Source organism: Tachypleus tridentatus, chromosome 10, assembly GCF_004210375.1.
Source record: "Tachypleus tridentatus isolate NWPU-2018 chromosome 10, ASM421037v1, whole genome shotgun sequence".
In the NCBI taxonomy this organism is placed as follows: Eukaryota; Metazoa; Arthropoda; class Merostomata; order Xiphosura; family Limulidae; genus Tachypleus; species Tachypleus tridentatus.
This window is the reverse complement of record NC_134834.1, coordinates 133,657,720-133,801,898: the sequence shown is the minus strand read 5'-3', so window position 1 is coordinate 133,801,898 and position 144,179 is coordinate 133,657,720. Positions and strand designations below refer to the sequence as shown.

The 144,179-nt window shown below is 33.1% G+C and overlaps 2 protein-coding genes and 2 long non-coding RNA genes across 11 annotated transcripts in view; 2 read left to right on the top strand and 2 right to left on the bottom strand.

Annotated features, from left to right (window-relative positions):
• The window catches only part of LOC143230360 (ornithine decarboxylase-like), a 19,239-nt gene extending 3,186 nt beyond the window's left edge, over window positions 1-16,053 (bottom strand). Inside the window, exons 1-7 of the mRNA XM_076463804.1 lie at window positions 15,825-16,053; window positions 13,671-13,796; window positions 12,512-12,664; window positions 3,777-3,873; window positions 1,657-1,733; window positions 940-1,247; window positions 206-371 (exon numbers count right to left, since the gene is read on the bottom strand). Coding sequence (XP_076319919.1) covers window positions 206-371; window positions 940-1,247; window positions 1,657-1,733; window positions 3,777-3,873; window positions 12,512-12,598 — 735 coding nt within the window. The 5' untranslated portion in view covers window positions 12,599-12,664; window positions 13,671-13,796; window positions 15,825-16,053. The remainder of the gene's footprint in view (window positions 1-205; window positions 372-939; window positions 1,248-1,656; window positions 1,734-3,776; window positions 3,874-12,511; window positions 12,665-13,670; window positions 13,797-15,824) is intronic.
• Window positions 16,054-35,472: 19,419 nt separating this feature from the next.
• Window positions 35,473-93,980, top strand: LOC143230358 (sodium-dependent proline transporter-like). Of its 8 annotated transcripts, none has more exons than XR_013016411.1 (17): window positions 35,473-35,624; window positions 46,512-46,938; window positions 48,476-48,607; window positions 49,428-49,597; window positions 52,655-52,704; window positions 56,926-57,058; window positions 59,645-59,779; window positions 63,831-63,917; window positions 68,496-68,599; window positions 69,245-69,375; window positions 79,380-79,492; window positions 79,997-80,125; window positions 85,096-85,195; window positions 86,380-86,480; window positions 87,387-87,531; window positions 87,980-88,150; window positions 90,128-90,266. XR_013016411.1 is itself a non-coding variant. In XM_076463797.1 (17 exons), exons 1-17 carry the CDS (start codon window positions 35,604-35,606, stop codon window positions 90,299-90,301), a joined length of 2,259 nt encoding a protein of 752 aa, XP_076319912.1. In that variant the 5' UTR covers window positions 35,473-35,603; the 3' UTR covers window positions 90,302-93,980. The 8 variants fall into 8 exon arrangements, 6 of the variants coding, with proteins under 6 accessions (XP_076319912.1, XP_076319914.1, XP_076319913.1 ...); XM_076463797.1 differs by having other exon boundaries at window positions 87,387-87,467; window positions 90,128-93,980; XR_013016412.1 differs by lacking the exon at window positions 63,831-63,917 and having other exon boundaries at window positions 90,128-93,980.
• A 1,628-nt stretch (window positions 93,981-95,608) lies between these two features.
• LOC143228222 (uncharacterized) lies at window positions 95,609-106,075 on the top strand. The gene is made up of 3 exons (XR_013015269.1): window positions 95,609-95,724; window positions 105,441-105,521; window positions 105,870-106,075. It is a non-coding gene; the product is annotated as an uncharacterized LOC143228222 (long non-coding RNA).
• A 2,280-nt stretch (window positions 106,076-108,355) lies between these two features.
• On the bottom strand, window positions 108,356-110,849 carry LOC143228221 (uncharacterized). The gene is made up of 3 exons (XR_013015268.1): window positions 110,503-110,849; window positions 109,299-109,552; window positions 108,356-109,059 (listed from the first exon to the last, which is right to left on the bottom strand). It is a non-coding gene; the product is annotated as an uncharacterized LOC143228221 (long non-coding RNA).
• Between the last annotated feature and the right edge of the window lie 33,330 nt (window positions 110,850-144,179).

Below are 144,179 nucleotides of genomic sequence, written 5' to 3'. Positions count from 1 at the left end.
TAGCCACACTAAACAAAAATTGCAACTTCATAGCAATATCAAAAACCTGCCTTACTGACATAACTGACACCAAAATTTAATTCAACTTTCATTAGTTATCAGGAAAGTTTGAAAATAAAAACCTGCCTTACTGACATAACTGACACCAAAATTTAATTCAACTTTCATTAGTTATCAGGAAAGTTTGAAAATAAACAACACTTACTTCTTCAAAAGTTACAGATGAAGCCACAGTTCCAGGAAACCCTCCACCTATGTCCAAAAGAGTCATTTCAAAACCTAATTCTAAGCCCATGTCAAACACATAACGAGCCAACTTTATGGCTTTGGTGAAAGCTATAATATCATGACTACCACTACCAACATGGAAGCTGAAAGAAAGAAAAAGTTTGTGACAATGATAAGGTACTTCAACATGTTAACACTCCACTGAAGTACAAGTTAGTTATCCAAACTATACTTTAGGGCTCTCTTTGTGTATATTTAAATATTTTTTGGCCTCTTGAATGAAAATAGCACCATGATTTTATATATATATTAAATATATTTAAATATACTGCAAAAATTAATGTTTGAAGTTACACATACACACTTTACATACCAAAATGGTTAAAAATCCATGATTATTAATTACAGGGTTTCCAGCAATGTAGGTAATTTACACAAGTTTTTCAATATGAATGTTTTATTTATTATTACTACTAGTAGTATGTATTTCGTAGTTTCAATCAAGTTTTATCATTTCTTTACACATGCTGAAACAGAAAAAAGGAACAAGTTACTTAAATATTACTGAAAATGCAGACTACTAAAAGTGAACTCATTTAGAAAGTCTTATAAAATGGTTAAGCTGACAACTAGACAACCTTGTGGTTTAAATAAAAATAAATCATGAAGAAACAAAGTACTTGTATTGTGCAACACTTCTCAGCTACCTACCTCACACCTATTACATTAACTCTCAATTCCTTGGCTAATTTTAACAAGTTTGGCACTGTTGCCACATCACATCCAAACTTCATACTTAGCTGACATACTGCTCCACTGTCATCCACCCTAATACGAAGAACCATCCTAGCAGCTTTGTGCAGACTTTTGACTTTATACAATTCCATCTCATTATCAAAGGTCATCAGATCAATACCATTGTCTGCAGCATGCTTGATGAATGATCGAGTCTTGCAAGGATTAGCATAGATGATTCGAGACTTGTCAACTCCCATATTTAAAACAGTTTCGATCTCAACCTATAATTTGAAATTTAAATAGGGCTGGGGTACACTTCAATATGAAAATCATATAAAATCACTGTACTAGAAACATGAATATTAGGCAAATCTGAACAAAGCATATTTCCATACTTTATATTAAAATTCTTCTACCTCAAACTATACAATAAATCAGTGAAAACAGTTAAGCATAACAAGTTGTTTCTGCTATGAATGGAAGTGAAAAGTTACAGCTTACAAAAAACACAAACAATACATTTTATTGTAAGTAATGTTTTAAACCAATTTAGATGGACATCTTTAACAATGCCCATGACTTAAAATGTCATCTTACCTGAATATACAAATTAATTGGAAACTAACTTAAATTACCAATAATATTATCTAACCTTTTCAAAAATATATATATAAAAAAAATGTAACATACCTTACTGGCACAGTCAAATCCTATTCCTAAAGAAGCCAGAAATTCCAATAAGATAGGTTGATTATTGCATTTGACAGCTGGAAGAAAGTGAAACATTCATAACTTAAGAATTTCACTTTGAAAACCAGCATCTGATTAAGAATTGGAGAATGAGTTTAAAGCTGTAATAATATATAATGTAATAAATAATGTAATGTAATAAATGTAATAAACTTCAAAGTTTCCCAATACAGTAAATACACACAGCTTACGACTCATCACACAAGCTTTTAGCTCAATCATGTTAGTCATGTTTATATACATTTTTTAATACACAAATTATATTTTAGTTTTGAATTTTCCAACCAGGTTGAGAACAATACGACTTAACTAAACCTACATAACAACTTATTACATCATACTTTATCATAAAGCAAGTATTTTTATTTTAAGAAAATAAACGTGAAACCAAGATTGTAATTATAGTAGAAATAAGCACCTTTTCTAGAAACATGTGACCACACAAAGCTTTCATCACTTTTGTTCAGACCTTTGAGCAAATTGTTGCTAAATCTGTAGCCACTGTTCACAGTTAACATAAAAACAAACTGTGTTGTGATGTGTAGGCAAAGACTTTTTGAAGAAGAAATAATCAGTTGTATCATGAAAAGAAGGTTTAGAAGGTGATTAGCTAAAAAGAAAATGTTTATACAAGCTATAATCATGAACTAGCACCACTGTTTTTGAAATTTACAAAACTTTCTTTTGAGGAAGCTGGAAGTGCTACCACTATGCTAAAACAACTCAAAACAATGATTGAATTGGGAAAAATCCAAAATCAACCAAAAACCAAATTTTACAATTATAAAACTGCATAAATAAAACAAATTTTAGCTCAGAAGTACATAGTCTTCAATGTTTGGAAAAAAATGATTACAAGCTTATTTGATAGAATTCTTTAACTTAGTGGTGCTAGCCTGTCTTTGATGCAGGATGTTTTCACTCAGGCATTAAATAGTTAATAGCAGGAGCTAAACTGGAATTAATCCAGTATCTCGAAAGTTAAATCTTATAGACTTCAAAATGAATACTATGCACTACAGCCTTTAGATGATTCTAAACTATATTATTGTTTGTACACATCTTAATGGCAAGTTTTAGAATACAAATTACAAACAATTTATCTAACACAAGACTAAAGAAATTTTACATTGTATATTTATTATGAAGTCTCTACAGTTAAATTATTTCTAAACATTTAAAGCTAGAGCTTTTTCAGGTGGTAATGACAGTTCACAAAGAAAAAAACTAATACACATTATTGCATATTTTTTACATGAAAACCTTTCAAATAGACCCACAATACTATAAAAATGTTAATAAAAACCTGAAAATTTAAAATTAAACCTTCTTGCAAAACATTTTCATCTCAGAAAAATCATATGAATCAAGATAGTTTAAATTAGTATTAAGTATTAAATTCTCAATTACGTGCACATCTGGAATGTACATTGTAGAGTATGAATGAAAATCATCATTATCACTGAAAATGCATTTAAATAGTTTATTTTTGAAACAAGCTGTCAAAAACAAATTAGCAACATATGATAATTACATTGGTAATATCATCTTCAAGGACAAATAAAAATAAAATTGTTACCTTGTTCATTTCTTTCAAAGTACATTTTAGGTGATTAAAAATTATGTATAAAGAGATTTTTGATGAGATACAACACTAATAAAATTTAAATTTCTTAATTTTTAAAGGTTTTACTTTTCACAAAAATGTTCAATACACACAGTGTAATGATGTTTAAAAAGTCACCACCATGGTAAGACAGCCTCTAGCTTTCCAAAGTATTTGTGTGCGTGCGTGTGTGTGTGTGTGTATATAAAAGAAGAGGAGAGAAATGGTGTTTCAGCAGAATGGTGACAGCCTTAAGTGTTTAGTTATCTGTCAAAATTAAATAAGGCAAATGAAGTATGAAGATCAGATAATGCAGATCAAGAAGTTAATTACTAATTAACTAATAGGTTTATTACATAAAAGTTGGTATTTCAATATAGATGAACAAGATGAATATTTAAACCTTAAATAGATTTTACAAACTACAAATCAGCAGATTAGATATAATACAAACCATAAAAAGGACGAACACGGGGCAGGGCTGCTTGCCACAACTTCATCTTGCCCACAACATCTGCTAAATCAAGTACATAGAATGGTTCTTCACTTAACTGCAGAAAAAAAAAAAAGTTTCTTCAGAACTTAAGATAAACGATCACCTACATAAGCAGAGCTAAGATAGTGAATTTCCTAACCAATTAACACCTTGTTAATTGATTACATTCAATTAATATTTTTCTCACATGACACTTATCTTCCTATTTAACTTAATTACCTTTCACTTAACCTTCAGGTACAAAATTAAGGACCAAGTAACTTTAATCCTTAACATTTAACTCATGAAAAGTGAGTCATATTCAGTGTAGGATAAAACCTTTGATAAAGTGGAAATACAATTAACATATGTATGTGGGATTCTCCTAAAATTTTCAAAGATTATTCTAAAACTACTATATCCTGGTGAACAGCACACAACTTTCTAATCCAGGTGATAAAGCAAGTAAAATAATAGTAGTGTCAGCTTACTCATTACACAAGATCATTGTAGGTATAAAAATTATGTTGTACATGAAATTTTAGTGGTTGGTTGGTTGGTTTAGTGTTTTATAGCACAAAGCAGCTAGGTTATCTGTGCCAAACATCCAGTAAAAAAGGTAAAAGAAAATTAAGGTAAAACAAAAAGTTAAAACATAAAAAAATAAACAGCATAAAACCAATGTTTACATCTAGTCTACAATGTCAAGAGAAAAACTACAGTAATTCAAGTTGTAAAGAACTTTCTGTAGCATGACTGTAATAATCATAACTTGCCAAGAAGACTAACATTCAAGTACAAAAACCTCCATCAGTCACCTGAAGTTAGCCTTTCCAGTCTTGGTTTTGAGTAACTTAATGTTACGGTCAGTGTATAATTTCAAATTGAACTAGATGAACTGTGATTTTTAAAAGGGAGTCACATTAAAAAGGTGTAAAGCATATATTAAAAAACTTAAATGGCATTACAAAGATTAATGGCCTTTAAAAAACTAAAAACATTTCCAAGGTGGACAGTGTCACCATCACCAATAACACTGTCTAATGTTATGGACACACCTTGGGACAGAACATGCTTAAAATGGTGCCATCATTGTGAATCATAACGATGACAAGAAAGTAAAATGTGGCTTATTATGATCTGAGTGTTACACAAATTACACACTGGTGCATCAGTTTCAGATAAAAGAAAATGATCAGTTAAAAAACTGACCAATGCATAGACTACTTAGAACAACTTCCTCTTTCCGATCCTTATGGGAACAAGACGGCCAAAGTCCAATATAGGGTTTTATTTGGAAAAGCTTGTTTTCGCATTGCTCACTCCAAGTTGACTGCCAGCTGGCACAGAGCCAAGCCTTGAATACAGAACCATAGTCCATGTATGGGACAAGCATAGCAGGGATAGTGCCAGAGCAGATAGACTTAGCTGCAGTGTCGGCAAGCTTGTTCCCTCGAATATCAACATAACCTGGTAACCAGAAAAACTGGATAGAAGTAGCTGTTAAAGAGAAATGGGCCAGTCAATTTTGAATATCGGCGAGAACAGGGTGTGAACCAATGTGAAGAGATTCCAGGGTCTGTAGAGAACTAAGAGAGTCAGTATAAATTGTGCAGTTTGAGTACTGCTTGAATTTTATGTGATCCAGGGCAAGAGAAATGGCAAACAGTTCAGCAGTGAATGCAGAAACTATAGAGGAGATTCTGTGCACAACCACCAAACCACAACAAACCATGGCAGAGCACACAGAGTCACCTGATTTCGAACCATCTGTATAAATAGGAACAGAAGAATGGTTCGAAAGATGTTCAGCAAATAGCAGACAGTATTTCCAATCAGGAGTGTCTACTTTTCTTAGTAGACTTAAAGATAGGTCACACTTAGGGACTGTAAGAAGCCATGGTGAAATGGACTGACCAGTGGATACAGCAATGTTATCCAAGGACAGACCCAATTCATCTAACTGCAACTGGATACAAAGGCCAAATCCTTTTGGCAATGGCAGACTGTCTGGTCTGAAAAAGCATGGCCCATTAAGGAAGGAGAACACAACCCCATGGTGGGATGCTTTGGTAAGGAATGAAGTTTCAAAGCATATAACAAAGACAGTTTCAAACAGAGGTGCAAAGAAGGTTCATGAGACTATGTATAAGCTCTGAACTGGGGAAATGAGGAAAGCCCTAGTGCAGAGCTGAAGTCCTTGATGATGAATAGAGTTTATCATCTTTAAGACCGATGGTTTGGCAGAGCCATAGTCGAGTTTCAATCAAATAAGAGCACGATACATCTTTAGCATAGAATGTCGATCTTCTACCCAAGTGGTGGAAAAGAGGACAGAGAGGATGTTCAATGCTCTTGTACATTTGACCCTAGATGCTTGATGTGTGGTATAAAGGTTAGCTTACAGTCAAAGATAAGCCCCAAGTACTTAGTCTCAGAGACCACAGACAGCACAACTTCACTGATACAGAGTTCAAAGCAATTGGATGGTAGTTCGAAGGAATCTTGATATCCTTCCCAGTCAGTCTTGGAGAAAGCCAGAACAATAGCTTGGTACCAGGCATCAGAAAAAACATTCTCCTGCCAGATCTGGTTAAAAACAATCAGAAGGATAGCAAGAAAAGCAGAAGAAAGATGGCACAGCATTTCATAGTGTATATCATCAGGTCCAACCAATGCACTGCCAGACTGATAAAGGGCCAGTTTGAGTTCCACCAGTGTAAAGAGGCAATTATAGTCATAGAGATAATCAGCTCAAAAGGAAAGAAGTGATTGCTCTGCCCAAGTCTTGATGGCAAAGAAGGTGGAAGAAGAAGCAGAAGTGCTAGATACCTAACAAAAGCTTTCACCTAGAGTATTGACAATGCTCTGGGTATCCATTACTTCCTGGTCATCAGAAAGCAGGATCAAGAGTAATATTGCCCACTAACCTTTCAAATCTTGTCCCAAATAACTTTGGAACTGGTGGTAGAGGATATGCTGGTTGTGAACTTAATCCAAGATTTCTTCCGGCTTTAATGTCTTACCCATCGAGCACGTGCCCGCTGGAAAGTGATGCGGTTCAAGAGTGTGAGATATCTACGGAAAGTATCCCAGGCTCGTCTTTGAGCCTTCCATGCCATGTGGCAGGTAGGATTCCACCATGGATAAGGATATAATGGAAAACATGTCGAGGTTTTAAGAATACATTGAGCAGCTGCTTGTATAATAATCAGTCAGTCACTGCTGCCACACATGGATTACAGACAAAAGCAGGATCAAGTTTTGTGAGAGCAGTGAAATAGGGCCAGTTTGCCTGATCCAGCTTCCACCGGGGCACTCAGGTCAGGTGGCATCAACCATGGCCAGTCTCTCCCAAGATTACAGGAAAATGATCACTGCTTCATGGATTATTGTCAACCCTCCAAGAAAAATGGGAAAATAATGCCGGGAGTAAACTGAAAGATCAATAGCAGTAAAGGACTGACTAGGTGCATGTAAATAAGTTGAAGAACCAGCACTGAAAAAGAAAGGTTGTGATCAGAGAGCACATGCTCTAGAGAGCAACCCTTCCTATCAATATCAGCGTTTCCCCAGAGGGGATAATGTCCATTTAAGTCCCTCAGGATTAAAAAGGGATATGGCAACTGTTCAACAAGAGTATTAAGGTCTGACTGATGATAGACATCTTGATGAGACACATAGATAGAACAAACAGTGATGGTTTGACCAAAGGAAACACGGATGGCTACGGCATTGAAGGGTGTGTTAAGTTGCAAAGACAAGATGACTGCATGCTTATCAACCAACAGCACCACCCCTCTATGCACTTGTCCATCACATAGCCTGTCATTTCTGTATAAAGAAAACTGCCAAAAGGTAACTGTATTGGCAGGTTTCAGAAACGTTTCCTGTAGGGAAAGACAAACAGGATGGTAGGAAGCAATTAGTGTTTTGATGTCATCTAGATTAGAACATAAACCTCAATAGTTCCATTGTATCAGAGTGGCCATTTTTATTTAAGTGTACGCAAATTGGGTGGAAAACCCTTCTGTTTACGACCATGTCTTTTTTCCTTACTTTCCTTATTCAAGGGACATTATTGACCTCCATGGATCCTGCCCTGGTCTATTGGGCAGGTCTTTGCTGTTGGAAGGGGATTCCAGAGACAGAGGATGTAAACGAATGATTGTTTTGCATCTTGGGGTTAGAGAGGAAGATGGATCTGAGGAAATGCCTGTACCTGGAACCAAAGGATGGAAGTTTGGTGGAATGTATATAAGGGACAGAGATAGGTGTTGAAGTTGATTCATCAACTTTCTTGACCATGGAGGTCAAAAGACTTTTCATTTGTTTGGAGATCGATTCTTTATGAGGCACAGAGAAATCTGTCTGTACTCCCACAGTAGCTGTGGAACAAAGTGAAGCAGCATACATCTGAGATGGGGTGGTGGACAGCAACTTTTGAGCTTCAGGATAGATAATGTTATGAATCGTTTTCAAATGCTGCACCTCTTTTTCTTCCAACCATTTAGGGCAAGAACAAAAGTAAGATGGGTGAGAGCCATTGCAATTGATGCAATGAGAGTCCGTTTCACACTAATAGGCATTACGGTCCTTGCACTGCAACAAGCACATGTCAAGGAACGACAACTTGACGTCTTCAAGTAACTGAACCGTTGACACTGGAAACATCAGAGAGGTTTTGGAATCTATGGCAGTACTCTGCAATTAAGATAACCTGCCTTGATGGTGGCAGGTGGACGTGGTGACGTAAATGTCAGAATGAGGACATCGGTCGGCACCATAATTCCATCTTTGTGAGTGGAGATATGCCTCACTGCAAAAACTCCTTGGGTGGAGAAACCAGCGAGAATCTCAGACTCTAGAATGTTCTTCATATCCCTCTCAACAATAACTCCTCGTATAAATTCAAAGTGGCATGAGGTATAACCTCTATAGGAATATCCCCAATTGCCTTTGAATGCAACAGGAGTTCATTGTGTTGAGATGTGGATGCTTCCACCAATATGTCACCAGATCCAAGCTTCTTTACGGACTCTGGAGAGCCAACAAGTCCCTCTAGTCCCTTCTGAATGAAAAAGGGAGACATTTGCCCTAAAGGTTTGTCTGAAAGTGAATGCAATACAAGAAAATGAGGTACACCAGGTGATACTGATGGTAAGGATTGCTTCTCAGAAACTTCAAGACGTGGTCGTTTACATATAGACTGTTTCTTCACTATTTTATTAAAATTTTTAATTTTAAAATAATAAAGAAAGGGAAATTTTGGTGCCCACTGACCCCACTCATCATAGAGCCCTATGAGGGGATGCCCTACAATGTTAAACAAGGACACTGGAGCAACGCCAGGGTTTCGTGAGCACTATACCCAAACACCAGCATCAGATATGTCCACAACACCTGTTGAGAACATCCAACACTGGTACTTGGTTGACCCTAGCTCGAGTGAATCAGTTGATTGACCCAAGGGGGGCCACCCGTCTACAGGAATTCAAGTCCAAAGTGGTGTGTTATGGTTGGACCTCTCAACCACCAGGATCCTCTCCTCTCCTTCATGGGTTGCCACACACGCCAAACATGTGGGTGGATGTTTAGATCCCAGAGGAGGTAAACTGAAAGAACAGAACCTTCCCTGGGAGGTCCCCTCACCATCTATAGAAATCCACACCGAGGGGTAAATTCTAGTTGAAACCTTGCCAAAATATCTTATTTTGAATCAGGAAAACATGTTGACATTTCTTTTAATGATTTATGAAACTAACAGAATAAGCTGAGTAAACAAAGAGAAACAAGTCATAACAGCAATATTTTTGATTACTTGGATAGTTCAAATAAACAAGAAAGAGTAATAATATGCAATGAAAATTCTAATCAACTGATTATTTTCATGGCAAAAAACAATTTAATTGTAATTTTGATTTCACTTAATATAAATTTGATTGATAACCATGAGCAATAAATTAGTGTAGTTAATCACACTGATGTATGCAATACTTCATTTTCATTGATCAAACAATGGACAGGTGCCCAAGAAGTGCTATTGTTAAAGGAGTTGATAAGAGTTGCTTTGGAGATTTAAAGCAATGTCTTGCTTCCATAGTATTAGAAGAAGAGAGAAAATAATTACAGAAGCATAACATAACTTTCCCCTAATTAATGGTAAAAAATGGTGTCAAAAGAAAATCAACAAACGGAAGTCTTTCCTTAAAAATAAAGATCTGGAAAACATGATTCTAAAATTGTTGGATGAAAGGAAGTAAAAATTTGTTAATGAAGTCTAGTCAAACTATTCTTGTTAAAAGAAGATTATGGACAGTGCATTTGGCCTTTGACATCATTTACATTAACACCACCAATAAAAGCATAATTAGTAAGTTAACAACATTTATGAATGGAAACTTAAGAACTTATAATTATAATAATTAGCAAATTATTTTGATTAATTGCTTCTTTGTTGAAATATTTAGCAATTGGCAAGTGCAAGAAAATAGATTTGGGTTACAATTTGGGCCATTTGTTTTCTATACGTAGGAAACTTCAACACTGGAACTGAAAAGAATTTTGACATAGTGAGGGATAGAGGTGGGCAATTAGTGGAATTTGTTTCACATGCTCAATGATTAATCCATTATCAGTTTACATTCAATTAAATTATTGTCATAAGACTTGGATAACTGTAATACTCCAAAATAAACTGAACAAACCTAAATTAATCTAAACTAATAATAATAAAAAAGGCAATATCCTGATAAATTCAATAATTTGAATAAGTGTTTGTTAAACAGAAAATATGTCAGACTACAAAGCTAACTGACAAAAGGAGAAAAGCTGCTATCTGATCTAGCTGCAAAAATCTAAGGGAAAACCACATTAAAAAGTGTATTTTTAAATCATTAAAAATAAACATAAATTAGAATCTAAAATTTGAACCTAGATTTACAACAATATTAATAAGTGTGTTAGAAAGAGTAACCCATCCTTTTTCTTTCAGAATTTTGAAACCATTTGCTATTTAGATTCACAAGGGTGATGAAAATGTTTAAAATAAATAGAAAGAGCAGATTCTCCTTTATATAAATCTCAGACAGTTTAGTTTTTGTAAAATTTATTGGATTGTGGTGATCACATTTTAAAGGAATATTAGAAACTTAGATCAAAACAGATGAGATGTAAAAATATTAGCATGATATACTTCCTAAAATAATATATATAGCAGCCACTTAAATGCTAACAAAGATAATTTCATATTGAAAAAGGTAAATTATAGTTTTAAAATCACACACCTGCTTCCAATCTAGATTTCTATTAGTAAAAAATCCAACAATACATTTTAGAGATATGAACTATTACTATCTTACTTCTCCTAAATACCAATTTTTGCAAGTTGCATGGTATGCCAAGTGCAGCACTGTTTAAAATTAGATGTTGAGAGTTCAAAATACTGGGGTTTCATCTTAATTAGGAACTCAAATTACCACTGTTAGTTTGTTAAAAGGCTACAATGTTCTTTCACACCAAGATTAAGGAGGTACATTGCATCTTTAAACATGCTCCAAGTTTCATTATTATTTCAGACCCAAGTACGATTTAGTCACTAAGCTTGATAAATTACAGTGGAATTTTATGGTATTGATTATTGTAATTTATGATTTAGTGATCATCTATATATATATATATATACACACACACACATATATATATATATATATATATATTAAGTATAATAACTGAAATACAACTATTACAAAATACCAGTCCACTAAAACATGGCTAAGACAAGGTCACTTTGTAAGGGCTAAAGGTTAGTTTATACTATTGAATATGGTAGCATTAATGAATATGCACCACATCAATGCAAGTTATGTAATGTTAGCCAGACACCAATGGAAGGTCAGTATAACAAAATTATATACAATATTGAGACTTGAGCTACTTAGACTAAACATTTGTTTTCACATTATAATCTTTATTCATTCTAGCAATTTTTTTAATGAAGGTTATGAGGTTAGTCAAATTGACAAACCACCACATAGGTAAAATAAAATAACAGAAAATGTAAATTATTACTAAAAACAAAACATTTCAAATGTATTTAAGAGGTTTTAGAGATTACACAAACAATATTAACATTTTTGGAACAAAGAATAGTTTGTTAATCATAACACAAATTCACTTTGCACTCAATCTGTTAATAAAATAGATTTGATATTTTCACAAACAAAACTTAAAAATGCTTGATTTTGTTTACAAAAATTTTTACTAAAAGTCTACCAAAGTTTGTAAAGATACACATACCACATCAAAGGTTACAGTATAAATAACTAATGTGTGCTAAGATATATATGAACTTATGTACATTACACTAAGCCAATCATGAAACGATAAACTTAACCTTAATATTAAAAAAGTAAAATTACATGCTTTTCTAACCACCTCAAACTAAATTTTGCCCTTATTAGAAGAAATCTGTTACATGTGATAAACTTAGTTTTACTGTGCAGTGTTGTGGTTGACCATTAAATAACCTTACTGTCTAGAGGATGTTGAAATTATTTTTGAACAATGGATGACATTTAATGCACAAAAGAATGCATAGCGATTGATCATTAAACTAAGATAACCAATTTAATAAACCTGTTTAGCTATTTGTAAAATTATATCTGAAAGAATAAGTAAAATTTTAAAGAACCTTTTATAAAATTTTCACTTACCCCTTGACTGACTGTATCTTTGATTATTTCAAAGACTGACTTATCAGTAATTACTTCTGAAGAAAGATTGCCCAGCTGAGTTTTCATGTTTGGAAATGATAAGCTCAAAAATATGAAAACCAAGTTTGGAAGATTCCAAGAAATATTTGTATTCTGAAAAGAAGGTTAAAATTTCAAACATTTTAAAGAGTGAATCAATACGTTAAAATATGTAAATAAAACACAAATATTAAAGACAAGTACGAAAAGTTCATATGTAAAGTTATTCCATTTTAGTGCTATACACTTGCAAGAAAAACAAACTTTTTCTAATATATCGTTCTAAATTCTTGTTTATTAGATGGATATTTAAAAAACTACATTCAACTTTCGATGTTTTTAGTAGTGGTCAAGTGATCTTAAGAAACTGAACAGCCTTCTGTAACCTTTCCATGTTCTTGCTTTCTCAAAATTACTGCATTTTTTTTTTTTTTAATGACTGCAGACACCATTACAAAGCACTGAAACCATGGTGGTGTTCATAGTTTCAAGATGCAAGCAAATAAAGAAATTCATTAGTTTTTCTCAAAATATATTAGGATTCATAACAACTTCAAATTTACATATATTCACAGCTCCAAAATACATTCAATTCAATTTTTTTTTTTGACAACACCAGAGCAGATTTGTTTTTCAGGTTTTTGTTTGCAGCTTTTATTAGTGAAGACTATTTCCAACGCTTTCATTATTTCTGTATGTGAACAATTAATAATGAAGCTAGTTTCAAGAAATAACTACTTTTGCATGAAAAAACAAATATAAAGTTAACCAAATACTGGAACACCATGTAATCAAAATATTTTCCTATTCAACTGTAATTTTGTATTTACACAATTAATGAATTTTTCCACTAAATATTTGTTCTGTATGGAAAAAACTTTATAATCAGATTGAAAATTGCTACAGTAAAGGTTTAAGCATCACTTGATACAGCATATTATACACAGTTTCGATAAATGTAATGATTAAAGTGATGTGAAAATAACTTGTTTTTATGAAAAAAAAAGCAAGACCTAGCTGTTGCATAGGGCAATGGAATCTTGTAAAAAGTGTAGAACATTTAAGAAATCAAAATCTTTGATTTTTTTGTTTAAAAAAACAAACAAACATGTTTACTCACATGGCTAATTCAGTAAACAGCTCAGAAGTCTCAGCTGGTTATCCAAGGAGGACCATTCTCATGGTCACACTTCTCAAAAATGAAAGAGTTCTGAGCAGCTTCAGAAAGCTTCAAAATAAGCTTTCCCTGTTAGTGAAAAACAAATATTAAGGTATAAATTCCAATAACTCCATATCCCAGGAGTATTTCTGCAGTCTGATTAGACATTCAAGTTTTATTGGAAGTATGCCAGCATTTTATATGCCCTAACATTAATATAAACTTTTCACATTTTTGTTTTAAATCCCAAGGTTATGCAAGGATAGTTTAATAGATTAAATGGTCCCTTGTTGTCTGTATGTTAAGGATATGATTCAAAAGGTATATTTGGACTAAATTGTACAAAATATTGCATTATGAAAACAAAGTAACCACATTTTGTAACTATTATGTCCAAGCTTAGTTACTATTTAATAAGAAGTTAACTCATTCTAAAACTAAATTTCATTTTCTCAACTGTTTTAGTCATTTTATTCATAACTACTTGACGAAACTGCATTACACGTTAACATTTAAAACCTAAAATTCAATTACTGAATTTTCCTCCTACTGGTCAAATGACAGATAACATGCATATGCATCTCTTCAATGATGCAATATTTAATAATAATAAAAAAAGTACCTCAATATAACAACTACATTTGAGTAACAACACATTCCAATAGTGACTTCTATATCATATTTATTAGTAGTAAAATTATAACCTAATAAAAGAAAGAGAACACTTGTTTCTTCATCTCAAATCAATAAAAATTACATGCAACAATTTATAGTTTACAGGTAATTAAAGCTATGATTACAATGAATCTTTCAGCAAATTTAAACAATGTTTCTACTTTTATCATTATTCTGAATAAAGAAGTTACATAGAGGTTTGTCCAGACAAGCATAACCTTTACCAACCTACCATTATAATTAACCGATTACAGTAGATTTGTGGAACAAATGACACAGATATTGCATTCCCAAATATCCAATGTATACTTTGTAACATAATTGATAATCACTGTATTCTAAGCAAACAATTTTCAGTAACGGCTGCTAATAACTAAATACTTTTAAAAAATATTGAAGTTTATAGTGAAAAACAAACCTGAATGTACACTCATAAGCTAGTTGCATTTTTGTTAAATAAATATTTTGGGTTTACAATATCAAAAAAATAAGTTAATTTCTTAAATTAAGAATATATCATATTCTGCTTTAATTTTTTTAAAAGACTGTCCAAATTTCAAAAGCAAGTTTTCCTGCATTGAATACTTTTAGTGAAAATTTTACAAACCTGTACTAAGTAACTGATGTTAAACTAATTCTCAATCTACATTTATGAATATGCCATTAAGTTCTTATAGTTTTTCTACTGTTCAATGTCATAAATAGGCATAGCAAAATTCAAAATAAAACTAACGTGCATGACAAATGTATTATCCAATAATTGTTCCATGTCAGTTATTTCAAATGCCAAAAGCTGAAGAAAAAAACTAGTGCACTCTAAATTTGTAATAAAGATTTTAAACGTGAATGCTCCCTGAAGTTAACAAACATCGTCATTTGCCCATCTTGAATTAAAACTAAATTGGAAAACAAAACGATTCGAATTGTCCTTTGTAGTTGCCTCCGATTCTGAATCCAAATTAAACACACCAAAAGAAACGTAATCGGAGAATAAATCTGCAATTTTTATGTTCTCACGAACAATAATGAGATGAACATTATTTTATTAATAAATAGCTAACCGACCCTTTACGTAACTTAACTCTTTACATAACTTGCAATGTTCAAGTTGTGAATTACAACTTACAACATCAATCTCAGCATGAATCATATTTATAGTGAAACTGAAAGACTAACCATTACCGACATCGTGGCATTAAAATAAGTATATTAGAGTTACTAATGTTCCATGTCAAACTTTTATTAAATTAAAATTTACTGAAGGAAAAAAAAAACGTTTGTATACATTTAAATCTACAAATGTCTACGTCACCCCGCATTGCAGTATTTCGCACGACCAAGACTTTCACAGATCCACTTCAATTTTTGCAGCACACTAGTAAAGTACTCTTTTAACAATTCTCTCAAGTTCACGAGTTTTAAAACTTAGTAAGTATTTACCTGACAAGAAATTTTCCACCCCTCAAAGGGCAATTTGGTTATCGACGCAATTGTGAAAGATTAAGTGAACCAACAAAATAAAAGCAGGAGAGATATAACACTCCAGCTTTACTTTCCAGATCTCTATACCGGTAACTCTACTAAATTACACAAACTTCGTTGATTGGGGGATTCAAGCCTCATGACATCAGAATATTCTCGATACCATGTTGCTTAGACAAAGAAAAGTAACAATTATTTCATTAAATAAATAGAACAGAACAAATCAAATGAGAAATTTATTCGCTAACAGACTTAATATACTTCACAGTCTACATAATTTGTAATAGTAAAGTGTTATTTTTCATCTCTTCGTCGAAGAACAAATAGAGGAAAAATTAATATACGTTATACTTTCTAGATTGCCATGATATACCCTAAGCGCATTGCAAACCGGTTCGGTCCGACTCAAAGTGGTCCTGCGTTAGAGATCGTTTATTTTATGATGCAACTCGACATAATTATACATGTAAAAATGGCAGGTATAGATAGAGAAAGCACTATGTAAAGGGGCGAACAACGTTTCGACCTTCTTCAATCATAGTTAGGTTCACAAAGAAAGAAAGAGATAACTGACATACAGCTGACCACATGTTTGAAATGGGTTGTGTAACTGAGTATCGGAATCTAGAGGGCGCGTTAGATGTTTGAACTTCTAACATCTAAAATAATTTTATATTATTTATTTTATTATTGTTTATTTTGTTTTTATTTGTTTTTTGAATTTCGCACAAAGCAACTCGAGGGCTATCTGTGCTAGCCGTCCCTCATTTAGTAGTGTAAGACTAGAGAGAAGAAAGCTAGTCATCACCACCCACCGCTAACTCTTGGGCTACTCTTTTACCAACAAATAGGGGGATTGACCGTCACATTATAACGCCCCCACGGCTGAAAGGGTGAGCATGTTTGGCGCGACGGGGATGCGAACCCACGGCACTCAGGTTACGAGTCGCACGCCTCAACACGCTTGGCCATGCTGGGCCCTATTTTATTATTATTATTTATTATATCATTTTTAATATAGGTATAAAGGTGTTCCTTTATATTGGTTTATTTTGGGCTTGAGTTGTTGTATAAGTAAGGCTTCTTTAATTTTGCGTTTGTTTCTTTATTTAGTATTTGAGTGTTTTTTATGGTTATGTTGTGTTTATTTGATTTGCAGTGTTCGAAAACGTGTGAAGGTGACTTTTTATGTTCTTTGAACCTGGTTTCATTTTTCTACTTGTTTCTACAATATAGAAGTCGTGACAGTTATCACATCGTATTTTATAAATAATGTTGGTGTGGTGTTTGTCAGTGTAGTTTTTATATAGTATAGATCTTAGTTTAGTGCCTGGTTTTTGAATAAATTTGGTGTTAACTTAGTTATTCATAGTAGATGGTTATTTTTCTGCTGATATTGGGAATATATGGTTTCGTGATTTTTTAAATCGTGAGGTATATTTACTTTTTTTAGTTGATTTTGCTTTTTGTCTAGGTGTGTGCGTATAATGTTTTCTACGGTTTCTGGAGGAGACTTGTTGATGTTGACGAAGTATTGTTTTATTTTATCTAATTCGTCGTTAATTTTATCTGGTGAGCATAGTTTTATGCTGTGTTTATTTGGTTTCTTAGGATGTTGAGTTTTCGTTTTGTTTCATGTACTGAGTCTCAAGGAATGTATAGTGTAGTATGGGTGATTTTTCGGTGGATTTCTGTTTTATATTGTGTATCGGTTCTTGTAATTTTGAGGTTAAGAAATGATATTTGATTGCTTTCTTCCTGTTCACATGTGAAGTTAATGTTGGGATGTATAAAGTTAATGTGATTGAAAAAATTAAGTATGTGTTCTGTAGATTTGAATCCGCAATCATGTTTTAACTTGTGTCTTAAAAATATTGTCTAGAACTGATGATACTGGATTGTCCATGCTTAGGCCATTTGTTTGTATATAGTTGTGGTTGCTGAACATGAAGTTTGTATTCATCGTTATGAATTCTATAAGGGTTGCTAATTGGTTGCTGGAATGTCTATTGATGGGTTATGGTCTCGAATATAGAGTTATAAGGCTATCTTGCAGGCTTCGGTGGTTGGGACTTCTGTAAAGAGGGATATGGCATCGAAACTGACCATTAAGGATTTATGATTAAGTTGATAAAGGTTAGATTTGAAATTAAAAGAGTCTTTGATGAATGAGCTGGCTAATGTTACATATTTGGGGAATGCCCATGCTATGTATTTACCAAGACTGTAATTAAACGATTCATATGTGGACATTATTGGTCGTAGTGGACAATGTAGTTTATGAGGTTTGGAGATGCCGTATATTTGTGATGTGCGCGAGTCGGTCTTGCGTAGGTAGGAATAAAGTGTTTTTGAAGTTGTGTTGGCTGTTTTCATGTGAAGTAGTATTTTGTTTAGTTGTGTTTCGTGTGTCTTTGTTGGATTTGTGTGTATTGGTTTAAATTTGTTTATGGCTGATAGGATGTTCCTCATTTTTTGGATGTATTCATTCGTGTTCATTATATCTATAGAGTTTCGTTTATCTGCTTTTATCTGTTTTTGTCTTGTGCATCATCACATTTCTGTCTTTGTAGAAGGCTTTAGAGACTAAAATATGTAGTAGAACATGTATAAAAATGTTCATACAAATAAAAAAAACTAACCCAGCACCACTTTCTCAGATCATTAATTAAATAAACCCTTACGTAGACGGATGTGTCTGAGGAGCACATTGGGCATATAATGCTTTATGAGTTTAAAAAGGCAATAGTGAAGCAGAAACTACACGAAACATTCATGGTGTTTATGGTGTGGAGTCTCTCAATGAAAGAAAATGTCGAAAGTAGGTTCAGAAGTTCAGGTCAGATGACTACAGCGTAAGTGATGCGCCCCGTTCAGGTCGTCCAGTTAAGATTAATGATGACTTGCTGCTGGCTGCATTTGATGAAGATTGTATGGAAGATTTTGATCTATGGTTGCAACGCCTACAAAACGAAATGATTAATTTACCTTTTAAAATTAGTTAAAGTGTTTTAATTGATTTAGCTTTAAAAATCTGATAATATATCATTATATATTGCCTCCAAGATAACCAAAGATAAACAAAATTTTTAAAAAGAACATAATTTTTGTTACTTAGTTTAGTGGAATATCAGTAAATTAAAACTTTCCACATTGTAAATCTGCTAACAAATTTATAAACTACAACTAGCTAACTTATGTTTATCTTTATAAATTATTTAAACGTGTTGCGTCTCTCTTTTTTTGTTACTGATCGGGTCCATATTCATTGATTTTTTAAACACATATGTTTCTTATAGCAAAGCCACATGGGATATATGCTATGTCTACCGTGGGGAATCAAATCCTTAATTTTAGCCTCGTAAATCCGAAGACTTACTACTGTCTCACCAGGAGATTAGAAATAAAGAAAGAAACTGAGAAACAATTTAGAAAGTGTTAATAAACAGATGTGTCCAAGGGAGACTAAATAATAACAATTTATTAGTTAGTATACTGTTTTAGTTGTTAAACATTAGTAAAGTTTCTGTTGCTTCATTAACATTTCTATAGTAAAACCCGAAAGCCCTAGATTCAGGTTTAACTCTCCCTCACTTGTCGATAGAGTGTGTGTTTGTGTTTTCTTATAGCAAAGCCACATCGAGCTTTTCTCTGAATCCACCGAGAAAAATCGAATCTCTGTACTTGTCGAGAGACTGTAAAGTAAGGGTGTAACAGTTAAGAAACGTACAAATTCTTTCCCAAACCAATTTTAGATTTCATACTTAAATGAACGCACGTAAATTAAATTTAAATTACTAGTCAAAAGCTCATATCAGACATTACTCATATCTTAAAGTTCTATTTTTTACTGGGGGTAGGAAATTAATAGCAACTATTTGATTACGAATATTGTGTATTCTCCATTTTTGCATTATGCGAACTTGAGGACATTTTGGTTTAGTGAATTATGATATTATATTAAAAAATAACTACCGGCTTTATTTTTCCAAACGGCTCTGATATATTATTTAAAATTGTCACAAGTAACGTACATAAAACATGTTTGCTATCTATGTCTGATATCTTAGTAATAGAAAGTTATATTAAAGTACGATGTATTTATCTAGAATACTTTGTTCATACTTCTGCTTATAAGTTACTCTTTAGGAAAACTAGAAACTAACACCTTCAGCTAGGTTTTTATGTTATTATTTTCCTGAATATAAGTTTATATTTTGATTTAATATAAATCATATAATTAATTATATATGTTTGTACGTCTGTTTTACTTGTCAGTCCATAACATAAAAAATATTTGTGTGCTACAATAATAATATTACTGTGGGTTTCGCCCACAGCGAAATACGAAGATTTCCAAAAAATATCCCCATGGTTTTTGGCAGTTGGTGTGTCCATGTCATAAGAGTTAGATGTCGCAACAGAATGCGATATTAACTTGTTTACACCAACGCTCTGAACCAATATGATTTAAAAGAATGTTTGTTTTTGACTTTCGCACAAAGCTACTCGAGAGCTATCTGTGCTAGCCGTCCCTAATTTAGCAGTGTAAGACTAGAGGGAAGGCAGCTAGTCATCACAACCCACCGCCAACTCTTGGGCTACTCTCTCTTTTACCAACGAATAGTGGGATTGACCGTGACATTATAACGCCCCCACGGCTGAAAGGGCGAGCATGTTTGGCGCGACGGGGATGCGAACCCGCGACCCTCAGATTACGAGTCGCACACCTTAACACGTTTGGCCATGCCGGGCCTGATTTAAAAGAAACCAGCTGACTAAACGTGTTACATTTTTTTCGAAAGCGCAAAGACAGACAACATTACTCAAAATCTAGGTTATTATTAGCATTCTGTTATTTCTAGACCAGATTTACCTGAAATTTATTACATAACTTATAATTGTACGCTCTAATGGAAAGTAGTCTGCAAAGTAAACAGATATGTTAAAATGCAAAGCTTGCAAAAAATGTATTAAAAATAATATTTGATGAAGAACTACTAATTTTCTTGATAATAACTTATATTCCAAATAAATAATTAAACAAAGATTAATTTCAAATTACGTAACAGATGTTTTGTTAAAATAGCTCATGTTATTATTATTGTAACGACCGATAATTTTGTGAAATATTGTTCTAATACTGACGCACATGTACGCATAGGAACTAAATAAACAAACCTGATCCATCTAAACGTGTTTTTTTTTTTTTTTTATTTCTCGCAACGCTACACGAGGGCTATTTGCGCTAGCCATCCCTAATTTAGCTATGTAAGACTAGAAGGAAGGCAGCTAGTCATCACCACCCACTGCCAACTCTTGGGATACTTTTTTATCAAGGAATAGTGGGATCAACCGTCAATTATAACGCCCCCACGGCTGAAAGAGCGATCATGCTTAGTGTGATAGGGATTAGAATGCGGAAACCTCGGATTACGAGTCGAGTGCCTTAATCACATAGCCATGCCGGGCTTTACCATCATACATGTTAGATTTATTTTCTTATAGATACATACGCCTGTATGGTTTCTTAATCACTGTAGAAATACAAACTGTTTATAAAGAAAGTGACGTTAGAGAAGTGTACTTCTTATCATTAAAAAATAAATTAAACTATTAAAGATAAAATTAATACAGGTCTATGTAAACATCTGCCAATTTAAATGCACACTAACCTCATTTATATAGTGTTTGTGCAATACATACTGGGAAAAATGTATTGCATTTACTGAGTTTCACAATGCTTGTTCAATACATACAAAAATACTTATTTTCTCCAGTAAATAGAATGCCAGTGTTGAATATACAAATTATGTTCTGTTCGTTATACTTTTTTGTATTATTCTTGGAACAGTATTAAAATACTCTAAGGAGAAGAAAGACTAAAATCATATAAATCTTGACGTTTAACAGTTGTAGATGGTTTAAAATGGAATGTGAAAACATTTGGAATGGAGACTTGCTTATAATAATATGATGCAATTTCTTATTTTAAAGATTTGTTCGACAAAAATCAAACATTTGTAGAAACTTTAAGGACTTTCTTTTTTTGTTAGGGAGCATAATATAAAACAAATGTACCTTGTTATGAAAAATCTAAAAAGTATAATAGTCATTAAGACTCATGAAATATAAGATATCAATACCTTTCAAAATTTTTGTATCTTTAAATATATAATAAGCCTCTGCAAAGACGAAATGAATGAACACTTATCTACTTTTTCAAAGAAAAACGTTTTATGAATGATGGCCACATCCAGTTCTACCACAGCAGGTGAATAGTTACATTTAATGCATGTTAAAGCAAATTGGTCAATTAAGTCTTATAAGAGTTTATTGCCACTCAGTAAAGCACTATACAGATAGAAGCTGATTGGTTGATCTAAGTTAATCAAATATTGGTTAAAATTAATTGATGTTCAGGCTTCATTAAAGTGTTTCCTCGTTAAGACCACATCTTATTATCTTAAAGTGTTGGTTATTCACTGGCATTTCACATGTACAATCATGTAGATGAACAGAAGACAGTAGTTATTGTGTCACTCTGAAGGCGGAAATAACAGCGTCACCCAAGGACATAAAAGACAGAACAGTTATTCAACTATGAGAACCAATTGTAGCATAATTGCAAATTAAAGAAATAACATAATTACAAGATGTGACATCAATAATGTGGCAGTATTTACAGGCGAGTTTCACATTGATCTGTCATGTATAGTTACAATGCATAACAGATCCTCATGACATGACACCAATTATTGACAATAATTGAAGATAACTATGGTTTAAATGATGTGATCCAGTTTCATAAGTACAGTTGTAGCATAAAGTAACAATAGTTGTGTATGCAATGACTATAATGGAAGATAACTAACTATAAATAGTAAAACCAGGACATGATGTTTTCTACTTTTTGTGGGAGATTTATTATAAAAACACTTGAATAGCGGCTTACATTCATTTTGTCTACAATCAGAACGGGACATTAATGGATGGTAATTATTGGTATGATTTTATAAATCTACCATTTCTAATTACAGTGGATTCCGGTTAATTGGGGCACATTGGGACTAGAATGCTTTGGCTCAGTTAAACAGTTGCCCCAATTATGCGAAGCTGCACATGAAAGATTTGAAAGGTACATATATATATAGTACATAAGACAAAAGAGAATTTTTTCGTTTGTTCAGTTACAAAAACATATTATAATGTATAAAACTTCTGCTTACTGTATAAAAACTGAAACAAATGGTGCAAATAGACAAAAATATTTACCCTAAAAACAAATTTAATTTCTGTACATACACGCATTTGCATTACTGTAGTTCTTTATACTTATTGAAATTGGAGAAATTTATTGAGTGTACCCTACTGTGCTCTTAATTGACTGCATCTGAATTAAATCAGCGCAGGTATCTACTTCAACTATTGGAATGTTTTCATCGCCTTTTTGCATAAAATAATTTCGTAATCCATCAACAAACTTCCTGGTGAGTCACTTGTTCAAACTCCTCAACATTTGGATCCTTGACTTCTCGCTTGCTTTTTGAGAATTTCCTTCTCCTCCTTCTTTGTGTAAGATTAATTCATTTCACAGTTTATATTGCTGCTGTATTACCTACGCTATTGTAGATTTCGGCACTCAAGGTATATCAGCCAGCTGGCGTTGACTTGTGTTAGATAGTTGTTTTCTAGTTTGGTCCAGAATAGCAATATTCACAGCAAGCATCAAATATTTCCAGGGTATCTTTGTAGGGGGGTCTGAAATTTTACACAAATGACACAGAAATTATTATACACTGCACAACAATTTTTTTGAAAAGTTTTTGCTGATTGTGACAGATACCTTGTGGGTATGCACAAATATAGTTTTGGTTTTGCTTCATCACGTAGGAACTCTGAGAAATAGACAGTTAACTGTTTACCGGCAATAACGTATTTAATTGCGTTTATGTTTCTAATACGACATTAAGTTCAACATAATTAAAAGTGTTTTGCTCCTGATTTTCGTTTGCATTCAATTCCCGGTGCATCACGTTGCAGTGCCCAACAGTAGTCAACAAGCATTGACGGATTCCAATTGCCCTGATATCGCGTTTCCATTGTAGCAAAACTGAAGATTTCGATGAAACGGTACGTGATGGACAAATTTGGATGTGATTTTCGTGATCAGCAGCCAAAAATATATAAGAAACACCCAACAGTGTTCAAGAAGCAAAAACTTTGTTGTGCAGTGTTATATGCTAGACAAATAATCACAGACAATCCATTCAGCAGTTACAGCCAGATTAGAAGCAAAATATGGTAGCTGTAATGACGAACACACCAATGAGTCAGTCAGTGACGACTTGGTAACGACCCACATGTCACTTCAGTACGGAGCGCTATTATATTGGCCCAATTAAACGGCTTAGTGTCTCAAATAAGTGAAGCAAATTTAGGTTATATTCTTGATGGATTTTATTTTTCAAAATTTGTGACAAAAAACGGCTGCCCCAATTAACCGGTGGCCCAGTTAACCGGAATCTACTGCATAGATTAGCCCAATCTGCCCAGGCATCATTTACTGTATATCTCGAGGTTTTAGTGACTTACATTCAAACATTTATTAAACTACTTTTTATTTATGCCATGCCAATTAGTATAAAATAAAAGTTCAGTATCTTAGTATAAAATCTTATTATCAAAACCATATTTTGTTATTATATAAGTTTCAAGTTCTTAGTTTTATAAGGTGATATTTATAAAAATCCTGAACTTCTTCTATTATGAAAAATTTAATTAGGCATCTCCTCTTCCTATTTTATTCATTACCTCTTCAACAGGTATAAACTTAAACATAAATTACTCACTATAAAATAGTTATTACTCAGATAAACCATATTTTTTATTACCTTCAATTCTATTTGGTTGCAGAACCATCAGATCTGTTACCAGATCTCTCTTGCCACACCCCCTGTAACATACTCTCTTGGAGGATTTATTAATAGTTTTCCCGTATGTTTAATTCTATATCATCATTAAGCAATAGATAACCAAGGTTTCATCTATCGAATGGTATATTAAAATACATTTCTTTCTAAATGGAAAATTGAAAGTTTCTCTGCTAGTACAAACTTCATTCTTACAGGAAAGAATGATTAACTCGAGTGAATTTGTAAAGGCTCTTGTCGCAGAGTTAGAAAGCCGAAACATTGTGATTTTAGGGGAAATTGTCTTCTTTTAGCATCTCATTAGTTTATGTTCTTCGGTGCATTTTTAATTAAATAAAAATTATTTAGTGCGTTACTAGCATTGATTAAGTGTCATTGACAATCGAAAGCAAGAAAAAAAAAAGAACATTGGGTCAAGTACTGCACTTCTTGATTTTAATGTCTATTATTTATTTATTGTTATAAAAAACTTAAAATCTAAAAATAGGCTTTTTAGATTAGTTAAAATTAGATTATGTAGATAAATAATAATGATGCTTCATGAGGCCCGCATGCTTCAAAAGCTTGTGAGTAATATAATTTGATACCATAAAGCGAGCTGCATGTTTCATGAGTGATTTACAATTTGTAATAGCGTGGATAGTAGTTAGACAAGGTTCAAAGGGCAACAAAATAATAAACAGATATGTATTGTTAAGAGTTTAAAGCTCTTAAAGTCTTTAAACTTTTTAAAGTCTTTCTAGAAAGAAAACAAGAATTTAGAATTATTTCGTTTTTTGGTGATTACGAGGTTCGACAAATTGGTCAATCTTGTATAGAGCTAGAATAGAGAAAATAGCAAATAAAATGTAAAGTTTCACTAAAAACAAACATTTGAAATGTATTTAGGAAGTTTTAGATATTACACAAATGAAGTGTGAGGTTTCTGGCATGAAGAAAAGTATTCTTAATCGTAACTAGAGAAACACCTTGTACACGAACTATTCACAACAAATACTCGATGTATTCACGGAAATATATATTTTCAGTTTATTTAAAATACTTCACTAAAAATATGCGAAATTCTTATAATGTTTACTGAAAGGTTGTCAAATTTTGTGGAGATATACATATTATAATAAAAGATAGTAGTATCAAATCTATAAGTCTTTGAACGAATACAAAGTGGTCAAGTGATTGATCAAATCTACAGAGCCCATCTTGAGCAAGTTAAAAAATATTTCAAATGTGTTCAGATGCTTGAAATGATCTTGACTGTATGTAGTTACAGGTTAACAGAATAGGCCATGTGTTTTATAAAGTTTACCTTCAGACATTTAAACACACTATAAAATAGCCTGAAAATGAGCTTACATTTATTCTATCTACTTTGAGAGAGAGAAAGTATCAACGCGCCACGAAAACAGTAGGTGTTATCCAGGAATGAACCATTCATCCAACAACAGTGAAACTAGGATAAGTGCTTTTATTATAGTGTTACCAAATAATAATATTAATTTTGACGCATTTGATTAACTAGTTTTACATTTAGGCCCGGCGTGGCCCGGCGGGTTAAGGCGTTCGACTCGTAATCTGAGAGTCGCGGGTTTGAATCCCCGTCGCAACAAACATGCTCGCCATTTCAGTCGTGGGGGGCGTTATAATGTGATGGTCAATCCCATTATTCGTTGATAAAAGAGTAGGCCAAGAGTTTTCGATGGTATGTTAATGACTAGCTGCCTTTCTTCCCTCTTGTCGGCCCGGCATGGCCAATCGTGTTAAGGCGTGCGACTCGTAATCTGAGGGTCGCGGGTTCGCATCTCGGTCGCGCTAAACATGCTCGCCCTCCCAGCCGTGGGGGCGTTATAATGTTACGGTCAATCCCACTATTCGTTGGTAAAAGAGTAGCCCAAGAGTTGGCGGTGGGTGGTGATGACTAGCTGCATTCCCTCTAGTCTTACACTGCTAAATTAGGGACGGCTAGCGCAGATAGCCCTCTTGTAGCTTTGCGACAAATTCCAAAACATCTTACATTTATTCTCTTTAACAAATATCTGGTAAATATCTTCAAGATGATTTTTAATGCCACAAAAAACTTCATTAAAGCATGCTTAAAATACAATGCGATGTTTACAACTTTTAATATAATTAAAAAAAAAACTCATATTTGCAGTTTAAGGGATTTACCGTTATACGTTTATTTTTAAATTGGGGGGTTTGTCCGAGATAAATTATAATATGTAACATAATAAACTGAGGGTTCGTGTCCGAGAACTGAATCAGAGACAAAATATATTCTAAATTAAAATACAAATCTTAATTCAATTTATTATTATCAGTGCCAACAATATTTGATCATATCTGATTATCAAGGTTTCCTTGTATCATCCATCATCCTCTCTTGAACAACTAGAATAATATAATAAAAGCAAATTACTTGAAATTGCCAAAATTTTAAAATTAGAAGTTAAAAAAATAAATAAGAAAAAATGAACTTGAGAAGTTTATTGTTGAGATATTAATCGATAATGATTTGTTGTCTTAGGAAGTATTAGGGGAATACTTTGATGTTTCCACTAGCCAACCAGAGTTAAGTGATAGAGATAAGTTAGAAATTCAATTAAAACTAAAACATCGGGTACTCTCAGTTGATAATTTTATTGTTAGATATACAGGACTGTTCCGTTTATGCATAGTATGAGTGTTAACTTTAGTTATTTTTGAAGTGATAACTTACCATAGTCTTATTTGTATAACTATATATGAATCATATGTTGTTTAGATCAGTTGATATTAGTTGATGCTTCTTGTAATATTGCATAATATCACTAGAAGCTTCAAATTATTTCAGTTGGGTATTATTGCGTAGTATATAAAATGTTCTATGCCTCTGTCAATCTACAAATATGTATACAAAATGTAGTACTTAGATATCTAGAGCTAGTTTGTGTGTTTGCAACTTTAGCGATAAAGTCCATGTAGTGGCACTTTTTTTAAAAGTGAAATTGTTGCAGATTGTATTGTAACAACAGAGAAGAGGAGAAGAATTAATATTGTTAATTGTGTTTCAAAAATACGGAACAAGTCTGTGTGGACTTTATAAAAAAGACGCTTATTTAAAGCTCTGGAAACCACTGTTTGAATCCCCGTCGCACCAAACATGCTCGCTCTTTCAGTCGTAGGGGCGTTATTCCCGTGGAGGCGGGAATCGTTGATGCTATTCCATTCTAATAGACAGACAAATGTCTAGATGCAATTCAAGATGCTTCTTAGTCAATACCTTAAATTTAACAAGTTGGGGTGGATGACAAAAAGCAGACCAAAAATGAAGTTATGTTATTGAGCCTATGAAATACAACAGCCATTTTTGAGTGACTTATCAAACAATAACTAGACGGGTGCAATGGGAGAGATTCATAAACTTTGTGAAAAACATCTTGATATCTGGTTACATACTTTAGTCTCCTGTTGAATTTCAGTATGGTTCTCCAGGATGTAAGAAAGGTGTGCACTTATGCATAAACAGATCGAGTTTTTTTGTCATAGTGTGAGAAAGGAAAGAATGCAAAGATTCGTTCCAACTACTGAAGAAACAACTGTTTCTGTTTTTTTTTTTAGGTTTTAAAGCATTTTTGGCATTTTCTGGGCAGTTTAAACATTTTAAGTATTAGGAAAATATACGCAGTACGAAGAAGTGAGATACATGCTCACAAAGATATAAAAATATTATATAACGACGATTGACTGAGGACATGATCCACATTAGAGACACCGGAAATTAGATCATTATCTGCGGACTGTCCCATCTACAGCAGCGAAGAAGCTATGGCAAACGTTTACATCATCTCACGAAAAGTTGCCAAGAAAGGAATAAGTCGGAACTGCTCAACTTGATAAGTAAAGCTGTACAAATCTTCATATCTTATTTACGTAAAAATGCATAAAAGTGATTATGGCATGCTGATCTATGTGGTGTAAGAAGAGAGTTGCTAAATTACCTGATATCTCGTTACGTAATTTAGTCTCTTGTTGAAACTGTCTGATTATGGTTCTTTAGTGGACAAGAAAGGTAGAATTTGTTGTTGATGAGTTTTTCTGTTTAGCCGTAAATAAGTAAATAATCTTTCAGTTCCTACGTATCAATACGTAGAAGTATAAGTGATACTCTCAGTTCGTGTAACAGGAGAAAATACGAATCCTCAGTGGCGGCGCCATGATATTTTCGTTGGGGGGGGGGGCTGAGGTAAACTGTGAAGGGGCTTCCCAAAATGCCATCAATATGAAGTATAGATGGTAAATTATAATAATGTAATTCATTATTACAAATAGGGCATGTTGTAAAACTTTGGTCAGCTAATGGGAGTGAGCGGGGTGGGTGTGTGGCGTGCGGCTGGCATTTGGATCTCGATCGGGCTGAGTCGATCGTTAGCGTACGCAGAGCGTACACCATGATCAGCGGCTCGGCGATCATACGCTTAAGGCATTCGAGACGGGAGTCGCGCGCTCGAACAAAGCAACCCGCAGTCTGAATATTGAATGGTCATAGTAGCACCAAAACAAAATGTCTAAATTGCAGTTGACCTTCACAGAAACGCTGGTTTCTTCATAAATTCACATTATTCATACAGATCAAACTGTGATTGCGACATTGTTCTTATTATCATAAGTGTGACAAGCACCTGTTACAATAATGTAACTGCTACATTACATTAAATTAGGCACTTCTAAATAGCCCAATGACAATTTCAAAATTCATTCTAGAATTGGTTAGAAATATTATTTGGTCAGTTAACATGTTAATCATAAGTATAATATTAATTGAATTGTAAGTCACAATTTTAAGTGTATGCTACAATCATCAGTACAATTTTGGATGGCTGATACACAATGCAAAATGATCTCACAGAGGACACAACACCAGCTAAATGCTTCATAGTTTTGACCTATACACAATACACTTGTACATGCATGCTATGTTTTACTTTTCAATAAAAGATAAATGAAATTACTGGGTACATACCTGTGAAACCTTTGGTTTATCAAGTAAAATCCCTGATGATCTGTTGTAACTTCAAATCAATGTGGTTGTCTAATCTTCGTCAAAGCTCAAGATAGAATGGCATTACTGAGGGAGCGGCAATACAGCGCATGAGTTTCAGTGCATTCAGTACCTTGCTATGGGATGCATGACACATACTTCCGTCTTAATGAAAACGTTAAGTTCTACAGATCTATGTCTCTTTGATGTTAATTGTTAAGCAACAACAACGATTGTGTTTTACATATTTTTGAATATATGTAGGTAACAATACTTGGGGAGCTCAGGGGTCTTGGCTCATTGGGGGGCTCAAGCCCCCTTTGGCGCCGCCACTGTGAATCCTTGTATTGAAATGAAATAAATGTCGCTAGGTGTAATAATTCGATTAAGGGGTTCTATTTTATGTTGATTTTCTTTTCGAGGTCTTGTGAAATAATTTCTGAGTTAGCTGGGTTGCCTCATGACAAGAGGTTTGAGGGATTAAGTTTACAATATCAAAACTAGACATAAAAACATTACTGCCTGAATTACATAATTGTTATAGGTATGAAGTATTCTAAACCGGGTGTTCATTTTGGAAACATAAGGTTTAATATCCAGTTAAAGTACACTCTAGCCAAAATCTTAAGGCCAATGAACATAAAGAAAAAATATGCATTGTTAGACTCAACCACTTATTTGAGTAAAGCTTCGAAAGATGATAATAAGAAAAGGGAAAATGAAAATAAAAAACTTTTTTTAGCATTTAATAGAGAAAATGTGAACACTGTAAAATTAGCCTAAATACTAGCTGGTCAAAAGATTAAGACCATATCAAAAAGAAGTCCTAAATAGAGTAGGATATGCCAAACAAGAGGTTTTAGTAGTGAGTTGCACGGCAGTCATTGTCAATAACTTCAAACATTTGCTTTGACATGGTCGATATAAGCGTTTGTAGAAGGCTGGCTGGAATGTTATTCTGAGTGGTGAAGATGTCTTCACGAAGATCATGCACTGTTTGGAATTGACGTCCATTTCTATAGAATTCTCTTGCCATCCACCCCAAACATTTTCAATGGGGTTCAGTTCGGGCGAACACGCTAAATTGTCCAAAAGAATCACGTTATTCGCCATAAAAAAGTCCTTTGTCCTGCGGGCATTGTGGATTGTGCATTGTCCTGCTGAAAGATCTAGTCATTTCCACATAAGTGAGGGCCTTCAGTCAATAAGGATGCTCTCTCCAACATGCCAATGTAGCCAGCTGCTTTTTTATGCCCCTGTATAACCTGAAGCTCCATTGTTCCATGGAAGGAGAAAGCACCCCAGATCATGATGGAGCCTCCTCCACTGTGTCGTGCAGAAAATGTCCCCGGTGGGATATCCTTATCGTTCCAGTAACATTGGAAGCCATCTGGACTATCCAGATTAAATTTTTTCTCATCAGAAAACAAAACCTTCGTCCACTTTTTTACCTCCTATGTTTGGTGCTTCTCAGCAAGGTTTAACTGAGCTGTTTCGTGGTGTGGAAGGAGGCGTGACGTTTGAAGACGTTTATGGTTTTTAAAGCCTTTTTCTCATAGATGCCGTCTTATTTTTCTTGTGCTGCATTCTGCGTCCGTAAGGGCCTTAATCTGGTTCGACAATCGGCTCATGTCTTGCCGGACAACCCGTCGAATCCTCCTGCTCAACGCCGACGAAATTTTCTTGGACCGAAAACTTGAAATTCTCGTTCCGTATCTCTCAGGGTCTTTTGAGAAATTTGCAACAGCAGTTTTACTACGCCCAATCACACCAGCGATGGTACGTTGAGAGAGACCTTGCTTTTGCAGCTCGACAATTCTGCCACGTTCAATCTCTGTCAACATTTTAGCCTTTGCCATGTTTTTACCCAATGTAACACAAAAGATGTCAGTGGGAGATGTTGACAACGCTAATGTTTGAACACAAATGACTAAATTTCGTTACGTGTTTATCGATTAACGCTTCGTTTCAGTATGGTCTTAAACTTTTGACCAGCTAGTATTTAGGCTGATTTCATAGCGTTCACATTTTCCCTATTAAATGCTAAAAAAAGTTTTATATTTTTATATTTCCTTTTCTTATTTTCATCATTCAAAGCTTTACTCAAATAAGTGGTTGAGTCTAACAACGCAAAATGCATATTTTTTTTCTTTATGTTCATTGGTCTTAAGATTTTGGTTAGCAGTGTATTTATCAATATAGTAGTTAAGTGTTATAAGAAGACCTAACTGGGCGTAAGATTATTGGACTTTTGGTAATCCATAAATGTTTGGTGTTCTAGGTTGGTTAGTATGCACAAAATTTATGAAATATAAAGGTAATAGTTTTTATTTTACTCACATTTTGGGTGGTTTGCTCAATGATTTGTTGTATGTTGAGTTAAGGTCAGTGTTTCATTGGGTAAATGTAGACGTATCAATAAATATATTTACCATTAAGAAATAATACTGTTTGGTTGTTAAAAGCACATCGAGTTTTCTTTATCGGCTCTTTGAATGAAAATGTCTTAATTGTTTCTAAGGGATTTTAGTCCTTTCTGCTGGTGTCAAACTTTGTTTCATAGGCTTTTTTTCTTGGTATTTTGGAAGTTTTGTTTTACAAAATTCTTTAAAAAAGTTTTTTAATGGACTCACTTTTGGTTTGTAAGAACATTGCTTATTAAAGTTTTTTTATTTTTTGGAATATTGAATATTTCTAATGATTCTTCGTTGTTCTGAAATGAATTAGACGCGGATTCGTCTTGTTGTTTTTGGCTTGGGATTAGTTGTTTCGATTTATGATTTGATTCTTTTATTACTTTCCTGCAGAGGTCTTCAAGGCTGGTTTTAATCTAACACTGGGATGGTTGGGGAAGTTAGTGAGTAGTTAAGACCTTATGAGCGTGGATATAAATTCACCAAGTTGAAAGTTCGCGAGGTTGATAATATTGTTCTTTACAATGTCTGGTTTAGTGTTTTTAATAGATTGTAGTGACAGGTGAACTTTTCTCGCTTTTTGTCTAAATGTCGTTTAATATTTAAGCCTTTAAAGTAGGCGTTTTTCTGTATTAACGAAGAAAGTGAGTTGTTATCTTGAGGGGCTAGTCAAACGAGCGTGGTTGTTTCTTAGGTTAAGTTCATTCTTGCGTAGAAGTTTCAGTTTTGTGTGTTTTTCCTTCATAGTTTGTTTTCAAAGTGGTATTTGAATTTTTGATATGATACAATTTTTGATTTTTAGGTTGGGCTGAAGGCTCAGTTTTATTTGTAGGAAGGTTGATGTCAACTTTTCTATTTTGCAAGTTTTTAGACAGGTTGAACTTAAAATCACATTCTTCAATTTCAGTTGGCTTTTTTATAATACTTTTTCTTTCCTATCTCGCCATAACACTGAAAGATTCTCTCTTTGTTTAATGGTAGCTTTAGGCTTAGTTGGATTTTGTAAGGTGTGAGATACGGAAATTATAACTATACAATATTTTTTAAGGTTTAACATTACACTAGCCCCTCAAGGCTTCACTTCTAAAATTCATAGAAGAAAAACACACACCGGAAATTACAAAATTCATCAGAAGCTAAGCATTCTAAAAAGCCTCTTAAATTGAGCATACACTGTATGCACCACAAAAAACAATGATAAAGAAATTGAGCACTTAAACCCAATGATTTAGTAACGTTAATTCGTTCCTTACTAAAGAAAGTATTAACGAATTATAAGAAAAACGACGAAACTAACGGTATTTAACAAACATTGGAATCTTAATGAGTTACACTATCCTATACACAATAAATATTATTACACTTCTATAAGAAATTTGAAAAATGCTGTCACATGACTATTAAATTAATATAACACCTATATTACTTTTGATCCCTGGAATGAAAATTAAATAAATGTTAATAAGATAGTATAATGAATCCACTCTACTGGGAAACATTTACAGAATAGTGTGTAACAATTGCCCAGCTTTCAACATATGTGAAACACGACATAACCTGAAGGTCAGATTAAAAGAATACACAAAAAAATGTTTTTTTTGGTTCTTCAGCATATGAATAAAAACACATAGCTTTTCTTAACAGAATGTAACAGTATTAAAATTTGTTGTTGTTGATTTTTTTCTGTTTTGCCATAACTAAATAATCTGTCAATTCATGCGTAATAATATATACAAGTATAAGGGACACTGTCAATTCTATAATTTACATACATTGTTTGTATGTTTTCGAATTTCGCACTAGGCTACACGAGGGCTATCTGCGCTAGCCGTCCCTAATTTAGCAGTGTAAGACTAGAAGGAAGGCAGCTAGTCATCACCACTCACCGCCAACTCTTGAACTATTTTTTTACTAAGGAATAGTGGGATTGACCGTCAAATTATAATGACCCTACAGCTGAAAGGGCGAGCATGTTTGAGTTTTTTTTGTGTGCTTGAGAATCATGGCACCAATGATTAAAATATTGCATCTGATCAAACTAAATATCTTATTTACTTAAAAGTTGTAAGTTGTAATAAAATATGTTGAAAAATTGTTAAATACGTTTAAACCATTGTTCAGTAAACAATATGGAATTTAAAAATATAATATATTACGTAATTTTATAATTATGTACAAAATGAATAGCTCAATAACACATCCTTGCCTTAGATTTAAAAGAAAATCCCATACAACAATTAATATTTTGTTTTACATATATATTCTACGCTTTTAAACGGGATGAGCTGTGAATTCAGCAAAAGTAGTCTGTAACAGTGAGAGTAGCAAATCAAATGATAAATTAAGCCTTTACTTTATCTCGTCTTTTGTGAAATTCGCACTTTAACGAAGAATAGAAATTGGTAAATAGATTGATCTATGTTAACTGTAATTCGGCTTTATTATCTTTGTTATTTTATACATATAAATATATCTTTCAATCCCTTATTTAGAAGAAACACGGCAAAATAACGCTCGAGAAAGAGATTTCCAGAAAACAGCTACTGAAACCAATTTATTTTATTTTAATTGAACTTAGAAACAAATTTTTGCTTTTATTTACATATCTGTAGTCGAATTCGCTTATTTGTCGTAATGGATTTTTGATCACGTATGAAAATTGGAATGAAAACCAACAACAATGTTGTCAGTCAGTTGGAGTTTGGCTACCATTTCCTGCTGTATCATATGTTGACTAAATAAACACAATTTAACTTTTTTCTTCTCAGATCTCATTGAAGTCATTTAATTTTTCTAGAATAAATGAAAATGAATCTTCGTATTTACGATTTCCTTTAATAGAGAACGCTATATACACATTTTTGGATCTGTAATAAAAGTTCTCTCAGTGATGTTAATAGCGATGTCAGGATTTTAAATTTGTATACGATATTCAGCCAATCACATAATATAGTGAAACGTTAGCTCTCCTTCTAGTATACAGAGTCTGCTTCTTGAGTGGATATGGACGGAGTATTTCAATATATCGAACTAAATAGTAAGCGGCATCGATGTTTATTTAGGACGGCTGACATTTCTAGCATCAGTGCTTAAAGAAATTGAACAATTTGGGATAACTATACGAGGAAACACGGGAACTTGGTCGACTTCTGAGTATTACTTTTTTCAGTCTGATAATGCTTATTTTAGGAGTTCAGCTTACCTAAAAATAGTATCGTACTATACTCCAGTGCACACGTGACTCTGGTGTACGTTTCTGGTTGTTTTTTCGTATCACAATCAACAAAACTGAGAAACTTGTATATATAGAATGCTTATCATTGTCGGTCCAGTACTTTTATTTTACTAAGACCTAGTGACTGTATAAAGAAACATGAAAGTAGATAAAAACATGGTAAGTTACAAAAATTCACTTTAGATATTTTGTACCTCTGATTTGTGAAGCGTAAATTAATTTATACACTTGCATGGGTATATTTATAAATGTTAACATTGAATGAACTGTTTTACTTTGTGTAAAGTAACGTTTTAGAAATTTCTCTTATATAAATATTTCAGACTTCAGATGGAGAAATACAGAATATTAAATTAGTCCTTATAGTTCTATTTTCAGGCTGTTATTTAAGTGTAGTGAAAAATTACATGTACATGTATGAATTTTTAGGATTGTAGTGGACTAAGGTTACTTATCTTTCCTCTATATACATATAACTACTGATATAAAAGACAGTGTCTCACATTGTAGTATACTGAATTCGCTGAATCACAGCGATCTATAAACAACACGAACATTTTAAGTTGTTGATAATTTGTGCCCAACGCCAGATTAAGGCATGGGCTTACAGGGTTGAAGACAAGGGCCTCACACTAATTAGGGGCTTAAAGCTATGACCATAAATGAATTGCATGTAGAGGTTCTGTCTCGAAGGAGCCTTTTTAGAAAAAAAACGTTGAAAGCCTAAGGCCAATAATACCCTTAATCCGGCCTTGTGTGTGCCATATTAAACATATTTATTTTTATCACTGTATTGGATAGTGATAGATAGTTTAGGGTCATTATTCAACAGTGTTTTATATGTTTTGTTCCCTGTTGACATAATTGAGAAGGGGTCGGAAGATAGATATAAATAAAAGAATAGATTCGATTAAATTTTAGAAGGTTAGAATTCAAGGCACTTGTGTTAATATAATGTAAATGCTCAAACGCCCAACGGTTTTTAGTAGACACTTGAAAACCTTTATTCCAAGGTCGTTGATCGGTCTTAGAATATAGGTTTTTAATTATATGATAAAAACTTTGATCATTTGCGTATTTCAAAGATATGTTTAAAGTGTAAATGGTATTTTCACTTATCCACATACTCACACAAATAGAAAGATAAATATGTTTCAGAAGTGTTCTTACACGCATTACCAAATATATCTTGGATAAACAAAATATTTGGTAAACCTCACTTTCACTGTGCAATATAAATTATTTAAGACAGAACTCTATTTTTACTTACCACCCAAGGGATGCCAGCTTTACAGGTTGAGAGGCAAAAAAGTCCAGAGGAGTCACCGACAGACGTTTTTCAAAAAATAAAAATAATACTCGTACAGTTGGATCAACTGAAGCTATCTTAGAAGTATTGAGCAATTTATGCAATTGGTCTATGATTAATGCCAGATCGCTTAAATAACTTCAGCCCAAAGCCACGATATTTTTGTTTCCTTTTTTGTTAAAAGAGATAGAAAGAAAAGTAAGGGACTGATACAACGCAAAGAAATGTAAATAAGACGAGCAATAAACATACCATGAACTGGATTTGTGAAAATCAAGAGAGTAGAAACAGCATTACTAGTCTCTGTAAAGCAGGAGAAGTAAAACACCATTCCCATCAACTCGTCTTGTGGTAAGTAGGAGAAGTAAGACACCATTCCCATTAACTCGTCTTGTAGTAAGAAGAAGAAGTAAGACATCATTCACATTAACTCGTCTTGGGTAAGAAGGAGAAGTAAGACATCATTCACATTAACTCGTCTTGGGTAAGAAGAAGAAGTAAGACATCATTCACATTAACTCGTCTTGTGGTAAGAAGGAGAAGTAAGACATCATTCACATTAACTCGTCTTGTGGTAAGAAGGAGAAGTAAGACATCATTTACATTAACTCGTCTTGGGTAATAAGGAAAAGTAAGACATCATTCACATTAACTCGACTTGTGGTAAGAAGGAGAAGTAAGACATCATTCACATTAACTCGTCTTGTGGTAAGAAGGAGAAGTAAGACATCATTCACATTAACTCGTCTTGTGGTGAGAAGGAGAAGTAAGACATCATTCACATTAACTCGTCTTGTGGTAAGAAGGAGAAGTAAGACATCATTCACATTAACTCGTCTTGTGGTAAGAAGAAGAAGTAAAACGCAATTTCCATTATCACTAATCTCTGTAAAGCAGGAGAAGTAAAATACCATTCCCATCAATTCGTCTTGTGGTAAGAGGGAGAAGTAAAACACCATTACCATCAACTAATCTTGTGGTAAGAAGGAGAAGTAAAACACCATACCATTAACTCGTCACATGGTAGAAGGAGAAGCAAAACACAATTCCAATCATTACTAGTTTCTTTAAAACAGGAGAAGTAGAACACCATTACCATGGTAAGAGCGAGAAGTAAAATACAATTCCCATCTTGCGGTAAGAAGGAGAATTAAAACATCATACCGTCAACTCTGTGTTGGGCAGGAGAAGTAAAACATTACTTGGGTCAATTTCATTTGAGGAAAGTAAGAGGAGCCAAACAACCATTCTCTCAATTTTGTATGTGGGAAAAAAGAAGTCACACAATACACTTGTCATCCTCATATAAAGAAAGCAGAAAGTATAAAACTACTCTTTTACCAATTTCATTATTTAAAAAAACATTACAAGAAATATAAGTTATACGTGAACCAAGTGTTAGTTAATGATAAAGGTAAACGATAAGTTGGTGTGATTGTATTCATTACTTTTCACTATGTAAAGTAAATAGTAGTTTTTGAAATACTGCCTGATTACTACTGTTTTTCTGGGCTTTTAATTCACGTAAAATGTTTCCACTGTTTCTCAAACTTTTGTAATTTCTCAACCAGTAAAAAAATCTCGATTAATTTCCAGGTTATTGATACTGTACTAGCACGACAGAAAGATATAACGTTAATACAGCGTACTGTATAAACACTTGTACTGAAAATAAAAACACTCTACTTATCCATCTAAGTTAATAATCTAGTGAAATAAACACTTATGGGCCTATGTTGTTATAATCAACATCCATGCGTATTCCTATTTTCGGCGTTTTCATTAACTAAATCTACTTAGCCAGAGCCTTCTAAATCAAATCTGAAAAGGTGTATGTCAAACTGTATGATAAGTGGTAACCGTCGTATATGTGAATAGGAGTAAATAAAATCATTCATCATTCTTTATTCAACCTCTCATGTATATAGAAAGATAGATTTGATTAAAGTTAAGAAGTGTCTTCACTCACACAGACAAACACATATACATACACGTATATTTATAGCTATTATTAGAGTTGATGCGGTGTTCTTTCATACTTTAATCAAAGCTCACTTTGAGTAAACATAATATACGGTAAACCTTATTATAATGTGCGATAAAACTAAAATTATAAGATTTTATCTTTCCGAGATAGATTTCGCTATCAGTATTTCAAACTGTAAATCGGTGACAGATAAATTATAGTGTTTATAAATCTTTTCTGGTGAAAGTAGTTTTGTACAATTTTTTTGTTTGTTAGTGAACACATTGTGAGTTATACAGATCTTATCCCATATAGAGAGACTTAGTTTTTAACTGCGTAAACAAACAATACAGGAATTTGTAATATTGGGTTGAGGAATAATTCGTGAGCGTTTTTTCAAGTTAAAAAAATATATTCATAAATGAAACGCTTTCGCAAAATATTTCATGTCATTTGGTAGATAATTTTTTGCTCTAATAGATGGTGTGTTTGATTTTCATGTCTTTAATTTTTGCTTTCATTTTCAGCTCATTAAATGGAATGTCAAGTGGACAAAATCGAGCATTTTCGACACCATCTGCTTTTCGCATTGAATTTCTTGCAATTTCGTTTAAACCAATGCATACTATATACCTAGGTATTACATGAAATAAAGTATCATAATAAATGTTTTGGGTGTAATGTGTTCATGCATTGAAGTATTGTATAGTCTTGCATGTAATGCTTGAATGAAATTATTTAAAAACGCTCACGAATTATTCCTCAACCTAATATAATAAAGAGAGCACGGTCGAGATAACGTCATCACTACCAACCAAACTTTACGATTGCTAGATATCTATTTTATACACGTTAAGTATTGTGTTTAGCAGAATAGCAGAGTAAGAATGAATGGATAAGTACTGAGTAGAGAAGTGTTTTATTAAACAACGTATTTTACTCCTAAGGATTCCCTATGGTATCTGTTTCCATCATCTATAAAACTATTATATAGCATATACTCTTTATCACACACATAGTTATGCCAGACTGCATCATTTAATAAATATAACTTTGCTTTGTGTTGCTGATACCTATTTTCATCATTTTCAAATCTGAATAACTCCTTCCACATTCTATCCGTTATTTCCATACAAAGAATAATAGCAAACTGCATCATTTACTGAGCACATGTTTCGAACTAAGAACTCCTGGCTACAAAGAAAGCTTTAGGAAAAATAATTTTGAATCATCGTTAGCAATGAATATGGCGAGTAGAGGGTGGTTAAAATGATATTATTATTACACACTCTTCTAATTTCTGAAAATTCCTAAGCGGTTAGATAAATAATGTAGTGTAAAAAATACAATAGTTCTAGTAATAATGTCTTCTGAAAAGTATATCACTAATCATGCATCGTCAACTTGTAAAAGGCGTTCACACCATATCAACTGTTACAGAACTATTAGAGGTAAATTCTGCTTATTCTGATCTCTTTTGAAAGGTACTTAGTATCAAAACAAAGCTTTCTGAACCAATAATAGGTGATTGTCACTTGTTTAATGAATTTTTTAAGCAAATAGTTGATATTTCAAACACATTTTAAAGCCAAATTGTTGTACATACTTACAAAATATAAATTTCTTATGTTTAGACTCAACATTTTATAGGGCTATTTACGTTATCTAGACCACTTACGCTCAACATGTAACACAAACTACTGGTTAATAGATTTTCTTCACGATATTATCCACCAGTATAGTACTGTTATTAAAATAAATATTACTATTGTCTGCCTTTTAAACTTTTAATCAGGAAGTTTTGAATAGCACAGCTGACAACAACAAGTTAAACTAAAGAACATATCAATTTGTAGTCGAGCTACAAAAAAAAAAAAAGAAATTACTTGTTAGTGCCCAGGCAAAACAACATTGACATAATTCAGCATCATGTATTGATTACTGAAATATAATACGGTAAAGTTCGATAAAAGCCAACCAGATTACATTTTCACAATTCATCAGAAAACATTTATCGATAAAGATTCCACGTGATATTTAAACAAAAGGGAATCCTCAATAGCTGCGACACTTGGAAATTCTTTTAGGCAGTGTTAGAGTAAATTAATGTATAAGGCTTTTGTTTCCATTTTTATTAGCTATATTTTTGTGCGCTACAGTAATACCAAGGGTGGAGCGTGCGTATACCCGATTTTATGTTACTACTCATCACGTTTTCTACCAACCTACCCTTAAACTGATTTTTGTGTCTTAGGTAGAATAAGAATGAATTAAGTTATGAGATCTTAGGGGTGATGATGATATATATATATATACGGTTAATCATACAACTCGTTGGTAAAAGAGTAGCCCAAAAGTTGACGGTGGGTGGTGATCACTAGCTACTTTCCCTCTAGTCTTACCCTGCAAAGGTGACCAATATTTAATAAAGGTTTGTGTGTGTGCGTTTTATTTTCTTTTAACAAAGCCACATCGGGCCATCTGCTGAGTCTGCCGAGGGGAATCGAGCCCCTAATTTTAGCGTTTTTAATCTGTAGACTTACCACTGTACTAGCGGAGGGCAATAAAAGTTTATCACCTTTCCAGAAATTTATTTGTAATATAAGTGTTCAAATCACATTTCTATTTTCCGAGAATGAGTGGATGTTATAACCGCTTTTGATGGGTACAAATTCGTGAATTGAAAACTATTAAGCACATTTGGCCTTAGCAGCAACCTAGAGATTCAATATCAGCTGGCCCTTAGAAAATATATAGTTTAATGTGTAGTTTAGCACGTAAAAAAATATAATGTTTATCATAGTTTCTGTCGAGTGATCTCGATGATATTACAAACAACTGCAAAGACTATCAACCTGTAATTCTTATCTGGACACATATTTTACTATTCGCTTTTCAGCATGAGAGAGTACAGTCGTATGTGTGCAAAGAAAATTCATGTCATTTATTATTTAGAAATGCATACTAATGCATGTTAAAGTTCATCTGAACAATCACCATTATTGACCTAGTTAGACTTATGATAGCTGAAATAATTCTAATCCGTAAGTCTAAAGTTACGATAAATACCTAAGATGAATAAACGTATTTCTAATTCGGTGTGCTAACTTCGTTTCTTGTAGTAGTATGGTGTTAAACCACTCTCTAGTTATTCTAGATTTTTCTGTCTTGTTGGCTGATCTCCAACGCATTCCACAGAAGAATCCAACTTTAAAACGACAGAGTAATTTATAAGTAGTACACGACGCTTGTCTATTTCGTTTTTTTTTTTTCGGAAGACTTACAAAAATTTCCTGCCATTTTTTTCTAAACCGTACTGTATAAGAACGAATGGCTGTTATATGTCGTCGCCTATCAAACTTAAAAGTGTAAAATGAAAGATTATATAATATCCTTTCAGTTGGAGGCAGAAAAACTTAATTGGGTTTTTGTTTGGAGTTAAGCACAAAGCTATACTATAGGTTATCTGTGCTCTGCCCACCACGGGTATCGAAACCCGGTGTTTAGCGATTCTAGTTTGCAGACATACCGCTGATCCACCGGAAGGCGGCAGAAAGATTTAAGTTGGGGTGTTCGTTGTTCAGAAATAATTATAATCAGCTATAAACATTGTGCCAAACATTTTGTTTTATTTTATATATAAAACAAACTGAAGAATTTTAGTACTAATTTTAGTAGATTACTCAAATCTAGAATCTTTCAATACTTTTGTATTTCAAAAAATTTTCTCTAGAGCATAAACATAAATAAACATGCGTGTAAATAAACATAAAAACAAATAAACATTAAGGCCGTTAGTTTAGGGTTGCGAATGATTGAAAACTATAAATATTGCCAAGGAAAAATAATCGATATTTCAAGACTACTAATAGTGACTAGGTACACTATTTGGTCTACCAAGTCGTTATTTATTTTTCTGTGCTAACTAATCACTAATTTATTTTCTGAGGAACATAGGACTATCCAGAGTTGTTCATTAATATTTAAAGCTTACTAAATGTTCATTTAGAAATATTTACAATGACTAGGGTAAATAACTAATGTTTTCCTAGATCACTGATACGAATAAAACTATTTTTTAGTATTTCAGGCCTACTGATAATTCTTCCAACACGATTGATCGTGACTAAGGATATTATTGGATTTTTTAGGGATATGCATAAGATTTTGAGTTTGACTGCTATTTAGGGGAAGAGAATCAGTAATACCTAATTATTTATTTCCATGTATGTATATATGTATATATATACGGTGCATTAAAATATTAAACAAAATCAGTGAGTATCAGTTATAGAAAGGGCAGATGCAAGATATTAATTAGCTATTGCTACTTACTTCTGTGTTTATGGATTCTCACCTGTTACAAAATTCCAACGCTTTGTTTGCCACTGCTGAAGTGCGATTTGTTGCAGATATCTTTCTGTATGTTCCGGATGCCCCAAGTTGATTCATAATGTAATTCGGATACCTGCTATTAAATCGCTACATAATCTCGGATGTGATTGTCAAGTATTCGTATATTCAAAATTGTCTTAATATATATATTCAACTGTTTGCGACACTATGGTTAAACTATTATTTGGAAGGAAATGTTTTATTTTTCTGAGCATTTGTTGTATTTTATTTTTGTTGTTATTGTAACCTGCAAAAAACCTTATAATAATCACACATACTTTACTCTAAATTAGACGTAGAAGAAATGTCAACAAAGGACTCTGCTAAAAACAGTGTAGAATTCATGCGCACACATACTTATGTATGTATGTATGTCATGTGTGGGGAGAGAGGGATTGAAATCCGTTCCTCCTTAGCTAAATAGGGGGTTGCAAACTAAGAATTTCATTTACTCTCGGCCCCAGAGGTGTCAGAATGAAGTTTGTCATCAAAGTATTCTCAGAAACTTTCTTTTCCCTTAGGTTTAGCTCTAGTGCGTTAGTTTACGTATTTAAAAACACAGTCGACCGCAATGAAATTTGAACTCGAGCCAGTCTTATTAACTGAACTCTATAAGATGATTTGTTTGAGTGTGTTTTCTTATAGCAAAGCCACATAGGGCTCTCTGCTGGATCCAATTGATTTGAGAACATCATGATAGAATTGTTAGAGTTATACACAACAAAATTCGCCGTAACCTATATGTGATTTAGACACAATTGTGTAGTCAGTCAAAACTTTAAATTTCAAGTTGACGTTAAGTAAATATACTCTAGTTAACAAGAAATATCATAATATGCCAGTCTTGGTAAAATTGTTTAAAAGTATGAATGTCTAAAAATTATCTGGCATTCGTTACTGTAGCTTAAGAAATGGTAGCAGCAATTGATTTTAAAACTTATTTTCAAATCTCAAACAAGGGATATTTTTATGCCATTAGTTTATAAGTTGAATATTTTGTTATTACGCAAAGTCTTAGTATGAAATTTATGTACTGCAAGAATTGAGCCCCACCTTTTAGCATTAAAAACTCACACGCTTACCTCTGAGCCAGTACGGATGAGCAAAAGTTGAAACAATTGCTTAGTTAAACTTATCATACTATAATGAAACTTTTACTTATATGATACTGGAAAAATGTTTTCATTACACGATGTGCAACCCTCAACTTCGCGAATTTTTTTATCATATGCGCATATAGATTTGCAGTAGGGGTTACGATTTTCCCCTTTCGTCTCCGTTTCCTGTCACGCAGAACTTTATTTTTCTCTATTTATAGGGTGCAGATATAAAGTCATATCATACGCGGATTTAATGCACTGGTACTATCTATATAAATATTATTGTACTGCCTGTTTTGTGCCCATGAAAATACTTCGCAGGATGTGGATGAATCTTCACCAAAATTGGTATGGAGACTCATTAGGTCTATAGGAAAATATAAACAAATAACGCATTTTGCGATTTTTATGAGTTTTTCCGTGTTTTTTTACCACTACCTCACCACTGTTGATGAGTCTTTACGAAATTTGGCATGAAGATTTGTTGGATCTATGAGGAAATACATGCAAACTTACTGTTTCATATTTTGTGTTTTGCTGTTTTTATGGGTACTTTGTTTTGTTTTTTAAGTTATACGTAAAAGAAACAACTTTTCATATCCTAAGGCAACCTTTGATTAATAACAAATTTACATAACTTCCGTCTAGAGTAAGGGTACCCCAGCTAGTAACTTTAATACTAAAATATTTAAGTTTAAGACAAATGAAAAACTGTTTAAGAAGCACATCTGAAATTTATGCTGCAGAATATATTTCGAAGTACACTTTGTTCAATCAACATTCAGGCAATTGGCTGACAACAGGTGGCACTATTTCCAACAGTTTGTAGTGTTAATGTTGAACTATAGTGTTTAAGTGAAATTATCTTGATTAATATTTTAGGAGATCAATTTCATACCCGTTGAAGCAAAAAGATTTGGGTGTATACGAACGGAGTTCGATGTCTTATCTGTTGAAGCGAAATGATTCTGGTGAATACTTACAGTGTTTGTTCTTTTTTTTTGTATGACTTTTGAAATACCTTGTTATTTCTTTAATTTTTTGTTTTTTATTTCTGTTTATTTGTAACTCAGACTCTAGCCTAAAATACCATCTGTAACTGCTTGTTAAGCTAAATTACCAGATATTTCCGCAAGTCTTAATTTGGCTATTGGTTGTTTTTACCAGTCCAAGTTTGCTTAAGGACTGACTTTGTAGGTTAAATCAAAAGTGCATAACAGATTTTGATAACATTTTTTTTCTACCTATTTTATTGTTCTGATTTTGACCTAAAGATGAAATTTTCCTGTTATAATTTTGGCTAAAGAAATAATTTTGTAGTACTTATTGTGATGGTAGGTTGTATTGTCAGCTTAAATTTTTAAAGTTATTTTGCTTTACCTAACCTGTTTTGGCTAGGAGTATGAGTTTTGTTAATTTGAAAATAGACTTGATGCTCAGGACTCACAGGAATTCACAATGTTCCCGTATCATAGGTTACTTATTTGTATATGCTGCATTTTAAATTTAGTCAGTATCAATCGGTTCCTACCTCAGTTACAAGACCTTAATAAGAAAGTATTAATGTTAAATCATTATACGTAAATACTCCTTTTATTATATTTTATTAGCTTTTAAATGCTATGTTGTTGTTGTTTTCTGAATTATTCACTGTATTGTCATGTGCGCTTTCTCGCAGGAAAAATTACTTTGGTAAAGGTCAACAGTGATATTTCCCATTTGATAACTTGAGGATGTACTCTTTTATTCTGCTATTGAAATGACTAACTTGTGCGCTGAAAGGAATGACATTAAAGAATGTTGTACATATGGCTGTGCTCTCTCAGTTTCGAAGAAAAATAATACAATATATAGAGAACATCTCTGTATCTCCAGTATAATCATTGTTCCTTGAACTATGCACTCGCCATTTTGATGGTTTTGAAATAAATAAATATTGCTTCATATTTTGTCACATAATACTATTTAACTCCGTGATACTTTTCATGTCGTTTCTCCTGTTATTTGGGATTACTACCTAAAAATAACACACATTTTGTTGATGAGTTAATTAAAGCTAATTAGTCACTATATCAACTCGTTGGTCGTTCGTATACATGCCACATTAAATTGGCAGTAGTTAGCCAAATACTAAGCACTCAAAATTCCGAGTCTGTTATTGACCTAACTGTGAGGATTCTTTGTTCTTATATTTTCTTTAAACCACACAGAAAAACCGATTTATTGTTTGTAGAGTATAAAGAAAAAAGTTACCCTTCTTTTCTTTCTTATTTCAGGTACCAGAATACCCCTCAAATGAACACTCCAAGCACCCCACTCATCGTAATCCAAGTCATCATGTTGAGGCGATGGAACGACAGCGACATTACAGTGACAGCCATATGTCACGTCCATCTCGTGCCCGGAAGTGGGGGTCATTCACATCCGCCAGTTCTATCAAGTCCGAGCGCAACAAGATACGACGACATCACTCCCAGTATTCGCGTACGTCGTCCATCAGTTCACGACGATCTTCAATTCGTCGTGCTGCAGCCCTTGCTGATCGTAGGGGTACAGCCAATATACGGAGGATGTCAACCCAAACCATTGCCTCCAGAGGCAACTGGGGTAGTAAGTGGGAGTTTCTTCTATCCTGCATAGGTCTCTCGGTAGGCATTGGAAATGTCTGGAGATTTCCTTATTTGGCCTACGAAAACGGAGGAGGTAAGTGTGTGTGTGTGTTTTCTTATAGCAAAGCCACAATGGAGTATCTGCTGACCCCACCGAGGGGAATCGAACCCCTGATTTTAGCATTGTAAATCCATAGACATACCACTGTACTAGCGGGGGGAAAGTGGTAAGTCAAACGTCGAATTATCGATTTGGGAAGACCTTCATAATTAGGCTAGCTTAGATTTATATTTAATTAATAAAACACAAATTCAGGGTCAGTATAAGTTAATATATGTTACTTTTAAATAAAGGAGTAAATTAGTATTACTTATATTTGAAGGAGGGTGATAAGAGTTGCCTTAAAAAGTTACAGATTAGCTAATATTATTTTTGTAGTGAGAAACATTCTACTGAGTTTGATAAAAGAAGCTTTATAGAATCATTGAATGATTACATAACATAATAAAAGAAACCAAACTGGATTCACCAGAGGAAAATCTTGCTTTATTAATCTGTTTCAAGATATAACTATCATTTCAATAATGGAAATGGTGTGGTCTTGGTTTTACAGAAAGATGTAGATAAGGTGTCACACATAAAATTAGCTATGTATATATACACTGTGGTAAAGAATACACTACTTAGTTTGATGGATGAAAGAAAATGAAGAGTTACTGATGATGCAGTCTAGTCAAATTATGCCTTTGGTATTAATGTTGAGCATGAAGGATTGGTACTTTGGTTTCTGCTTTTTCCTTATTTATATTAATAACATGGCTTTGGTCATAGTCGGTAAATAAATTAAGTTTACTAACGAGGTTTAATTTTTTAAGTATTTTTGTCTATGTTAAGGAGGAATCACTTTACTATTGACATTAGAAGAGACTAGCAACTTACTCTAACCATTACATTCATTATTATGTAGTTAGAATATAAAAAAAAATACCTTAAGTTACGGCTATATTTACTACCACATTTTCATAACAACGTTTAATATTGTGCATTGTTTTAATTTGTCTATTTCAGATTTCAAACCAAAAGTGTACGTATATATTATTTTCATGTCCACATGTTGTCTCTCACAAGTCACTGCCCAGGGTGACTTATATGTACGTTCGTTCCAGGGTTCTGATGCTTCGCCAAGTTTTAACATTTAAACAATACCACAACTACTTTAATCTAACTTTATTACTTAATAAACACTTGTTTATTTTCTCATCACTTAGATATTGTATTTTGGGCCTCATTTCTTAGTCTTAATATTTCTATCTCAGGATATTTGCAGTTCTGGCAGATCTATTCTCAAAGTTTTAGTTTTTTAAACATCACCTTTATTCCCTATGTAATCGCATTACGAACTTTCTGCTGTGGTACGTTTTCATAGTGTGTTTCTAAATTTCAGCTTATTAACACTTGTGCATAAACCTGATAGTTTTATATTTTCTTGTACAGGTGCATTTATTATTTTGTATACACAGATGTTATAAGCACATTACTTTCTGGTACGATTTTTTTTATATTCTGTACTTATTAAATATTGATATCATGTTTGTGTGATACATTTTGTTTTTCATACTTTCCTACACAGGTGCTTTTCTTATTCCATATTTACTGATGCTGGTGTTTGCTGGAAAACCCATGTACTTCATGGAACTCGCTTTCGGTCAGTTTGCTGGTGTAGGACCATTAGCAATTTGGTCTTGCGTCCCGATTGCTAAAGGTAAGATGGTTTTAAATTGTGTAAATATTAATATATAGTAAAAGTAATAACATTAAACAAATACAAAGCAATTAATAACTGAAATTAGATGATCATGATATTTGATCTAAACAACCATGCTCTAAGTACATAGCTTTTTATACAGAAAAACAGAATGAAATGTTATGTAAATGATTAATTGACATAAATACTACGTTTTTGTATAAATTCTTTCGTTTTATTTCAAATAAAATGTATGACTGTTGTAAGCTGAACTCACAATTTACTTAGTGCCGATTGGTTTTCATGATTTTGAAGAGTTACAACTTTCCAAGGATTTATTAAATTTATTCAAATAGTTTTAGCTTTTCGAATACTTAAGTTAAGTAGGAAATTAACGAAGCATGTAGGTTATTAGACTTGCTAATTAGCTCTTGTATGACGTGGTCACAGGTCTGTATCATACACCAGCGTTAGGCTTAATAACGAACCACGTAAATAACTTGTTCCTTAAATGTTTTACGTAGTATGTCTCACTTTTAGAAACGAAACTTTGCACAAAAGTAAATCTATTAACCCACGGATAGCTGTATCAAAAATTAATACTTTTAAGTAGTAATTAAAATTTAAATCAAGCAAATATCCTGAACGTACTTTTACCCTGTTATGTTGTTTCAACCCCCCAAATTATAGTCTAAGACTCTAGGTAAAAATAACTGGCTCATGAACATAAGGAAGTTAGCTATTTTTGAATTATATAACTGCATTATTCATGAAGTTCTATATGTATATGTGTGTGTGTTTAGAATAAAATATGTGTTGTTTTTTTTATGGTTATCAGGTGTAGGTTTCGCAATGGTAACTGTATCACTTATTATCGTAATTTATTACAACGTCGTCATGTCATATACGATCTTCTACATGGCGTCCATATTTCAATACGAAGTCCCCTGGAGCCGATGTGACCCACTGTGGGCAAACAATACAAACTGTCACGTCCGCTCTGAGAACGTGAGTATTGTCTGCACAGTCCTTCGTTAGTCGTTAAACATTGGAAACAAACACTTCGCTTACTCATCACTTTCCTTGTTAGTTTGATTTACATGTATACCTGTTTAACTTAAACGTTTGGCAAAGTCACTCTAGTTTACTTTTTTTACACGTAGATATGTTAATTTATATTTTAGCAGTTATTCCAGTTTACATTTTTAACACTAGTTAATTTGCTTTACACATAGACCTATTTAACTTATACGTGTGGCAGAGTTTCCCTAGTTTACATTTTTTACATTGCTGATGCTGTCTACCAACGATGACATACCAACTCACATCTGTCTGTACAAATAATTATGTTTTCTGTTATCCTTTGAGATGCCCCTCCATCAACACACAACAGGTGAAGGGACAAAGAGACACAAGCCCTTAGCTGTTTCCGTGTATAACCTTTACGTGAACAAACATGTTTCAACGTGCAACATTCGATTAACGAGACTGTCATAACTACGTGCAAAATAGCTGCACGAAAAGTTATAAAAATTACTCGAATATATTTGACTAAAGATATATTCGAAACTTTTTATAGAAGGATGAAATTAATAGTTATTTAGCTACGTTATCATTTTTAATTACGTAAACACGTAGATTTTTCCAACTGAAACACTTTCTGTAACATGTAAAACATATATTAGATAATTACAGAAAATAGAACAAAATAAGAAATTAACAAATACATTTTTATTCAAATAAACGAAGTAGGTATTTATCACAGAAGTCTTTAAAGTAATTATTTGTATTTTATTATATGAAATATTATGCTTTTTATCATTCCACGTGTCTATTTGTTTTTACTTTTGCCCTTTTTACTGCTAACTCATTGCGGGACTTTATGTATCTGTTGTTTAAAAAGTAATAGTGTTATTTTATTCTACTGAACCTTCTCTTCGAAGTAAAACAAATTCCCATAAATTATTCTGTTCTTCCAAATCATTGATTAAAATCTAGTGTAAATCTTAGCATATAAATTTCAAAGCAAAAAAGAAGCTTGTATAAGTTATCATTCCATAAAAATATAAAGGAGTGTATAAAAAACTCTGTAATGGGGAACTACCTAATACAATCTATATATAGAGACGTGTTGCCACTTACCTGTCTGGTTTATATGTTTGTTGAATTTCGTGCATAGTTAATCAAAGGCTATCCCTAGTTTAGAAATAATAGACCAGAGAGAGAGAAGAGAACTAGTCAACATCACCCAATGCCAACTTTTGTACTACACTTTACCAATGAAAAGTGGAATTTACCGTAACATTGTAATGCCTCAATGGTTGAAAGTGCGAACATTTTTGATGAAGGGATTCAAACAAAAAATTGCAAGTTGAGCGCCTTAACTAATCAGACATCAAAATCCTTACCAGTCTAACGTAATATTTATGTATACGTTGGATATAATTTCTACTTGTCCTTAGCTCTTTATCTTTCAAATATAATACACTTATGTTATATATGTATATGAGAAATTCACAAATTATACAACTTTTTCTTTTGTAATTCTCTTGAGTGAAACATCGTTCTCAACTGTATTTTAATACTGAAGAATCATACTCGAAATACAAATTAAAATACAATACGAATTTGATACAAACTTATGTTTTCTCATGAGACTACATTTCAACTTCTTAGTACAACATGGAAAAAAATCTCTAGTTTCAAATTCTTTTATAAACAAACTACTAAACGTTACTTGAAAAAAGAATATCTTATCTGAAAACTAAAAATATTCTTTAAAGTACAAAATACATGTTCAGGTTTTTCTTTTCCTTTCAAGTTCAGTTTACGAAATCCAAAATGTAGTTCAGAAAGACGTTTTATTGGTAAAAATGCAGATATTAAATTGAAGATAGTAAATTTTTTATATATTTCTCAATGCTTGGGCTATTTTAATAGATTTTGATACTGCCACATATGGAGAGCTGAGTATGTTAGTTTTAAACAATTTTGAATATGTAAATCGGTAAGTTATGCAACAACTACAACTGATACAAAGATCCGATGGAACTGCATGAATAAAAATTATATTTAAACTCTTTTTGGGGTATTTCGTAGGTAGCTTGATGCTCTCGAAAATCAGTAGTTTGGGGAAGTATGTAACAACCCTTTTCGACGTAAAAATTCATGTAATCAAATCTTAAAGATTTGTTCAGATCAAGCAGTTAGAATTTACAAGGCATGGCTATACCTTGTACTTAATAGAATTGGAAAACAAAGGAATATGGATCAACATGGGGAACGCAGTGTATTCAGAAATAGACCTGTAACAAGTTGTGCCCAAATCCTGGTAAGCAAAGTACAGCATCTTGTTACAGCTAAGAATCCACGAATACAAAGGTCAGTGACAAAAACCATACACGTGTTCTAGAAAAGATTATGCAACATAATGATAAAGGATCTCGATCTGGAAAAGTGATATATGTTTCGTCTACAAAAGTTGTTTCCACAACATATATATCTTAAGTAACTGGATAATGAGACAGGTATTCGTGCTATTCCAGACGAAGACATATCAACAAAGTCTTCGGATATAGTGCTTCGGATTTCCATGTCATCGGACTGTTGAAATAGGCATTGAAAAACGATTTTCTTTTTACACTAGACAAATTAATGGGAAGCAACGTAGAAGAAGAGAGTTCTTTGGAAATGAAAACTTTACGACTAGTCCATTTGCAGTGGAAACTACACTGCAGGATTATCATCAAGGTGCATGGTTAAAAAAGAGAGTGTGATCGGATATGCAGACGTGGACTGTAACGACGTGGTGAGAATCCAAAACCGTTTTAATATAACGTACCCAGTCTGTGTATAATATGTATTGAAAGTCTAAAACTTTTCGTCAGATGAGTGGTATTAATGTATTTTAATGAAACGTCTGTCTTGAGTGTGAGTTGTGTATTATTGTTATTGTAATTTAAATAACCAAATCTACAAGATATTCGTGGTATTTTTTTACTGGATCTTTAATGTTAAACTTCATTAAGTTTAACTGATAAAAAATAGTTGATCTTTTTTTCACAGGTGACTTTGATGCTGAATAATTCGAAAACGTCAAGTCAAGTTTACTGGGAGTAAGTCTTCAAATTTATATCAAGTGCTGTCTCCGTTCTTATGTTCTTATGAAGTAAATACTAAACAAAATAAAGTATTGTTTTCTACTCATTTTCAGGCTTAAGCGTGACATAAATAGTTAAAGGTTTTACACTGAGTAATATGATTGCTTTATAATGTTCGAGCAAATCTACACAAAGGACTATATTTTGAACAGTTAGATTAGAGGGAAGGCAGCCACTCAACAGCACCCACCCCTAACTCTTAGATTACCAGTTAGAAGTGACTGTAACTTGCACGCCATGTGGCGCACCCATTGATTAAAAGCATGAAGCAAACCACGAAGCGTTCGGATCACAGTATTAATATACTAACCTGTTGCCACATCCGGTAGAGAATCATGGTTATTTAGTGGTTATATTTTTAGACCCAACTTTTTTTACGAATAATTATTGATTGAAATCATTTAAATCAACCTAAAAGTTTAGTTAATTGAGCGAAGTTGTGCTAAGAAAAGGATGATATTTTTAATTTTGCTCAAAGCTACTCAAGGGCTATCTGCGCTAGCCGTCCCTAATTTAGCAGTGTAAGACTAGAGGGAAGGCAGCTAGTCATCACCACTCACCGCCAACTCTTGGGCTACTCTTTTACCAACGAATAATGGGATTGACCGTCACATTATAACGTCCCCACGGCTGGGAGGGCGAGCATGTTTGGTGCGACCGGGAGTCAAACTGGCGACCCTCGGATTACGAGTCGAACGCCTTAATACGCTTGTCCATGCCGGGCCAGCTAAGAAAAGGAAGTAATATTTTCACAAATAATGTATTTTTCATAAATCTTTGCTTCTTTCTTTGTTGTTAAGACCAAAGCTTCACAATAGACTATCTGTGCTGTGCCCTCCAGGGGTATCGAAACTCTGTTTCTACAGATGCAAGCCGTCAGACTTACTGCTGAGCCAGAGGAAGGCTGTTCGCAAAGCATATCACACACTATATAAATTATTATTATATTATTATAATACACACTGTATTATATTATTCAGGAAAATATGACTTTTTAAACTTAATTATTAGTTTTCCCCGTTGCTGACTAATTCAAGCGTTTAAAAGTAATAATTTTTATTATGAAAATGTACTATGATTATTACAATATTCAAAGTATTTATTTCATTTATTAAAACTTCATAACAAAATACACCTTAGTCATTCGATATTTGCGAACAAAAACAATCTCTAAAGAAACATAATCTTTTTTTGTAATAAATGGAATATTTATTTCATGAGTTGTGGAACGAAAATAACTGATTTAAGAAGCAAGTTATATTGATCTCAACTTGAGCACTTGAAACAGTTACACTTTTTGGCTTGATCCGACATAACCTTAAGATCAGGCAGGTTGATCTAATTTTGATTAAATGGTATCGTTATTAATGGTCAAGAAATCAATATTCCTGTTCAGTTTTTACACGTTTAATTACTTATAACAGTGAAATACGTCGATTCCACTTACTGTCAACTCGGTTTCTTGGCTTCATTGTATGATTAGAGGTTAAGACTATAACGAATTCAGATACGAGAACAGAAGATCACGTGGCTTTCACGAATATGCAGTTCATATCATCTGGGTTTGCTTGAAGTACCAACGGTACATTCGTACTGGAAATCGATAAGAATTTTTTCACTGAACTTTTCCTCTTTTTAGAACGACGAAAGCCTCACTTGAGATCACAATCGATATTCGAGAAGACTGTCACTCACAAGATTAAAGAGTAGTTTTTCTTGAAAGCTACTTAAACGCGATACCAACTTGCAGTTGCCTATTGGAGGAGTAAGAAAAATGTGTTTGTTTATACTATTTAGGTTTACCTGAGAAGCAAAATTCTCTTATATGAGTTCGTTTACAGTACGGGGTTTACCTGTAATAAAAAATTCTTCTGTTTGTGTACAGGCACCATTTGAATACATTTCAGATGTGGAGTTCTCAAACATGAGTTTGTTGGCATTAAATTAATATAATCGATAAGTTGATCTTTTATGCATGTTTGTTTATTGATTATAATGTATATATTTGAGATGTGGGAGTTTCATATAATCGTGTTTTTATAATAGTTCAAAGACTTGAGCTTCATGATTCTGATATTCCGTTTGTTCATATTATTTAAGAATATTTAGGATTTAGTGTTCAGTTTTTCTCATTATCGCCGATGTAAATCACTTTTTCGTAAGCATATAGTGTTTAATACTTTCTCTTTACTCGGTGTATACTTTTAGTAGAACAAAAACTACTTCTGCCAACATCTAACAGACACAATCTCCGAATCAAGAGCGGATTACTTATATTCAACATTTTCTCTGTAGTACATCATAGTAAGTAGGAAATTACTTACTGACACAAATTCCATAGTTACCACTTATCTCTTTTTCGCCTTTTCTTGACAGAAAGCCATACATTGAGGTCTGTTTTCGTTGAAACGAAGTAAAAGCAAACATCAAGCATAGTCTTAAGTTTTAACTAGTTTCGAGTACAATTTTCTCGTCTCAACATTATAAATTTTATAGCCAAATACCTACAACAATAAGAGTAGAAATTTCTCACCAAAAGTTCATTCCCAAGTATTTATAGCAACTTGAGGTGTCATTACTTTGTCCGGGTTAGGAATTTAAGAAAACGTGGTGGTGGATGTTTTAATAAATAACACAAAAATTCTAACTTTCACACAATATACTTATAACATAGCATATTATTACAGTTTTCGTTACTATGTCACCCAAAGTATATACTTAAAACTTGGTATGCAAAGTACGATGGTGGGTGACTTTGTAGGAAGAGTTTTCGGTTAAGGTTGTGGCCAGATGTGTGCTTTTTGTTACCCGCTTTCAACATCCAGCTCTTAATGTCCTTTCACTGTGTTTCACGTTGTTAATTAATCAACGGTGATTCGTAGCAGAAACTTCTTACAGGCCGAAGTTGTAGGGTCATGGGTCAAAGTAGGAAGTGGATATAACTCTTGAGACGGCTATTAATATCAGCTTTGTGATAGCTGTTGGGAGAGAACTGCAATAGTAGCGACCAAATTTTTGTTTATTATATTCCTCCATAGAGAGTGTTAGCGCACTCTATAAGAAATATAAGACCTGTTTGCGCTCTCTCCCATACAGTGTGTGTTATGTAAAGTTTTTTGTGGATGTACGAACGTGGCGCTATCTATGAATATAGTTAAAGTTAACTTACTTTAAAGGTAAGAAATTCTCAATAACTACAATAATGGAAGTGGAGGAGTGTGTGGTCCATCATAAATATGCTCCTTGTTCCAAACTATTAGCCCACAAAGTTTGCTTAAATTGGCTCAGCGGCCTGAGAGTAATTAGATAACGAACAGACAGATAAATATTTTTGTACTTTATATATAAAGAAAAATTCGGTTAGAGTGAATATAATAAATATCTAGGAATTTCTTATTATTTTAAAGTTGCAAATATATCAATTTATTTTATAAAAACAAAAAACAGCTAAATTGTAATAAAAGTTATATGTCATGTAAACTGTTAAAAGTGAACAAACACTTATATAGTTTTAGTTGCTGGTGAACATAAAACTATACAACGAGCTGTATGTACCTTGCTCATCACATGCATCAAAAGTCACTTTTAGCGTCATGAGCCTACACTGGGATACATAATTGTATCTGCAAAGAAAATGTTTTGGAGACATTTTGAAAGGTTTTTTTGTAAATTATGATTCAGCGTGTTGTGTATGTTAAAACGGACATTAAATCTCCTTTACTTCCAAGTGTGACTTTTTCTCAATAGACAGTAACGAATTCATATTGGTTGATACGTTTAAAGCGTGGCATGGTTTTGGCGCTCGACTTGCAGGTCACGGGTTCGAATTTCATTACAGAACATATTTATTCTTTCAGCCATGGGTAGCGTTGTAATATGTCAGTCAATTTCACTTTTTGTAGGTAAAGAGTGTCCCAAGAATTGGCAGTGGTTCATGATGTGTAGCCGCCTTCCCTTTATTATATTACTTCTAAATTATTGACGGCTAGCGTAGATAACGCTCGTGTAGCTTTACGCGAAATTCAACAAAACAAACATGAAGTTAAGTGACAGTCACTAGAAAATCGTTATATAAAATTAACACACAAGCTCACTTTAAATAAAATTAACAAAAACAGATAGCGAATATTGTTGTAAAAACTCATTCAAGTTACTGTATTTCATAATATTGACTAGACACTATGTGCTTCAGTTAACGGAAGGGATTGAAAATTCAGGTGGAATCAAATGGGATCTGTCGCTGTGTCTTCTGTTGAGTTGGATTATTGTAGTGTTCTGCTTACTGAAAGGCATCAAAACTTCAGGGAAGGTAAAGTAAACAATATATGTTATGTATTAACTATTCGTTTCGTCATTTACTTATCTCATCATGTTCTGCATGTAAACATGTAAGTGAAAATGTTTTAAAGCAACATCTACATTTTTTATCTAGCTTTCAAAAAAGTGATGATTTGTGAACTATAGGCCTTTTCTATTTCTAGTTTTTTAACTCTATTTTTATTTATCACAAGATAAGAATGTTAGGATACTCAGAGACTAATGAACAAGAAGCACATTATATTAACAGTAAAAGCTATAATAAGCTTGCCATCTATATAGAGTTTAATGTTCTAGCCATATAAATCTAACAGTACTAACCGTATTAGCAAGTGTAAATCACATAGAAAGTGTCTTAGGGTTAAAAAATTGCTATAAAAATAGTTTTACAACTGTCTATCCGGATAGCAATAGATAAATAAAATTATTTTAATGTAAGAATTACGATTAATATCAGATCATCCCGTAAGTAATGTCCGATTTTAGGTTCAGAAAAAGATAAATGATTTCAAACGCTTTTAATGTTATTTAATCAGTAATGTATGTTTCATTATTATTAATTACTTCCTGCCAATGATTCACAAACTTCTAAATGCCACTTCTATAAAATTCTTGGGGTTTGGAGAAAAAGAATATAGAGAAGGTAGTTTTGACATCTTCATGAGTTCCAAGCTCTTTTCCATCAAGACAGTTCTGGAAACTTCGGAATAGATAATAATCAGATAGGGTAAGGTCTGGAGAATAAGGAGGATGTGGAAGTTTTTCTCAGTCTAGCTCTTCAATCTTTGCAGATATGATCGTTGCTGTATGGGACTGTGCATTATCCTGGTGTAACACAACACCTTTACGATTGATCAAGCAGGCCTGTTTTCTTTCAGTGCAATATTCAAGCGCCCTAACTGTTGATATTAAAAGTCTGATGTAATCGTCACTCAAAGTGGATCACCAACAATATCCCACCAAATGCTTAACAAGACTTTCTTAGTGTGGATGTCTATTTTGGGCTGTACTTTAGCCAGTTTACTTGCACTGAGCCATTGTCTGCGGCGCTCAACATTTTCACAATATATCCATTTTTCATCTCTATTCACTAATTTGTCCAGAAAATGTGAGTTACGTTCACGAGAGTGCAAAGAAGTGCAAATGTCCACTCTTGCTCTAAGGTGGGCTTCTGTCAAATCATGGGGGACCAATTTTCCAAGTTCTGACGCCTTTCCAAGCTGTTTCAGATGACGGTGAACTGTTGAATGGGTTGAATTAAGCTTTATGCTAGTTCTTCAACTGTTACAGCACAATCTTCATCAAGTGCAGCCAGCAGCAAGTCATCATTAAACTCAACAGGACGACTTGAACGTGAAACATCACTTAAGCTGTAGTCACCTGATTTGAACTTCTGAAACCTCCTTCGACATTTTCTTTCATTGAGAGACTCCACACCATAAACACCATGAATGTTTCGCGTAGTTTCTGCAGCACTATTGCCTTTTTAAACTCATAAAGCATTATATGCCTAATGTGCTCCTCAGACACATCTATTTTCATAAGGGTTTATTTAATTAATGATCTGAAAAAGTGGAGTTGGGTTAGTTTATTTTATTTGTCTGAACATTTTTTACACACATCCTACAACATATTTTAGTCATTAAAGCCTTCTACAGAAACAGAAATGATGATGCACTTTCTGTATTAAATTTTCGGACATTACTTATGGGATGACCTGATAGTATGAGTATAAAATATACAATTGAATAGAGGAGTTTCTAAGATTGAACTATACAATGGTTACAATTATACCTGTCATAAGACATTAGTATTAGGCCTACTATGTGTTTTACTACTGCACTGTTTATCTAGTCGTTGAAGATTTTCGAGAATTAGAAAACTTTACAATAATAGTATTCTAACCACACTATATTTGTTATATCCGTTACCCACGACTTTTTTTTCCTTAATCTAGAACTCATTAGGCTAGCTAGAGTATAACAAACATAACAGTGATCATAATACTTCGTATAAGTCATTTGATACAACAAAAGTTGTATTGTGTACACCTTTCATAAGCGAGCAAAGAATGATTACAATTATACTTGTCGCAAGGCATCAATCGATTACTTTTACAAACACTACATTTCACATCTAGTCTTTCCCAAGTGGCATGTCTGCGGACTTATACTGCTAGAAACTGGGTTTCGATACTCGTGGTGAGCAGAGCACAGATAGCCCTTTGTGCAAAATTAGAAAAAAAAATCTAGTCACTTAGGACTAGGTAAATAATGTAGTAGGTTCTATAACAAGTATAATTGTGATCATTTTTCGTCAGCTTGTAAAAGTCGCACATACCATAAACAATATTTATAGGTATTGAACTCTAGAGACGGCTTAACTTCGAAAGGAGCGTTATTACAAATAATACATTGCAGAAAATTTGTAATAAAGTTTCTTTCTTCAAGCTGTCTCCAAACTTTATTTTCGTCAACAGATGTAATTGACTTGAATCAAGTTTGTTCCAGGACCAAATTGAACGTATAAATTAAAATAATTTATTGCCATGTCTATATTTTGTGATTTTTAAAATTAGGTTGTTTATTTTGCTGCCACCTTTCCCTACATTATCTTGCTGATTTTGCTGATCACTGGGTTATTACAAGAAGGAGCGATAGATGGCGTGCTTTACTTTATTACTCCGACATGGCAGAAGTTACTTGATATTAAGGTAAGTTAGTTCTGTTTTCTAAACAACTGTCGTATTTTCTGTCTCTGAGAAATGTGTCAAAATAAAGAATGAAATGTTTTATTTCGACTAAGATCATAACTAGAAATGTGCATATAATATAATAAAGTTAATTAACTATTGGTTTTATTCAATCTTCTTATCACAACCCTGCTTTTAATTTTTTGAAGTTTGTAATGGATGCTCAGAAGGCTTCATTAGTTTAAGACACACACTGCTGGCCAAAATCTTAAGTCCAATGAATATAAAGAAAAAATATGCATTTTGCGTTGTTAGATTCAACCATTTTTTCAGTAGAGCTTCGAAAGATGAAAATAAGAAAAGGGAAAATTAAAATAAAAAAATGTTTTTAGCATTTAATAGGGAAAATGTTAACACTCTGAAATTAGCCGAAATGCTAGCTGGTCAAAAGTACAAAACCATACCAAAATGAAGTCCTAAACAGGGTAGGAAATGCCAAACAAGAGGTCTCAGTAGTGAGTTGCACGGCAGTCATTGTCAATAACTTCAAACATTCGTTTTGACATGGTTGATATAAGCGTTTGTAGAAGGCTGGCTGGAATGTTATTCCGAGTGGTGAAGATGTCTTCACGAAGATCATGCACTGTTTGTAATTGACGTCCATTTCTATAGACTTCTCTTGCCATCCACCCCAAACATTTTTAATGGGGTTCAGTTCGGGCGAACACGCTAAATTGTCCAAAAGAATCACGTTATTCGCCATGAAAAAGTCTTTCGTCCTGCGGGCATTGTGGATTGTGCATTGTCCTGCTGAAAGATCTAGTCATTTCCACACAAGTGAGGGCCTTCAGTCAATAAGGATGCTCTCTCCAACATGCCAATGTAGCCAGCTGCTTTTTGATGCCCCTGTATAACCTGAAGCTCCATTGTTCCATGGAAGGGGAAAGCACCCCAGATCATGATGGAGCCTCCTCCACTGTGTCGTGTAGAAAATGTCTCCGATGGGATATCCTTATCGTGCCAGTAAGGTTGGAAGCCATCTGGACCATCCAGGTTAATTTTTTTTCATCAGAAAACAAAACCTTCTTCCACTGTTTTACGTCTAATGTTTGGTGCTTTTCAGCAACGTTTAACCGAGCTGTTTCGTGGTGTGGAAGGAGGCATGGCCTTTGAAGACGTTTACAGTTTTTAAAGCCTTTTTCTCGTAGGTGCCGTCTTATTGTTCTTGAACTGTGTTCTGCGTCCGTAAGGGTCTTAATCTGGTTCGACGATCGGCTGGTGTCTTGCCAGACAACCCGTTGAATGCTCCTGCTCAACACCGGCGAAATTTTCTTGGGCCGACCACTTGAAATTCTCGTTCCGTGTCCCTCAAGGTCTTTTAAGAAATTTCCAACAGCAGTTTTATTTCGCCCAATCACACCAGCGATGGCACGTTGAGAGAGACCTTGCTTTTGCAGCTCGACAATTCTGCCACATTCAAACTCTGTCAACATTTTAGCCATTGCCATGTTTTTATCCAATGTAACACAGAAGATGCCAATGGGAGATGCTGACAACGCTAATGCTTGAACACAAGTGACTAAATTTTGTTACGTGTTTACCGATTAGCGCTTCGTTTCAATATGGTCTTAAACTTTTGACATCTAGTATTTAAGATAATTTTATGGTGTTCACATTTTCCCTATTAAGTGCTAAAAAGGTTTTTTTTTCTTTTCCCTTTTTTTATTTTCATCATTCGAACCTCTACTCAAATAAGTGGTTGAGTCTGATAACACAAAATGCATATTTTTTTCTTTATGTTCATTGGCCTTAAGATTTTGGCCAGCAGTATAAATTAGATACGTAACATTTCAAAGAAGAACGTTACTACCAGGGTAAGATAAAAATTACAAATATATTATTTATGTTATGACTAAGAAATGAATACTTATTTAAACTAATGTTTAGACAGATATTGTTTATAAATAAATACATTTCAAAGTTAAACTCAGAAATATTAAAAAGCAATATCAAATTATGTTGTAAAATTACAAAAATGATTTAGGAAAAAACAAGAGAAGGAAACACCTAACTTATTACATCACACGAAATAAGGATATTGAATACTTCTCAAAAATAACATCAAATTACAAAGGTTATCAGTTTTAATAATTGACAAATATATCCTGTGCATCTTTCGGTCTAAGTGCTCTCGTCTATGTTTTCTCTCAATAGCAGTTGTTTTTATCTTCTTCATAAATCATAAGATTTCATATCATACAGCAACATATTAGTATGTGCTTCACATAATCATATATGGATCTAGTATCCATACATCACCGTAAGAAGGACCTCGTGTTGGTTTCTTTGTAAAATATGCATCGCTTAATAGTTAAGATATGTAGAAAGGTAATTATATAAACGGTGAATAAAATCACATGCACACATGCATTTGTACATATTATCGACATGACATCTCTCTGCTAGGTTATTTTTCTTTTTAGGCCCGGCATGGCCAGGTGGTTAAAGCACTCCTAATCCGAGGGTCGCAGGTTCGAATGACCGTCACACCAAACATACTCGCCCTTTCAGTCGTGGGGGCGTTATAATGTGATGATCAATCCCATTATTCGTTAGTAACAGAGTAGCCCAAGAGTTGGCGGTAGGCGTTGATAATTAGTTGCCTTCACTCTAGTCTTACACTGCTAAATGAGATAGTTCTTGTGTAACTTTGCGCGAAATTAAAATCGAACCAAAAGATTAGAGTAATTCCGCCTTTAATGTTTTTACAAGTTTAAACATTGTGGTAAATTTTAGGCCACGTATACAGCTATGCTCAGGAATATTTTCAGTGTGCAGTTGAAAATTCACCTATATAAGGATGTTAAAGCTGGTAAATGTAAAAAAAACAAGATAGTTAAAATGTTAAAATTCCATTCCACTGTTGATAAATAAATGTCTTTAACAGAATATCCTTTTCTTGATAATTTGTTACTAGGCTTGTATATATGAGGTGAATGTATTAAAAATATAGTTAAAGTATGATTATCCAGCTGAAAAAAAACTTTAAGGAAAGTTCTGGCCATGTTAACTGTACTACATCATCGTAAAAAGAAATCTACTTGTACAATGCAACTCAAAATGTGATATATTCACTAAAAACACTTTGATTGATTCACTCTATTGAGTGGAAGCAACTTTCAGTTTTTATATCTTTGTCTCCCAATCTCGTATTTATACTCTTCAATTCATTAGAAAATTTGACATAAAATCTTTAGAACTTTCTAGGTCTATATTATTAAACATTACAATCTTAACGTCATCAGGACAACTTGCACTTTCCTCTAGCAACATTACAACATTATTATACCTTTTTTATGCTATGGTGAAGGACCATAGTTATGTAATAATAGCTATAAAACGTGGGACAATATACTCCATGGGTAACATCACACGTGTCACATTGCGATCCATCTCATGACGTACAAACGTTGTTGGTTCTTGTACGTGTTTAGAAGTAAAGAGAAGTAGTGTTTAAAAGCAGTTTTATACAAGTATTTCAGTGTAATTTCACCTAAATAATATTTTAAGACATATCTTTTCCTGGTTTCCAGTTGTACTCTGCTTTTTCGTGGATTTTTTATCTATTAACCCAGTCCGTAAATCTATGTTGAAACAATCACGTGAAATACTTCTCACATACAACCCTATTTTTAACTAAAAGGAATCTGTTCAGGATGTGTGTCGTGTTCCTAGATTATGCTGCCATTTATTTGTTGTTGTTTTTTCTGGATTTTTCATGAGATTTGACGCAGATTCAAGGATTTGTTGAAATGGAAAATGCAACCATTTGTTAATGCAATTATTGTTGGTACAATGGAATTATTAAGAAATAATATAATCTAAAGCATTCCGCAAAATTATTATTAATTTAAGGGATTTTTTTTTCCTTACGAAAAATAACACTGTTGAGAAGCAAATGTTATTGGTTTGTTATTAGTAAATCATTAGTGTAAGCGCTCTTTTCAGGATAGTATCCAAATGATCCCTGGGGTTCTTTATATTCTATGTTTATTTCTTCTGCTGTGCCCAGGAACACCATTTCAGATTTGAATGGGGAGGAGAGATCAACTTTTATTGGAGGCTTGGTGGAATTGGTCTCTGGACAGTCTTGGATTTTGTAAGGTTAAATATAAAAATTAGTCTATTTTGAAATAATTTCCTCTGTTAATTTCTTATATTATTTACTAACCACTCAAACAACGCGAACTACACATGAGCTTTCTACCTAATGTCCTATCTAAATGGCGTGTATTGTTGTGCCTGCTGTAAAACTGTAATGAATAGTAATTAAACCATTTATATTCCTTAAATAACGTCGTGATGTCTATTAGTAGAGAATGGATTTGAAGTACTTTTGATACATAGTTCAAACAATATTTGTTTTTCTGTTTCAGTAACGAATGTTTTATAAAACCTAAACACTTAGGTTTTAACAAATATGCTGTAACACTGTTATTATGCCTTCGCATGTTATTACATAATTAATGTCTAGATTTAATTACGATAAAACAATTATTTTGCAAATTTTGCATCTGTACAAAGTCATTTTGCTACAACTAAAAATCATGAACGAATAACATACTGTTTGTCCATCCTTTATATATATATAATATTTCCTTTAAGATTAAACTGCGTAAAACTTTTAGACTGTCTAATGATATTAAGAACTGATTACTGGTAAACAAGTCTCCAAATTTCTATTTTTGGAAACACTCTCTTATGTACTCTTCTGGATATCACATGTAAATAACCAATCAAGAGCTCAGAATGTTCCCCTAGTGGCTTTCTCAGCCATGTTCAAGCGTTATGATACCATCTCATTCTTTCAAAACAATCCTACCCCCAGGCGTACAGCGGTATGTTTGTAGATTTACAATGCTAGCAACTTGGTTTTGATATCTGTGGTGGGCAGAACAAATATAACACATTGTGTAATTTTGTTCTCAGCTTCAAATAAACAAACTCTGAAAATAAGATTTGCTTGTTTGTTTGTTTGTTTTTGAATTTCGCGCAAAGCTACACGAGGGCTATTTGCGCTAGCCGTCTCTAATTTTGCAGTGTAAGACTAGAGAGAATGCAGCTAGTCATCACTACCCACCGCCAACTCTTAGGCTTGTCTTTTATCAACGAATAGTGGGATTGACCGTCACATTATAACGCCCTCACGGCTGAAAGAGCGAGCATGTTTGGTGCGACGGGGATTCGAACCCGCGACCTTCAGATTACGAATCGAACACCTTAACCCACCTGGCCGTGCTGGGCCAAAATAAGATTTCAAGGAGGTAGGTTAAGTTTTTAATATGTTTCAAATTTCATATTTTAGACCAAAATATAGTTTAGTCACTAAACTTGATCAATGAAATATGCATTCTGTGGTATTAATATAGTAATATATGAATTTTTTATCATTCAGCTCTATATGTAAAACCTTTAAAAATATTTTTTTCGTATCCTTCAAATGTGAAATTTTAAAAGGCTTAGAAACAATAACATAATCGTCTCTGGTGACATCATCTTCCCTATCCCTTCTCAACCCTTCTCATTACCTGAGGTGGACACACCTGTAGCGTCCTCTAGCGACATGTCTCGCAAGTGCATCCCTAACCTAATGGTGTTTGACTGTTCGTTGCTAAGAGTAAAGTTGCGCAATGTGTTATCTGTGCTCTGCCGTTACAGGTATAAAATCGGATTTCTAGCGTTATATGCCTTCTGACTTACTACTAATCCACCAGGGGGCTTTTGTGATGATGAACAGCAGACATAGAAAAAGTACTGTTAATAATTTGTAAACCAAATTATTGTACTTTAATACCTATTATTTCATATAAATTATTTATACTGTATGGATAAGTTAATTTCTGTAGTTTTGTCTTAATTTTACTGACAAAGTGACTGATACGTTAAATTGAATGCATTTTGCTCATAAATTTACATTTTTATAATAAGGTATTACTAATGTAAATATTAAACAGATGTGCTTCAGAGAATCACGCAAAATTTCTAAATTTCCTTTACATACGCACTTATCATTTTTGCATATATTTGTGTATTTTTCTGTGGAGTTTGACTGTTTATGAGCATAGAATATTTCAATACATAGTAAAACTCATAAGCACAGAGGTATGTTCGTTTCAGCAAATCACATATGCGGGTCTTTTGTATATATATATATATGTATACACGCAGAGAAGATGAAAGGAAATGGCGGTCTTCATAATCTGACAATATAAAAGACATATTAAGATTTAATGAGAGAATTTTGTTAAGTTATTATACATGCACCATGTTGATATTTTAGCATACATTGAACGTTTTTGGTTGCTATTGTATCAGTTTCAGAGGACCCCTTAAAACGTCTAGCTTAATTAAAGTAATTAATATAATTTATTCATAGCGAATGACAGAGATAAAAACATTTTATTTTAATGTTTGTTGTTTTTGCAGTTCAGATAAAATTTTCAGTAATTTCAAAAAATGAGAATTTTTTTTAAAAATTATTTATTATTTATATTTCTGTTAATAAATATGAATGTTGCACATAATACTTCAAACATCAAGCGAAATATTTATCGTATTCAATAAGACCACTGTAAACGTTACATATAGCACTTTAAACACGAAGCTAAACATTTTTATACTTAACAAAACCACTGTGAACGTTATGTATAGTACTTTAAACATGACCAAAACGTAATTAGCAATGCGACTGTGAATGTAGTGCAATATAGCTTCAAACATCAGGTTCACAGGCATCGATCAAAGAAGTTAACTATATATTTTAAATTAATATATCGTTTCGCATACACTCATAATCAAGTGCTTTCTAAGTCTCATTGTAATTTCGGTCCATACAAGTATCAAAGAGTTAACGTCATTTTTTGAAAGTGTCATTGTTACATCATTTCCTTTAAGTCTGACAGGTTTCAATAAGTTATATGTATTTTCATTGAGATGTCAAGTTTATTCGTTTCGTGTAGGTCTGACAGGTTTCAGTAAGATATACGTATTTTTATTGAGATGTCGACATTCTTGATGACGAGAAACCCACTTGAAATAAAAATGTATCTCAGAACGGCTGGTGTGGGTATTAACACTTTTATTGATAAACAGAAAATATGTTCTAGGAAGATGACCTAGGAAGGTTGAAACGTTGTTCTCTGCTTGTCAAGAAAAGTGTTAATACCCATACCAACTGTTCAGAGATACAGATGTTAGGTTCACTCCGTTTCGTCTAAGTCTGACAATTTTCATTAAGGGTGATATATTTTATCGAATTGTTGTTGTGCTTACCTCGTTTTGTCTAGATTTGCAGGTTTCAATAATAGGCTAGCCGTTGGAGCTCGACTATACTACCAGTTACAGTTTATTTGTATGAAGTTGAGGAATGCAGTGACGAGTGGAGCACACAGTCACTAATTCGAAAAAGTGTACAGTTAAAGTAAAGAACCTGACTTTGAGACTAAGATTCAAACAGTGAAACACTTTTAATGTACTTTTGAGGATATTCTGTTACAATCAACTTATAAGATAACTTGAGATAAAGTAACAAAACTCCTTCAGCGTAACTATCAAAACGTTTTCTTAATTCTACTTCCAATATCATTTACTAAATCGTTCACTACATCGATTCGACCATATATTAACCATATTATTTGTTGCTATGGGAAATGGCAATAATTTACTTACAGTGAGCTAAAGCAAGAAAAGTTGGGCAAGCTCATCACAAGAGTAATCATACTTCTTCTGTAGGCCTCAAAAACACTTCAACTGGTGGCACTCAATGGCTGAATCTTTACTCCTTTGATTGTAACTCTTTGACTCCGCACTTTCTAGCCTCAAACATGGGTTTTTGTACACAATATTTCTGCTACACAACTACCCATAAGTATATCTAACACTTAATCGGTTAGATTTCCTTAATCGTTTCATAATTCTCAAAACCACTTGTTCTTTGGTTATAGATACAGTTGGTAAATTGACAGCCTTTTTACACACTTTTGATATGGATACTATATCAAAGTTCCGACTTATTAATTTCTTTGCAAATTTGTACGAGGTAATATAAACATTTCCAGTAGCGACGACAGTCTGCAGATAATTTCAAGTCTGTGTAATGAGGCTTTTATAAACTTTGTCATGACCTTAGTAGCGTTGTTTATAGATGGCATGAATAAAACCATTTCTCAACATATTTCTCTTATTGGTCAATCGTCGCTGTATAATAATTTTCTATGCCTTTGTGATCATGCATCACGCTTAATCTTACTGCATATACTTGCTCAACACATGAAGCATTTGAAATGCTTAGAAATGCCGCAAATGCTTCAATAATTATTTCAGTATTTTTATTAAACTGTCATGTTTACCTCGTTTAGTTTAGATCTCTATGTTTAAGTAAGTTAAATATTTTTTCTAAGTGTGGTGTTTACCACATTTCGTCTAGATCTGCAAGTTTCATTAAGTTTTATATGTTTTACAAAATTGTGTTCATTTCATTTCGTCTAAGTCTGCAGGTTTCAATAAATTTGGTATGTTTTATCAAATTGTCCTGCTTATCTCATTTCATCTATGTCTGTGAGCTTCAATAAAGTGAATATTTTATTAAATTGTTGTGCTTACTTCGTATTGTTTATGTCTGAAGTTTTCAATAAGTTAAACATTTTGTCAAAGTATCGCGTTCACTTCGTTCTTCTAGGTGTGGCAGGCAGCAGCAAGCCAAATGTTTTTTTCTCTAAGTGTGTCCATGGGAGCCTTGATTATGTATAGTAGTTACAACGATTTCAGAAATAATATATTCAGGTAGAGGAAACATCTTTCATAACTCTAAGTTGCACAACTCTGGTAATTAAACTTAATAAAATATTTGTTATTTAATTTAATAAAGTACCTTCTGATACTTGTTTTAGAATATTAATTTAATGTAATTTATTTCATCTACTCAGGATGTCAGTGGAAAGAATGAATTTTTACGTAATCAAAATAAATACATATTAATATATTCATAATTTTGTTTATTTGTATTTTGGGTATATTTGTGACATGTGTACTGATACACATCTGTTTATGTTATTCAGTATTCACTAATAACGTATCCATTAAAAGACACACTGTGAAATTGTTGAGAACATTTTTTCTCAATGCCGGAATATAGTTCATCAACTGCAAAATATAAGCAAATATCCACGTCAGTTGATAACTATAAACTAATACGAATTTTACTTAAATAATTACGTAATAAGACATAATTTCCTTTATCAATATTTATTTGTTATTTAAATAGTTTTCATTTATCTCACCAGTGGGTCAAACGTTGTATGCTATTTCACATGTAATTAATGTTTTATATCTCGCTGCTTCCTTAAAAAATGATTTACCAAATTATTTCTACAAGAAAAGTGTTATGATAAATCATGAATTATTATATGTAGTCATTGTGTTACCTAGGGATGCTATGGTTGTTAGTATAATGGATACAGTTACTAGCCTGATATCTGGTACCGTTATTTTCTCTGTTCTGGGAGCCATGGCTCATGATTTGGGAAACGGAACACAAGTAGAAGATATTGTGGCGAGTGGTGAGTGAAATTCTGTGCAGAGTTTTATTAATTTGCAGATAAATAAATATACAATAACACAAATAAATATTCATATTGGGTTATAATACTTGATTTACTTAGTATCGTTTGTTAAATCTGTTTTAAATCTGAGTATCAGTTTAATAATTGAACCTAAATCTGGATGTTTCAGGTTCCAATATAACCTTCTGATAACTAGCAGAAAAAGATGTCCTTAGTTAAAGTGATAAAAAGAAAACTTCGTTTTCAAGTAAAGTAGCAGACGTAGACAACTTTTATGGAAAGCAGGGAATAACAATATTAATTGAAGCAATTTGTTGTTACCTACTAAAACATCATCAAACTTTAATTTTTTATCTAATACAAGATAAAAAATTAAGCATTTTATAATGTTATTTTTATCGATTTCTTCCACTTTAAAATTTTTATGTAAGTAGTAACGAACATGACAAATAGATGACGCGCCGTTCATAAACTTTTTCAATTAGCAGTAACGCTTTTTTTTTAAACCAATACTTCATATTCACTTTAATAAATATGATCATTTATCAAGCTTTTATAAAACTAATAGCATGATTTCTGGATTATATAACTCTTTTTCTAAACAGAGGAATAAAATGTTTAATTTGATACTGCGCTAAATTTTACACGTTTATTGTTTTTCCCAGGTTAGCCAATTTACAAATATTTTAGAATTACCGATCGATATGATAGTCATCATAATGTAGAAATATTAATGTAAATATTCCTTTGTATACATCTGCGTGTCTGTAAGCATAAAAATATAAACAGCAGCAACTGTAATAAGGAGAAATAACAGCATTACAAAACACTAACGAATTTAACATACTCAAATAAAAGGCTCGGCACTCGACTCGTAGTCCGAGGGTCGCGGGTGAGAATCCCCGTCACACCAAACATGCTTGCTCCTTCAGCCGTGGAGGCGTTATAATGTAACAATCAATCCCAATTTTCGTTGGTAAAAGTGTAGCCCAAGAGTTAGCGGTGGGTGGTGATGACTAGCTTCCTTCCCTTTAGTCTTACACTGCTAAATGAGGGACGGCTAGCGCAGGTAGCCCTCGTGTGGCTTTGCGCGAAATTGACAACAAATCAGACTAATGAAATAAAATACATTCAAATCACACAGGTGAAATACGCACAAAAGTACTTATGCCAGCTCCAAACCAGTTGTAAAAGGTATACGTTGGGGTAAAAATAATTGTGGAAATAGTACCCAAAAGCTTTTGTAGGTATTCTAGTTCTTCAATTACTTCTACGTAGCAGGCGAGAAACTGTTACGTAAGCAGCTAAGAAGACCTACCAATTTCTATTCGCAGCTGGTTGTAACCTCACAGTACCAGTTGCACGTCTAAGAAATTTAAATATACACACCAGTGCGCACGTAAATAAATGTTAACGTCAAAGGTAAGTCGATAATATTGGGTAATATTGGGGGGAAGGACACAAGGAGTACTGAAAGAATAAAGTCAAATACTTTTTCTTTATATGTGTTGAAAAGAAAATATTTCAAATTCTGCGGGCCAGGCAAGGCCAGGTGGTTACAGTGTTCGACTCGTAATCTGAGGATCGCGGGTTCGAGTCATCACACAAAACATGCTCGCCCTTTCAGTGGTGGGGGCATTATAATGTGACGGTCACTCCCACTTTTCTTTGTTAAAATAGTAGCCCAACAGTTTGCTATGATGACTATCTGCCTTCCTTCTAGTCTTACACTACAAAATTAGAGACGGCTAGCGCAGATATCCCTCGTGTAGCTTTGCGCGAAATTCAAAACAAACAATCAAATTGCACAAGATAACCTCATGTTTTTCCTAGTTTTTATTTACCCAGTAACTACAAAACTGTTTCCCGATACGATCAAGAAAGTAACTTTTATTTACTGAATCAATGGGATAAAACTTTAGCTTAACTGTGTAGCGTGATGGGTATTAATTATAATCAACCACTTGAAGCCTCACTGGGAAAGGTATATCAACATCCACTTGCAATTTAATAAAAAACCTGATACGACATAGGCGTCACTGATGTTCTTGAAATTTTTTAAGGAAGACAGTAAAATTTATTGGTGAAAGGCTTAAATAATGCACGGGAAAAGGGCAGTAAAAGAATTTCTGCCGCGTTAGATATAGCAAGTAGCCCGATGTGGCTTTGTTATAAGAAGACACACCCACACTTGAAGAAGTGTCACTTTTGATGCTAGTGGTATTTGGTATATGGTTCTTTGAGGAGTATTGTTATTGATGTTAGTAATATTTGATATGTATTCATTTCACAAGTATTATTATTAGTGCTAATTTTGTTTCTTACCTGGACATTTAAGGAACATGGTTATTTAGTATATGGTTCTTAAATGAATATTATTGTTAATGGTAGTTTTATTTGTCATATTGTCCTTAAAGAAATATTGCTCATTAGTTTTCTTTGTTTTATAGTCCTTTAAGGAGATTTGCTGTTTTTGCTAGTATTATTTGGTATGTACTCCTTATTTCTTTTCTTTTTCACATAGTCCTTGAGGAAGCATTGCTCATGATGCTAAATTTATTTAAGGTATAGTTCTTTAAGGAGCATTATAGTTAATGCTACACTTATTTGATATATCATCCTTGAAGAAACATTGCTTTTAATGCAAGTCTTATTTGGTACATAGTTTTTGAAATATCATTGCTTTTGATGTTACACATACTTCTTATATAATCCTTAAAGAAGTACTTGTTTTGATGCAAGTTTTATTTGGTGTATATTCCTGTTAGGTACTCATATACTAATTGTATTTGTCATATAGCCCTCGAAAAGGCAATGTTATTGATCATAACATTATTTGTTATATAGTCCTGGAAGAAGCATTGCTCTTTACATTAATGTTATTTGGAATACACTGGTTAAAGAAACACTTCTCTTGATGAAAATGTTATTTGGTACACATTTATTTATGGAACGCCACTTTTGATGCTAATAGTATCTAGTACGCAGTCCTTTAATAAATATTACATTTGATGCTAATTTTATTTGATATAATGGTATTTAAGAAGCCTTATTATTGATGCTAATTTTACTTGTCGTATAATTCTTTAAAAAGTACTATTGTTAATGCTAATGTTATTTGGTATATAGTCTTGTAAGGAGCATTATTGTTAAATGCTAGTCCTATTTCTTTCATAGTCATTGAAGAAGCATTGCTCGTGATGCCAGTGTTATTTGATGTACAGTTATTTAAGGAACATTATTGTTGGTGTTCGTTATTTGGTATATAGTCCTTTAATGAGACTAGTCTTAGTTTTTTTATAGTCCATGAAGAAGTAATGCTCTTGATGCTAGTGTTAATTCGTGTACAGTTCTTTAAGAGTTTTTTATGCTAGTTAGTCCTATTTGGTACATTGTTATTTGAGGATAATTGTTGTTGATGCTGGTCTTATTTGGTATATAGCTCTTTAGAGTCCATCATTGTTCATACTACTGTTATACGCTCCATAGCACTTGAAGATATATTGCCCTTGTTACTTATGTTATTTGCTACACAGTACTTTAGAAAAACATTATACTTGATTCTAAACATGTTTGTTACGTAGACTATGAAAAGCATTACTTTTGATGTCATACTTCCTTCTTATATAGTCCTTAAATAAGGTTTTTTATGCTACACATACTTCTTACACAGTCCTTGAAGAAGTATTATTTTTTATGATAATGTTACTTGGTACACATTTCTTTAAGAAACATTACTCTTAATGCTAATGTTATTTGGTGCACAGTTCATTACGAACTATTATTTTTGATACTAGTGTTATTTGTTACATGATTTTTAAAGAAATACTTCTTTTGACGCCAATGTTATCTCGTACGTAGTCTTCAAGGAAGAGTTGCTCTTTTTGTTAATATTATTTGGTGCTTAAGTTATTTGGTATAAAGTCGCTGATGCTACTCGTATTTAACACATAGTCCTTGAAGAAACATTGCTTTTGATCTCTATCTTATTCGGTATATAGTTCTTTAAAGTGCATAACTCTTGATACTTATATTATTTGATATACAGTCCTTGTAGAAGCATTGCTTTTTATTATGCTAATGTTGTTTGGAACACAGTATTTTAAGATACATTAATCTTGATGATAATATTATTAGGTGCATAATTATATAAAAAACACTACTCTTGATGGTAATGCAATTCGTATGCAGTCCTTTAAGTATTACACTTGGTGCTAACTAATTAAGAAGCATTACACTATATAACAAAAGTTTTACTTTTTCTTGTTCCTGGGCAAAAAGTGTTATTTCCCAATTGCTTATGCCTAAAGTAAATGGGAAAGACCTATTTTTCTCTTCAAACTTTGCTTTTATGACCTGGGAGCGTATAACGAAAACATAATGGGAGACTTTTTGGGGGCTGATACGTGAAAGTGATTTACATTACATTTGCAAATCTCGAAAAACTACTCACTTCTAAACATTTTTGTCCATTTTTGTATAACTTTAGTATAAATACATGTAAATCTTGATTCATATGTTGTTTTATTCAGATCTTATGTAAATGAAAATGTGCAAATTTGCTCGTTTTTAAATAGAAAATAGGTTAATTTCTAAATTTCATTATCCAGGTCACAAAAGCAAAGTTTGAAGCAAAGCTATTTTCTGTACTTTTACAACATAAGCAATTAAGAAATAACACATACTATCCAGGAACAAAATTTGTGTTACATAGTGTTACTACCGATGCTAAACTTATTTGTCATATAATTATTTAAGGATACTATTGCTGATGCTAGTCTTATTTGACATAATGCTCTTTAAAGAACGTTATTGGGGATACTAATCTTATTGATATATAGTCCTTCAAGGAGCATTATTGCTGACAATATTTTATTTTGTATATAGCTTTTTGTGGTACATTATTTTTTATGCTAGTTTTATTTGCTACAGAATTCTTGAAAAGCCATAACTCTTGATGGTAGTATTACTTGATATATAGTTTTTATTGTTTTATTGTTGAAGCTAAACTTATTTATTATATAGTGCTTGATATAGGCCTATTTGGTATATAGACCGTTAAGAAACGTTATTCTTGTTCTTCCGCCTATGTGTTATATAGTTCTTTAGGAAGAATTAGTATTGATGCAAATGGTATTTAATACAAAGTTTTTATTAAGATACATTAGTGTTGATACTATTGTTATTTGATACACACTATTTTAAGAAACACTACTTTAAAGAAGTATTACATTTTATTTTATTTTGTACAATGCTCTTTAAGGAGCATTATTGTTGTTGCTAAACTTGTCTGTATAGTTGGTGAAGGAGCATTATCATTGATACTAATCTTATTTGGTACAAAGTCCTTTAAGTATTATTATTGTTTATATTAAGCTTATTTGGTATATAATACTTTAAGGATCATTATTGTCGAAACTAGTCTTATTTGGCCTATAGTTATCTCAGGAGTATTATTCCCGATGCTAATCTTATTTGGTACGTAGTCCTTTAAGGAGTATTATTATTAATATAAGGCTAATTTGGTATATATGATCTTAAGGAAAATTATTGTTGACGCTAATTTTTTTTTTTGGTAAATAGACCTTGAAGAAACGTTATCCTTTATGCTAGTCTTATTTAGTGCGTATTGGTTTAAGAAACATTATTGTTGGTGGTAGTCTTGTTTACTATATAGTTCTTAACATTTTCACTCCCGCGTCGATTATAAATGAGTGGCATGGCTTTACGGTAATGAACCGCGTCACTCACATATGAATGACACATAAATCGCTGTTAAATGAATATCACACAAATATTTGGTACGTAGTCCTTTAAGGAGTATTATTATTAATATAAGGCTAATTTGGTATATATGATCTTAAGGAAAATTATTGTTGACGCTAATTTTTTTTTTTGGTAAATAGACCTTGAAGAAACGTTATCCTTTATGCTAGTCTTATTTAGTGCGTATTGGTTTAAGAAACATTATTGTTGGTGGTAGTCTTGTTTACTATATAGTTCTTAACATTTTCACTCTCGCGTCGATTATAAATGAGTGGCATGGCTTTACGGTAATGAACCGCGTCACTCACATATGAATGACACATAAATCGCTGTTAAATGAATATCACACAAATATGATATACAGTGCTTTAAATTTGTAAGGGACTATTTGAATCTGGTTAGTAAGTCTTATTTTTAATCTTTTGTTATGGTTTTAAAATAATGCAGAAAAACACTTATTTGTATACACATGTATTATATCTCAGTACAAAAAGTAATTTTATGTACACTACAAAACAAACATTTAAATTGTAAATTCTTGTCAAAAGTAATATTTTTTCTAATCTTCTCAACTGGGCTATTTATTACAAGAATAAAATATACTTCTTCTTAGAACAAAAACGACATGAGTTGATATGAAATGAACAAAATCCGTATCTATATCCAATACCCTAAATGTGGAAAATATACTATTCGGTATAAAAAATAAAGTTGGGTCGAAGCAAAATTCCACAAATATGACTTTGAAAACGGATATTTTAAGGAACATTATTATTTGCTAGCTGGGGTACCCACACCCTAGATAAGAGTTACGTAAATTCATGATTAACGAAAGGTTATCTTAGGATATGAAAAGTTGTCCCCTTTGTATATAGTTTAAGAAAAAATCCAAAACACCCATTAAAAAAGCAAAACACATAATGTGAAACTGTAAATTCGCATGTATTTTCTCATGGATCCAACAAACCTTCATTCCAAGTAGTGGTTAAAAAAAAAACACAAAGTGCAAAATTGAAAATCTGTGTGTATTTCCCCATGGACCTAATGATCCTCCATACCAATATGGGTGAAAATCCATTCACATCCTGCGAAGTATTTAGATGGACATAATCAGGCAGTACAATAATATTTATATAGATCGTACCAGTGCATTAAATCCGCGCGTGACATATTCATGACTTCATATCTGCACCCTATAAATGGAGAAAAATAAAGTCCTTTGTGACGGGAAACGGAGGCAAAACGGGAAAATTGTGGTCCCTATTGCAACTCTACATGCACCCATGATAAAAATTTCGCGAATTTGGGTCTGCACATCGGTAATGAATTTTTTTCCCCAGTATCATGTAAGCAAGAGTTCCATTATAGTATGATGCTAGTTTTATTTTTTATATAGTCCATTTATGAGCATCATTGTTTATGGTAGTCTTATGTGGTTGATAATCTCTGAAGGAATCCTCTGTTTTGAGGCTAGTCTTATTTGTACACATAGTTCTTTAAGGATGATTATTTTCTGGTATATAGAAAGTTCTTACTTTTTTATGGCCAAGTGGGAAGGGTACTCAACTTGCAATCTGTGGGTCGCGGGTTCTAATCTCTGTCCACCAAACATGCTCGTCTTCTCTGTGGTGGGGACGTTATAAAATTACAGTCAGTCCCACTAATCGTTCGTAAGAGAGTGACCCAAGAGTTTGCTGTGGGTCGTGATTACTAGCTGCCTTATTTCTAAATGGCCCAGTATGGCTAAGTGTGTTAAGGCGTTCGACTTGTAATCCGAAGGTCGCAGGTTCGAATCCTGGTCGCACCAAACATGCTCACCCTTTCAGCCGTGGGGGCATTATAATCCCACTATTTGTTGGTAAAAGCGTAGCCCAAGTGTTGGCGGTGGGTAGTGATGGCTAGCTGCCTTCCCTCTACTCTTACACTGCTAAATTAGGGGCGGCTAGCACAGATAGCCCTCGGGTAGCTTTATGCAAAATTCATAACAAGCAAACCCTTACATATACTTACAATTCAGTAGTTGCAATTGATAAATATTATTGTTTTTGTAGAAAGTTCTCTTAAAATGTATTTTCTTCAATGTATTTTCAAAAGCAAAACGTATTTTAATATATTGAAAAATTCATTACGAGTGTCATTCGCTCTTTAACCTGGACCTTAGGATTACTTCGAATCCAACCTTGCATTAGCTTTTGAGAGAAAATTATTTTTGGTGGGATTTTTGTTATTCCAGGAATGGAGCTATAGAATTTGTTTGTTGAAAACCTTGTTTTATACCTTTGTGACATAAACATTTTTCTTTTGTTGGTTACTGCGAACGTATTTTTTTAACAAGACGTAAATATTAGAAACTTTTCTATTGTTTAGTTATACTATGAAAACAGTGTTTAATTATTTTTGTTTCACTTGTAGTAATGATTTAAATATTTTTTTTTTTACATTTCTCTATTTCAGTCTCACATGTCATATTCAAATTACGATTGAGGCAACTGTTATTATAAAGTCTAAATAAAATATTAAATTAGCGTAAAACAAGTGGCTAATTACGTTGCTTAAACGTACTTCAATAGATGTAGTAATTCTTGCATAGTGTAGCAGGTAAGGCTTAATTACTTCATATTACCAATCAATAAAATTAATTTCTCCAAAAAAAAAAAGAGGCTCGGCATGGCCAGGTGGTTAAGGCACTCGACTCGTAATATGAGGGTTGCGGGTTCGAATCCCCATTACACCACACATACTCACCCTTTAAGCCGTAGGGGCGTTATAATGTGACGATCAATCCCACTATTCTTTGGTAAAATAGTAGCCATAGAGTTGGCGTTGGACGGTGATGACTAGCTGTCTTCCTCCTAGTCTTACACCGCTAAATTAGGGACGGCTAGCACAGATAGCCCTCGTGTAGCTTTGTACGAAATTCAAAACAAAAAAAAGAGAAAGAAAAGAAATACCCATAGAAATACCGAAAAAAAAATCGATAACCGGAAAGAAACTCTCTGAACTCAGGACCTTTGTTAAGGTCGTTGCTTTATCAACTGCGTTATCTAATAATGCAAGCGTATCATGGACTTTCTACCCTCTGTAGTAATAATATGTACTTTATTATGTACTTGTGTACTTTCCACACTGTTATGACTGCTGATTGTGGTCCACAAAAATAGATTAACTTTATAATTTATTGATTGATTGCACTGGAGGACGTTAACTTTATGCTGTTCATATTTTTTTATATTACTTAGTTTTTCTGTTTTCATAAAAGAAGCGTATACTTGGATCGCAGTAATGTTCGAGCATAGGATCATGTATCTTGATTAAACCGATATATGTTGAGACCTTTATTGCTAGGCAACAACGACGTTAGGCCAAATGGGGGGAAGGGGCAGCCAACCAATACTTTCGAAGAGCAGGGGTCACGATGAAACTCTATTCTCTGGACAAAGAAAATTTGCTTTTACTCTAAACCCAAGGGCGCTAAGTTAAGTTCTCGTTAAACGACCCAGAAAGACTTTGAAAATAAAGATATGTAGTTCAACAGAAGAGAGAGATAGCTAAATATATATACACTACCTTACACAAGATTCTATATAAAGTGTCCAGACTTTGTTGTTTTTAAACCAACATAAAAAAGCTCAGTTCTAACTAAGGAAGATTACGTAGATAAGGGAGGTGAACCTGTAGCTATTCACGGGTAATCCTAGCTGGAAACTTACAGGAAAATCAGTTTGTTCTGAAAAATAATAATAATAAACGCTAGAATACAAGGAGTCCCACTTGGCAAAGCAAGGGTTCTGTTAACCAATGGTATTGGGTTCAAGCTCCAGTCCTGGAATTTATTTTCAGATATTAAAATATCTGTTAGATACGCTGAGTTACCAGGACTCTGGATATAGTCATTATGACTCACTCTAACGTTCGAATATATTATTCTTGCATGCCATGATAGAGTTGTCAGGACCCTTTCTTGAAATGCCTTCTCAGCATTAGAGAAATAGGCAACTGCAGACTGATGACGTTAATACTTCCAAGTATACCACTCATTTGGTCTGCTTTCTGTATTTTATGTCTGAAACCAATGTGAAGAGTGGTAAATAAGCCTTAATATTTAAGAGTTTGTGCTTTCTTATCACGAATTTAGTATTAAAGAGTCATACTTCTTATGTAATTTTATTTTTAACTCATTTTAACAATAAATGCCACATATATTCAATGTAAATGTCTTCTATGCTATTTTATAGGCCCAGGACTGGCGTTTGTGGCGTATCCAGAGGCTTTAACACGTCTTCCCATACCACAGCTCTGGGCCGTTCTCTTTTTTCTCATGCTCTACATTCTAGGACTAGACAGCGAGGTACCTTAATACCTTTCCCAAGTAATTGAATTAGCTAGATTAGGTTTTTATAATAGTCAAATTATATTTTTTATATACAACTATTAAGAAGTCCGTATGTATTTTTGGATATGTAATAGGCTCGTTAAGAAAAACATAAAAACTGGGTACATTCGTTATAACACGTTTATTTGAATATCATATATTAAAACTAATCAGTAACTGTTCAGTCTAACAATCAGTCTATATTTCAGTTTGAAATATAAATAGACTGATTTTTCAATTAAAAGATATATATACAAAAATAACTAACTTTCACAAGTTTCGAGTTTTGTAAGTACTTGGTAATCCCTACATCTTAACATTTGAAGAAATGAAACACAACACATGACATCCACAGGACTTACTTAATAAATGTACGTCTGTTTTACTCGGTGTGTTCTTAAACTGAGGGTATTATAAAACGCTTTATTACATTCTTCACTGACTAAAAATTAACTATTATTATTATTATCTCTTTTTCAGTTTGCTCTTTTAGAAAATATCTTAACCAGCATCTCAGATGAAATACCCATCCTTAGAAACCATAAGATAAAGTTCTGTTCAGTAACTGGTGTACTGTGTTTCTTCTTGGGTCTTCCTTGCGTAACCAGGGTAATTGAATATTTGCTTTATTGCTCTTTTTGTTTAAGCACAGAAAATAGATTTGACTGTTTTTTAAATGTGTATTCTTAACGTAATACAAGGAATATAACAAGTTCATTCTCTTATTCTCAGTGGAGAAGTTTTGAAGTAACGAAGGTTACTATAACCATGGTTGCAAGGAATGTTTAATTGATCCTTTCCTGCTTAAGCAAGAAAATATGCCTTTTCCTAGATTGTCTTGAATAAGTATAACATATGCTTTTGTCGGTTAAATAATTATAGTGTAATTCTTTATTACAAAAGCACATTTTATAGTGTGACTTTTTAGTACATTTTTTCTTTAAATTTTATAATTGGACTACTAAAAATAAAATATTTTGACGAAGACCCTTATACAAATGTGTTTTTCCTTAACTTTGATTGGAAAAGTTTACGTTTCTTTTTCGGTATTTTTAAATATGACAACTTTATTTTTCGGGTTTGACGCGGATTAGTGATTGATTAGCTGTGGATCGAAAGTTTCAAGGGTTTGGTTTGTTTTGTATTTCGCGCAAAGCTACTCAGTATTGTGCCTGACATACGGCAAATGGTCAGAAGGTCAAATAGTTTCAGGTGGAACAATTAAACTTATTAGATAATTAGTAACAATAATGATTTTAGTTTATGACTGATAGAGTGCAATTTCAGTATTTGAACAGTACTTTACAACAAAAATGTTTCATATTCTCTAGTCAGTAAGATTACTTTGCCCTACATGGGTTCGCATCCCCGTCGCGCCAAACATGCTCGCCCTTTCAGCCGTGGGGGCGTTATAATGTGATGGTCAATCCCACTATTCGTTGGTAAAAGAGTAGCCCAAGAGTTGGCGGTGGGTAGTGATGACTAGCTGCCTTCCCTCTACTCTTACACTGCTAAATTAGGGACGGCTAGCACAGATAGCCCTTGAGTAGCTTTGTGCGAAATTAAAAAAAAAAGCCCTACATTACCCTCAATGAATATTAGTTTCTAACAACTAATACAAATATCCATTTATATTTAGTATAGAAAACTTATGTTTCATCATAACCCGATATAGTGTCATTGATGTATCTTATTGAAATCACATATTTCACAATATAAGGAAACATTTATTTAAAAATTCTAGATATATTAATATGCTGTTTACGAAAACATCTTAATTTATCAAATGCTGACGTTCAACTGATTGTAACAATACCTCTGATATATACTTGTTCTAGCGTGTTATAAGTCAAATAGAATAAATTATAGTAAACGAAATACAGGAGGCATTCTCCAAAGTAATCAAAGTATTTTATTTTATTTTAAAAGCTATACAGAGCATATCATGCATTTGAAATCCATAAACTGTCTCTCGTCGTGCTGAACATTAGATCTGTCGTTGTCACTCGTCTACAGGTTAAAACTGAAGTGTTTCTTTATACTGTAATATCCTACCTTTTTTATATATAGTAACACACATACGAAAACATTGGGGAATACTTAAATGTTCAATCAAATAACCAAGTAATAAAACAAATCTCTATGAACAAAATAAATAGAACACTCAGCAAAATTATTTTTATTGAGATAATTATCACGTCATTGTGCATTTGAAAAACGTTCACCACAAAGTATATACTCGTAACTTGAGAAAAACAAGTTTCTATACAATTGACAGACAGAAACTCTATTTGTATATCGTTTAAGTTTTAAAAAATTAAAGACAATAAAATACATATCTTTTCTTTCACATTTTATAAATCCGTCATGCTTACTGTCTATCATTACGCAATAAACTTTAAAATCAAAATAAATTATACGTTTACAATATATTAACTCTTAGATTGAAAAACGGATTTTGTATGTCAATGAACTAAAACATTAAAAATTTTATAAAAAACAACTCAGTACACATAAACAAAGTATACATTCATGAAATCCTCAGTATTTGATGTTACAGTTTATTTTCTGCTTCTATATACAATCTTTAATAACGTTGGTCGCCTTTGTAAAACACATGTAATACCAATAATAATAATGTAAATGAAAAACATAAGTTGTGGCTTCTTTTAAATAACTGATAACAGAATATTTGTTAAAATCCTATGGACAGTGAGATTATCTTTAAAATAATGGTTTTAATATAATAAAATATAGTAATTGATGACATAATCATATGGAAGTATATTAACAACAAACATCCTTGTAAAACTCATATAAGATAAAACTATAAAGTATCATGTGTTATAACGAAATATTTTGTCAACTTATATGGAAAGCATGAAAACAAACCAGTGAAACAGAAAGTGTTAAATAATTACACGATAGTTATATAAACATTCTATCAAAACAACTTATATTTAAATATAAAGAAGAATGAATAAATAAAGCACTTATTAGTGTTTTATACCGAATGTATTAAATTTAGCCATGTTGAGACACGTTGATCTACTTTGTGGACATCATTGTCTCTGATATCATGTCCGCTTGTCAAGGCGGCTTAGCAATACGACCCTGACACCGCGATCTCTGGTTCTACTTGGAGCTTCGAACCTGACCATTAAGCTCAAATGTCGCACAAATTGCTGCTTATGTTCAGTGAAAAGTCTTAATTATAAAATGTGCTTTAAAAAAAAAATCTTTCTTTAGCAACCAGTGTAACAAACTTATAATCTGAACGTGTTTATCGTGGCGTGAAATTGAAGGAATTTAGCAATTGTTAAGATTTGTGTTTCATATTCTGTTTATATATATATATATATTTAATTATTTGGTAACACTATATAAACATTTCTCACATTATTTTGAATGTTCGAGTAGTGATAAGACACTGAAAATTGAGAACAAAGCATTAATAACTCAAACTACCAGTTAGAAGTAGAAATAACTGGTTGTGTTAAATTAAATTAGGCGTGTGTTGAATGAGAGATATGAGAGTAGGCTGAATGATGCGTAATAATGACATATAAATCTCTCTTTGCTAATGCAAATATTTAGGAATGTCCTAAGTTATCTTAACGTTTTTGTTTACAGTACATTTCCTACTTATACAGTACTGTGTGAAATTATTAGGACAAGAGAATATGTTGTCATTCTTTCCATTTTATGGAGCTAATTCTTTTCATGTCATTATAGAATGTAAATTTCAACACTATGGCAATGCTTCACTGATCCTTGTTCACAAATGAATGAGCCAGTGTGAGAATACTTATCATTCTTCATAATTTCCAGGCACTTGTATCAAGGCATATCATAAGGGTTCTATTTGGATGAACATACTGATCAAATTTAGGATCTGTAATAACTTTTGTGGTACTCCATGCAGTGTCTTAACTATATAGAAAGATGCTTCCAAGGAGCTAGCATATGGTGCCGGTATATATATATATATATACTACAAGAAGTCAATGTAACATAGCACTCTACAAGTAAACTTTAATAAAAACGGTATTTAGACTATGTACATGTATTACGTTCTGTTCTCATGCCACGGTCCAGCTGATTGAAAAAGGGTATTGTAGACAGATTAGTCGATGTTTGAAATATTTGGTTCAAAATATAGGTTGTATGTCCGGCAGAAGAAAGGTGAAAGATGCTTATCTCAATGCGTAGCACCTACCATAAAGCATGGGGGAGGCAATGTGATGGTTTGGGGGTGTTTTTCTGCTGAGGCGATAGAAGATATTTGCAAAATAGATGGAGTAATAGACCGGCGCACGTACCATTAGTATACCCAGTGGTTTGAGTATTATTGACAAAGGATTCTACTACCAAGAAGAAAACGACCCTAAATACTCATCTAATCTATGGAGAAATTACTTAACGAAAACAAAGAAGTTTCTGGAGTAATTAAAACAATATCCCCCAGAGAACCTCGACCTTAACCCAGTTGAGCATATCTGGGAAATGTTAGATTAAAAACCAAATTTTACTTCCAAAGAAACTTTATGGGAGTGTATTAGTAACATTTGTAGTAAACTCCCAAAGAATACTTTGATAAAGTATGTTCAAACAATGCACGTGAGACTGTCTGTAGTTATTAATGCAAAAGGAATACACAAAATATTAACTGTTTACTGAACTAATTCATTTCCACTGAGTTTCTGTTGTACTAAATATGAAGATTTATAAAATATTGATGTTTCATCTGTGGTTAACTTTCCATTGCTCTTTGAAAGTAGCATGAAATCTAATTTTTGACTGTACGAACTTTGTAACAAAAGCTGTATATAAACTTTATTAAGTTAAACGAGAATTAAGAAGAAAAACAAAACAAACGTGTTGAAGTAAATTTTGAAGAGTGTTGATTGTCTCTTTTCTAGAGAAATTACCAAGCCAACAGTGCCCATTTGAAGAATTTCTATTGGTCACCATTTAAAAGTAATTACATCATAAAAATGCTTCATCTATTAGGAACCACGATAGTCGTTCACAATAGGGTTCGCTCACGAATTTTACTTAATCTTTTCTTAAAAGAACACTCAAGATCTTCTAACTCAATAGCTACGGTTGCTACAATATTGATAATAGCAGAAAAAGGTTGATTTTCTGATTCCTAGACAAAATTTAAAATTCATCAATTTGTTTTTCTTATTGCTATTATTCATGCTATTTTTGTTTCACAAGTCTGCGTTAACAACGGCCATGAATGTGTATATAATTCAAAATGTATTCTCCATAAACGGACTAAATTGATAAGTACTATGGACGTGGAATCAAAATAGGGAATTTTAGCTTGATACAGTAATGAAAACACTATTACCAGCCTAGTTTGTTTAACCTTTATTTAGTCCCTAGTTGTAGGTTTGAAAATATAATCTTCGCAATTTGTTTGAACTCATTTCTTACTTTTTAATGATCTATATCACCCTTTTTAAATTAACTGTTTTGAATTATTTTGTTTAAAATGCTATTGTAGAGTATTTGAATGAAGAATTGTTAAGAACTTTTATATATAAAATGTGGTTATCGTTTTGCAGGGTGGTCAGTATATCCTAGAGATAATGGACAAGTATGGGGGTGGAACGGCTGTCATTCTCATAGCCGTTGTGGAATCCATTGCTATAAATTGGATATATGGTACGTTTAACATACGAGATGTTCAAGAACGAACCCATTTTATTCTTTTCTGAATCTAGTAACTTAGCACTTTTTTTTCGACTGCAGAAAAACACATTCGCCGATTATTTGTATACCTTCAGCTTGGAAGAGGAGCTTTACCCTGACCAGCTTGGTTTTTGGTCTTAATATCTCAAAGGAAAAGAACAATAGACTTACTGCTAAAATTCTGTTTGCAAGCTTACAGAATGTTCGTCATTTGGAACAATATCTTTAATATCGTTCCTGACAAAAGAGATTTTAATGCATATTAAGAGATTTACAACAAGAGACATTAATGGTTCAAAGAGTAAGACAAAGTTTTATTGTGTGAAATATATTTTTCACAGTGTCTCAAAACTTTGGGGCTTATGACGCTGAAATTTGGGGTTCGATATCTGCGATGAACACAGCGGAAATAGCTCAGTGTGCAACTTCATGTTGAAACCAAACAAACAAAGAAACTGGAAGTGCTATGCACTTTCAAACTTTCATAAATTTCATAAAGACAACACTGTTGCTCTCAGAAGTGTTAACGTTGCTGATAATTTCATTCATAACCTTTAATGCTTTAGATACCGAAATAAAGTTTTAAAATCTTGGCTATTCTTCTTGAAGAAATTAAATAATAATGCAATTTATAATTGTTAGTAACCTGAAAACTCAGCGCTGAAACTTCTGGTAAAATATATCGCATGTTTCTGTTTCATTTATTTACCAGTACGTGTAATAATACAAACTTCTTACAAGTATTAAACCTTTCCAAAAATAATTCTGTCAATTACATTTCACCATTATAAACGCTGGCTCTTAATGGTACTGAGAGTCTAACATCATAATAATGGATTTGTCTTTATCAGTGTGTGGTGTTATATTGCTGATAATATATATAGAACTTCAATATTCCCACATTATTTAAATGTATTCATATGTAATAAAAGGATAATTTACAAGATTTATATCAAGTTAATTTCTTTTTTTTTGTAATGTTTATGTTTCATGAAACTTCACTAAAACCAAATTAGTGATTTTTGATTTAAAACTTATGTTTTTTATAATCTTTCGAAACGTTTTGAAGAATTTTTAAAATTTGAATCTTATCAAAAAGAGAGAAAACCTGAGCACTTTAATATGTTTAAAATGTGTGTATTTTGTGCAACCTGTAGGCCTAGACCGATTTTGTGATGACATCTACTTTATGCTAGGAAAAAAACCCGGAATTTACTGGCGAATCACATGGCGATATACATCACCAGCGATTTTGACTGTAAGAAATAATTTTCATAATCATATGTATTTATTTTTATTTCTTTTAAAACAAAAAAGGAAAAGAGAATAAAAACAGTATATTCTTTCTTTTCATGGTAATTTAAGATAATTTTCCAGACAGCAAGACCAAAAACAAACAAACAAACAACAGTTTGTTTGTTTTTTGAATTTCGTACAAAGTTACTCGAGGGCTATCTGTGCTAGCCGTCCCTAATTTAGCAGTGTAAGACTAGAGGGAAGGCAGCTAGTCATCACTACCCACCGCCAACTCTTGGGCTACTCTTTTACCAACGAATAGTGGGATTGACCGTTACATTATAACGCCTCCACGGCTGAAAGGGCGAGCATGTTTAGCGCGACGGGGATGCGAACCCGCGACCCTCGGATTTCGAGTCGCACGCCTTAACAAACAACAGATGAAACAAAAAAGGTACAAACTATATTTTGGAGTAAAGGTAAGGTTAAATAAGTAAGAAATACATTTATAGAAGTAGAATCCACAACTTTGGTATACATATATTATGTAGAGAGAGAGACATAACATCTATCAGTTAAATGTCTATTAGCAACTATCGCGTGTAAAAGAAATAATAAAATGCCTAAAAAACTTAAAATTAAGACAAGATATGGGAGCTCAAACCTACAACGTCTCACACTGAAGACTGTCATTACCATCTGTAGCCAGTTGTAAGAAGGTAGTTATTCCTAATGAAATAGATTTATACATGTAAGATAATTATCTAAAGTTGCAAGTAACCTGTTTTGATTTTTCTTTCTGTAATTCTTTTCAATAAAGAGCAACTACGTTCCCGCAACTAGAAAACAAGATTAAAACTTGTATGTAGCGTGTGGGACGTTGCGAATTTATGTACTCATATGCGGCCTTTGTTGTTATTATTATCAGCTGGTTTTTAAAGTGAGACTTGTGAATAGAAGTTTATTTCTGTGGACTCTCATCGCTAGAAACTTGGTTTCGATACCTATGGTGAGTGGCACATGGATAGTCCATTCTGCAAATCTCGTGTTGAAGATTATACCCCGTCTGTTACGTGAGATGCTTCCTAATTTTTTACTTTCTGTGAAGAGTTGTATTTGACATATATATACATTAAGAACATAGAATAAATTAATATTATCTCTAAATCGTACGCTCTGGTGTAAACAGAATGTGTTTTGTAGGTTCTGGAGTTGTTTCTCTTATATGATTGTTTTTCTTTAGTAATTTTGTGTGTATAAAACATTAAATGTTTTACACATTTTATTTCAAAACGGTTAATAGTATCTAAATTACGCCACATCGGATATTTCATTTACTAATTAAAAACTAACGTAAATATCTACATAGGTTAATTTTGCTTTTATACTCCCACATGTTTTAATAATATATATCTACAGGTGTTTCTTATGTTACTAGTGCAATGATCCAAAAATGGATACAATTTTTACTTTATTTATGTTGCTTTGGTTTTATTACTACATATTTTGTTTTCTTTGCAGTTTATCTTCATTTATTCGTTGATCGAACACGAGCCTTTAAAATATGGAGACTACAACTATCCCTACTGGGCTGATGGTATCGGTTGGCTATTAGCTTTACTATCGATGGGACAAATACCCCTCTGGGCTGTCGTTATGATCCAGAGACAGAAAGGACCCGGACTAAAAAATGTATTCTTATTTGTGTGTGTGTTTTGGAAGAGTTGAACATATTTTTTAATATATTTTTTTCAAATTATAATTCAATTTATGAAGCTGTATTTTTATTGCTGGCTTAACGTTTGAATATAAAACTAATCAGACTTGTGAGCAGTCTGAACTTCATGAAATACTAGTGGACCAAAGTCATAGTTAAGATCAAGGACATCCAAATAATAGTTAAATACTGGGTGATCATTATAAGTATCAGCTGATTGTTATGTAGATTTTTATATTACTTATTTGTTTTAGTGGATTTTCTTCAGTAATATATATATACTGCTTTTAACTTATTTTAGTTATAACTATACAATAGTGTAAACGATAAATAGAATTCAGTTATCTAATTTTTTTCACAAATAAGGACGTTTTGGTGTTAGTTGTTATCATAATTCCGCCTACATTGGAATAATATTAATAATTTTGTTCCACTTAGTTTCAAAGAAAATATTGCGAAATGGCTTATGTCCTGTTCACTTCGTATCAACGGTTCCTGTGAACTTTTCCACAGTAACGTATAAATGCTTTCTAAAATTTGTTTCAAAATTTAACATTTTCAAAACAGCTTTATTGATTCTACCACCAATAAAACCGTTCAAAAACCATATCTACCCACGTTACTGAGCTATGCCTTTCCGAAGCGACAAGTAATATGATAGCTTTATCGTACAAACTCACATTCATGAATCTTTTTTAAAGAGGAAAACAAACACCATAATCAACAGACTGTCCAGTGTGTGTTCAGACTTTTATTGGGAATTTAGAAGGTTTGAAGTATTCAGTTTTCTCAACAGTCACGTGTTATTTGTGAATTCTGATAACCGGCGTGTGGGGACGCTTACGTCGGGTTGATTATTACAATGTTGGGAGATCTTTTAAAGAATGCTCTAATTCTAGGTTCAAGGATAGTTCACGGATTGTACGGCATGTACTTATTGGATGTGATGAGGTCTCAATTCTCAGTATGTTTAAAGTAATCGATGAAGCTGGAATGTCATATTTTGTTACTAGTTTTTGCCAAATGTTTATTATTTTTCTGCTGATGTCGGGAATACATGGTATGCAGCAGTATATGGTTTCGTGATTTTTTTGATTCGTGAGATATATTTACTTTTGTTGGTTGAATTTGCTTTCTGTCCAGTTAATACCAGATTTATTCAAAAACCAAGCATAAAACTGAGGTCTATACTATGTAAAAACTACACTGACAAACACCACACCAACATTATTTATAAAATACAATGTGATAACTGCCACAACTTCTATATTGGAGAAACAAGTGGAAAAATGGAAACCAAATTCAAAGAACACAAAAAGTCACCTTCACACGTTTTCGAACACTGCAAATCAAATAAACACAACATAACCATAGAAAACACTCAAACAATAAATAAAGAAACAAATATAAACAAACGCAAAATTAAAGAAGCCTTACTTATACAACAACTCAAGCCCAAAATAAACCAATACAAAGGAACACCTTTATACCTATATTAAAAATAATATAATAAATAATAATAATAAAATAAATAATATAAAATTATATATTCAAACATCTAAGCACGCCCTCTACATTCCGACACTCATTTACACAACCTCTTTTAAACATGTGGTAAGCTTCCGGTCAGTTACCTCTTTCTTTCTTTGAGAACCTGACGATGACAGAAGAAGGTCGAAACGTTCGCTCCTCTACGTAAAACATTTTCTCAACCCAAACGAGCCGTTTTTTACATATATAGAACTACTATTATTTGGCCTCTTATCTAATAACTTCACAGGAAAGTAGTATTTTTTACGAGTACAATCAGCATGTTTTCTTTTAGTAATCTTTTACAGATCATGTCATTAAAGAGATGTAAGAGCATGTTTTAATGCTGGGAAAGTTGTTTTCAATAAGTTTCTGCTAGACTCCCGTTTTGTTAAAGAAATATATATTATTTTATATTTCAGAAAATCAAACAATCCATAACTCCGACAGAGGAGTGGGGCCCATCTGAAGAAATGAGTAAAGAGGACTGGAAAAACGGTATGAACCGCATGAACACAATCGATAAAGGTGTGTCGCCTGAAAAACTTGATCAAAACGCTGTTTTGGACAATACCGGTGCCACGCAGTATATATGAACTTTTCTCTATCATCAACAAGAAGTTTGGCTCTGTGAACGTTTAAAGCTCACTTCTAGTGGAACAGTAATAGCAGTATACGTTTTTTTCAACATCTACAGAGTATGTTGGAGCCCTTATTAGTTCAGTACATCTTATAGAAATTGTTATTTAACGTTTACCAAGATAGCGAAATTAAAAGTTTTTAAAATAGTTAGGTACGAATATTGTTTTAGTCAAGACTTCTAGGTCCGTAATTTGTTCTTATTTAAATTTGTGCATTTTAATAAAGAAGAAACAAATTACTAGGTCTGTTTTCGGATTGTCTCTTTTTGTCAGTAGCTACAAGAAAAATAATGCAAGGCCTCTCATAATGGTAAACTGCAGTCTCTATAATGCTTAACATATATTTTACTTATTATAGGAATCCATATATATATATAACAAAGTTATTTATAATAAAACGTAATAGTATTGGTGGAACTTCTAAGACGTTGTACTTGTTGGAAAAGAGAACAGAGGTAAAATATGTAACGCATTTCACTGCTTTATATTACACGAAACTTTTTAGGTAAAAATAAATATATATGTATTATTTTTTGCATAAATATACATTTAACCTATTAAGCTCACTAGTCTTCCAGTGAATAATAGGTGTTATATAATTAATTCTATCATACAATATTTATATGTATGTACCAATCATTGGAACAAATTAGAAATGGGTTCATTTTTTTTGTTAAAATTTACTTCATTTCATATACAGATCGCCCACTGTATATTTTTGTGCTTAACTAAAGACCGAAATGTACTTTGTATGGAAACGCTCATGGTATCTTACGTGTTTTTTATATACAATGGATGGTCTTAATTACTAGTCACTTTGTATTTAAATAAGCTTTGTGTTATATAGTTAACATGTTATAAACTCACTAAAAGTGTGTTAATTTAGTTTACTTTCATCATAAGCTGATGTATGGGAACATACATTTATGAAGTATAGTTTTCTTTCTTATTTATTTCGTCGTGTTTGAAGAAAAATATTATTTAATATGATTAATTTAGTTTATTATTTTCAAACTTCACATTGAAAAAGTAAAGGATTGTCATTTGATAACAATACAGAGGTTGTGGCTTGTATTATTATAACTGATCCTGAATTTCAACGAGCAATGTAGAGTCTTACCATGACCATCTAACTCAACTACCAGCCAGCGTTTACTTCCTTGATTTTTAAAATTTATTTAGATATTCTAAAATCGTTATTTTTGTCTTTCCTTTTATATATGGGTAAAATGTGTATTTTTAAAAATATATTTACGATTTTCTCACTATTCTGTAGACGCAAATTAATTACCAATATCTTAATATCAAATTCAAATCCGATCCCGAAGAAAATGATTCCTTACCTTTCTTCGACAAAAAGATTACCAAAGAAGGTAAATATTTTTCTACCCCTGTGTATCATAAAAGGACGTTTACTGGTTTCTACACCAATTTCGATAGTTTTATCCCCAACTTCTTCAAACGAAATCTGGTTATATCATTGTTAAACAGAGTTTTTAATATTTGTTCTAATTATTTTATTTTACACGAAGAAATTGCCCTTCTACATAAACAAATGTTAAATAATGGCAACCCGAATGAATTTCTGACGAAAATTATAAGAAATATCTTACAAAACAAATTTCAACACTAGTCAATGTACATTTTGTCCCTTTCTTTTATGGGCTCGCAATCCCTACCAATTAAGAAGTAACTATTTTCCCTAATAAAAAAAATTCTCCCTTCAAATTCAGCTTAGAATAATATACAGATCTAGTTTGCGCATTAAATACCTATTTCAGTACAAAGATCAAGTACCTAAATTGCTAAGTTTATGGATCGTGTAGTTACTGTGAGGTCATCTGCATTGGCAAAACGAAACGCCACTAAAAACCTAGTCTGTGAACATTTAAAAGTACCTAATAGAACCAACCTTTCACTATTTAAACACATCCATTCACACACATTCTGAAACCGCAAGTCACAATATCTCATTTAACGATTTCGCTATCATCACTGCAGAATCTTCAGGCCTCGAATTGTATATTAGAAAAATGTCTCCTCATAGCCAAAGACCGGTCGACCGACTCTTAATGATTCAAAAAGGTCTTTAGACCGAAAATTGTTCTTTTCTCACGTAACTCAGCAGCCGTGTAATATATATATATATGTATACATTATTTTCTACATCTACTTATCACTTTTCCTAATAACTAAATAAACTCAATGATTATAATTGTAACATTATAATTGCAGTAATAATCATCTTTGTAACAAAATGTTCAGATTTTGCTAATGTTGGAATAAGTTATTCCAAAATATCCAAAAATACAAATAAAATGTATGTTTTGTTAACTGTCTTCATCTTTGTTATTCTTTGGGGAAATTTTGTGTTAAATGCCTCAGTTACCTAACCTACAAACAAAATTTAATGATGCAAATCTTCATACTCCTTTACTTAACAAAACATGTTAGCATTTGTATTATGTGCACAACTTAAAAAAAGAAGAAGCTGGTATGATTAGGTAACAGTGACAGGTTAGAGATGTTTCTTTAAATTATTTGTCTGATGTCTTGTTTATGACTCTTCACTGTTGTGTTGACATTTGTCGTAAAAGTTAAATGCACGTGATTTTTATGTAAGTATTCACTTACAAAGTGACTATTGAAGCATTCAGGTGGAGGAAAATGTTAGAATTTCTCATTTCTGTATTTTTGTTATTTACAGACATTTAAAACATCGATTTATTTATTTTTTTAACAATAAAACTTTCAGTTACTTGCCGCAGTGTCTTACAGGCTGACAGTACAAAGCAATTCGGGTCAATAGAGAACGATTGCTACATAGAATTATATAGGTGTAGAAGGCTTCGACCAAGAAACGAAAGCTTGCAGTTGAAAACAAAATTGAGACTATGCTTGAATGTTTGACATTTGAAAATGTTGGAAAATTAGGAAAATAATAATAGCTCAAACCACTGTATGAGTTTGTATTTCTCTTATGATGACGATGTTCTTGTTTTTTTATAATTGTTCACAATATTCTTTCTTAAATCATACTGACATTTTTGGTTGTGCTGTACTGAGAATACTACTAGTGTGGAGAAGTCATTGAAAACTTAATACTACCTGACAAAACTGTTCTATCTCAGTCAAAAAACTTTAGAGTTTTGCATTATCGTTGTCATATATGTCGGCCGTATTACAACATTACTTTAAAGTGTTATCTTGAATCCTCAAACAAACAACGATCTCAGCCTCCATAGAGGTTAAGAATTTGTTATATGAGCGATAAAATGTCGTTGTAAATCATTAGGATATCTTTTATTAACTGTCATCATAAACCTTCAATCCTGGGAGACGTCAGTGTAAATTGATGTTTTTTCCCTAATTTGTAGTCAGAACGGTGTAAACTTTGCAAATAGCTCTCTAAATTGGGAATGAGACCTGTTTTACATGGTGATCTCACATCTAAATAAAACCAGTTCGAGTGTTTTGATTTTGCCGAGAAAATATTTGTGTTTTTATACATAGATTTTTAAAGTAATTTTATCTAAAACCTAGTGTTTAAAGTAACACACTTTGTAAGTGTATTAAAGGAAATGTAATGTAAATGTTGTTCATATGTCAATAAATTATCATTTATTTCCCAAAATCTGGTTTCAATTTTCCTAAGTTTGTGACTTGCAATATACTACAAGTTTTAGTAATACTCATGTAACGTTACGCTTAACTCATACTAGTTCGGAAGTGTGCAATCTCTCGTGTCTCTAAAAAATCACTGTATGTTAAAGGTGAAACTGACTATAGCAATATTAATAAACTAAATTTAGAAATTTTTTTTTGAATATAAAGAAATATGGATCACTTGAATCCTTTTTTTCTTTCAGAAATGCCCATCAAGTCCTCTCGTCTATTCATTTTATTTTTCTATTTCTTTATGTTTAAAGAGAGATAACACTGTACAATATTTGGTCTTAATAGCCAGCATACTAGTAGCTTCAAGACTAATTCTTTCTCATTAAATAAATACCGTACTTTTATGCAACATATTTAAGATGAAGTCATATCTTTTGTCACCGAATTCTTTGCTTCTTCTTTGTATTGTATTGATGATATAGGGCCTAAATCCCTTAAACATCTTACAGTTGACAGCAATTTTAAACAATAAACTGGTAGTACTGTAGAAAATAAATGTTTAGGTTGTAATAAACTGGTAGTACTGTAGAAAATAAATGTTTAGGTTGTAATAAACTGGTAGTACTGTAGAAAATAAATGTTTAGGTTGTAATAAACAACTATAAATTAACAAACATCAGTACATACCTCTCTTTTGGGGAAAAGTTTTTTTTAACCCTGATACTATTTCAAGCTTTGTTTCAATTATACTTATCGAGATATAAACATCTTTTTATGCTTTTTATTTATATTAAAAAGTGTTTTCCATAAAATAAACGGGAAATCGGCCACAATCTATACTTTACAGTAAATAAAATGTCCTAAAATTGACTACATCACTACTTTTTACTAGCTGTTACAAATTTCGTGTTTATCTTATAATTTTCTTTTTAAATAACCATATTTTCATTAATATAACTGACATAGTAAGTAAACTATCTTACTATATTGCTATGTAGTTCAGAACTGTTAAACTAGGCATCGTAATATGTAGTGTATTACGAAGTATATATTAAGTATTGACCGTAAGCGAGTGATCATTTAACTAAATGGACCACAAATGTGTTGGTTATGGAATAAAGGACATTTTGAGTGAGATAGTGACAACACAAAAACAAAACTATAGATGTATGAACTAACAAGTAAATTGTTAATTCGATTTTTGCAAGTTTAGATTCTTTTGAAAAACTAGTACAAAAGTTGCATACATGTGTGTAAGAGGACGTCTGAGACATTGCATACGATTATTTTGTACTGTTGAGAAACTAATGACTTATTGGGTTATAAGAAATCTTAAATGTTGGCTCTAAAATAATTCAAATGTGTACTATTATATGTATATATGTCTAATCACGTGGGAAAAAATTATTCCTATAACATGAAGCAAATACTCTGTAACCAAATGCTTGTTGTTATCAGAAGAATTAAGCAAAAGGTGTTGAACATAAATTCGTGACAACCCAATGTTTTCTGAATGAGTAAGGGATAAATATAAAATTGGTTAAGATGAAATATGTAATATTCATGAAAGTCACGTACGTTAAAGTCGCCTATCTGTCCAAGTTGTACGAGGTGCAAAGCATTATATCCGGTAGATCAGCGCACGGTGGAACTAATGTCATTTCGGGACGATGAATAAATTTAGTCTTTAATTAATGACCGCGCCCAAAAAATCAACTTAGTCGTTAGAGGAGGTTTCTTCATCAGATCTGCAAGTAGTCGTATGTATCAAAAATGAGATTTTTCCAATATTTTAATATCACAATTTGTCACTCAACATGTCTTCTTTCTTCCTCTGTATCCATCTTATCTCTAAATTCGTCTATCGCATACTGTATAGTCACAAAAGTGACATAAAACTAAAGATTTTGCTTAAAGTGATTTTAAGACGTAACGTTAATATGCATTCCGTTTGAAATTATTTTAATTTTGATTTCAATGCTGTTTATTTCCGAAATGTCCAGAAGTTACTAATAGTTACAAAAATGTTCATCTCTAAATAACTCGTATGTAAATATGTTAAATTTTATATCGCTTGTAAGTGTTCACGTGATCAGAAGTTTTGTTTTACAAGAAGGCTGAGTGCTGTAGTTAGGCATAAATGCAGTATTAAGATGAAGCTGTGTTATAATTGTTATCAAGAAATATCTTCAGATCCATATTGAAGTTATATGTTGTTATTCGCGATAACAATAATAGATTATTTTAATCTGAAATAATCTTTTGTCACAATTCTTTGTTTACAACATGTTTATTCAGTCAAAACAAAACATATGACCAGTTTCTAGACTTGAAACCGTAAACAATTTATTCAGAAACAAAGATTTTTTATACAAAGTTTTGTATAACAAGAACGTAATCTATTTTGGTAGGATAAAAATTTGACTGTAGACAGATATGGTGTAGACATGTGATATATACACATATCCTTATATTTTTTTCATTACGAAAGACAGCTTTATTACTCATGAGGGACAACATTCTTCAATCTTTAAAGTATACAAAACCATTTTCCACACCAAAAACCTACGTGCAGCTTCGTTGAACGACAGTCCTACATCATAGACCCAGTTGGCCTGATGAGAGATGGTTGCTAGAAATTGTAGTTTTCAGCTAATTATATATATATAATTATAGAATAGATTTTTTAAATTAATAATGGTTTAAGTATTGTTATATTTTAATATGATACACCAATTCAGCATTTTAAAATTAGTTATAGTAAATTTCACTAGATAGCAGCATTATATTCTCTATTATAGTATTTACTTTGTATTTAATACACAAAAGAAATAAGTGATATTCGATAAACAATAAAGCTCTCGTAGTCATACATATAATGATATATATAACTTTTTATACGAATATTCTTATTTACAAAAATTGCTTCAGATTTACAAAGTCATTAAACTGGATTAAACAATATCACTCGCTTCTACACACAGAATCAGGTGTAGCAGAAGATTTGGTTTGGTTTGTTCTGAATTTCGTACAAAGCTACACGAGGGCTATATGCGCTAGTCGTCCCTACTTTAGCAGTGTAAGACTAGGGAGAAGGCAGCTAGTCATCACCGTCCAACGCCAACTCTATGGCTACGATTTTACCAAAGAATAGTGGGAGTGAGCATCATTATAATTACCCTCACGGCTGAAAGGGCGAGCATGTTTGATGTGACGGGGATATGAGCCTGCGACCCTCAGAATACGAGTCAAGTGCCTTAACTATCTGTCCATGCCGGGACAGAAAGGTGGCTTATTTACTCTGAAAAACTAGAACAGGAAATTACAATGAAAGTTATTCACAACTGTATAATTTATTCTAATTTTCAAATTTCATTTTGGAATCAAAAGAATTTTATAGGCATTCTCCTTTGGAAATCGGACCAAAAATATGAACGAAAACTGATCCCTTTTCTGTTAAACTTTGAGTTGTGGTGTTCATATATATATATATACCTTAAACTAAGTTTTTGTAAAACAATAATTATTTGTTCTCTATTTTTGTTTTGTTTAAATGCCCCCCGCTAGTACAGCGGTATGTCTCTGGATTTACAACGCTAAAATCAGGGGTTTGATTCCCCTCGGTGGGCTGAGCAGATATCCCTTTGTGGCTTTGCTATAAGAAAAACACACATGTTTTGTTTAAATACAATAGCCATTGATTCATTGTAATGATTTGTTAGATTTATTTACTTTGCCAGTTGCTATACTATACGATCTTGTATTTTATTTGAAACATTTCACTTTTTATAGATAATTTTACAACAAAGTAACTTTTTTCTACATCTCCATAACTATGGAATAATACTAAAATAAATAAAAAGCTCAAACAGTTGAATTTGTGTTTATCTATAAGAAAAGTTTTGTTAGACGGCTCTATCTTCCTTATGGAAGTTTTTATGCATAACTGAATACTTCTAAATCAAAGTATGCAGCAGCCACGTCTTGTCTATAAGTTGTTAACACGAAATGCTTTTAGGATAGAGGAGGTACAGGTTAATAATTTAGAAAATAGAAACGAAACTGCTACTAGAGGTAAATTTGTGTAATATTCCATGCTTATATAACTGTCAAGTTCAAAACTAATTGCTGGTTTGATACAGAAGGTTAGGTACAATATTTCACTGTTGTGTGTTTCATTCTTTTTTAACATACCTTACTGTAATATGAATATAGAGAAGCAGGTACATAGATAATGGTAGTTTAAGAAACCTCAGTAGGAATTTCATGTTAACTCATGTTTCTGATCAGGTAACTAGGAGAGCTCGTGGAAGTCTAAATGATCTTATGATCGTTTGTTGACAAGTATAGTTCTGATCTAATAGCCACAGATACTACTTGTCAGATAGTTTTTAACAAGGTTATATTTTTTATAAAATGCCATTGGTGGTACTGCATGTAAAAAACACATTCCAAGACTTCATAAATTATGAATTTCCACATTTTCTTATTCTGATTTCCATTTCTTGATTTACTCGAGACAAATCAACGACCCTCTGTCAGAGTTATGGTTCTTCATGGAGGCGGTGATTTAATTATACAATGTCTGGAAATTTTGACGTGGGTAGGGACGGAAGTTCCCTGAGAAAGCACACTTTCACTGGTCAAGCGTCAAAATTTGTACTTGGCCAGTGTCCAGTAAAGCCAGAACATGAAATAAGGCACTTGAGACTAAAACGCAAGGAAGAAGTAATAAACATGTGAGAAATTGTCAGTACTGTTTGTATAGGGACTTGATAAGGAAACATCCGAATTGTGAAGAGGAGAGACAGAGGGGGACTATGATGTTCGGTATGCCGTCATCTTTATCGACACTATGAAAAGGACGTCAGTAGATTCTTGGTTGAAAGCGAAAACTTTAAAGGTGTTTTTGTGGCAAGGCAGTTGTGAATCTGGCTGTTTCCGGGGTTCGGGAGGAAGATCTGCTTGCTTTCCTTTATTTTTGGTAACTATTCGAGTCTCGATTTGTTGATCGACTGTGGTTGAATATTATGGATATGTGCATGCTTGTTGTACACTGTTCTGTCTTGTGATTTCTTTTTTTTTATCATAATCTGGATGTGTTGATCTTTTCGCGCTGGATTCTTGACGGTGGTCGTCTGGATTCCTGGTCTGCGGAAGATGTTGTGTAAAACTGGCGAAAAAGATGTATGGGATAAATGCTGGTGTTGGTTGGGATGGTCGTATTTACAATAGGGTATTTTAGCTTTTAAAGTGGAAGAAATAAAAGAAACATCGTTGGGAGAGAATATAGTCTGGAGGTTCTTACCATTTCCATGAAGTGTGATATTGTTCCGATTCTCTTCCAAATGATTCTATAGACTGCGCAAATTCTTACATGTATGCCCTGTTCAGGTGCGTGGAGAATTTTGTTTGTGGTTATGGTTCGGTCCACATTACTTATTGTGAGGAAAGCAGTCCAACGGACGGTACATGTTTACTACTATACTGGTCTTACCTATTGTGAGGAAGGCAGTCCAATAGATGGTACATCTCAATTACTTTGGTGGTCTTCTTGTAAAGAAAGTAGTTCAACAGACGGCATATGTCTACTACTGTACTGGTTTGATCTATTGTGATGAAGGCAGTCCAACAGACGGTATATGTCCACTACTGTACTGGTCTTACTCATTCTGAGGAAGGCAGTCCAACAGATGGTACATCTCCATTACTTTGGTGGTCTTACTGTGAGGAAGGCTGTACAACAGACGGTAGATTTTCAACTGTTGTATTATCATTGTTTTACTAATACATATTCAGATTAGAGATTTTGCTTTGTACTTTCCGTGTTAGTTTTTTGTCTATTTATAGGTGGTATGGGCATATTTTCTGTTAAAGTATACATATATATGTGTTATAAAATTTCATCAAGTGTGTGATACAAACATGCATATATATGTTCATGAACGTATGTGCCCCACCCCCACATACTGAAGTGACAAAAAATATTGGTTATTAACGTATAGTTAGTGGGGAAGCCACTCAATCGGCAGCTATCTCAGATGGTATAGATATATAAAACAACGTGCAAAATATATTTGTAAAAAAATGTCGTAGATGGCACTACAATGTGACATTCAAGTTGTATTTGCTTATCACGTAGTGTCACTAGGATTTGGAGCCATAAGTCTGAGTTTAATATCAGAGTGTTTCATACAATAATCGATTAGAAGATTGTTTAAAAGAAAACAGTTTCAACAAATGAGCAAAAGAGAAATAATATTAAATGTTATATGTTGTCTACCATTGAAAATGTTTCATGACACTGTGTATCATAGTCTATCTCGACTGGTATACTGCAAAGGTAGCCTAGTTGCTTTGCGCCGTAAAACACCAAACCTGGTATACTGAACATACTGTTTACTATTAAATTTTATATATCCCACTATTCAATATATTTCATGATACTTTGTATCATTGTCTATCTCGTCCAGTATATTGAACATACTGATGTGACTGATATTGACACTATTGTACCTTTTTATTGAAATATGTTTTTTTTTATAATCGTGTTTTGCACATATTTTAATCATTTTTATCAACTGGGAAAGCTGTAACTTGTATGATTCATTTAAACCTATAAGTTTATATTCAAGCTTATTTTTGTTATTGTCTTATAAATCGAATTTCTTAGTTTTGATTAAAGAAACTGTAGAGGAGATATATCTACCATTACTCAACTATATTCATTATTGCGGTATTTCTGCAGACTTACAACGTTAAAAACCTGGTTTTGATTCTATTGGTGGGCAGAGTACAGATAGTTCATTGTACAGCTTTGTGCTTAATTTAAAAAACAAACAAACAGATTACTGGGTTAACTTTCAGTTCTGATCCAAATAGCTAGCTTGCTTTCATTAAACGTTAACGATAGTTAATAATTCTAAGTCACGTGCCCAAAGGCTAAACAGTTCAGAATACATACCCCACGTTATCGGTTTTCTATTTAATCTTCCAAAAACGCCTCTAAAGTTGCACCTACTGTCACAACTTATTTTGATAAATAAATATAAAAAAAAATACAGTTTAGTTGTATTATATTAACTCTGTTAGAAGACTAGTTGTTCAAGCCGTTAACGTCATATTATGTGCGCGAGTATCCAAAATCACCCAAACGTTCTACTATTCCTTAAGTATTGGGCCCTGTGAATCAGATGTGTCTTCATCTACAAGAAGAATTCATTGGAATGTTAAAAAAATGATTAATCTTCCACAACGAGGGAAATCTTTAATAGAAACAGTTTAAATTCAACCGTATTCACGTAATGCTGGCCTAGCATGGCCAGGTGGATTAAGGCGTTCGACTCGTAATTTGAGGGTCGCGGGTTCAAATCCCGGTCGCACTAAACATGCTCGCCCTTTCAGCCGTGGAGGCGTTATAATGTGACGGTCAATCCCACTATTCGTTGGTAAAAGAGTAACCCAAGAATAGGCGGTGGGTGGTGATGACTAGCTGCCTTTCCTCTAGTCTTACACTGCTAAATTAGGGACCGGTAGCACAGATAGCCCTCGAGTAGCTTTGTGCGAAATTCAAAAACAACTTAACTTCTGATTTTAGCGTTATAAGTTCGTAGACGATAGAATTCTGCAACAAAGACTTGAGCTTGTATAAATTTAAGGGAAATGAGCTCAATTATATGAAACTTTTGTGTCATCACAAACACCCTTCTTGAATAATCTCTTGGCAAATAAATTAAACCAGAATCACTTGAAAATCATTTTGCTACTGTTAAGCTGACTTACAGTTGTTATAACAATCCCACTGTTTACCAGTTTACAGTACATATAAAATATTTCTCATAGGTTTTGAAATAAAAGGAGCAGAAACTGGTCTGCTCAAGATAAAGTCATCATGGCGCTTACTACTAGTTCTGCAAATGTGTTAGACATATGTATGGTTCGCAGGCATGATTTTAAAGTACATGAACCTATACGGGGTGACCGTGTTTACGCAGATGCATCGAGTTGCACATCTCACTCTTTCCATAAAGAAAAAAACTGTAAACTATATGGCCGGTCAAAAGAGTAAAAAAAATGCATTGTGAAACTGTTTGCAGTACTTGACAGATGAATATTCTAGAAATTTGTTAATTTCACAACAAAGAAAAATAGAGGTTGGTTAGTAAATGTATGAGCAAGTGTAAGTAAAGTATAATAGACAACAGAAACATGTGTTTGAGACACATAAAGATATCAAATGATGAACTTCTTCAAGAAAGTACAATTTAGTCCTGGAATACATACTGCTCTTTTGAAAATAGTTTTAAATGGATTTTTCTCTGGTTTGATTGTACACCAGAATGTAACCATTTTTTTACAAATTGATAAATAGTTTAATTATGTTAATCATATGTTATATAAGACAACTATCTGCAAAAACGGCAGGTAAAAAGTGAAAAAACAAGTTAAATTTATTTAAACATCATTAATTTTAAAACTGTGTAGAGTATAAAAATGTTTGTAGAACGATCAAAGCGTATACAGTGCTGCTTTACTTACTTTGAAACATATACACACATATCACTTCTCTCAACTAATTATTTTATAAGTTGTGAAACTAAATTTTAAAAAATTGTAACTTAAACTAGCTCGGTAGTTCATATATTTTATTAGCCTTCTTTCTTTTGTAAATGTATATTTAAAAATGATATTCAAAATAAGTTATATTGTACTGATAAATAATCAAATAAAGCACCTAATATTTTTGTGCTATTAAGGCCTGGCTTGGCTAGATGGTTAAGGCTCTTGATTCACAATCTGAGGGTCGAGATTCAAATCCACGTCGCACCAAACATGATCATCCTTTCAGCCGTGTGGGCGTTATAATGTTATGGTCAACCCCACTATTCGTTGGTAAAAAGAGTAGCCGAAGAGTTGGCAGTAGGTGGTGATGACTAGTAGCTTTCCCCTTAGTCTTACAATTCTAAATTAGGGACTGCTAGCGCCGATAGTCCTCAAGTAGCTTTGTGCGAAATTCAAAAAACACCCAAAACAAATCTTTGCACTAATTAATTATTGATGCTTGCATTATCTTTATACTGTACATTTTACTTCTTCATAGACTTGTATAACTTTCTACACCTCTAATTTCATTTTAGAACAACACAATATTGTCACTCACTGTTCCCAATTTTACAGTCACATTTCTAATATTTTTTGTAATTCATATCGCAATTTTCTTTTAATAATTACTACAAAAACTAAAAAAATAAAATAATATATAAATAAATTTAATGTATGTAATTAAGTGACAAGAAGTACCATAAAACTGAAATAAAGAAAAGTGAATTGGTGAAATGGATATCTTTATTATCGAATCGACAACTCATTAATCAACAATGTGGTTGTTTCTTTACGTCAAAATGTCAACAGTGTGCACTTCAGTTCTGTATAAAGATCAGTAATTTGAGAAAAAAATATTTGGCTTTTCATGAGAAATCCGGTATGTGCAGACCCAAAATAAAACGAGCTTTAGTCGCAAATGTGAGGCTTAAATGTGAGTACAGTTATTGAGAAGATAAGCACATTGATATATAGTTTTATTAGTGATAACGAATCGAATTATTCATAGTTTCAACCAATGTGTAACTGATAAACAAGCAGTCGAGTTCTTCGTAAGCATTTCTTTTTTTTTTTGCAAGCTTTTACAATATAATTATCTCACAGTCTGCCTAACCGCCTAACACTGCAAGAATATATCACTTAATAATACATTTAACGAGTAACATTGTAATTGCTTATTAACTATCAAGCTTCTCGAATTTAAATGCTCTTTGCTTATTTTCGAACATAAGTGATTACTCTGATAAAAGAACTTTAAACATACATATATATATATTTTACTTTTCGCTATATTCACACAAACAACCTTAGTGTTTTCGCTACATTGCTATTGACTCACAACGTTGTTATTAGACCTTCAAGTTCAATTTCGTCAATAAGCAATTTGTATAAGTCGAGCTCCTTCTAGTGGTTAGCGTTTCGGGGTGCGTATCGAGGAGTTCGAGGTTCAAGAAATTATGCCGCTGAGCAAACTGTGCAGTTTCAGCTGTAGCACTTTATTAAAGTGAGAGTCAATACCATCAACCATTTTAAAGATAAGGATAAAATCATTGTGCGATGGATTCTACTGACTATTTTTCCTATAACATGGAGTTTAAAATTAAGGACCATTATGCCTAAGCCATAGATATCATTCAAGTGAATAATTAAAAAAAAAATTACACGAGACTAGGCTCGTGATTCATATGCTTGACAATGATTGGTGTGGAAATATGAATAATAAGAATTATATTTCAATTTAACATTAAAAAATTCAGATCTACTTTTGCTGATGTATTCTTCAAAGATTAGACTATTACTGCTATGCTATAATTATGGGATTGAGCGACTCTAAGTTAGGTTTTACAGAAGTTTTACGCCAAAACTGTAATAGTAAGACTTCAAATTCCCTAGATTCATTGACAAGCATTAGTTCCAAAAGATTAGCGGTAGTTGTTTACCTAATTTTGAATATCTATTTTCACTTGTTGTGAGGCGATTCTGCAATTACAAATTATGCTATGAATCTTTTTGTCATATAAAAAACTAATTATACGTATATTCCTCTTGATACAATACATGTACTAATAAAACAGGACTTAAAACCAGTAGTTAACTTATAATATACATTAAAAGAATCATTGAACAAAAAGACAAAGCATAATTTGTGAAAACTGGACCATCATTGTTTTTAAATATATTTTTGAGAATTTCAATAAACAATTTAAGAGTGATTGTTTTATTTACATTTATAAATAAAGCCCGTTGCTAATGTTATTGGTATTATATTTACCTTCTACGAAGAGCTCATAGTTCAAATGTTAGAAGAAATAATCATTATAGTAATCTGTTCTTTGAATGTTTACCTAGTTTATTCTAATCAGGTGAGGAAAAATAGGCTTATTTTAGTTTGCATATCGTGGACAAACAATAGAATGAAACACGTATTTAATGCACTGTTATTATTTTTGATACTATTATACATGAAGTGCAATAAGCAACATTGTGCGTATCTTGTTTCAAAGATAACCTACTACTATATTCTACTTGAAGTACAATAAGCAACATTGTATGTATCATGTTTCAAAGATAACTTGCTATTACTTTCGTAAGTGATATCGAAGAAACATAATTAAGTATAATGATGTAATTTTATCGCTATGTAGGTCCTATTGTGGTAGGTATTTAACTAGCAGAGCCGTCGCTACATTCTTAGACCGTTGAAAGGTATTTAATTTGAGGCCGCTTAAATATATATGTATGTATAGCGTGAAAGAAAGACGTTTGTCTTAGCTGTTAACAAGCTTTCATATTCACACATTTTTAATGTAGTCGTTAGGGTGAAACACTTTACTTTTTTAACTGCTATTGTTACAATTCTTTCTCAAATTTCTAGAAATTCAACCTTTTTGGTAACACTCTCAACCTTTGGACATCTCTAACCTACTTTTGAGATTGCGTCGTGCTGACAAATATGGTAAGTTGTTTGACGGATAATCCATCAACAATTACATATAATATAGATTAAAAAGAATAAGGGGGAACTTCTTTCAGTTGTAACAACGTAAATGTACCTCTGGTGTTTTTCAATATCTTTTTGAGAGTTGTACTAAACAATTTTGATTGTTATTATTGGCGATTTTTTTTTATTATGTACCCTGAATAATCAGGGCTTAGTGTTATTAATGTAGAAACAATATTCTTACTTCCTGGTGCCATCACTTTCACTGGTTTCACCAGTGTATACCTGACGAATTGTTTCATTAAGATTCTTTGATAGCTTTAATTGTCTCAGATCTCGCAGTTCCTCCTGTCATTTCTCCAGGTGGTGTCGATGAAGTTTTGATACATTGGTGTAGCTGTGCAACAACTGAATAACCATGACCTCTTCTCAAGTGAAATTTGTGCCCTCTCTTTGCAATGGTTACAACACAACTCTTCAAAACTACTACTAATAATAATCAGAGTTAAGAAAATAATTTTGTGACACAGTGTATACTAAATATATTTGTGCATTTGTTCAATATTTGTACTAGGACATCTTGTTTCCATTTGACAATGTAACTCTCACAGTTTTAAAACAAATATAGGTATATTTTTAAGTTTTAACGTCAAACATGTTTCACTTTATTATTTATCTACTAAGTTTACTTTTAAGTTAGAGATTTTAAGAGCAATGGAAATCACGACTTGATAACAGCGCCCACGGAATTTTTTGTTATTTATCTTCTGCACCTCTACTTCCAGCCCGGAGTGCCATCTATGTCTATATTCACGCCTCATTAAACATTATTCAAGGTGTGACCCGTTCATATATAACCAAAAGCTTTCATTCTAATCACGTGTTTCGTGGGTGAGAACAACCCAGCTAAGAATATTTAAATTTCAGTAATTTCTTTTTCATCCTTTTAAATCAACAGTTTTCGTGTGGGAAAGTTGAGATATGACGTTAAACACGAATTATACATAAAAATCAAAGTGATAAATCAAATAAAGTAGTTTAAAACAAAGTAACTATTTCTTATTATTAGGACACAAAAGTCCCCAAAGTAAAACTACGAGTTATTACTTTTGATTCTCCCAAAATTACTGACTGTTCATTAAACATTTGATAATTGAAACCTTATTTTTTGCATCGCGTATTTCCGGTTAGGTCTTTAGAATACTTTATCTTTGTTACCAAACAACTCAATCTATCAATAGTAGAGCCTTTATTTGGGAAAGGGTTAGCTAGAATAACATTAAAATTCAAACTAATCAGGGCGTTGCCAGTTTCCTAAGAGAGAGACTATAGAAAAAGGCTCATAGCGTTTCCTTGTAGAAAGAAACTGGACGTTTCTCATTACTCTTTATTTCAGTTGTGAGATTTCGCTCTTAGGAGTTACAGAAATACTTTGGCATGGCAAGGTGGTCAGGGCGCTTGACTCACAATCTGAAAGTCAAGGGTTAGAATCGCTGCATCACCAAACATGGCCAATTTTTCAACTGTTAGGGTGATATAATGATACGATTAATCCAATTATTCTTTGGTAAAAGAGTAGCTGAATAGTTGGTGCTGCTGCTTACACTGCTAAATTAAGGGCGACTAACGCAGATAGCCCTTATGTAGGTTTGTGCGATATTCGAAAGAAACAATGATATTACGGTAGTAAGGCCCGGCTTTGCTATATGAAAAGTCACAGAGAATTCTATTATACTTGAACTTAAAGCTCATATTACAAAGATAACTTTTTTTTTTTGGTTTTTGCCAATGAATGTGTATTGATTGTAATTTATTTTGTAGGTGTAAGTCTTCTTATTTCAGATTGTGCAAAGCAGTAATAAATTGCTGTTTAATATTGGGCTATCTGCTGAGTCCACAGAGGGGAATCAACCCCCTGATTTTAACGTTGTAAATCCGTAAACTTATCGTTGTACCAGCGAGGAACCCGGTTAATATGTTCACTATCTTCATTTTTTTTTTTAAATTTCATGCACAAAAATGTTTGAAATGAGCAATAGCAAGTGACATATATCAGATGTAACATGTATTTTGCATACTGTTTTGTTATGGTAAAACACTCGTGGTTGTAAACTTCCTGGGGGTCACACTGGCATCTAGAATTTTCAATTTGGAAAAGTAGCAACTTGGGCCAATACAAACAAGCGCCAAAAATGTAGTTTGACATCTCATTGTTTTTATAGGGATATTCACAGAAGTTCGCTTTGTCCAATCATCATTAATAAAAAAGTGGCCAACAGGCACTATCCAGCTGTTGTTTACATATACAACCATAAACACCAACACTTCAATGATTGAAACGTTTAATCGTCTTCTGTATCTTTGTCAACATCAACATAGTCAAGAAATATTAATCAAATGTTAAGACATAAATAACTTTACTGGTTTCACCTTTTTCCTTCTCTTTTGACACTTATTGTTGGTATCTCATTAATACTTTCTTATCAATTTAGAGTAACAGATAGAGTCTTGTAAAGCAAGACTGAAATTCTTCCAAAACTACAGGATTTTGTAGAGTAAAAGTAAAACTACTTAAATGAAATAACAGTTTGTTTTAAACACTTTTTTGTTGTTGTTGTGAAATCATAATTGCTTTCTATCCATGTTCAAATAACCAACCGCTTTGTCCATTTTTCCTTTTTACTTGCAGAACTATCACTCACGTAGTAGCTAGGAACTAAAAGTATATGAGTTTTAACATTGCTCTGTACACATGTTGTACTCGGAGTAACTGGACCTCGAACAACATAGTCAAATGTGCCTGAACTGGTGTATTTTCGTATTAACGTCCTTTTGCCAAACTGTAAATAAATTGTAATGTTTACTTGAACGAATAATTTATTAAACCTATTTATATATTCCCCTTCTAGAACAACTTCCTTTATTCCTTAAATATTACAACAATTAACATACTTACTATTAACTTCTTCAGATATGCTGTAATTCCACTCAAGAAGAACAATCTCTTCTGTGGATATTCTTAAAATAACATTGATATAATATCACTGAATTCATAGAGTTGTTATTCTTAATCGGATCATTATTGACTACGGGTACATTCCAAGTATATGAACAATTTTGTGTTTCATGACAATACTATGTGATACTTATGTATTTCATTTAATTAGTTATGTTACAACAAAATTCATCTGACAAAATTCTTCTATAATTAAAGATACTTTACGTAATAACGAATTCAACAAAATAGGCAGTTAAACATCAACAGAAGTTTTCTTAGAATAAATTTTCAACAGTCTACGTATACTTGAATAATTAGAACAGCATACTTCTAATTCATAATAATAATAATACTTTTGTAAGTGTTCTTGAAACGAAAATACACCGGGCAAATCATTATCCTTCAGACGAATATTTTGAAGTGTTCTATCAAAACCTTTTTTTCTATTTCAAAATGTTCAGAGCACCGCCTGAATGCTTTTGTTGGACACCACTTGTCCTTTCTGTTATTCACAACCCATTTTTCTTCAACAATATGAGTTATCTTCATGACAAGCTGTACGAAAATTTAAAAAGCACGAGATCGCTTGAATTAACGACTACTACACTATAATAAATCTATAATAAAACTGCAAACATAAAAATAAGTTATATGCACTTAAACGTTATGTCTAGTTAAATAACATTACATTAATTAAGCCTGAAGTTATTGTACTAATAATGTTGGCAGTGACATATTGGTTCGTATTGATTTATTCACTGGGGAGAACCAACAACAACAAAACGTGAACTTACCAGTGAAACAACATACGACCAGTTCTTGGCTGTTGTTACAAGTCCATGCAACACTCAGTGAAACAGCATGGAACCACTCTTAGTCTATTGTTACAAGTCCATTAATCACTCAGTGAAACAATACAACACTAGTTCTTAGTCCATTGTTACAGCTCCATGAAGCACTCAGAGAAACAACTTTGGACCAGCTCTTGATCTATATTGTTACATGTCCATGAATCATTCAGTAAAACAACGTAGAACCAGCTCTGGATCTATTTTACAAATACATGAAACATTAAGTAAAACAACATAGGACTAGCTCTTAGACTATTCTTACAAATCCATTGTCAATTTTATATTAGGTACGGGCTATAACTTGAAAACTGTACATTATACCTTAGCAAATGAAAACAAAAGAGAACAACAAGACAGTCATTTTATAACTTTCGGTGGCTTCAAGTAAAGGAGTCAATGCTCAGTTCAGTTCAGTTCAGTATAAAATGTCTCAAATAAAATTAACTATCTAACGACTATAAGTCCCCTAGAAGTGTAGGATGTAAATTTCTAGACTTTTTTTTTTTGCGTTTCTCTCAGTGAACGTTTATGTAACGTTCTGGGAAATGTAATTTATCTGTAGAAACTCGGAAGACGATATATATTACATTCTAAAATCAGACGAACTGATATGAAGAAAATTCCTTTTCTATACAACGTATGATAAGCTATAAAATTTTGCATTTCTTCACAGTTTTTTTTTTTTTAATTTAAGTTAGTAATTTAGATATCTGAAAAGTTTATATCAACATAACGGTTTCGATTGACAGATACTGATGTGTTTATTACACATAATTCAATTTACAATGAATGGAAATTTCAAATATAAATTTTCCTCAAAAACATATTTAAGGAATGTTTAATGCTTTATATAAATTCTTTGAAATCTCATAACTGTAGTTCATTTTGAAGGATTTTACTAAAAGCTGCCATCCATGCGAGTTTGCTTTCAGTAACAAATTATTTTATTTTATTGGAGGCAATCTTATTTGTGTTTTTAAATAAAGTTAAAAACAAGTATATAAAATTTCCAACTCCCGAAAAATTAGTAACTTTTTGACAGAACAAATTCAAAATTCAGTCTCAGCAGAGGGAGAACATGTACCAGAGTTCAGTAGTTAAATATCACGTTACAACTTAAGCATGAAGTTAGTAACATTAAACTTACAATTTCACCGTGAGAATTGAACCATTCATTTATTACTTTTCTTCTTTTTCGGTCAATCCATTTGCCAGTAGCTTTCACTTCGAGCAATGACCTATACGCATTTGTACAGACACCATATTTTCTGCTTCGAATTCGAGCCACGTACAGAAAGGGAGGTCTGTCGAATCGCATGTGTGGTAGGTGGTTATTAGATCACCGAGCACGTTTTACCACACATTTGTTTTACTTCGCACAAATCCGTAAGGAAACTGTTCGGACACATGCAAAGCATGTAAAGCTTAAATCTACATCTTTTAAAGCTTTACATGCTCTGCATGCGTCCGAGCAGTTTCCTTACGGGTATTAAACATTCCCCAATGAAGGTGTAAAGATTAAAGAGCTTACGTTATTTAGTTGTACTTCCATGGTTTCTCCCTGGGGGTATGAACCACTCTAGAAACCTGTTGTGACCAGATTTTTTAATCAGTTCTTGTAACTTAATGCAAACATATTGAGTTTATTAGTCAACTTTCTGCGTTAGCAAACCACAACTCGTTTAATCCTTGCTGTACTTATTCTTTCTAACATGCATTATATAGTAAACGTTAACGAGGTTTAAAAAACGTAATCGCAGAATAACAAAGATGAGATAAATGTATATCTATAGATGCAGCTGTTCTGTGAATTTTATATTACAGAGTCATTTATCATGCCAAACCAGAAATCTCGCGAAGATATGTTTTCTTTTTATTGCAAAAGTTGCTTCTGCTATTAAGCATTCCTTTGTGACATTAATAGTATTACTATAATTACCAAAATAACGTTTATATTACAAAACGAAATTTATTTCCACAATGCATACTTGACTTTTGTTCACTCCCCATTCTTTTCCATTATGAAATAAGTATTTAAAATGCCTTATTAAAGACAATACAGATGTTAATAAAGTACTTGCTTACATTGCTTCAACATGCTGGGAATGGAAGTTTGAGAAATAAACATGGAAAATATTAAGTTAGATTTCAGCAATTAAAATATTTAAACCAGTCAATAGCACTTTCACAAATCATAATTAATAAACGATAAAAATAGAACATTAAATAAAGTGTCTTTCTAAGGTGGTTTCTACTTCTTTAGTATATCTAAAGTATATCTTTTAAAACTTCGTTCACGTAAAATATGTAAGTTATTAGGCTATCCTTCTCCGCTGGGTCTGAGATCCTGTGATATTGTGAGATTAAGTATTTCGTCAAATAAAGGAGTCAGCTCATTGAGGCTTACTACATTTTCACTTTCTAATGTGAGAGAGACCTACGAGAAAGAACCTAATTAGTTCATTGGCAATATAGCAACATAACAATATCGATATTTTTCTGTCTGCCAGTAGTTCATCAAACTTTTAAGCCAGTGGCAGTTGGAAACGCTCAGAAGTAAACTGATAATTATTCCATATGGAAGTGACCCCATTGCAGACGAAAGAAGGACCTCAGATATCACCTTTTTTTTTTAAACCGTCAAAAAAGTAAATAAGAAACACATTATAAAATCTCTCTAATCTAACAAAATGAGCCGGCTGAAGTTTATTGTAATGCATGTTTCCGAAAGTCTGGAGACTAAAGGAGATTTACAAGTTAAGAAAGAATATTTCTTGTATGGGACACAAGATCGGTAAAGTGTTTTTTTATCATCTCATGGATTAGTGTGACTTTCTTATTAAAGACAAGATCACGGAGGTCACATATTATGATCATATTTCAAGACAATACGGTAGTACATTGTGTTGCGTATTATAATTTATCTCGGATTGGCCTCCAATTTATTGTTAAGTATTACGATTTCAGGTAGCCTGAAATTGAGTTAAAACTCAATTTCAAAACTAATTAAATGCCAACATGTCTTAAATTTATGATGTCGTCAACAAGGCTGATACACACAATTTTCTTTCTTAACACAAACATATTTTAATATACAAACACTAATACAGTCTATAATAATGAATATTACAAATAATGGTTTATATATAAATGTTTTACAAACATACACAGTCTTTCATCGACAGTTCACGATGAGTGAACTAATATTATGTTGATACAGGTACACTTCACTTAATGGGAAGACAACTAACTTCTTCATTGAGCATACATGAGTTTTTATATTTAATATCCTCGTGGAAACACTAACATCCGAAGTTAGTTCACTGAAGTTAATCGGTTTGTAATGTTCGAAATAAACATTCCCAGTCAAATATCTGTAGTTTTCCGGTTACTAAGCGTTTATCACAGTTATAACGTCCGAAGTTTATAGTACACTAAACAATTGTCTTTTGACACGTGAGTTTACAAACGTTAAGGCGAAGTTCTAAAAAATTCAGTTGGCCCAGCAATAGGCTAGTGCTTTCGTAAAATATGCATTATTGATTCTTACGCTAGAGAACATTTTACAAATTTTGGAAATGGTTGAGAATTTTGCGATAAGCATTCAACAGTATAAGTTAGATGCATTTTTAAATATAGCTTTAACTGAATCAAATGTAAATATGAAAATAAATATGTAATAGTAAATCCGTTGCAAATGAAAAATATGACCATGGTGTGTTTATTTTTTTATGTGCAGAGAAACGATCTACTGGAAGTTTTTAAAAGTTAGGATGGAGAGGTACGCTTGTTAAGGACAAGGGCTTATATGACCATATAATTAGCGTGACCTGAATATTTTTGTCATATATTCTCCATCATTGACGTGACCTGAATTTTTGTTAACATATGTTCTCTGCCTTTAGCGTGACTTAAACCTTTGCTGTCACATGTTTTCATGATTAACATGACCTGAATTTTTACTGTCATATGTTCTTTGCCTTTAACGTGACCTGAACCTTTCACGCCATGTTTCTATCATTAACGTCACTTGCATCTTTTTTTCTTACTTTATGTTTTTTTTAAGATTATGTTCGAACATTCCTTCGCTAACCAGGAATTCTAAGATAGTTTTAACATTCGTAAGTGCCTGTGGCGACATTCAAACAATGTTGCTTTCCTTTTCTTGTTAACAGAAACCGTTTGATAATACTTTGATAATAATACCACACTAAATATCACTCACGTGAAAATTCAATATTTTATTTGTATAATGCCCACAACGTAAACAAAAATTGTATTAAAACACATTACCAAAATTTATATATAACAGTTCTTTCCTGGCCCGGCATGGCCAAATGTGATAAGGCGTTCGACTCGTAATCCGAGGGTCGCGGGTTCGAATCCCCGTCGCACCAAATATGCTCGCCCTTTCAGCCGTAGGGGCGTTATATTGCTACGGTCAATCCCACTATTCGTAGGTAAAAGAGTAGACCAAGAGTTGGCGGTGAGTGTTGATGACCAGCTGCCTTCCCTCTAGTCTTACACTGCTAAATTAGGGACGGCTAGCGCAGATAGCCCTCGAGTAGCTCTGCGCGAAATTCAAAACAAAACAAACAGTTATTTCTGTGTATTGGAGCAGACCATTATGGTAAAGAACAAGAGGCAAGCAGAGCGGCTGCATCGAAAATATGTACTGAATGTGTAGTGTCCAAAATAAAAGAAAGTTCGAACTTACTTTCAAAATGAAATTTTACTGTTCAATTGTTTTAATTTATATTTTATTTATGACTATTATTACTTATACATTTGGCCGATGACATTATCTAAGGTAAGGAGAATTATAATGTTTAAAGACAAAGGTAAAATGAATTATGGCATGTTCTCAATGTTCAAATTTTGAGATCAGTGCTCTCTGATGGTTATTACTTTGTAGCAAGAAATCATCTTTTCCAAACGACTCATTAGTTTATTCACGAAATAAAGCTTTTTAAGGATCATTTTTTAAGTATGAACGTTCGAATAGGCTAATTGACTTCATAAAACTGAAATATAAATCCTAATAACCCGAGCGCTTTGGAAAGGTGGACCTTTCTTCTACAGGGGCAGTCTGTGACTTTATAATATCCCCTGTATGGTCCCCCCAGTGGCACAGAGGAATGTCTGCGGAATTACGCTACTAGAAACATCGCTAGATACCTGCGGTGAACGGAGCACAGATGGCTCATTGTATAGCCAAAAAACAAACAAACAAAATCACCTGTACTTGTACAAGTACAATTTTGAGAAAACCCTTATACATTGGCTAATTACTGTTTTTTTTTAACGTACCAAATCAACTACTGTTTTAATTATACACTTTGAATTTCTTAGAAGAAAAATTCAAATAATTATACTAGTCTATATATAAATCAAATATGCAAAACAATGATGTGACGGTGAGCTCAGATTTTCTTGACGTCTCAATAAAACTTGTTCTTTTTACACTGGATAGCTATCACTTTAATTTTCAAACTCTTTTGATAATGGTTTTATTATATGTTATGCAGTTCTAATATCTTAGGTCACAGGATATTGAACAAGATCTAAGCAGTAGAGATCTAAGTCTTCGGATTTACAACGCTAAAATCAGGGGTTCGATTCCCCTCGGTGGACTCAGCAGATAACCCAATGTGGCTTTGCTATAAGGAAACACACACACTTCCATGAAGTAAAAATATGGCATTTTGTTTATTTTTGAAAGAGTATCACAAGACAGTTACGGAACATGTATTGTATTTATTGATTACATTATATTAGAAGAAGACAGAGTAGGAATAACAACCAATAGTTTAATATATTATTTTGTTCCCTAAATAACATGTTCATTGGTATATGAAAATCTAAAAGAAGGATTGTGGGTAGAGAACCTGCTTACGTGGGGTCAACTGCAAGCACTTGGTTACAGTGCCACTTATAGACGGATCTGTGGGCGTCTCTGTACGTACTATATATATATATTTTGCATGTTGCCACACATGCAGACATAATTGTTTTATGTACAAAAATTCCCCATAAATAAAAAACTTCTTTCAAAGCTTGTTAATTGGATAGCTACGCGGCGGAACAATTAATAAGTTATATACGAGATGTAGAGTCTGGAAAGTCACTGGAATTAAAACGAATCATGTTATATATCACGTTACACTGGGTAATGCATTTACCTTAGGTCTGTGATTTCAACTTCAAGTTGAGTAGTTTTACACAACAATGACGGGGCTAATAACTAAGTGAAGTTTTTATATACAACCCCTTTTTGTTGTTGTTGCTGCTGTTAAGAAAAAGTTTGGGACTGTTCTGCCATTTGGTATTAATGTTTGAGTACAACGTCTCGAAAGGGATATTAATAATAACTAAATGTAAATCAAATTGGTTGTTGTTGTTTTGAATTAAACACAAAGCTACACAATGGGCTATCTGTGCTCTGCCCACCACGGGTATCGAAACCCGGTTTTTAGCGTTGTAAGTCCGCAGACATACCGCTGAACCATTGGAGGGCCAAATTAGTAGTAAAAATGCAATAAAGTAAGCGCATTAATAAGTATTATATAAACAATTAAATTCTTATTGTTAAAATTAGTTCAAAAATGTAAGTAAAATTATTTAGAGTTTGATAAACATCATTATATAGTACAAAAACAGAGAAATTCAATTTCACATTATCACTGAAGTATATAATGGAAAACACAATGGTTTAATATTCAAGGTATGTATTTCAGAAGTGTACGAGGTTAATTAAAAGTGGGAAAAAAGTTTATTTCATCGACGGAAACAAGTGAATGTGCCCCACAGACGCCCTCATTACGACCAGAGTCCAGAGCTCGCTTCACTTCTCTGGGAGATCTTACATTCTGGAATAAATTATATGCATTTTCCTGCAAATAATTCTCTTCATTATGATATGTTTTTATTAGTACAGCTTGAAAACAAAAATGGGGTTCCAGATCCCAGCTTTCTGCGGAACTTTGTTTTATGTATACTTGATTGAATTTAAATTAAACTGTTAACAAAAGTTTTAGCTCGAAAAAAGTAATTTTGTACGATGGTTCGAAACATGAATGCTAAAAGTTTCAGTAGTGAAAATAAATTAAGCATGAACAACATAGATAATCTCCACACAGAACTGAAAGTGATCTTGTATGAATATTTAGGGCCCGGCATGGCCAGGTGAGTTAAGGCGTTCGACTCGTAATCTAAGGGTCGCGGGTTCAAATCCCGGTCACACCAAACATGCTCGCCCTTTCAGCCGTAAGGGCGTTATAATGTGATGATCAATTCCACTATTCGTTGGTAAAAGAGTAGCCCAAGAGTTGGCGGTGGGTGGTGATGACTAGCTGCCTTCCCTCTAGTCTTACACTGCTAAATTAGGAACGGCTAGCGCAGATAGCTCTCGAGTAGCTATGCGCGAAATTCAAAAACAAACAAACAAACATGAATATTTAGATAACTCTACATAAATCCACATAGGAATGAAGTGATCTTATATGAATATTTAGGTAATTTCCAAATAGGAATGAAAGTAATTTTGTACGAATAATTTATGCAAACTAGACAAAGGGTTAAAAACGGCCTTGTATTAACAATTTAGATAATCACGTAGTAGTGAAAATTATCTCGAATGAACAATATAGGTAACCTTGTTTATTTGTTTTTTGAAAGTCGTGCAAAGCTACTCGAGAGCTATCTGCGCTAGCCGTCCCTAATTTTGCAGTGTAAGACTAGAGGGAAAGCAGCTAGTCATCACCACCCACCGCCAACTCTTGGGCTACTCTTTTACCAACGAATAGTGGGATTGACAGTCACATTATAACGCCCCCACGGCTGAAAGGGCGAGCATGTTTGGTGCGACCGGGATTCGAATCATTTTTAACACGTTACTAATTAGAACAAAATGTTTCATCTTTGCAAACCGTACGTCTTCAGATGTTTTCTTAAACTAATGAGAATATTTCCGTCCCAGACTCTTTTTATAAACTCCGTGTTGTATGTATAAAAGCGCTTTATCTGAATGTTGCTAAGCCTACCATTTCTTATATTTTCGCTGAACAAAGTGCTTCTGTGTTAATTTCTAAACCACAGTGGCCATATAACTCGCTAAAATTTGTACTTAGTGTGGCAGATAGTCCAAGAATCAGCTAATGCTCATATTTTCGTGTGAATGTTACAAATGTCACAAATTCTTTTTCGAAAGAACTAGAATAAAAACACGATATGAGAGGGGACACGTGACACCGTGGATGACATATTCCAGACCTTTTATATGTTAGAGATTGAACAGGAGAAGTGGACGAGATTCTGAAGGCATCTTAGCAGTCAGCTAAAGAAGTAGCGGTAATTGATTTTCTGATGATTATAAACGACTTTTCTAACACATAACTATGAGTTAGTAGCTTTAACAAAAAGAAAATTGGAATGTATATCCAGTGGCTTTTGATACCTAAAACGTTTGTGTATATGATACCTAAAACTCACATTTCTACGTGCTTGCTTTTTCTGCACTACAAATCGTTAGATAGTGTAAACAAGTATACGCCAAATTAAATGTGAACACACGTTCCTGTATTTTTTAACAAAACAATATAATATAAATAAGAGGAATATTAAACTGCAGCAAAATTTTAGTCTTATAAAAGAATTATAGCTCAGAGAAGCTATTTTCTAACATACATTAAAACACACTTAGCAAATGTCCAATTTTGTTGTTGGAAAGACAGAGAGATAGACGTTATATTTGTTTACTGTGCTTTGCTTGCGGTGTTCAGCGCACTTATGTAAGCTCTTATTTTAATCTTAATGCCATCTACTTTTTTTTTCTGTGACATACTAATTATTGAAGTAGCATTCTTGTTAGTTGCAGTGTTAATGATAAAGCAACACTATTTATGGCATAATTTATATGTTACTTAGATTATGTTGCTAGAAAGTGTCCATTTTAAGTTTGTGATTGTGTCCTCATTAGCCCACATTTCATCATTAATAAATATACAGAATTGTTATGGCTTCTTTCAAATAAGCTACAGAGTTTATGTTTTATGCTTAATGCCCAGCTAATGTAATGTCTTTTAATCACAAGTACTTATTTTCGAAGCCCAGCATAGCTAGGTAGTTAAGGCACTCGACTCGCGAGGGTCGCGGGTTCAAATCTCCGTCGCACCAAAACATGCTCGCCTTTATAACAGGACGATCAGTTCCACTATTGGTGATCACTCACAGCCTTCCCTCTAGTTTTACACTGCTAAATTAGGAACCGCTAGCGCAGATAGCCCTCGTGTAGCTATGCGCGAAATTAAAAACACACATAGATGACTTTTTGTAAGTTGAAGAGGTTGTATATAGGGAATTCCAGTTTTCATTTGTTTATTGTAGCATATAAAATTTTAAGTTTGTAGTGAAGCTCAAAACTATACGTAGTGTGCTACGTGTGATTAGCTCGCCTCGGATATGGAAAGCCGACTTCTGGTGTTGTAAATCTGCAGACCAATACACCGCGGGAAATCAGGCCCTGATTTTTCACTTTCCTTTAATAGTAATTATTGATATACTATAAATATTTTTCTTCGCATATTGCAGATGGTCTAACATAAAGTGTATTTTTAAATGATCAACACAGTAACAGGTATTTTGTTTTTACATTACATTACTTTTTCAATTAATTTTCTATATTGCAATATTTCACTGTAAAAGTAATGCATTTACAAATATGATTTGAATGTATAAGTCTTCTCATTGTTGCGCTGTATTTTTCTCATGGTAAAGAATAAAACTACTCAAACCATCTAAAAATAACTAACACTTTTAGAACGGAAACTCAGAAGTCGATCAGCAAAACAGAAATACTGAAGAAATTAATAACTATTAAGAAGCTTCTAAGACAGATGTATTGAAGATGTTGAAAATATAACAATAAAAGTTTAAAAACATGGGTACTAATGTCAATAAAATGGTCAACGACCATTTGACCATTCATGTGACCAAGAAAAAAGTTGATGATTGTAAAAACCAGAGATAAAATACCGCAGGCGTATCAAGTAGGAGTGTAGTTACTGCGTGAACTATCACTGAGGTCCTGTTGAGGATTTAACAAAGGTGAAGAAATAACCATGACGTAACCAAACCAATTCATTTTTGTGGTGAATCTGACAGTTTGTTTTTATTACATGTCTTCTGGCACCAGCAACCATGCTTAAAATCTCTTATTTCTTCTTTCTTGACAGCATGAGTTTTGTAGGTAACTCCAGCTACTTATGTTAGATTTCTGCTGTTACATTCTCTCGCAAGAATATCATCTCTACTCCCTTATGTCTGTTGACTTCTTGTCAGTGATGAAGCATCCTTTTTATGCTCAGCCATCCCTTATTTTGACTTTAAGTGGTATTTTTTTTACTTTCCAGCTGTACTCCATCCATGGGTTTCTATATACTGTTCTGCCACTGATTATCTCCTCTACGTTCTTCGGCGCTCTTTCTTTTAAGAACAATGGTATGTCAATAGATGAAGTGATTATGAACTTTTCACGCATTAGTAGATCTCGTCCTTCAAAACTATCTTCATACCTGGCCATGTCAGTACACCTTGTGAGAATGGCCATAGAAATAACACAAACTAAGATACAACTTATCCAATGTCAGATTTAACTTTACTGAACTTCCAACGAAATCCTTCCTTGGTAAGTTTATAGCATTTCAGGAAGGCTACTCTTAAGTTGTCATCGTTCGTGTTACGTCTGCAAACATTTATAGGATTTTTTTCCGATGAGAAGCAAAATGAGACAGAATGCCTTTGTCCTAATTTTGACTTTGGTGAATTTTTCATACATCACCAGAGAAGCATCTGTCCAGTTTTTAGCAAATTTTAGTCTCTCGACAATATAGCTTTTTAAACTGCTACACGTTTAAGTATTCCTTTCTCGTTGAGATTTTTAGATACTGCATATCTGGACACTTTTCTCTCGTTTGGTACATGGTCGTTTATCTCATTCTCAAAATCAGTGGCAGTCTTTTTGTCTGTTCAGAATTCTGCATAAACGAAGACAAATAACATCAGTGTCATTTAGTTTGGTGTTCTGCCTTTCCTTATTTTCAAATTTACCTGTCTCGGTCTCACAATCTAGGGTGTGCTTGACAGTTTTTGGGGAGCATTTCAAGTCTATAGCAAATTTTTGGAAAGCTCAACCAGCCTTACGTAAAGTTTTTATGCAAACCCTGTACTTAACTGAGAACTTTCTACGCTTTCTGGAATGTGGCATAGCAACAAAAATTAATATATAGTATTAAATATTGTTTATATAAGGGTTTAATTTTGGAGTGCTATTTCATTGATTTTTCTCTAGTATATGCCAGTACCATGTGTTAGTTCTTTGCTATTATCTTTCTATATAGTTTAGACATTGCATTAAATTTGATCAGTATATTCATTTAAGCAGACCCATTATGACATACCCTTTGTACAAGTATATGGGAATATTTAATGATAAATATTCTCATCCTGGCTCATTTAGTTGTCAACAGTGAAACATGTGCTTAATTTTGAAATTTACATTCTATAATGGCATGGAAGAATTAGATCCATAAAATGAAAAAGAGATAAAATTTTCTCTTATCCAGCACTGTATATTCTTGCGGTTATGTTATCAATAATATTTAAGTTAGATTATTTGAGCCTCAAACTTCTTTAAGCATTGATAACTCCATTCTTTCTGGACCATCACCATTGCATTACAGCTACCACGGATTTATCAGAAATTTATTATGATACTTCTGTAATAATTCAGCCATGCATTGACATTGACACTTTATCGACACCAACAAAATCACCTGATGAAACACTTTAAATAATTAGTAATCTGTCAAATGCTGAAAAGCATACTAATCATTATAAGCATGTGGCACCAGCAAAAGTTTTTCATAACGTCTTTACTCATGGGTGTAACCTCAACTTTAAAATAACTTGGCTTAAAATGCCCATGGTTACTATAAAGCCCAAAATAGAATGATATATTTTTGGTCCTTGTGCTGTCATTCTTCCAGAGCATAATCGACGTGATAAAGTAGCAGCTGTCAAGAAATCATTTAGCAATTTGGTAAAAATTAGTGATAGTTTAAGCAACCGTTCTTAGCTTGTTTACCATTGTGATTATATAATGACTGCCAATACTTTCAAAGGTTTCACTTATTGATATTATTATCAAAATTGCCATTCTTTTATGTATAACTCATAATAAATATATTCTTCATAAAACTGTTTATGCCGTTTTGTTTTAAGGAAGATAAGACATGACATTTCATGGCAGGTCACAAGATGTAAATTATTACAAAAATCCTGGCAGTTTTTTGGCTTTGTTGAAACATTATACTGAAAATGATGAATTACAGAGAGCTTGGTTGGTTTCGAATTTCGCGCATAGCTACACGAGGACTATCTGCACTATTCGTCCCTAATTTAGCAATGTAAGACTAGAGGGAAGACAGTTAGTCATCACCACTATCATTAACTCTTGGACTGCTTTTTTCACCAACGAATACTAGGATTGACCGTCATCTCATGACTCTCCAATGGCTAAAAGTACGAGCACGTTCGGTAGGGCAGCAATTTGAACCAGTGACTCTCAGACTGCGAATAAAGCGCCCTAACTATCTGGCCAAAAATACTGCAAGCTTATATGTATTATCCCAAAGCAAAGAAAATGCTACATGTTTACCTCCACGCTCAAAGTAACATCATCGGTATCATAGGATATGATGCCATTTAAATAAAAATTAATGATGCGGTAAAAGTGACTGGGTTATACAATGTTTTTGCTCATTAAATCTTCTCACAATGTAGAACATTTACCACTATGTCTTCGTTTCGTATATGACAACTTTGAAATTAGGGAATAATTTATTGGCTTTGTTAAGCTGCAGAAGGTCAGAGAAATAAATATTTTACATGCAGTTACAAATATATTAACGGATGTTGGATCATCTCTAAATGAATTGCTTGCTCAAGAATATGATGGAGTATGCACCATGGCTTGTAAAAAATCTGATGCCCCAAAACAAATTCGAAATATAAAAAGAAAGGCCTTGTTCACTTTTTATGTGAATTACTCACTTAAAAATTTTGCTATTATAAATTCATGTTCAGTTTCGCCACTACGAAGTGGTGTTGGTCAGGTTAAAATAATAATTGTTGGGTTAAATCGTCATCTAAACGTGGGAAATTATTAAGGACAATCTATTAAATGAGCATTCAGTATGTAGCTACTTTATCACGTCTTCAAGCACTCAATGCGTGAATTACACGTTGGGCTAAGAATATTGAAGGTTGAGAAAGGCTCTGTTTACGTTATCCATTCTTACTTCAGATGTGTGGGGTTATTTTGTTTGGAGATGATAATTTTGAAATGTTTAATGAAACAGGGGTGCTGAAGAAACATGGCATGGTTTATATGAAAAATACTGTAATACTTTGAATCCAATTTTTGTTTAAGAGGTTTACAATCCTCGTGACTATTTCAAAGGAGCTTTGGTAAACTTCAAAGTTACACGCCAAGAGATTCGTAAATTTTTCTAATATAACAATGCTGTAAAGAGCTGACTTCTTTAAGGGTTAACGCAAATTATTATTCAATTCCTATCTTCAAACACAGTAGTAATATTACAAACAAAACTAGTATCAATTTAGTATGCTATGAGTTAGTCAATAAGAAGCTCAACGTGGAAATGCAGAATATAGTTTTGTGGATGTTACTTTGAGAAAACAGTGACTGTTCCTTTTATTGACCACATTATCAGTAATATTTCCTCCAGATCTGATCTGCATGTAAAGTAAGATGCAGCAATTCAGAAACTTATTCAATCAAAACCCACACAAGAGTTTTCTGTCTCTATAATTTTTTACAGGGAAAATAAGCCAAATCCTGATATATTTGATAGAAGACAATATGACTTTCTCTACCTCTCCAGCACATGCCTCAGATACTAGCTGACTGCTTAAAAGCGTGCTACAGATTCAAATATGTTTATATCACTGAAACTCTTTGCCACACTACCAATAAGTTAATATTTATGTGAACGTTCGGCATCAGTTACCTGATGTGTAACAAACTAAGACAGACCAAGTGATATAAACATTATGTCAGCATTGAAACTTTAAGTAAAATTATTTATGAAAAAGCATCATAGAAGAATGAAGCATGATAAAATGTTATTTAAGTAGTGTACATATATATATATGATAGCCAATGATTGAAGTATATAATATACTACTGTTGTGCAGCGTTGTTTAAGTTAGTGATATAATTTAGCATTTAATGAATAATAGTACTTTACTATAATAAAAATATATATTTATGCTAATTTAATTCTAAACCCCCATGCAGTTTTACAACAGTGATGATTTGTTAAGCTACTCCACATGGCCAAAAGTATGTGGACTCCCCTTCTTATTAGTGGGTTCGTCTATTACAGCCACACCCATTGCTAACAGGTGCATAAAATCAAGCATACAGCTATGCAATCTCCATAGACAAACACTGCAGGTAGAATGGATCGTATTGAAGAGCTCAGTGAATTTCAACGTGGCACTATTATAGGATGCCACCTTTCCAACAAGTAAGTTCCTGAAATTTCTGCCCTGATAGAGCTGCTCTGGTCAATTGTAAGTGCTGTTACTGTGAAGTGGAAACGTCTAGGAGCAACGACAGCTCAGCCACGAATCGATAGGCCCCACAAGCTCACAGAACGGGACTACCGAGTGCCGAAGCGCGTAAAAATCGTCTGTCCACAGTTGCAACGCTCACTACCGAGTTCCAAGCTGCCTCTGGAAGCAACGTTAGAACAAAAAATATTCGTCGAGAGCTTCATGAAATGGGTTTTCAATGGCCGAGCAGCCGCACACAAGCCTAGGATCGCCATGCGCAATGCCAAGCGTTGGCTGGAGTGGTGTAAAGCACACTGCCATTGGATTCTGGAGCAGTGGAAACGTGTTCTCTGGAACGATGAACCACGCTTCACTATCTGGCAGTCTGACGGACTAATGTGGGTTTGATGGATGCCAGGAGAACGCTACCTGCCTGAATGCATAGTACCAACTGTAAAGTTTTGTGGAAGAGGAATAATGGTCTGGGGCTAACTTATTTGGTTTAGGCTAAACTCCTTAGTGCCAGTGAAGGGAAATCATAATGCTACAACAAACACTGACATTCTAGAGAATTATGTGCTTTCAACTTTGTGGCAACAGTTTGGTGAAGGCCCTTTTTTGTTTCAGCATGACAATGCCCCCGTGCATAAAGCGAGGTCCATAAAGACATGGTTTACCGAGGTTGGCGTGGAAGGACTTGACTTGCCTGCAAAGAACCCTGACTCCCCTCATCGAACACTTTTGGGATGAACTGGAACGCCGACTGCGAGCCAGGCCTTCTCATCCGACATCAGTGCCCGACCTCACTAATGCTCTTTTGGCTGAATAGGAGCGAATCCCCAGCCATGTTCCAAAATCTAGTGAAAGCCTTCCCAGAAGAGTGGAGGCTGTAATAGCAGCAAAGGGGGAACCAACTCCATATTACTACTCATGATTTTGGAATTAGATGTTCAACAATCACATGATTGTTGATGGTCAGGTATCCACATACTTTGGGCTATTTCTTTCAAAATTGCTTCGATATTTAATCTCATAGTGCCTCTTTTCTAAAACTTTTCTGGAAGTGGTATGCCCCCAGAAATTGTAGCATTAGGATGCTGCCTGTTATTCTCACAGTCCTTTAGGTTTTGATTCTACAAATTAGAACCTACCTTTAAAACATTTTACTACGAACCAGATAAATGTAAAAATATGATGAATGCAATTACACATTTATTTTGCAAGTAGTGTGTATTAAAGGCTATGCAACATTAATAGTTGCTTCTAGTTAAGCACAAAGCTACAGAAAGTGATATCTGTACTCTGTCCACCACGGGTATCGAACCCAATTGCTAGCATTGTAAACCTACTTCCTGCAGTAAGGCGTGCGACTCGTAATCCGAGGGTCGCGGGTTTGCGCCCGCATCGAGCCAAACATGCTCGCTCTCCCAGCCGTGGGGGCGTTATAATGTTACGGTCAATCCCACTATTCGTTGGTAAAAAAGTAGCCCAAGAGTTGGCGGTGGGTTGTGATGACTAGCTGCCTTCCCTCTAGTCTTACACTACTAAATTAGGGACGGCTAGCACAGATAGCCCTCGAGTAGCTTTGTGCGAAATTCCAAAACAAACAAACAAACAAACAAACAATTCCTGCAGTACTCCCCTAGCACCCGATTCAGGTTTTTCTTAGGAATTCCAACCTCATTCAAAAGCAGATATAAAATTAATTTTTGAGTCGTTTTTAATCCCAATCTTCCCCTGAATTGTAAAAGCCAAAATTATAAAATTATGTAACAGTTGAAAACGATTTTGCCCCTTTCATGATGTGCGTTTTCATTTTATTCGAACACGTTTCTCGTTTTATATTTTTAAAAACAAATGTTAAAGCTTTATATTATTAAATATATTTGTATGGTAAACAATATAAAAATAGAAGCTTTCGTAAACAATAAATAGAAGTTTTCGTAAACAATAAATAGTATAAGTTATCGTATATAAATACATGAGGTTCTTGTGGACACTACTGGTAGTAAACGGTATAAAAATATGAGTGATTTGATGGTTAAAGGTTAACACAGCAACTTATAGAACTCCGAAGACGGAAGTAGTGAAGTTGCTAAAAAGACCATTGTGAAGTTAATAAAGGGTATTTACAGTGTACAAGATAATCTAATTATTCTTCATAAAGACCTGTTTATCTTTGCCAGTAATGGAAAAACAAAAACATCGGTCATAAAGAAGCTCTGATTTTGTGTGTTTTTCTTACAGCAAAGCCACATCAGGCTCTCTGCTTTGTCCACTGAATAGAATCAAACTCCCGATTTTAGCGGTGTAAATCTGTAGACTTACCGCTGTCCCAGCAAGGGGCGCCGTGGTTTAAAATAGGTCTGAAGTTTTTTTTCAAAAATGAAGCCGTAGATGTTTTTTTCCATAAATTCACATAATATTTTCATGTATCGAAATATAGAACTGGAAAAGAAGAGAAAGTAACGTGGGAACGTTTTGACGTAACAATCAGTCCTAGTATTCTTTGGCAAAAGAGAATCCCAAGAGTTGACAGTGGGTATTGATGATTAACAGCCTTTGTTTGTTTGTTTGTTTGTTTTGGAATTTCGCACAAAGCTACTCGAGGGCTATCTGTGCTAGCCGTCCCTAATTTAGTAGTGTAAGACTAGAGGGAAGGCAGCTAGTCATCATCACCCACCGCCAACTCTTGGACTACTCTTTTAACAACGAATAGTGGGATTGACCGTCACATTATAACGCCCCTACGGCTGGGAGGGCAAGCATGTTTGGCGCAACCGGGATGCGAACCCGCGACCCTCAGAATACGAGTCAAGTGCCTTAACTATTTGTCCATGCCGGGCCTAACAGCCTTTCCTCTGGTGTTATATTGCTAAATTAGGGATGGCTAGTGTAGCTTTGTGCAAAATTCAAAAATGAAGAAACAAACTTAATATAAATATATTTTAATATATAGATAATAATACAATTTATATAATAATTATTACAAATAATGATTTATACACAAACGTTTCACAAACTTACAAATAATATTGAGTTTTCTATCTGATCTGGAACTGAATATTTTATCGACGGTTCAGGATGAACGAATTAGAATTGGAGTTGATATCAGTACACTTAATTCAACATACGAGTATAGCTTGATTTCTCTCTATTCTCATCCACTCCTGATACAGCGGTAAGTCTACGGATTTAAAACGTTAAATTTGATTCTCTTCAATGTACTCAGCAGATATCTTAATGTTGCTTTGCTATAAAAAAAACACACACAACTCTCTATTTTTGGCAACCCTCACATGAGATTTTCACAGCCAAAGTTATACAATGTGTTCGTAGGAATGCTAACGTCTTAAGTTAATCCGCTGTAGTTTAATATATATATATATATATATATAAACGTTTCTGGCCAAATATCTGTAGTTTCCGATTAGTAAGCGTTTTATCACAGTTATAGCTTTCAAGGTTTTTACTACACGTACTGTAACAAACCAAAAATATAAAACTGTTTCTCCGCGCATTGCGATTGCTACGTTTCATAATCATTAAGTAATGTTCTCTAAATTTCTTACACTCGAGAATCTTCTACAAATTTAGGACATGTGTTGTGTGTGTTTTCTTATAGCAAAGCCACATTGGACTATCTGCTGAGCCAACCGAAGGGGATCGAACCCCTGATTTTAGCGTTGTAAATCCGTAGACTTACCACTGTACTAGCGGGGGACGCAAATTTAGGGAATAGGCGGGAATGTCGTCATAGAAACAGTATAAATTATATGCATTTCTAAACATATATTTAGCTAAAACAAACATCAATAAAAAATAAATATATAATAGTAAATCCATTACTACAACACTAAGATCTTTTTTCCATCTAACTGTTAAGATTATTCCAATCAAAATTTTACACATAAAACATATTTTAATATCCCATTTTCATTGCTGTTAGATCTACTGGACTGTTATTTTAAGTTTAATACAAGAGTATTATTTAGTTTATATGTGCATTAAACTTAGTTATTTTTAGAAGAAATAATTACACTGCACAACAACTTTTTTTAAATGTTTTGCTTCCTAAAAAGTTTTTGCTGATTGTGACAGGTACCTGGTTGGTATGCACAAATATAGTTTTGGTTTTACTTCATCACGTAGGAAATCTGAGAAATAGACAGTTAACTGTTTACCGGCAATAACGTATTTAATTGCGTTTATGTTTCTAACACGATATTAAGTTCAACATAATTAAAAGTGTTTTGCTCCTGCTTTTCGTTTGTATTCAATATCCGGTGCAGTGTCCAACAGTACTCAGCAAGCATTGACGGATTCCAGTTGCCCTGATATCGTTTTTCCATTGTAGTAAAACTGAAGATTTCGATGAAACGGTACGTGATGGGCAAATTTGGATGTGATATTCCTGATCAGCAGCCAAAAATCTATAAGGAACACCCAATAGTGTTCAAGAAACAAAAACTTTGTTGTGCAGTTTTATAGCAAATTTGCATACATTACGAACCTTCTGTTGCTTTAAGTGAGCATTGTTACCTCAAACGTCTCGTAATTTGTAGAAAGTTCAAGATCTCACTTAGGCTATGAGTATATATATATAAGCGACCAACTTAGTGTAAGTTAAATTAATAAAAGTGAAAGGAAAGGTAAAGTTAGACTGTGTGATTGTCAGTTTAATCATAACACACGATTTCTGAAGTGAGTTTTACAGCTTGACAAAGATAGAGAAGAATAATTTATTTTGTCATTTGGATTCTAAGATAATTAAACCAGTATGTGTAGACTTTTGATGTAAAAGAAAATTATTTAAAGCTCTGAATACAGATGTGATAGTCAACAGTGTAGCAAATTGTTGCACATACATTTGCCTTGTTTTGAATATCATATTTTAAAATAAGTAGATTGTGTGCTGTTCATTTGTTATTGAAATTTATCACCAACAGGTCACAGTTCTGACAACTGCCTTGCATTTATAACAGTCAAAAGCCATTTTCAGTGTCTTTGCTCAACTCACCAAATAATCCACATCTGTTCGGAAAACAACAGCATGCTTCTTACAGCCTTATCTACGTTACTGACGTAAATAAAAATAAAAGCAAAGGTCCTGACACAGTGGTCTGAGGTACCCAGTTTATAGACAGTTTTCTATCCAATGAGCTAACCTATCTTCCACACCTTCAGAGATAACATTAAGAGGCTTATTATGTGGCACTCTGTCAAATACTTTCTGAAAATCCAGATACACATGTACCTCATCTGAATAACTAGGAATGTCAAAAGATCAGTAGTTAAGAATTTTCTGTAGTAAAACCAGTTGACTAGCCAACAAAATTTTAATTTTTGTTAAATGACTTGCAAATCATTTTCTTTGCATAGTTTCAAAATATTTTTTCTTCACTGATGTTCGACTTATAGGCCTATAATCACTGGGAAAATATTTTTCAGCTCCCTTGAAAAGAGGAGTAACATTAGCTAAGTTTCAATTATATGGCACCTGCTCACAATTGAAGGACTTACAAAATATATTGGTAAGTACTTCGTATATCTAATCCCTAACTTTCTTAAACTCTTGGGTAAATATCATTTGGCACAATAACTTTCGCATTCTTTATACTTCCTACTTTTTTCTTAGCGAGCTTAGAATTAATATCATAATCAGTTGTTTAGGATGAGGACCATAGCGTAATTTTTTTATGTAAAGGTTAAAAAAGTAAACACGAGTAATCTAGTCATCTCATAATAATCGTATCTGAGATTTTCTTTAGGATTAAGTTCCCGTAGTATAAAACAAGACGGAATTTTACTCTTAAAAATGGCCAAAAGATAGCAATTTGTACAGGTTGAGAATACCTGGCCCGGCATGGCCAAGCGTGTTAAGGCGTGACTCGTAATCTGAGGGTCGCGGGTTCGCATCCCCGTCGCACCAAACATGCTCGCCCTTTCAGCCGTGGGGGCGTTATAATGTGACGGTTGATCACACTATTCATTGTTAAAAGAGTAGCCCAAGAGTTGGCGGTGGGTGGTGATGACTAGCTGCCTTCCCTCTAGTTTTACACTGCTAAATTAGGGACGGCTAGCACAGATAGCACTCAAGTAGCTTTGTGCGAAATTCAAAAACAAACAAACAAACAATCACTACTGGAAGTTAAAGTGTGGGGTGTTATAATGTGACGGTCAATCCTACTATTCGTTGGTAAAAGAGTAGCCCAAGAGTCCATCTTACACTGCTAAATTAGGGACGGCTTGCATAGATAGCCTTCGAGTAGCTTTGTGCGAAATTCATAACAAAACTAAGGTGCAAAATTTTAAGAAATGCGTCCTTCTTCAAATTCTTGTATTATTAATTTTACTTATTTTTCTGTACTTATAATAAAATTACTAAGATTAGTCTTTAGAAACGGAACTTCACAATCTTTTAACATGGCAAAACTTTTCCTTAATTTGCCAATATTAATTTAATTAATTCCGTTTCATTTTCTTTAGAAACTATTGATAGATTGTTTAATCCCTTTTGTCCCATTGTCAAGTGAAAAAATGTTTTTATCAACTTTTCTCTCAAAAACAGTCTCTCATCATTGTTACACAAACGGGCAATATTAGTAAAAAAAACCTTAGAATAATAAACATGTTTGGGAATTTTTATTTGTTTTGATTTTCATAAATATAAAATAAGACCTTACCTGGAGCTGAATTTTGTAAGATTCGATGTAATATTAATGTAAGTTCTACAAACTAATATCCCTTTTCTCGTTCCTTGTTAATATTTTTTCTAGATTTCTACAAGTTTCGCATCTCTAAATTTTTGCTGTGAGTTTCTTGAGCCCTTCAAACTCGCCCTAAGCTGGTCTTGATTATAACTATCCAAATTTTCAAAACGTTACTGGTGTGTTGTAAGTTGTCAGTTGTGAAACTATGTTAGTAATATATTTATCAGGGCCGGATTAAGGTTTAATGGGACTCTAGACCCAGGTAATATTTAAGAATAATGAGCCACTCTTGCCTCCATTCTGCTAATTTTATGAACCATAAGTTTTTTGTTTTTTTTTACTTGTGTGGCAGGCTGGGTTCATCTACAGCCTGACCCTTAAGTGGTCTATGCGTTAATTCGGGTATTAACTAATTACATGGGTAAAGGCATATCAAAAGTTATAATTTTGTATTTTTAAAAATAGCCTGTGACGGTAGTGTATTACAACGTATGATATATTTCAGTATTCCTTAAAACATGGATCTTAATTTTGTGTCATAAGTGATAACGTATGATATCTATATCTGTTTAATTCCCTGTCTTCGGTACAAATTTCCTAGACCCACTTTTTTATCTGTGGCGTAATAATGTACCGTATAACAATATTTAAAGTGGATTTGTAATATACATATAGACGTGGTGGTTAGAAAATCTAAATTAATAAATTCATTATCAGTTAGAAAGAAGTTGATTAAACTTTATGTCTGACGATATACACTCTTTCTAAGTGGACCACGGGTCAAATGCCTCGTGATTGCATTTGTTGACTGGCATTAAAATTTTATTGAATTATTATTTAGTTTGGTATCAAACTATCATAATTCAAATTTTCAAATTATACATTACTTAACTTTTAATTTTACAGTAAACTCTAATTACCGATATTTAAAAGTTATAATTAAAATAAGAACTTCCTATATTCTGTATTTACTGAGATATCGCTCATATACTGAATCAAACATAGTGGCTCAGCTAACCTCTTTCCATTTTTGGAAAAGACCCTTTATATATACACTTATCTTTATATGAGACATGTGGATAACCAATCGATAGCTCAGAATGTCTCTGTAGTTTCTTTCTCAGCCATTTTCAAATATTGCGACGTCACCTTGTTTTTCGACACAAATCTTCAAGCTGATGAGGTGAGACTTCAGTATGCTCAAAATTTCATATTTGTTTCAGAGCAAAATAAGTTTCGTTACTAAACTTGATAAATTTATGTAAGCTATTTAATCTAAGCATTTGTGTTTTTCAAGCTATAATTTGTAGTCATTCTATATTTTAAAAAGCATGATTTATATTTATTTCCTAATTTTTCATGATTATTGGGGATCGGTGAAACATACCGAACATGTGCAGAGATTCTGATTTGATAATGAAAATAACATATAAGACATAAACTTTTTTCTTAAAAGGCATTTGATAATTATATGGAGGTTATAAAAATTTCATATCTTAAACTACAAATTTTTCTGATACATAAAAGTATTTTTAATCTTAAAATGAAAATTACGCTGAATGTTGAATAGGCAACATTCCGAAAGACATTTTACGAGAAAATCTCTTTCTTTAAAAAAAGTCTTAGTACTTAATTCAAAAACCTAATATTTAGTTTACGAAAGCCTTGTGATATTTACCAATAACCTGCAAAGTTTTATAAATATATGCATATATTATGAAAAATCATAGTATAATTATTTTCATAGATTATTTCATGGTTATAGGCTGTGTGGATTACAGTTTTAGTATTATTCATTGTAGTTATACAAGTCGCTATAGAAGAAACGGCTATAAATATTTTACCGAAACCTGGACAGTAGTAATAAATGCAGTATTAAGTACGTCATAAGATAGGTTTGAAATTAATTCAAGTGACTTCGTTTTTTCACTCTGAAGAACTTCACTCTTCGCTATTTCAAAAATCCAGTGTTTCACGAGTACACATTATTGGAAAATAAGTTGTGCCATTTATAGTGCATAATGTCTCGAATTTGCTGTTGCACTTGGTTTCTACATGGTTTTCAGTGACTATTTTATGGAGTTTTCTAACAGTAGACGATTATCATAGTAGATTTGTCTACTCCTGTGAGTGGTAATGTATTAGTTTATTCCACTGATTTTCAAACTTCCCTTGCTAAATGCGTGTTTACACGAAATCTGAAGCACAAACTCCCCCGGCTCAGTAAATAAAGGTTGGATGGGAAAAAAAATATATTACAGTAAATTGTTGAAAAACGTAACATTCAACTGAATGTAACATGTAAGTAAGTAGCGTAAAATTTATTATCCATGAATAGACATAAAACAACTTAAGAATCAAGATAATTAAAACTGTTAATTTAAGAAGGGAAATAGAAACAGTAAAAAAGTCCAGAGACAAGATGAATCAAAGTGTAAATATTATATTTTCAAACATACAGTTAGGCTCTCTAAAAATGGAAAACAAGTTAGGGTTGAAATAGTGTCTACATTATTTTTTCAAGTTCAAATCCCTATTTGGATCTCGTTAAAATTGACAATTACTGTAGACATAGAATCAAAATAGAGATTTATAACTTTCCACCATTCTTTAGATTTTTACATGTTCTTGGTTTTTTGCTTTGAATTCTCTTAGCTGTGCGAGGCGAAAAGAAACCAAATGATCCCACTTGTAGAGGTAGCGTACAGGGTTCTACTTTACTTGCTCCTCAAGTTCTGCCAAATAGCGTTCCCAGCCACTCTCATGAACAAGATGAATAAGTGTTAACTATTTGTTCATGTAGTTTCTAAAAAAAACTTAGCCATATTATTACATTCTTTATTTTAAATCTCTTTAAGAACACCATCATTGAAAAGTGAACAAATTATGTCGATCTTTTTTACAGCATCTTGAGATAATCTGATCAACGTATTAAAGAACTGCTGCGATGTTTCTCGCATTACACTGAGGCTTCTGTCTTTTTCTAAGGACCAAGAAACAATGTAGTAAAGATAAAATAGATTAGTCAAATGGCACTCTCTACCACTTTCCTGTAAATACTTGTCGAATAGTTGTAAGAAGGTAAGTACCAACTTTAAAGTTGATTGAATCCAAGTCACTGCTTTCAACATGCTGCCCAGGACATGAAAAACAGATATGAAACACCCATACATGCAAAAGGCAATTTTTGTCTCTGTTAACATCTAGATCTTCACTGCTTTTTATAAGTCCTTGTCCAAAACTATGACGGCTTTCTTTTGGAGGCCAACAACTACAAATGAAGTGTGTTATGTTTTCTAAAGTATTGTGTAGGGTTGTCGTATAGTACGTCGGGCAGTTTCAAAAGTAACGGCACTACAGTGCTATTGTTTGTCTTCTTTTTGGGGTCATTTCTTTCTTTCTGTTCTGTAATGAGTAACTTTGTTGCAGCTTAATTTTGCGTTGTTAATTTAATTTTTTTCCATCTTGAATCGACATTTCCATTATGGATTCAGCACTATAATTAAAAGTTTACTTTTTAGTTTAAAACCTTCGAGTTTCTTGTAGTAATGTGTCTTCTTCAGCTAAACGTGATGATAGCAAGTGATAAGTCAAGAAAGATCTTCCTTTTATATCTCCTTGATCACCTTGATCAAGTTTAAAGTTATTGAATGTAACATTGGCTGTTGGTACCTGCGATCATATCAAATAAGTGGTTTTAATTTTCTCACTTTAAGCTGTTTATTCATGTATTCGTGACCATCTCATAGCTGTTTATTAAATTCAAGGATTGTGCCATAAAGCATATTTTGTCTATCTGGAGTATTCACAAGCAAATCAAAGTAGTCATCGGCAAGAAAAACCGATTTGTCTCTTTTCACAAAAAATCAAACAGTATGCACCAGTTCTTCCATTTGTTTATTGATAGCAGTAGTTATCCTTTTTTATATTTACCATTTCGTTTTAATATGCCCCTAACTGCACCTGCGAGAAATAATTGACCAAGCGTTCGCTTCCTGAGTTCTTGTGTACAGAGAATGAAATCCAAATTCTTAATGATTTACTAGAGTATGCTTTAAAAGAAGCACGTCTTTGCTATGCACACATATCACATTTGAAACTTGTTATAACCATTTGGCTTACTTATTCCACTGATTTTCTGGCGCTTTCATCCTATTGTCTTTGGACCTATTAATAATTAACTCATGAAACACTGTAATTTGTTTCATACTTAAAAGTAACTGAATGACCCAGTGAAATTTCATTCCAGCAGGTATTATTTCTTTTTTTTTTATAATTTTCCCGAACGTTGAAAATTATTTTATATCCTTCTCAACGTCTTCACAACCCTGGTTTTCTATAAGGCTCTCGATAGTTTGGCCAAGTAGCTTTTTACACGCTATTTGCTCACTTTCAGTCATTTTGTGTAATTTAAAAAATTCCATAGTTTCAATGTTTGTAGAAATGGAACTTAAAATTATTCTTATTGTGTGTTTTCCCAATTGTCTAACCCATTGTAGACAACAATTCCTCAGTAAACTTCATCGACATCACTCAGTGTTAGAACTTTTCCAATAGACTAAGACCAATCAGTGATGACGAGAAACCCACTTATTGAGAAATTTATATGAAAAAAACGGCTCGTTTGGGCTGAGAAAACACTTTACATAGAAGAGCGAACTACATTGTTGAATAAAATAAATGTCATTTCTTCTATTAATTTGCATATTATATTTGCATATAAATTTCTCAATAAGTGGGTTTCTCGTCATCACTGATTATTATTTCATCACGGCGACTGTACGAGAAGTGTAAGTTTTTGTGTTTTTCTCAGTGTATTTGTACTTACCTGTTACCTGTTACCATTATGTCTGAACTAGCATACCGTACACCACTATTAACAGTACACGCTCACACGATCGTTAAGAAACTAAGAAATTTAAACCAACGAATTATTAATAGAAGAAATGACATTTATTTTATTCAACAATGTAGTTCGCTCTTCTATGTAAAGTGTTTTCTCAGCCCAAACGAGCCGTTTTTTGCATATAAATTTCTCAATAAGTGGGTTTCTCGTCATCACTGATTATTATTTCATCACGGCGACTGTACGAGAAGTGTAAGTTTTTGTGTTTTTCTCAGTGTATTTGTACTTACCTGTTACCTGTTACCATTATGTCTGAACTAGCATACCGTACACCACTATTAACAGTACACGCTCACACGATCGTTAAGAAACTAAGAAATTTAAACCAACGAATTATTAATAGAAGAAATGACATTTATTTTATTCAACAATGTAGTTCGCTCTTCTATGTAAAGTGTTTTCTCAGCCCAAACGAGCCGTTTTTTGCATATAAATTTCTCAATAAGTGGGTTTCGTCATCACTGATTATTATTTCATCACGGCGACTGTATGAGAAGTGTAAGTTTTTGTGTTTTTCTCAGTGTATTTGTACTTACCTGTTACCTGTTACCTGTTACCATTATGTCTGAACTAGCATACCGTACACCACTATTAACAGTACACGCTCACACGATCGTTAAGAAACTAAGAAATTTAAACCAACGAATTATTAATAGAAGAAATGACATTTATTTTATTCAACAATGTAGTTCGCTCTTCTATGTAAAGTGTTTTCTCAGCCCAAACGAGCCGTTTTTTGCATATAAATTTCTCAATAAGTGGGTTTCTCGTCATCACTGATTATTATTTCATCACGGCGACTGTACGAGAAGTGTAAGTTTTTGTGTTTTTCTCAGTGTATTTGTACTTACCTGTTACCTGTTACCATTATGTCTGAACTAGCATACCGTACACCACTATTAACAGTACACGCTCACACGATCGTTAAGAAACTAAGAAATTTAAACCAACGAATTATTAATAGAAGAAATGACATTTATTTTATTCAACAATGTAGTTCGCTCTTCTATGTAAAGTGTTTTCTCAGCCCAAACGAGCCGTTTTTTGCATATAAATTAGACTAAGACCACTTTTTATGCATTGATGTCATTAATGCAAACTTAACCATATTATTGCATTCTTTATTTTAAATCTCTTTAAGAACACCATCATTGAAAAGTGAACAAATTATGTCGATCTTTTTTACAGCACCTTGAGATCATCTGATAAACGTATTAAAGAACTGCTGCTCCCATGCCGGGCCAGGTAGGTTAAGGCGTTCGGCTCATACTCCGAGGGTCGCGGGTTCGAATTCCCGTCACAACAAACATGCTCGCCATTTCAGCCGTGGGGGCATTATAATCTGCGGTCAATCCAACTATTCGTTGGTAAAAGAATAACCCAAGACTTGGTGGTGGGTGGTGATGACTAGCTGCCTTCCCTCTAGTCTTACACTGCTAAATTAGGGACGGCTAGCGCAGATAGAAACAAACAAACTTGAGATTGTGTGGTTTCATTGTCTTTCATTATCACGAAGTCACTTACTGTTGCAGTATAAATTAAGTGGTACACAGTCAAGCGAGTTATTTATGTAAGCTTCAATATCGTGCCTTGAGTTTCGATAATGAGCTTTTTTTTAAGTGCATAAACCTATTTCCCAGATTCTCCCTCATTCATGGTGAATGACTACTTTCAGGCTGCACGCGTTGAAAGATATAGCTTTTGATTTTTTCCTTTCCAGATTCTTTAGAATCTTTTCTGAAGCAAGCTTAGATTTTGGTCTGATGGCAGGCATCTTTCCTTTTTTGGAACAATATTTGCAATTGGAGCTTCGTTAATTTTTATTTTGGTTCTTCACTATGTACATTTCTATAACACTTCTATAACGAATTTACTGTTATATATTTATTTTAATATCTGTGTTCTAAATATATATTTATTTTAATATCTGTGTTCTAAATATATATTTATAATGCATGTGACTTGTATTGTTAAATATGTACCGCAAAATTCCCGCCTATTCACGAAATTTGAAGAAGATTATTGAGCGTAAATATAAATAATTTATGATGTGTGTATGTACATACCAGTATTGTTACCAACTGAACTTTCGATTGCCTCGCGTAAAGTTTATAAATCTATACGTCAAGAGACAATTTAATATTGCTGGTTTGCTACAGTTAATATACTATAAACCTCTCAGCAGATAGCTCGATGTGGCTTTGCTGTAAGAAAATACACACATTATAAACCTCAGAAGCTACAACTGTGATAAACGTTTATTAATAGGAAAGCTATAGATATTTGGCCAGAAAGGTTTATAGATTTCAAACATTACGAACCGTTTAACTTCAATGAATTAACTTCAAACGTTAGTACTTCTTCGTCGGAAAAAAGTTAGCTTGTAAATGGCGTTAGGTTATCCGAGAATAGAGAATTAGCTAGTTTATTAAATCAGAATTAATTCGCTCATCGTGAACCGTACATAAGATATTCATTTGTAGATCAGATAGAAGACTTAATATTTTTTGTAAGTTTGTAAAACTTTTATGTATAAATCATTATGTTTAATAACCGTTATTATAAAGTTTATAGTTGTTTGTATATTAAAAACTGGGGGTTGAGCCCCACCCTCTTCAGCGGTACTATTGAGCAGTATGTAGAATTCCTAATATAATGCCTTGATATCGTTAACAAAATGAAAATTTAAAGATAAGATTTAAAAACTCCTAAAATCAAAATAGAACAAAAATATGTACAAGATATCACAAAAATGTTTAATTTCTAAAAGGTCGAAAAAATCAAAATAAAAAGTGCACCGAAAACTCATTAATAAACTTTGGAAGACAAATCTAGCGTAATAACAAACCATTCCATGCTGAACACACTTATTGATTTTTTAAAATGATTTTTCAGAACATCCCAAAGTTTATAAGTGCTAATCAAGCATCTTCACTTTATAATATAATTACTGATGTGTTAATGCGATTATGATTTTCCTTTTCTTTCACTTATTTTTCTTATCACAAGTAGAGCCCGGCATGGCCAGGTGGTTAACGCGGTTAAGCGGGTTTGAATCCCCATCATAACAAACATACTCGCCTTTTCAGCCATGGGAGCGTTATAATGTGTTTGATTAATCCCATTATTCGTTTGTAAAAGAGTTGGCATTGGTTGTGGTGACTAGCTACCTTCCATCTAGTTTTACACTGCTAAATTAGGGACAGTTAACGCAGATAGCTCTCGTGTAGCTTTGCACGAAATTTAAAAATAAACAAACAAACGTACCACAACTAATGTGAACCCTAACTTTTAACATTCTCTTTCTGTGGGTCTGTTTCTGCAGTTCTTGCTGTTAAATAAATACATTCAAATTACGAAATCATAGAGTAGAATACATTGATTCTAAAAGAGCATGCAATATGTTCTTCACTCCATAAGGTCCAAATGCAAGGGATCACTATATGTATTCCATCTAAAAGGACTTCCCAGTGAATAACTGGTAAGTTAGTGGGCTTATAATGTTTAAAATCTGGTACCGGTGATAGGCACAACAAAGATAACCCATTGCGTAGCTATGTGCCTATCAACAAACAAATAAACTTCAGAAAGGGGAGAGGGATTTTCTCTTTTTTACTCCAGAAAAGTAGAGTTTCGGATTTCGCTGATTTGTAATTCAGGAACTGTCTGGTTTTCTGTGTTTTTAGTTTTGAAAGAGGTTGTATTTTCGGTAGTCTGTAACTATATTTTCATCAAAAAATATTTTTGAACGTAAATTTCTCACTCATCACAGCAGTTTAGATCACGCTTCCACTGTATGTGATATTCTCTTTCACAACCTATTACGTAGAAGACAGACAAATGGCCTGTCTTTTATCACTCCACCCAAGTTCTATTTTCATATAACTACTACTCCATTACACAAACACGTCTATAGTTAGATACACTTATTTGGCGATTGATCTGTCTCATCACTCGACTTAACTTCTATTTTATATAAATTTCTCTACATTATACAAACACATCGATATTTAGAAGAACTTGATTTAGCTCCTGCTTGTTTGTTTTAGTGCAAAGCTATATTTCCGCTGTATACAGCGGGCAATGGAACCACGAGATTTATCATTGTAAGTGTGGAAACATACCAATGTCTCACCGGAATATTTAACAAAAATCTGAATAATGTCTTTCATCACTTTGTGGAAGTTTTTTGTGTTTTTTTCTTCCAATTACATGTTCATAATGAAAAACAGAAGCGAAGTCATAAGAAAAGTAAATAAAGAGCATGCAGTTTAAAGATATATTGTTGTAAATATTGAACTATTCAATAATTTTTCTTTTGTTTTCGCTCCTTACATTAAACGGTTTTCATTCATTACCTTGTACAATGTGGTCTTTTTAAACTGTAATGATATTCGGTAGTCTAAGTTCTGATACATAAATTTTCTATTTGACAAGCAGTACTAACTAGAGTCAAATATCGTTGGCCTTTCATTCTGAACTTCTAAAACAAAACTGATTAGAAATTTTTGTGCGTCTCTGTGCTTCAGAAATCTTCTTTTGATGAAACATTAGAAACTAATATGAAATACCAGTAGAGGTTAGTGTTCTTTCCAACTCAATCTTGTTTTAATATTTTCATTGTTGTAAGGATATTATTTGATAAAAAAAATAAATTAAACAGCAATTATGTGTGAATCTACAATGCTACTTTTGAATTTAAAACCCCCTGGAATTATTTTCCATGCCATATTCATATTAAGTAAAAGTATAATAGTATTCATCTAGATTACGAAAATAAACGCCCTATTCGTTCGTGTGTGTGTGTCTATATATGGGTGTATATATTTTACAGTGAATTCATACAAAAGATATATAGAGAAAAATGGCACTTGAATAGTGTATATATTTTTACATAAAATCATACAAAATGCTTACAGGTCGTATCCCGATATAATCACATTTCTGAATTCAGGCTGCTTTTGAAGTAGGTGTCATTGCGTATGTATCTGTGTGTATGTGAGGTATGTAGAGTCATATAATAGAAGATGTTGGCTGCAACTCTCGGTTATTGGGCGTTACAGACAATAATATAGAGTCGGAATCTATTTAGGGCGTTACTTGTGATCCACGTTAACATTACATCATCATTTTTTCACGTATGTGCAACTTTGTTACCTCTTTCAATTACCGCCCTCTGGTGACAGCTGGAATCAAGTTCTATATTCTTACTTTGTTAAGCAGTTTTATTTTTTTACAAGTTTTTATCAAAGTAACAAAAAATACAAAGAGTGGGATAATTTTTTTGATTAAGGAACTTTTTGGAACTTATTTGAACTGAAAAACAAAAACAGAACAAGATCTTCTAAATCATGTGTTATTCATGTTCTGCCATGTAGAGGCACGATTTGCTTATGCATTAGCCCTAGTAACAAAACCATTAGAAAAGATATGCAAAACTACTAAATATATATATATATATATATATATACTTGTAACCAAAATTGTGGATGAATTTGTATTTAATCTTTTCATCCCTTTAGACATGTCACATAGAGAATTTAGCTTCAATCTATTTTTAACTTATTTCTAATTACTTATGAAAAGCCACTTTTTATTGAACTACTGTTTATGCACGCTTTTGGGTAGTAGCTGTCTCACCGAGCTTTCTGAGAATCGTAGACTATACTATGGTCTATAGAAGACCCAGTTTGTGATTCATAAGACTAGTAGCACAGAAGAAGAGTCGATTGATGTATAATCGCCGTACAAAAATATTTCGTTTTTACTTACGTTATCATCACAAGTGAGTACTCATGTATACGTATATCCGACCTACAAGCTATTAACGTCCCAGATGAACGTTTTCTTAAACTGCCATCTATAGTTTACCCTGGTCAATATCACTGTTGGTCGCCTTGTATAACTGTTCAGTTTATCTGTGTCACGACTGCCGTAACTTTTATACCATTGTAATCTTTTGGCACATACAATATTCAGTTATGCATATTAATTACTTCTAAGAATAGATTTAATAAAAAAAACTCAGTGAACCATACATAGTACCTTATTGACAATTAACAGAAACTGTTGCAGTCAAAAAACTGTTTAACATGTTTTTGAACTCAAGAAAACACTAGCTATACAACAATATAAGGCAATATGTAGGAGCATTAATTTTGTTCAACTGAACTGTTAAATGAGGCGACTAACAAGTACATTGACCGAGATGAACTGAGAGGATATATATGGGAGGTGAAAGTATCATTGCCCTTGGTAAATTAAAATGTAGACAGTAGTAATCTGTGGATAAACACAAAATTTGTACATTGACCAACAGTAGCATTGATTTAGGTAAGTTGAAGAGCTTTGAATAATGTTATAAGACTGTCTGTGTCAACAGAACAGTTAGAATAATATGATTTACACTGAGCATGATGCCTCGAATAATCTCAACTTTAGGAAGACCCTAAATAATATAAACATAACGGTCGAAGAAGCTATCAGAGATGTATAGTTCACCTTTTTCTTTCTCTCGGTAGCGTTGTGATTCCTTTAATATTCACTAATTTAAATAAGAACATGCAAATATTACAATACTAAAATGAAAATAGATAATATTACTAAAGTTTAAGCTTCACGCGCAAAAGAAGGCCAAACAAACAACAAATAAATCTGCATATTAACCTTAATATTGATAAAGCGCTGCAGAGCAAACTTTGTGTGGGTGCTCTCCGTTTGCTGACCCTTCATATAAATCACATCCAAACATACGGTCTTATTTGTGTTGGCTTCAAATAAAGATTCTTGAATGTTGTACGAATGTTGTCCATTGGTTTGACGCGCCCGCAGAAGTGTAATTATGGCACTTGGACGAGCTACTGAAAAACTTTGTGTAGGCACTTAAATTGTAGAAATAAATCCACAAAAAAAAGTCATCTGACAGTTAACTTCGAACACTATATTTTTTAAGTATCTTCAGTGACCTCATTCGCAAAGAGTGGAAATCTCTTTCAACCTAACAAAAAGAAACTGTGACTCCCACGTGGCAGGCTGAGAACTTTCTTTAGTCACTTCTTAGTGTTATTTTGTAATTTCAGCGTTTTCGTGTTGTGTTTAATTAAATTTTGCTTGTTTTTCAAGTTGCTTAAAATTATATATGTCTCCGCTAGTACAGCGGTAAGTCTACAGATTTACAACGCTAAAATCAGGGGTTCGATTCCTCTCGGTAGGCTCAGCAAATAGCTCCATGTGAATTTGCTATAAGAAAACACACAGAATGATATATAATTTTACACATTCCTAGTCATTTATTTCTTGATATTCAAAACAAAATATTTAAGTTAAGTTAGTTTTGATGTTGAATCCTTTACACACTAATCATGTCTACAAAAGAGAGCATATTTGTGTTTTTATTTAGTTTTTTCTTCAACCCATGTTGTAAATAGTGAAAAAATACGTTTTACACAATCATTATTTGCTCCAAGAAATCTTGTTATAGTGTTATTAGTAAAATGTGTTATCAGCCAAAAAACACAATAGCTTTCATGTGAGCCTCAAAACTGATAATCTTGTTCCCAATATAGGTTTCAAGTTAGTACCAACAATGGTAATCTTGTTTACAATATAGGTTTCAAGTTAGTACTGACAATGGTAATCTTGTTTACAATATAGGTTTCAAGTTAGTACCGACAATGGTATTCTTGTTTACAATATAGGTTTCAAGTTAGTACCGACAATGGTAATCTTGTTTACAATATAGATTTCAAGTTAGTACCGACAATGGTAATCTTGTTTACAATATAGGTTTCAAGTTAGTACCGAGAATGGTAATCTTGTTTACGTTAAAATCACAATAAGATGGGTGTCAAGATACTTTGAGATAATTTTGTTATAGAGGTTGTATCCATAGATAAATAGATAATGAAGAATTTGATTTTGATTATGTGGTGGATATACAGATAGATATAGATATTCCATTTCTTGACTTCCTTTAAAAGTTGGGAAAAGCTCATAGATGTATAAATATTGAACTGCACATAAAATCTGTACATTCAGTGTTTTCTTGAAACAGAGTATGTATTTTATATATGTGTGCGTGTGTGTGTATGTATATATGACTAATTTGTCCATGCTTTTATAAAGAAAGTACGACAAAATCTTTTATGTCTCATCTATATTCTGTTATGTATTTTGCTATTTGTTGGTAAATGTATTTTTCGTTGTTGAAAAATAATTGGAAAAATGCATTTTAAGTGGTGTTGGAATTGGTTTGTAAAAAACAATTTTTGTTTTTTTAATTTCGCACAAAGCTACTCGAGGGCTATCTGTGCTAGCCGTTCCTAATTTAGCAGTATAAGACTAGAGGGAAGGCAGCTAGTCATCGCCACCCACCGCCAACTCTTGAGCTACTCTTTTACCACCGAATAGTGGGATTGACCGAAACATTATAACGCCCCCATGGCTGACAGGGCGAGCATGGTTGGCGCGACGGGGATGCGAACCTACGACCCTCAGATTACGAGTCGCACGCCTTAACACGCTTGGCCATGCCGAGCCAAACAAAACACACCAACGCTTACAGAG

Excerpts from the sequence above, each read along its gene's own strand:
- LOC143230358 (XM_076463797.1), top strand. The coding sequence starts at position 35,604 with ATGAAAGTAGATAAAAACATG. Across the intron at positions 46,939-48,475 it reads GGCCTACGAAAACGGAGGAG|GTGCTTTTCTTATTCCATAT; the intron begins GTAAGTGTGTGT and ends TTTCCTACACAG. Across the intron at positions 80,126-85,095 it reads GTCTTCCTTGCGTAACCAGG|GGTGGTCAGTATATCCTAGA; the intron begins GTAATTGAATAT and ends ATCGTTTTGCAG.